The 116856-nt window shown below is 30.9% G+C and overlaps 23 protein-coding genes across 25 annotated transcripts; 9 read left to right on the top strand and 14 right to left on the bottom strand.

Annotated features, from left to right (window-relative positions):
- Positions 1-339: 339 nt before the first annotated feature.
- On the bottom strand, positions 340-2330 carry TrAFT101_010795 (uncharacterized protein). 2 transcript variants are annotated; one of them, XM_066129068.1, is made up of 7 exons: positions 2285-2330; positions 2001-2227; positions 1837-1944; positions 1504-1787; positions 1410-1446; positions 1060-1268; positions 340-1000 (listed from the first exon to the last, which is right to left on the bottom strand). In XM_066129068.1, the coding sequence occupies exons 2-7, from the start codon at positions 2008-2010 to the stop codon at positions 416-418; spliced, it is 1233 nt and encodes a 410-aa protein (XP_065985198.1). In that variant the 5' UTR covers positions 2011-2227; positions 2285-2330; the 3' UTR covers positions 340-415. The 2 variants fall into 2 exon arrangements, with proteins under 2 accessions (XP_065985198.1, XP_024756738.1); XM_024904362.2 differs by lacking the exon at positions 2285-2330 and having other exon boundaries at positions 1837-2170.
- Positions 2331-2684: 354 nt separating this feature from the next.
- On the top strand, positions 2685-3778 carry TrAFT101_010794 (uncharacterized protein; the record flags this gene model as incomplete). Its single annotated transcript, XM_024911057.1, has 5 exons — positions 2685-2726; positions 2791-2946; positions 3005-3108; positions 3173-3489; positions 3546-3778. 5 exons carry the CDS (start codon positions 2685-2687, stop codon positions 3734-3736), a joined length of 810 nt encoding a protein of 269 aa, XP_024756737.1. The 3' UTR covers positions 3737-3778.
- Positions 3779-5894: 2116 nt separating this feature from the next.
- Positions 5895-7085, bottom strand: TrAFT101_010793 (uncharacterized protein). Of its 2 annotated transcripts, XM_066129067.1 has the most exons (2): positions 6671-7085; positions 5982-6563 (listed from the first exon to the last, which is right to left on the bottom strand). In XM_066129067.1, the coding sequence occupies exons 1-2, from the start codon at positions 6852-6854 to the stop codon at positions 6115-6117; spliced, it is 633 nt and encodes a 210-aa protein (XP_065985197.1). In that variant the 5' UTR covers positions 6855-7085; the 3' UTR covers positions 5982-6114. The 2 variants fall into 2 exon arrangements, with proteins under 2 accessions (XP_024756736.1, XP_065985197.1); XM_024908735.2 differs by having other exon boundaries at positions 5895-7085.
- A 3435-nt stretch (positions 7086-10520) lies between these two features.
- On the bottom strand, positions 10521-11771 carry TrAFT101_010792 (uncharacterized protein). Its single transcript, XM_024911056.2, has one exon. The coding sequence runs from the start codon at positions 11713-11715 to the stop codon at positions 10699-10701; it is 1017 nt and encodes a 338-aa protein (XP_024756734.1). The 5' UTR covers positions 11716-11771; the 3' UTR covers positions 10521-10698.
- A 2922-nt stretch (positions 11772-14693) lies between these two features.
- Positions 14694-16844, bottom strand: TrAFT101_010791 (uncharacterized protein). The gene is made up of 6 exons (XM_024902082.2): positions 16665-16844; positions 16516-16601; positions 16305-16449; positions 16175-16239; positions 15095-16043; positions 14694-14987 (listed from the first exon to the last, which is right to left on the bottom strand). The coding sequence occupies exons 1-6, from the start codon at positions 16798-16800 to the stop codon at positions 14905-14907; spliced, it is 1464 nt and encodes a 487-aa protein (XP_024756732.1). The 5' UTR covers positions 16801-16844; the 3' UTR covers positions 14694-14904.
- Positions 16845-17210: 366 nt separating this feature from the next.
- TrAFT101_010790 (uncharacterized protein) lies at positions 17211-20705 on the top strand. The gene is made up of 6 exons (XM_066129066.1): positions 17211-17417; positions 17580-18332; positions 18504-18788; positions 18841-19740; positions 19792-19977; positions 20045-20705. The coding sequence occupies exons 1-6, from the start codon at positions 17223-17225 to the stop codon at positions 20600-20602; spliced, it is 2877 nt and encodes a 958-aa protein (XP_065985196.1). The 5' UTR covers positions 17211-17222; the 3' UTR covers positions 20603-20705.
- Positions 20706-21312: 607 nt separating this feature from the next.
- On the bottom strand, positions 21313-23492 carry TrAFT101_010789 (uncharacterized protein). The gene is made up of 4 exons (XM_066129065.1): positions 23205-23492; positions 22762-23120; positions 22059-22708; positions 21313-22002 (listed from the first exon to the last, which is right to left on the bottom strand). The coding sequence occupies exons 1-4, from the start codon at positions 23459-23461 to the stop codon at positions 21637-21639; spliced, it is 1632 nt and encodes a 543-aa protein (XP_065985195.1). The 5' UTR covers positions 23462-23492; the 3' UTR covers positions 21313-21636.
- A 691-nt stretch (positions 23493-24183) lies between these two features.
- On the top strand, positions 24184-26192 carry TrAFT101_010788 (uncharacterized protein). Its single transcript, XM_024902758.2, has 2 exons — positions 24184-24652; positions 24714-26192. Exons 1-2 carry the CDS (start codon positions 24380-24382, stop codon positions 26064-26066), a joined length of 1626 nt encoding a protein of 541 aa, XP_024756729.2. The 5' UTR covers positions 24184-24379; the 3' UTR covers positions 26067-26192.
- Positions 26057-28382, bottom strand: TrAFT101_010787 (uncharacterized protein). Its single transcript, XM_024908734.2, has 7 exons — positions 28184-28382; positions 27639-28127; positions 27553-27583; positions 27302-27498; positions 27067-27229; positions 26593-26982; positions 26057-26496 (listed from the first exon to the last, which is right to left on the bottom strand). The coding sequence occupies exons 1-7, from the start codon at positions 28292-28294 to the stop codon at positions 26330-26332; spliced, it is 1548 nt and encodes a 515-aa protein (XP_024756728.1). The 5' UTR covers positions 28295-28382; the 3' UTR covers positions 26057-26329.
- A 259-nt stretch (positions 28383-28641) lies between these two features.
- On the top strand, positions 28642-30168 carry TrAFT101_010786 (uncharacterized protein). The gene is made up of 6 exons (XM_024902757.2): positions 28642-28820; positions 28881-29035; positions 29100-29263; positions 29325-29426; positions 29486-29637; positions 29695-30168. The coding sequence occupies exons 1-6, from the start codon at positions 28737-28739 to the stop codon at positions 30025-30027; spliced, it is 990 nt and encodes a 329-aa protein (XP_024756727.1). The 5' UTR covers positions 28642-28736; the 3' UTR covers positions 30028-30168.
- A 344-nt stretch (positions 30169-30512) lies between these two features.
- Positions 30513-32560, bottom strand: TrAFT101_010785 (uncharacterized protein). Its single transcript, XM_024901059.2, has 6 exons — positions 32179-32560; positions 32024-32102; positions 31712-31960; positions 31149-31647; positions 30833-31078; positions 30513-30780 (listed from the first exon to the last, which is right to left on the bottom strand). Exons 1-6 carry the CDS (start codon positions 32493-32495, stop codon positions 30584-30586), a joined length of 1587 nt encoding a protein of 528 aa, XP_024756726.2. The 5' UTR covers positions 32496-32560; the 3' UTR covers positions 30513-30583.
- Positions 32561-33322: 762 nt separating this feature from the next.
- On the bottom strand, positions 33323-35804 carry TrAFT101_010784 (uncharacterized protein; the record flags this gene model as incomplete). The annotated part of the gene is made up of 8 exons (XM_024902081.2): positions 33323-33643; positions 33700-33940; positions 34002-34540; positions 34609-34984; positions 35050-35185; positions 35236-35386; positions 35466-35505; positions 35565-35804. 8 exons carry the CDS (start codon positions 35802-35804, stop codon positions 33483-33485), a joined length of 1884 nt encoding a protein of 627 aa, XP_024756725.2. The 3' UTR covers positions 33323-33482.
- Positions 35805-36154: 350 nt separating this feature from the next.
- On the bottom strand, positions 36155-36896 carry TrAFT101_010783 (uncharacterized protein). The gene is made up of 2 exons (XM_024902080.2): positions 36495-36896; positions 36155-36439 (listed from the first exon to the last, which is right to left on the bottom strand). The coding sequence occupies exons 1-2, from the start codon at positions 36826-36828 to the stop codon at positions 36375-36377; spliced, it is 399 nt and encodes a 132-aa protein (XP_024756724.1). The 5' UTR covers positions 36829-36896; the 3' UTR covers positions 36155-36374.
- Positions 36897-45090: 8194 nt separating this feature from the next.
- TrAFT101_010782 (uncharacterized protein) lies at positions 45091-45773 on the bottom strand. The gene is made up of 2 exons (XM_024910751.2): positions 45437-45773; positions 45091-45338 (listed from the first exon to the last, which is right to left on the bottom strand). The coding sequence occupies exons 1-2, from the start codon at positions 45610-45612 to the stop codon at positions 45227-45229; spliced, it is 288 nt and encodes a 95-aa protein (XP_024756723.1). The 5' UTR covers positions 45613-45773; the 3' UTR covers positions 45091-45226.
- Positions 45774-47121: 1348 nt separating this feature from the next.
- Positions 47122-47572, bottom strand: TrAFT101_010781 (uncharacterized protein; the record flags this gene model as incomplete). Its single annotated transcript, XM_024906984.2, has 2 exons — positions 47122-47301; positions 47354-47572. 2 exons carry the CDS (start codon positions 47570-47572, stop codon positions 47122-47124), a joined length of 399 nt encoding a protein of 132 aa, XP_024756722.2.
- A 1605-nt stretch (positions 47573-49177) lies between these two features.
- TrAFT101_010780 (uncharacterized protein) lies at positions 49178-49908 on the top strand (the record flags this gene model as incomplete). Its single annotated transcript, XM_066129064.1, has 2 exons — positions 49178-49359; positions 49423-49908. The coding sequence occupies 2 exons, from the start codon at positions 49178-49180 to the stop codon at positions 49559-49561; spliced, it is 321 nt and encodes a 106-aa protein (XP_065985194.1). The 3' UTR covers positions 49562-49908.
- Positions 49909-49955: 47 nt separating this feature from the next.
- On the bottom strand, positions 49956-50761 carry TrAFT101_010779 (uncharacterized protein). The gene is made up of 2 exons (XM_024910750.2): positions 50402-50761; positions 49956-50344 (listed from the first exon to the last, which is right to left on the bottom strand). Exons 1-2 carry the CDS (start codon positions 50721-50723, stop codon positions 50010-50012), a joined length of 657 nt encoding a protein of 218 aa, XP_024756721.1. The 5' UTR covers positions 50724-50761; the 3' UTR covers positions 49956-50009.
- Positions 50762-51858: 1097 nt separating this feature from the next.
- Positions 51859-52185, top strand: TrAFT101_010778 (uncharacterized protein; the record flags this gene model as incomplete). Its single annotated transcript, XM_066129063.1, has 1 exon — positions 51859-52185. One exon carries the CDS (start codon positions 51859-51861, stop codon positions 52183-52185), a length of 327 nt encoding a protein of 108 aa, XP_065985193.1.
- A 99-nt stretch (positions 52186-52284) lies between these two features.
- TrAFT101_010777 (uncharacterized protein) lies at positions 52285-53069 on the top strand (the record flags this gene model as incomplete). The annotated part of the gene is made up of 2 exons (XM_024906217.2): positions 52285-52456; positions 52510-53069. The coding sequence occupies 2 exons, from the start codon at positions 52285-52287 to the stop codon at positions 53067-53069; spliced, it is 732 nt and encodes a 243-aa protein (XP_024756720.2).
- Positions 53070-53599: 530 nt separating this feature from the next.
- Positions 53600-54575, bottom strand: TrAFT101_010776 (uncharacterized protein). The gene is made up of 3 exons (XM_024902207.2): positions 54278-54575; positions 54033-54205; positions 53600-53970 (listed from the first exon to the last, which is right to left on the bottom strand). Exons 1-3 carry the CDS (start codon positions 54509-54511, stop codon positions 53637-53639), a joined length of 741 nt encoding a protein of 246 aa, XP_024754391.1. The 5' UTR covers positions 54512-54575; the 3' UTR covers positions 53600-53636.
- A 27266-nt stretch (positions 54576-81841) lies between these two features.
- Positions 81842-82434, top strand: TrAFT101_010775 (uncharacterized protein; the record flags this gene model as incomplete). Its single annotated transcript, XM_066129062.1, has 4 exons — positions 81842-81864; positions 81984-82100; positions 82222-82277; positions 82397-82434. 4 exons carry the CDS (start codon positions 81842-81844, stop codon positions 82432-82434), a joined length of 234 nt encoding a protein of 77 aa, XP_065985192.1.
- A 165-nt stretch (positions 82435-82599) lies between these two features.
- TrAFT101_010774 (uncharacterized protein) lies at positions 82600-85051 on the bottom strand. Its single transcript, XM_024904755.2, has 2 exons — positions 83787-85051; positions 82600-83717 (listed from the first exon to the last, which is right to left on the bottom strand). Exons 1-2 carry the CDS (start codon positions 84830-84832, stop codon positions 83231-83233), a joined length of 1533 nt encoding a protein of 510 aa, XP_024754401.1. The 5' UTR covers positions 84833-85051; the 3' UTR covers positions 82600-83230.
- A 387-nt stretch (positions 85052-85438) lies between these two features.
- TrAFT101_010773 (uncharacterized protein) lies at positions 85439-87428 on the top strand. Its single transcript, XM_024902932.2, has 5 exons — positions 85439-85721; positions 85856-86171; positions 86247-86408; positions 86481-86567; positions 86633-87428. The coding sequence occupies exons 1-5, from the start codon at positions 85689-85691 to the stop codon at positions 87091-87093; spliced, it is 1059 nt and encodes a 352-aa protein (XP_024754402.2). The 5' UTR covers positions 85439-85688; the 3' UTR covers positions 87094-87428.
- The last annotated feature ends 29428 nt before the right edge of the window (positions 87429-116856 follow it).

Genomic DNA, 116856 nt, shown 5'->3' with positions numbered 1-116856 from the left:
CTGCAACAATGAATAATAACTTTTTCTCTGGGCCGCGCCACCGGATCTTTCAACGTTCAGTGCAATCAATACCTTGAACAATGTTCAAATCTACAATCAGACCTTTTTACTGGTCATATAGATCTATTACGACCCATTAACCCTATATTAGGTAAACGCTTAATTATTTAAAATCCCAATCTAGGCAAATGCAAAGAGTGATCACCACGTCACTGGCGTTTATTTAAGTGCTTACTGGCAATGCTATGGTGATTGCGGGTATAAACATTAGCGAGGCACTGGTATTAAATGGAAGAGACTGGATATAGAACTTCACTGCTACGGACACAATTAGATACCACGAAAAATCAGTTGACATTTTCAAGAAACAGACTTCTTATTATCCATCGTATTCCAAATCCGGTAACCTCCTACATTAGACAAAACTTGGCATAATCTGGTGAGACGCTATTACAGCATCCAACTTATTCAAGTAGTCTAGCTCATAATCAACAGCAAGGTCGTCCTGAATCCATATCTGCTGGAGAATGTTTTGTAGTCCATGCAAGCTCATCAGACTCGAAGTCTTCATTGCTCTGTCGACATGCTCCAGGATTTTCATTCTCTGCTCATCCGTCCGAGCCTCGCATCCAATAATCAGCAGTGGAAAAACCGGATTGAAAGCCTCCAAGTCGTCGAGAAATGCATACGCCCTCTGAACCATTGCATCGATTTGGGATGATGTCCCTGAAAAGTTCCGCGATGCCCTTTTAAGGTAAATTAGAGCAGCTAGTTTGAACAGCTCTATTGTAGTCGCCCAGGCTGTGCTCACGCTGCGCAGGGTATCCGATATATCTTCTGGTGCGAATAGGGAAATATTAGTTATCGTCGTTTCGAGGCAACGCAAGAAATTTTCGTATTCGTCGCTGTGGTATATTGAATCTGTCAGGTTTCGTATCGTCTCGAATATAATATACAAATATCGAAGAATTTCATGTGAGCAGTATGATACATCTTTGATCTACCTAGTATTAGATAAATGATGACGTAGACATGAGTTTGAACACTCTTTCGCCTTACCTTTCGTAACTGGCAAGTGCCTTGGTCCATATGCACAGAACTTTTAATTCCTTCAATAAGGTCTTCGTGCATATACCAGTGTCGGATGCTGAACCGGGCCATGACCATATGATACTCTACCCAGCCTAGAAGTCTGGAAAATTCATGTTGAAAATGTTGACCACTAACGCAAGCGTTGTCGATTAAATATTTGGCTTCGCTTAAATGACCTAGAATGCAGAATCTACTTTAGAAGTGCCCTTGAAGAACCGGACCACCTATTTCACAACAAGGCAGAATAAGAACTAATGCAGCAAACCAAATAAATCGTTCTCGTTCAAGTAGAAACAAATAGACTAAGAACTACTTACAGTACCACAAGGATACTTCATTTGGCATCCCGAGCATCTTGAGCGATGGTAAGCAGTTGCTCCAAAAATAATTTAGATCAAATCTCGAACAAACCTCAAGGTGGCAGAGTATCATACTAGCCGCAATATGTTGAACTAGCGTGGGAACTTCGATACGGGGAATGCATGATGTGATCAGTGTACGGAGGGCGCGAGCTTTGAATCGGTAAACATCTGCTTGCAGACCATTGCGGTGGAACGATGAGAGCGCTAACGCTGATTGTACCACAGCCATCGACGATTGTGAGCTGTCTGAAAGAGCTAGACGCATTAAAAGACCCAAAAACTCGTTCTTGTCAGGTTCAAAAATAGCCAATGTGGAAGACGCCGTATAGATGACTACAATAATTAGTTTGGTCATATTCTACGATATAAGTCTTAAACTTACAGTGGTCAAGCAGTTCTCTTTCTTCATAAGCTAGTTTGATTGGGAGCCATGATAGCACCATCGGTGGATCGACTCTTTGGAAAACCAATCTCTCATGATTAGCAAGCCCTATATTTGGAGTATTAATTGGGTGCTTAATAGACCGATTCTATGAGAGAGTCAACCTTGATTCATCCGTAGGAAATAGTGGAGCTGGATATCCCATGCTGTCGTATTTACAAAGGAAATCTGGGAGACACTTTTTGCAGTCCCAAATCTATCTTGAAGAGAATGGACTAAGCTTCGCTTCGTGTTGGTAGTCTTCGGCCACGACAATCGCAACCCATACCGACATTAGACTTGGTGCACCTGGAGCAACGTGGGCGTGCGCGGTTACAAATGGCTCTGGAATCTGCAGTGCTTGAATAAGTAAGCAGTGCACTTCCTCAAACAACACAGGGGACAGTACCTTTACAAGTCCAGCACTCATTCGAAAGCATTGTGGACTGATTGATTTCTTTCCTGTTTATGTTGAGAGATAAAAGCAAACGAGTTGCTATGTTTCCTCTTTTCTAACACGCGCTGTAATGGGACTGATCGCAGTTCTAATTACTAATACACCACTCACCTCTCTTTCCGCTTTGAGAAAATTGGCAACTTTTTTGCGCCTTGGCAATCCAAAGTGGATCTTCCCAGGAAGCACACCATGTATTGGCATTAAGATAGATTTGAAATCAGGGAAAACAAGCGGACGAGTCTCAAGGTCGATATATAAATATATGCAATACTACTGGCATTTTGAGTCCATCAACTCTCAAAGTAATCTTACAATCCTCATTTCACTCTTTATAAATTGATAAACTATTGCAATGTCTTCCTGGGTGATTACTGGAGTCTCACGCGGACTCGGCGTAAGCTTTTAGCACTGCTATATACACAAGAACGTGTAACTAATATATGCACTCCATCGTCTAGTTCGAGTTCATCCGCCAGCTCTCCGAAAACCCAGCCAACACCATCTTCGGCCTCGTTCGTGACAAAGCAGCTGTCGAGTCCAAAGTAACCGCTGAAATCGGCAGGAAAAATATTCACATCATTCAGGCCGACACCACGGACTCATTGGCATTGGAGGTAAGCTAATAAATATATGACCGAAATTGAAGTCAAAACTAACCGAGAGGTTTCGTAGAGAGCAGCTCAATATGTTTCTGAGAAAACTAATGGGGCCCTCGATTATGTTATAGCCAATGCTGCACTCCAATCCAAGACTGCGTTAGTTAGCTTTGATACTCTGTAAGTTCTGCGCGGGGTGACAAAGATAGATGAGATAATTGATTTGACATTAACTCTTGAATAGGAGCCGCGATCCAAAGGGTCTTGAACAAGATGTTATTGACCACTTCCGAGTCAATACTATCGGCGCTATTCATCTTTTCAATACTTTCATGCCCTTGATATTGAAAGGCCAGGCAAAGAAAGTAATTGCTATCTCCACGGGTATGTCGGACCCTGAGATGACTCTCAAGGCTGATATCTACCAAGCCACATCCTATGCAATGAGCAAGGCAGCTCTGAATATGGCTGTAGCCAAGTTCAGCGCCTTGTACCGTGAGAAAGGAGTCCTCTGCATGGCAATTTGCCCTGGTGCCGTAGACACCGGCAGTCTTAATATTAGTGTGTAGTTGTCTTGAAAAAATGAAGTAGAATGCTTTTTGCTAACGTTTTGATAGAGACAGAGGAGGAGGGACAGTTGGCTGTAGCTATGTTTGAGAAATTTAAGCAGTATTCACCCACCTTCGAAGGGCCTACGAAGCCAGAAGACAGTGCCAAATCGGTTTTGGCGCTCATCAATAGGGCTACTGTTAGCGGTGGTTATGCAGGCGTCTTTCTCTCTCATATGGAATCAAAGCCGTACCTTTAAGGTAGTTAGCAGGATTACAGCTGGAATCTTCTCAAAATCTGCCAAAGCTTTTTTTTTTTTTTTTTTTAATGTATCAGTTCAATATCTGTTGAGTTGTAACGCCACTCATTGGATATTTATCATAAATTTCCGGTATCTCACTAGAATGAGATACTTGACATACTCCAGTGTCTGAAACTACCAGAGGATTTAGAAAGGAAGCGTTGAATAGATACCACCCAGTGTGAATTCCTAACAAGGATGAACAGCTGGCAATCTGTGCCGCGATGTACAAGAAATGGTACTCAGTATCGATTGCCGCTCCCTCCTCAAATCTATTTGCGATACCAAGAGATACAATAGGACAAACTTTCATTACTTGAGATACACTACACAAATCTTGGATTGTGGGAGAGTAAGGCATACTACGGCGCTAGCTAGCTTGTGCTGCTAGCAGTGACGTTGACTTTTTTTTTTTTTTTTTTCACAAGAATTTACATTTAGCACTTCCTAAGTCCGTATTTATCTACCGGCTTTAGGCTATCGACTTGGAAATCTATCAAAAGACTATAGAGAGCCCTCTAAAACTCTTATACAAAGAGATTCAGGTAAGCAACTCTTTGCTACTTATATCTGACAGCTCCAGATACTTGATATCGACGCTTCGCGTGCGCGAATACCGTCATGTCTCATGCAATCTCCCCTCAAATGGCTATATAATTTGACTTTAGCTCTTCATCCATTTCAGCGGCCACAGATTAGTTTATTGAGCTTTTGTTTCGTAATACACCAGGGAGCAGTCTTCGCGAGCCGTCTGAATCAGAACAAACTCCAGCTTTCGCAAAGCAATGCCTCAAGTAGCTTTCGAACCACTTTCCAATTTTCGACAACTCAGAAGTTCTGTAGGGTGTGGCAAGCATGGGACGAAGAACTCTCACCAGGTGGTAACTACAGCTACTATCATAAAACAGCTTCCAGTAACCATATCAATCAATAGAGAACTATATATACTAAACTACAATTGCCCACTAGATATGATGTATTAGATATCAAAGATGAGGATATTCTCGTAACAGCACTAAACTAGGTATTCGATAAAGCTGAAAACTCCTGTATTATCCGCGAGTCGGCGTCCCAAATGTCGGTCCAGTGATCCCTTTCTTAGACTCATATATCCGCTGCAAGAAACAACTCGTTGTTGGAAGCCCTGTGAGAGCAGTCCAAAATGCATAAAAGCTGATGCCAGCGCTCGAATTAGGACCGCAAATATAGATTGCTCTTGCTCCCTCATCGGCCAAATTAATATACGTCCCGTCGGACTCTTGGCTGATTTCAAACTTCAGTGGCCGGCAGGTTGAGCATGCCTTGATGTTGGCTAGTTTATCGAAAGTAAGGGCCACGCTGTTCACATTGTTGTGAACGAAAGCGACTCAAGTCTGGTATTCTGTTCCAGTAACGGCTGAGGCAGCTACTCGGCATTTCATGATCGTCAGGTAACCCTCGGGAGTGAGACCCATACAAGGAGCTGTGGTATTGGTTCCTGAAATTGGGGCACCCTGAACCTTATTGGCAGAGCTAAAATCGCGGTTCAGGAGGAAATTGCCCGTGAACAAGTTGTCGGCTGCCGGGCGCAGGTTTCGTATGTAAAAGTATCCTGTTAGAGAGGCAGAGGCGATGGTTGTGAATGTAGATGTTACCACTGATGCTTAAGTAGTAGTCGTCGGAACAACAGTCGTGCTGTCAATCGTCGTAGTCTCCACAACCTCTGGAAGAGTTGTGGTTTGATAAGAAATAAGAGTGTGTGTAGCCTCAGGCGCCGTCGTTGTTCGTTGGTCTGTTTCTGTGACTGTAATTGTTCTTGCTGTCGCCGTCATGGAAGTTGTTGAGATAGGGATCGTCAAACAAGCACAACTGCTAGATATCTTATTCGAGCCATATGACAGAGTAATTCGTTGCGACAGAGGTGTTGAGACAGCGCGTCCCTGCACCGCCGCGGCATTTACAGTGACGAACTCCGCTGTGAGTGATGTGTCGGTCACAGTGCTCGTTTCAGTGTGTACGTTTGTGATCGTAATGGTCCGCGTCGGAATCAACGTGTCGATATGTGTTGTGTAGATCATGACAGTTAGAGAAACATTAGTGAAGATCGTAGAGTATGCGGTAGTCGTTGGCGTACTGAGGCCGCCCTAGTATTGTTCCCATTGTCCACCTAGAGCCAAGGTATCTTGGAACTATACACATTACAGCAAACTCTGTCAGTGATTATGCGCGATACTAGATATACATTCCCTATCTCCAAGTGACTATAATAACTAGCTATCCCATCCCTATCTTAATATCCTAGTCTCCACATTCCGTGATTCAATACGACAAGGCCAACACTCAACGTCACTGAACATTTAACAGGATAACCACTGATTTAGTGCATTGTTGAAAGACTCGGGATCCTGCAATGGTGCAAAGTGGCTGACATTGGGCAGTACTAAGTATACCGACCGTTGAATCTTGTCTGAGATCCTTTTTGCAACCCAGCACTGGATTAGTTCCTCGGAGTCGCCAGTAACAATCCACAAAGGGAAGCTATGGTGACGATTTGTAGAATTTAAGCCGATCCTGGCGAAATCTTCCTCGGTCCAAGTCGGTGAAGTTGCCTGCATTGCTATGGCCTTCGCCTTGAAGCTATCGAACTTCTCTGGAGTAGGTGAAATCAATTGGTACTCTTCTTTCATCCGATTCACAAGGTCAGAGACAAATGGGACTGTCTTAGCTGCATCAGGTATTGCCTGGTCTGGCTGGAAATTGGGACCAAAGGCAAATATACGCTTGATCTTGTGTTTGTGTCTCATTGCTAAAGCGAGGCACGTATTAGCCCCATCTGACCAGCCGACAAAGTTGGCAGAAGGCACTTGAAGATGGTCAAGTAAGGAAGCGACATCATCGGCGAAGAGGTCATACGAAAAGGCCACTTGAAGGCCATCTGTTGATCTGCCATGTCCCCGGGTGTCCATCGCAATGACTGAGTGTCCTGCTTCAGCAACGTATTCAATTTGATGCCCCCACCAACGAGAGCTGATCTTTCCGCCATGTAGAAAAACCGTTGGGGCCTTATCAGGGTCCAATGGTGTCCCATATACCGCATACCATATCTCTGCGTTGTTGATGCTAACGCAGTCTAAGACGATGGCGGCGGGCAAAGTTGGTGTTGGTGGTAGGGTCTTGGAGCGGGGTAATGACATTTTGGATATTGTGGTTTACGCTCATCCACCACGACAAACCGAGCATCATGTGTTTTGTCAAGTAATACCGGCTCGCAGGGCGGAGGTGCAATATATAAGGGTAGTCGCTTCGTAAGTTGGGATTCCGTTTGTTGAGTGGCATTCCTTCTTTAAATCTATAAATTCTATCAGTCATTAGCCTGTTCCTGGCGGCGGTCCCCGAATTTGACCCATACCAGGAATTTGCCATCATCAAATGTGCTAGCGTTGTAATTTTTTAGGGCTGGTTGCTAGACATTATAGGTGGCAAACCTTCTGCCAAACAAGTTGGCATTCTAAAATTACCGGTACCCGCACGCTACCAGAAGAAACTATCCTATCTGGACATAGGAGCTGTCTCATTTTACCTCTCCCTCAGCTACAAGAGAGCCTCTGCATACTTTCGGTCAATCTCTTCTGATATCCCGTGAGCCCGGCTAGATTATTACTTGCAAGAGCAAATTGTCGCAATAAGGCTTTTGTATAATTATCCGTTATACTGTTAAGCCAAACGAGGCAAATGATTAGGCCAATAACCACTATTATAGCAGTTACTGTAACAGAACCAGGTTGTAACATAATACTCCATTCTTTTAGGGCTTATCCCAAGCTCTATAGCCCCTGTAGCTACAGCTGTCTTAACCCCCAAGGCATTACTTAAACGCTCCCTGCAGCGCTAACTATAACCCTTGTCAGCAGGGTGTAGCAGTTACTGTAACGGAACCAGCTGCCTATAAGGGAATCAACAAGGGACCAGGTCGTAACATTTGCAGACGCTCTTTTTCCATCAATCTACTGACAAAACCATCTCTGCCCTATCCAAGTTGTTTCATTCTCGCCAATTCATCTCAACCCGCTGCATGCAGCGAGTGGCGCAGGAGGATGCGAGACAGGGGTTGGCGGTATTCGTTCCACCGACAGGAAATGTTACAGACGATGATATTAAAAGGATAAAAGAGCGGGCAAGTTTATCTTCCGTGCCAGCCAGGTTATCGCAACTTTCATTGTTGAGACACATGATCATGATCATAAAATTAATCTCCAAGAGGTGTTTCGTGAGATTGGCCAGGCTTTTCCAGCAACTGCTGGGAGAGATAACGCTGCTTATTCAGGAATTCTCACCGGCATCATACTTGGTGGTATCATGCATTATAGATAGAATATGGCACAACACAAGGACAAACACGCAGATCGCATAAATCTCGGTATCAAATCTGTGAGCATCGCTGCGGGAGCCGCTTGCCCAAAAGGCGCTGTGCTAGCCGGCGTGGTAGATGTCGCATCCGATCCGATATCTGATCGCGTGGCGAACAAATATGCTTATGAAGAGCAAAGACCTCGCATCGGCGCAGGGATCGAAGATCGAATTCGTAAGTATAGTGGAATACACAACCACTGGGGCGACGAAGAGTGGAGCGAGTCTGTTATTCATCTAGAAAAAACCATTCGACACTGCGGTTTCCCCTACTGATAGCGTGTTGTGGACATGGCTCGCTGCTCATATGCATTTCTATATCTTTTCCCAATATAATAGCTATAGTTCATAATAATTCCAATGCTACAGCAACAATACTATTCTACCTCTTTTTTTTTTCTTCAGCTATATTCTATCCCACAATTTCAATTCTTTCCCGTCTATTAATCTAGGCATTTAAACACACCATAGCCACAACCCCAGGCCACGTCAAGGACGTCATAGTAAACTTCCAAGAACTTGATGTTCGGCGTTCATCTTCTCGGGATGGAATATGCCGGTGTGGCTTTATTTGCGACACTATCATATTCACAACTCAACTTATGCTTATTACATCACCGACCACATGAGTGTCGACTCGAAGCCCGGAAGTGAATCTTTTTTGGCATGACAGTTTATTGCTTCCTTAGGAGTTCCTTTGCCAGGCTAGGTAGGATCAATCTTAGACATTGACATAATTATCGCATAGATTCGAATGAATTAAAGGGCGCTATAAGAGAAGCCGTTTGTGTCACAATTCTATCGTAATTCTTTTCTACTCCATCTCGTTGCAGGCAGTGGCTTTAGATAAACTGTGCGTGAGGTCATCCGCCTTGAGAAAGGTGCTAGCGTCACACTCACAGATGAAGGCAGGTGGGAACCATTGCATTTGGCATTACTGAATGAGTTTATTGAGGTAGCCACGCGGCTCATTGGGAAGGGAGCTGAAACTACAGTTGCAAGTAAGGGCCGGTAGATGCCATTGCATTCACTATCGCACAATGTACACATCGAGGTAGCTAAGCTACTCATTAAGAAGGGAACTGATATCGTGTAAGCAACCAATAACAAAGGGACACCATCGCATTAGGCATCAGGGAATAGACACATTGAAATAGTCAGGCTACTACTAGCATCTCTGGGAGTCGAAATTAGCAAGGCAGACAATCATCATCATACCGCATTATTCTTCCGTTCCAGATATGAGTACAACAATATTGTTCAAGCGCTATTTCCCGATAGGCGAATTAATCTAGGCATTAAGGACTGGTGCTATTCTACATCATTGTCTGCTGCCGTAAGGAACGGCCACTTCGAAGTGGTAGAGGTTTTACTTGTGGCTGGAGGCATGATTATCGAGGGCCAAGACGGTATTGGTCGGAGTGCTCCTTCTTCGAAAAAGTTTCCATGGGTATTTATTCGCGCTTCACAAGTCGAGATTCAAGCATGTCGAACGGGTCTCACGTAATAGACGCCATTTAAGGTAGGGTACATTCTCTCTAATATTAGTTTTGCTCCCAGCTAAACACTCAATCTTGCTCCCTGGATATTGTCATTTAGGCTCTCCATCCGTGTATAACCAGTGAGTAGGGTTCCTTTGCTGGGTGCATCCCTGTTGGAAACTTGCTTCAGCAACCGCTTTTGAACCAAGAGTTAGCAACACCATTGCCACCAAAAGTTCAAGAATGGAGACGAGAGAGAGCAATATCTTGAACAAAAGACCCAGATCGTCCGCTAGCGGCTGAGTCAGGTCGGCATCATCCACAGGCTGCGGGACTCCATGGTCACTCGGCCAGAAAATAGACAGTTTTATAAGACGAAAGCGGATAACCAGTAGACCCATTAGATCCATGTCTGTCATCCCTGAAACCATTATCACAACTACTAGGACAACGAAGGCGATACATAGAAAGGTCCCTTCAAGTCCAAACTGTGCAAGAATAACCCGTTGTCTACATGACTGAATTTGAATATCTTCCGGGAAACCATAAAATGAGAGATAAAATAAAAGGAGGCCAAGTAGACTAGCCAGAAAGAACTGAGAGGCGAGGGAGAGTAACGCGTCGAGACGACTGTCAGGGCAAGCGATGATGAATTGGGTCGCGAGAGTCAAGCTACCAGCAAATGCCGCCCAAGGGGCCACAACGTTCGCTATTACCTGTAGAATTTCTTTGGCCTCCACCTCTCAGTCTTTGTAGTGAAATAGTTGCTAACAGGAGGAGTGTTTCAGTCTTGGAGTGTATTCGATAATAAGTTTTATTCTATCTCTTTTAAGATTTGTGTTATTAGCAAAATTCCTATGTTAAAATATACGTCAGTGTTTTTATAATAAAACTGGCCATGCCTACTAAGCCACATGTATTATCCACCAAGATAACATCAGTGCTATTCTCTATCTAAGCATTTGTAAATCTCCTATGGTGAAAGCTTTCCAGCCACCTCATGCTACAGCTGCCCTGGTACTGTCAGATATTTGCGTTCGCAAGAACTCACAATTACCCTAACGCTAGTTTTACCGCGCGTAATCTTTCTATTAACAGCTTCATTTGCTCAATAACCACTTCATTCTCTTCTTGCAACATCTGGATACATACGGTTGCCTGATGCAGTACTTCAGCTTTATTCATTCGCGATGGCTCGTCGTTTGGGCTGGCTTCTTCATCTCCATCCATCTCATCCTTGTTCCTTCCCCGTGGATGCTGTTCGTGCTGAGCCTGTCTCATTGATGCCACACAGTCGCGAAGGGCTTCGAAACGCTCCTGAAGACCAGCTCTATATCGCTTCTCGATTGCATAATGAGCGCGCTGCCGCTTTCGGCATGGTGCAGGGCTAGGGGAATTGCAACGACCGCCGTCATCGCCATCGGAAGGCTGCTCCGTGGATTGCGCAGGTGGTGTAATGAGCCCTCCTCCTGACTCAAAATGAGAGGACTTGAGAGAGTTGAGATGAAGTACTTTCTCTATTGTTGATGTCTTTGAACCAAGAAAGCTTTCGCTCTGACTGGTTTGCAGACCTGTTGTACTGTAGGGTGTTTGTTGATAGTGACCAGGCTCAGAAAATGCATCCCATGGTACGAGGGGACTTGCTGACAAAAACGGGCTGTAGTCGATTGTATTACTGTCACTGCTGCCATCTTGGTTGCTGCTTGTATTTCCGGAGTTCGTAGGAGAAAAGGATGTATTTGGTTGATTGGAATTGTTTCGAAAAATAGGAAGAATGCTTTTAAGCCAGTCAGGATCCACACCCACTGGAAATCGGAAGGTGTCAAGGGCTGTATCTGTTACAGCAGTCTCTTCCGAGGAGGACGGCAGAGCTGTTGGCGACTTGTGATGGGTTTTCTCCCTTTGCAACCTGGCGATTTCTGTCGCACTTGGCCATGGAGAGCCAGACTTCAGAACTTCAAGACTAACAGCGTCGTTAGCAAGCAGTGCTTGAAGTGACTCCACCAGCTGTTTGCGGCTTTCTTGTCGCAGAGAAGAAGGGCCATTCTTCTTCAATTGCACCTTGGGCATGTCGTTTAGCGCTGAAACTCTTTGAAGTTTAGTACTTAAGAGTGAAGGTGTCTTAGTTTTCTGGCTGCACCAATAAGATGTTAGGGATCGCTCACTGAACTAAATGGAGTCGAAGAGTTCCAGCCCAGTTGCAGTTTCTACTTATACTATAATTATTCTCAGAAAAGCGTATTTGCAGATAAGGCACTACAATGTAGTAGGATCCGATGCTCCGCTTCGCCTTACATTAAGACAAAGTTGCGCTAGAGCCGTACTATAACAACTTCCTGTCCTTGCTAGGCTACTCACACTACTGCAAGGCCCCCACCCTATACCGCTGCAAGGCCCCCATTTTGTAATGCTACACGGTTCAATGATTCCGTTTTATATTATTGAAAATACAGATGGATCGTTGCCGTGCTTTGTTCGAACGGCACACAATGTAGTGTTCAATGCATGTAGCTGAGGCTTAGAATAGATCACGGAGCAGAAGCCTATTTCGAGATAAATTCATATGGCCCCCCCGCATACCGAGCCCACACTTGTTGAACAATGAGAGTTAATAAGGGTCGTTAAATGGTTATCAGTTGTTACGAGATATAATGGCAGAGCTCTTGCTATTACGATTGCTGTAGGATTTCCTTAAGCATCCTGGCGTTCCGTTTAATAACGTTGGAAAAACGGGCTCGGACGTGTGTTTCTCCGGCAGTCCGAGGAGAAAAGAGACAGTTAGACAAACACAGAGAAGAAGAAATCTATCGATACGGTCAAGTGCTTATTGGGCGACAGTCGTAGGAATTCACTTGGCTGCATCTCCAAGAAACAGTTTTTAGTGGTGAGAATACGAAAGATATAATGCCTAGAGATAAGCTAACAGTATACAGTCCACAAGACGGCCATGCTCTCTTATGATATCATCGATGTCTAATCCCTCCATAGGAGCAACTTCTGCGCGAGCTCCACCAATACTCTTGCATTCTGGCGTATGCCCTCTTTCCCTCTTCCATGCTGCCTTGAAGAATCCCCGACTCGTGGTATGAAATTCCTTTTTGGATGTTTGATCCTGCATTTCACTCGATCGCCCCGCTTGGCCCCACTCCATGGTTTGTTGCAACCAGGATTGTAAACTTGTTTATCAGTGCTAAAAACGAATGCAATCAATTTTCTTTAGCCGAGTAATGAAATAGGCCTAGTGGGTTTAAAGTAACTACAGAGTATTCCGAAGTAGGCTTAATTTAATAAAGGGATTGTGTAAACAACAATGTATATACTTTATAAAACACAAGTATAATAAATATAGGTTAACAAAATATAGTTATATATACTTTGTTATAAAAATTATTAAATTAATATTAAATTTATTTTGTTTACTGGTTTATTTTTTATTTTCTTTATTAGTACAGCAGTGTTAATGTCAAGTGATAATTAGTTTTACTTTCTTGGACTTGATAACGAATTTGCAATCCTTTTGCAATGCAATGGGCCCAGCAACTGGTTGGGATCTCGCTCCTACTGCTGTCGCCATCTCTGTAAGAAGCGGCCCAACGACCGGCTGAGATCTCGTCTCCACTGTTGCTGCCGGCTCCCTCTATTTACAGAAGCGGTCCAACAACTGGATCTTCCGCCCGCTCCTGTCGCAGTTTTCTTCCATTTACAGAAGCAAAGCTCGACTTGAAAATTTTCCTTCATGGCTATTCAACATGGGAAAATATCCTAATGATTATGCATCTAAACAATGCAATAAGCTGGCAACCTCTCCTCATGGTTTAGAAGGCAGAGGGTACATGAGGAGTCCTCATAATGCGATTTATGCGTCAAGCTTTCCTACCGTGCTATCAACTTCAAATCTTGAAGGCGACAGTGAGATCCCTGCGGCACTCCAATCTTTTAGCTCCTAACATAGTACCTTAGCAGGTTTTTTCAGAGGTAGCGACCTACCCGAAGCTGTGTCAAATTTGACAGCAAAAAGCATAGGAACACTGCCAGCGTGTAACTTTGTTGAAGACTTGAATAGCACAGCCTGGGCCGAGAACATTGACTGCAGCTCAGCAACTACGTTCAATTGGTTTTCGACCCCCAACAGCCCAGCATATCTAGGCCTGATTATGCAAGGCGAAGCGTCTAGGATGGCGCCGGAAGATACCACGTTGGAATGTTATGTTGAAGCATTACCACCTTACCAAAGTATTGTGCTCTCTACACAACCACGACCACAGATTGGCACAAGGAGGGAGGCAACAATGATGATCGGTATGGATATTTCAAAAGGAAGGCAACCAATTCTGGACGACAAGTCAAACACTACCCTCGAACATTTCTACAGACCCTTACATTGTAATCCTGTGCCGAGTTCTGCGCCAACCACATCGCTAAAATGCCCTCATCCGGCGTGTCAGTCGAAGGTGCTATACACAAGGAAATGCGATTTAGAGAAGCACTACCGTTCACATTTTAGAAAGTACTTTTGCAGAATATCTGAATGTTCTCTATGCGAAATGAACTCTTTGACGGTCTCGGGAAGTGGCTACAGTGGGTTTGCGACAAGGAAAGATAGAGATCGACACGAAAGATCTCATTTCCCAGCGCTTTCCTGCAAGTGTTGCGGCAAGGTGTTCAGTCGTCTTGATAACCTAAGAGACCATTGGCGGAAACGACATTCTGAAACGACGTTTCCCATGTGACTGACATAGGTGGAGTCTTTTCTTTTTTATATCTTTTACAGCCACCTACCCTTCTTCTAAACCTCATCTACTGGTTATCCCCGTTCATCTAACTCCAAGATGGATTGCATTAGTACATACCAGGGAACCTCGGCTATCTGATGCCGGAATAACCTATCAAATGGCAGGTACTTCGCTTCGTTTCACTTCCCCGCAGATATATGCAGGATGCGCTTGTAGTATGGAATGCTCCTGCATATCGGCCAAGCTGGATTAGGCATAAGCACTAGGCAGAAGTTACTCTGTTTGTAGGAAGGATTTGGAACGGTTTGAAAGGAAGGAATATGATAAATTCGAGTTTATCGAGTATTTTCAATGATCCAGTCATTTTGCAAATCAGGGATCAGCCACCCGTCCCAGCGGAACACAGAATACGAGTCGTTGAGGAAGAACAAGAACCCGCAAATTGTCTTGCTGGTCTGCGTAGTTGCAACCTGCTTGCTCTGCTGCATTTCTAATAATATCAAATGTGTAACTGGGTCATCTCTTACTATTCAACCTGTATCTTAATGCTCTTATGCTGAGTCCAGTCTAACATTCCGAGCGTTCCATTTTCGACACCTGTACCGCTTTCTGCATTGCCATTAGTTAGGAAAGAAAGAGGACCTTTTTTTTTTCTTTCTTTTTTTTTTTTTTTTAGGGGGGGGGGGGGGGGGAGGTGGGAAATGCGTATAACTTACGTTTCCAGCCGCCGAAAGTCGTGTTTGGAGCCCAAGGCAATCCGTTGATGCCGATCATGCCAGCTTCAATCTTATTGCTAAGTCGAAGGGCCCTCCCGATGTCTCTCGTCCATATGTATGCACCCAATCCGTACTCTGTATCGTTGGCTAGGCTGATAATTTCGTCGTCGTCTTTGAACTTGCAAACTACCACCACGGGCCCAAAGATCTCTTCTTTTAGTACTCTAGCGTTCGGGGACGGGTCCGTAAAAATCGCTGGTCGGATATAACACCCCTTCCCCTCCACAATATCGCCGCCACGCACTAGTTTCGCCTCTTTCTTCCCATCTTCAATGAATTTTAATACACTTTCCCGCTGGCGTCGGTGAAACATTGGTGAACTCCACGTGGTTTGATCCAGTGGATTGGACCCGAGGTTGTTTTCATAGGCTTGCATAGTTGCTTCAATCTTGGGCATCATTTCATCAAAAATGCTCTCGTGCAGATACACCCTGGTACCCAGCATACATCCTTGACCATTCAGCATCAAAAAATGACAACAAAATTCAGTTGCTTTATCGAGATTTGCGTCCGGGTAGACTATGACGGGTGACTTTCCACCCAATTCTAGTGTAACGCTCTTGAGATTGGACTGCGCCGCAGCGACCTGGACTTTTCGCGCTACCGTAAGGCTGCCAGTGAAGCTGATTTTTCGAATTTTCATATGAGCCGCTAGAGCACTACCAGCAGCTCCATCTCCCGTAATGCAGTTGATGACACCTGGTGGAATGCCAGCCTCGATGGCCAGTGAAACAATGAACAGGGTGGAGAAAGGATTGAGTTCGCTAGCCTTGACAATGAGAGAGTTGCCGGCCGCGAGCGCTGATGCAGCTTTCAGGGCATAGCAGACTAGTGGCCCATTGAATGGAACGATAGCAGCGCAGACCCCATAAGGGGAGTAAGTAGTGTACTTGAGGCAAAGTCAATATGGTAAACAAGCGAGTTTACGGGAGCCCTTCTGGCTGGCTTCTCCCGAATCAAGCTCTACCATCCAGGAGAGCTCAGCGCAACAGTCCGAGGGAGAATAACGTGGAGACTTACTTGAACGTGATCGTCACCGTAGCTAACAGCCTGGCTATGGAAAGAGTTGATCAAGCCAGCAAAATCTGGCAACAGATATCTTTGTCATTACTACACAGCATGAGGTTGAAATAAAAGGAGGGATACTTGCAGATAAAAGCTTCAACTGCTGCATCAACCTCGAACGTAATAAAAGACTTTGCCTTGCCCGTGAGAACAGCCTCGAGCCAGTAAATCTCTTCAGCGCGATCTTTGATTAATTGGGCATATCTAGTAAGTGCGTCTCGTCGCTCGCGCTTTAATAAATGAAGACAAGACATATCAGCGAATAATATTTAGCTTGGATTTGACTTTGGTCTCACCTTGCTGAGAGCCTGCCATGCTTGATAGCCTTCAGCAGCACTTTCAACAGCAATATCTACGTCCTTTGTATCTGCCCATTGTAGATCTAGTGCAACCCCTATTAGACATTGCCATTTAACACCGGCGCTGGACACATCTTCTACCATACCCTTGCATATCACTTCATCGTTGACAGCAGATGTCAAGCTTTGAGTGTTGTTGGTTACGCTGTCGACCCACTTTCCACCAATAAACAGTTTGTTGGGTATAGGGAAGCGGGTTAGATCGAAAGTGACAGACGACATCGTGTTTTAATTCGATAACAAAAGAGTAAATGGGCAATTTCTGGATTGAAAAGAGTTGTATGTACTTGTTAAAAAATATTAGGTCCTCGATAGGCTATTTTAAAATATATTAGGCCCGTCATAATAGCTGCTCAAAAAATATGTCATAACTTCAACGTGTCCCTCGTCGAATAGTTGTCGTTCTTTCACCCATTGTAGACCGTGTCGCAGGGGGGGTGGTTCCACTGCCGCACGGAGCGATGGCACGAGCTGCACGGCGGGTGGGCGATGGAGCCACTTTGCCCACCATGGGCATTATTGCGATTTGCTTATATTTATTGCCTTGAGGGCTTGCCGCTTTCGCATTGAAGAATTGTGGCCACTGCATATAATTTGTCGATTAATCATCAATATACATTATCCTTTACTGCCTAGAAGCCACAATGCATGACGAAAAGGCTACTCGAAATAAGCTAGGCAAACCAACCACCCACAACAGACATACCGAAAGCCATGTCATTGGTGAAATCTCAGCTTTGGCAGATTCACTCGTCCAACGAATGTTGGCTTGCTTCGACGACAATTATGGATTCTCGTCTGCGAGCTGTCAAATATACGACACCGCTTGGGCTGCAATGGTCAGTATTCATCTCTTATAGCGGCTGAAGGCGACTTGTTCCAACATATATACCTATATATACATATATATACATGTATATATAATAACCTCACCCCCCTTCAAGCTACTTTTTAAGACGCTATTTCCTGCTGGAATGAAAATAAATTGACAGTCTTGGTAGATTATTAAGGAGACAGACAGAAAGAAGCGATGGCTCTTCCCCGAGTGTTTTCATTACTTGCTACGAAACCAGGCAGATGACGGCAGTTGGAGTATCGACGTCAGATCCCAAACAGTAGGCATACTTAACACATCTGCGGCTCTGCTTGCGCTTTGCCGGCATGCTGCAGAGCCATTGCAAATATCAGACTACTCCGAAAACGAGCTGGTAGCACGTATTCGATTGGCTGCCCAGTCGCTCGGCGCCCAGCTCGCAACATGGAATGATATACTGACCTCCAACCATATTGGCGTGGAGTTGATCATGCCCGCGCTGCTCAAATACCTTCAGCAGGCGGACCAATCACTATGTTTTGATTTCGAGGCTAGGAAAACCCTTGAACGCATGTCTGCGGCAAAACTTTCCCGATTCAGCCCTGAAATGTTATATGAACAGCGCCCTTCTTCAGCTGTGCACTCGCTGGAAGCTTTCATTGGTAAGATCGATTTCGACAAGATTCGTCACCATCTATTTGACGGATCTATGATGGCGTCCCCCTCCTCTACAGCCGCTTATCTTATGTATTGTAGCACTTGGGATGAGGAAGCCGAGCGTTACATGCAACACGTTGTCAAGGCAGGGGCCGGCCATGGCGATGGGGGAGTCGCCGGCACATTTCCCATTCATTATTTCGAGTTTAACTGGGTTCTGGCGACACTTTTGCATGCCGGATTCGACATGTCTGCTTCTGACAGCCCTACTGTAGACAAAATTGTAAGTATTGTGAGGAGAGGTTTTGCTCAGGATCGTGGAGTGATTGGTTTTGGTAAGATGTCCAAAAAATCCGAATAGAGTATCATGAAGACTGACTATTCTAGCGCCTGTACGTTTACACGATTTACCTATTCTCAATAATTCCAACCCACTAATTGACACTGGTAATAGCGCGCTATTGACGTCGATGATACCGCCAAAGGCCTCTGGGTTTTAAAGAACTTGGGAAAAGATATCGACGTCTCGCCTGAGGTCATGATCAAGATCTTCGAGAAAGAAGACGCATTTGCTACATTTGGCGGTGAGCGCGATCGCAGCATCAGTTCGAACTGTCATGTTCTCCTAGCCCTTTTGTCATGGAACGATGGACTGCGACATGCGTCACAGATTCGTAAGGCGGCAACCTTCGTCTGTGAGAACTGGTGGAATCACGAGGGCCAGTTTCGGGATAAATGGGCATGTATAACCATTAATTTGTAAAACAAACCTATGCTAACTCAAATCCCAGCATCTGAGCCATCTTTATCCAACAATGCTCATGGTTCAAGCATTCACAGCGTTACTCCGAAATCTAGATGATTCAACAACCAAGTTTCTCACTGAGGAGCTAGTCCTGAAAGTATCCATAGCGTTGTTTCAAGCCTGCACCCGTACGCTTTTTGAGCAGCGAGAAGATGGTTCCTGGGAGGGTTCGGCAGAGCAAACAGCCTACGCAATTCTCACTTTGGCAGAAGGCCGTCATTTGTACTTCCTCGGGGATTTACGCTCTCGAATGACGCAGGCCATCGTAAAAGGGGCTGCTTTCTTGGATAGTTGCAACCCCAAGCTGCCCGAACGCTACTGGACTTCGAAGACTAGTTATTCAGTACAATTTGTGTTCGAAGCTTATGTACTGGCTGCGTTGAAAGTCTCAACTTCCTTGGAAAATAATAAACGAGACGTTGGCCGCTTCGTTGGCCTAGGCGACCGCGTATCAAAGTTGAGGTCCTTCACGCCGCTCTTGCAGCGCACTCCCCTCTTTTCGGAAGTTCCAGAATGGCAGATATGGGCTTCTCTACTTGAATCCGCCTTGTTTGTCCCACTCATACGGGCTCGACGGCTTGGAGTGTTTCCAAGAGATAGCATCAACATGACCAAAGATTCTTATCTTGACATCATCCCATTTACTTGGATTGGATGCAATAATTTGTCAAAGAATTTTGCTCCAACTACCTTCATGTTCGACATGATGATGATCTCTATGTTGGGCTTCCAGCTTGATGAATTCATGGAATCAGTGGCAGCTTCTGCTTTCTCACACAATCCGAAAGCTCTGCATTCACTAATTGATCTTGCAACAAACAAAGCAGCACATCATATAAATAAAAACTCTATTGGAAACGGTGCACATGACGTGCCCGACGGAGAAGTATATACTGGTAGCGACTAATTCAGTCTGCAATACACTGACTCTAAATAGGTATATGAACCGGTATATGAACCGCTCTATCGTTTTTCTCTCCACGTGTTAGGGCACGAGAGTATTCGTGCTGCAAGCCCTGAAGACAACAAACGGATGGAGCGGGAGCTCAAACATTATCTGCATGCACACGCAACCCAGGCAGAAGATAACGCTAGATTCTCTCGACAGCTTCAGGACAGCCGAGTATGCGATGCTGAAAATCTTCCCTTCTGTTTATTATATACACGATGTTTGCTGATACCAGATATAGGGCCAGTCTTACGATAGCGAGCTCCCTTTCTTTCAATGGGTGCGAACGCTAGCTGCCGACCACGTTGGCGTTGCTTTGCCTTTTGCATGGGCGTGCTGCTGGATCTCGAGCAATTTTGGCAGTGGTGCTGATGCCTTCCCAAGCCCTTTGGAGAGATACGTAGTTGCTGCCGTAGAGCGACACTTGAGCACGTTGTGCCGGATGTTTAACGACCTGGGTTCTGTGGCTCGAGACAAGGATGAGGGTAACCTCAACTCTATCTGCTTCCCAGAATTTGACAAAGTGCATCCAAACGATCTGGAAGCAAAGAAACAAGCTTTGACGTCTTTGGCAGAGTACGAGCGAAGCTGTCTTCGACAGGCGCTGGATTCACTAGAGCGAGCAGTCGGGGACGCACCTGATGGTAATTCAGAAGCACTATTCAGCCAGCACAAACTGGGAACTATTAGGTACTTCTGCGACGTCGGAGAACTCTACAACCAATTGTACGTTTTGCGCGATTTCTCGGCGACTATCGTTCAACAACAACCTGGTGGTTTGGAAGTGAATAAAGGTTAACCTACTGTACTATGACTTGCCAAATCTTGGCCATTCAAGTTGAAGCACCGAGCAAATTTAGAAAGAATAACACGTATATTGTTAGTGATAATGTCAATGTTAGGCAAGTTTTATAAAGAACTTGTGTCGTACTACTTGGGTCGGCTCGCCTTTGCTCTCACGATCCAAGTGGAGCGTGGCATGTTTGATGATACATACACGCAAATACACGTACTAGTTAAAGCAGTCTAGGCAATAAGCACTGGCATAGTGCTTTCACCTACCTTATTGATAACTTGTGTCCTGCCGGTGCGGATTACTTTTTCCAGCTGCATACGAGGGTTGTCGGGTATACGCTGAGATGGCGAATTTTCTGGCGTTTACGTTTGGCAGTGTTCCTCTTACAATTATTACCAGAAATAAGTTTTAGAAAAGTTATTTATCAATTCATTCTTATTTTTACCCTGCCAATTATTGGGACGTATTTTGTGAACCTTTATTCCCAGTTATCATCAGCCGTTGCTACAACATCAACCTCTGGAAGATTCCTCCCGTGGGCCCAGGGCAGCTCTCTGCCATTGCGGTCTCAATTATCTCTCTCTTGAAATAACTTCCATTTCTGGCAATTGATGAATCATCATAATACCTTATTCCAATAAAGTTATATACCCATATAGGTTTAGTGGTTGTTCGCAGACATCACGCCTGTGATGGGCTTCTAGGTTTTGAAAGCGCTCTCTTTCATCACGATACATATTAATTTGACTAATTACACGTAATTAAATGTGATTAAATATATATGAAATATTGTGATAGCCATATTGAGGCATAATAGATGAACCGATCACACCAGTACCAAGATTGTCTGGACCGTGCTGCTGAATGGGCCGTGGCATATGACAATTTTGGGCCTGCGAACCCTGGCTGATGTGTTGCTCCGCACAGAAATCTGAATTTAGCTGCACGGAGCAAACAATACCAGTCATGGAGATATGTTGTTACTAGGGTAGAATTGATATATGAAAGCTCGACGAGATGGTCAGTTCGTGGACAAACTACCTACTCTTGTCTAGTCTTCTTCGATCGAAGACCATCGTAAAGATGGTGACGACAAATGCAGCCCCTCCAAGAGCGATCGAGAGTATAAAAGCATCCTTCAATGCAGACATATAACTCTCAATGGCATGTATCAAATCTTGTCCTGACAGACGGTTCCGCAGCTCTGTCGCACCGGCAGCCAGCAAGTCAGCTGCATCAACTGACTCGATTTTATCCAAGGAATGCACTAATTTGTTCGAGAACAGAGACTGGCTGACTGACAACCAAATGGCACCTCCAAGAAACTGGAAGAATAGCGCCATTGCCGACGCAGTGCTCAAATCCGTAGGGTCGGCGACGGCCTGGGCGACCATCACAGCTAGCTGTTGAAATAGTGTTATCAAAGGCTTCGTTGCGCAGTTTGGTGGGAGAGACGTACTTGCAAAGTGAGGCCACAACCTATCCCAACCAAAACCTGGTAACCAATCCACTCCTTGCTACTACTTTCGGTGTTCAAAGTGTATGTAAGACCACTTCCTGCTGTAACAAACGCACTGCCTAGTAGAGCAACTATCTGATACTCGCTGGTTGCCGTAACTATGAGTCCCGCTACAATTGCGAAGATTGACGCCCCAGCGACAAGTGGAATGGTTCGAATGCCAGATTGTGCTGCGCTGACTCCGGCCACTACTTGAAAGTAGATGGGTAAATAATACAGCAGGATGAAGAAGCCTCCAGAGATGATCGCGGTGAATATCATTAGTAGGGTTATAGACTTGTTCTTCAGTAAGCGTGGGTTGACGGTGGCCGATTCGGCTAGGAGATATTGAAACACGATAAATACGACGAGAAGCACAGCAGCAGTGACAAGTGTGCCAATCACACTGCCAGATGACCACAGTTTTGTGACGCCTCCCCACTGTAAGGCAAGAAGGAAGCTGATAACTGCTCCCAACATGACAATAACGCCTCCGATATCCATCTGCAGAATCCTCTCTTTCCATGATGCACGGACGAGTTTTGCGTGTGCTGGACTTGAATAGAATACTATGATAACAAAGGCCGCGAGGCCACCAATAGGAAGATTGACTTTGAGTAACTCAAGTCAGATTTTGTCCGCACGGGTGGATGCGAAGTCTTACTATAAAAACACCAGCGCCACGAGACGTTATCGGTGAATGCGCCCCCGAGAAGTGGGCCAATGACACTCGCAATGGCGAATGTGGCTCCTATGACGCCCAGCAGAGCAGGAACCTTTGACGGTGGCGCGCTCTGGGCGACGATGATGTTTGATCCCGAGGTAACCCCTGCACCACCAACTCCAGCTATGGCACGGCCAATAATGAGGGCGGCGGAGGTCGGTGCAACAGCGCAAATGAGACTACCGATCTCGAATATGAGAATGGATAGCAGGTACACGGGCTTGGATGGGAAAAACTTGTAGGCTTTCCCCCACAAGGGTTGGAGAGTGGCAGTGGTCATAAAGAAGCCACTGCCATACCTGAAGTGGGCAAGATAGATTGGATTAGCATAACCGTTCACATTTTCAGAATCAAACAGTGTATAAGTGCGTTCATTGTCTTACCAAGCGACGTCGTCCAGGCTGTGAAAGTCATCAGTAATGTGAGGGATGGCCGTCGAGACAATGCTGGTGTCGAGGGCGACAAGAAAGATGGATAATGCGATAGCGAACAATACCAAAATGTGCTTGCCAATCGTAGGATAAACAATCTCTTCGCTGTCATTCTCTTCTGTATCAGGGCATATGACTGTGTTGGAACCGGGCTCTCTCTTGGACAGTGTCCCTGGTTTGTTGCTTTTCCACTCCAAATCGAGGTCCATTTTGCGTTGTTAAAAGTCTTGTTTGTGTCTTGTCTTGACTGAGATTGTTACGTGTAGTTACCAAAGGGACATGGACGGAAAGTGTTATCAGGCATCCATTGAAGAGTAAGGGGCATCAAAAGAAGTGGAGCTTTTACAATTTCAACCAGGTACATTATAGTACTTCAATGTACTACAGATGTCTTTATTATAATTCATCATATTTTCTATACTATATCACATAACATATTGTATAATATGCTATATAATGTGTGATATTGCACTAAATGATCGCTGAATTTTAATACTACGTGCTCTATTATAATAAACTCATGCTATGGTGCAATGAATAAGCGCTGTATTACAAAATTTAATTGGTCTACTATAATCGATTGATGCTATTTCGTAGTCGATAAGTTTTATGTTGTTGTTACAACAGAAAAATACTATACTTATGGCTACTTTATTCTACAACCGCCTTTTTGGATGCTCACGATGGACTTCCCCAGGAATAGAGCGCGCTTGGAAAGAGGGAATCTGGGTGGTTCCACTAGGTGGTTCCACTCAGGTGGCTCTACTCAGCTGCCTTATGGAATAGGTAACCCCTGTCGCGCCACGGGGCTTGTTGTCACAACCGTCTTTTAGACGCCACTCTCCCTCGTATGGCATCCTTTGGCTCTGAGCGATCCAATGAGGGCCACTCTGATACATGTAAAAAGCATTCGTAATATCGCGTCATAGTTGCTCTCAAAACATGAAAAAATTGCCGTCCTGGTGAGGTCGCAGAACACCGGCACTAGTAAAACTCTCATGCAATCCTTTGGATTGCCGCCTTTCTGATATATCTTGCAATATTGCTACCCATGCAAGCTCTCTATACGTGTTACCTTTGCACCATTATCGCGGCATTCTGTCTTACACAAGGCTGAGACCTTCAGGATGCCGTTGTCGTTTTCCCAAGTACCACTACCCACAATGGAGCCTCTTTTGAAATACCCTCTGAAGCTCTCCTCCGCAGCTAAGCAAGTTGGTCTTATACCAAGTTTATTTGCTCTTGGTGCCCTCTTCTTGGCTTTGCGGTTTTCAGTTATCTCCAAAACAGAGAATGGAATTCCTGTTGCGGGGCAAGCTAGTATTTTCGAGCCAAAATGGCTCCTACGGCTGCGTTTTATACGTGGGAGCCGGTCGATTATCAAACAGGGCTACGAAAAAGTAAGAAGATAGAGCTAGACACTCCCACGCCGTGATACTCGTACTAATTTTATGTTTTTAGTATCGAGATTTGTATATCGTTCGTCGCTGGACCTCCGATGTCGTCATCATTGGCAAGCATAAATACCTGGAAGAAATCAGGGCGAAAACAAAGGACTCGGTGCGCTCGGTTGAGCCGTTTCTCCTTGATCTTGCTGGCGACTACTTCAAACAGGGACAGGCCTTTCTTGAGAGCGATTTGCAGAATCGGGTTTTACATCAGAAGCTCACTCCAAATATTGAGAGTCTGACTCCCATCATGAAAAGTGAACTGGAATTTGCATTGAAACAAGAACTCCCCGATATCAAGGCAGAAGACTGGGTTGAAGTAGACCCTGCTCGTGTATTTGCGCGAACCATTGCTCGTATTGTCGCACGAATCTGGATCGGCCCTGACGAATGTCGGAACGAGGACTGGCTTGTGGCTACAACCGACTTCACTGAAAATGTATTCATAACAGGGTTCATTCTTCGGTTTGTCCCTCGATTTCTGAGACCTGTTATCGGGCCATGGCTGCCTACGTATCGCAGTATAGTGAAGAGTTCCGCGGACGCTCGGCGTATCGTTGCTGGACTAGCCAGGAAACGGTCTCCTGCCAAGGAAAAGACGGACGATTACGTAAAGGGCGACGATGTTTTGCAATGGACAATGGACATGGCCAATGATAAGGAGCTCGAGGAAAATAACCTCGCCGAGCGAATCCTAACCCTGAGCTTGGCTGCTATCCACACCACAGCTCTGACAATGGCTCAAGCCCTTTTCGACCTCTGCGCCCATCCGGAGAACATCGACACACTTCGTGAAGAGCTGACCGACGTGCTTGACACCGAGGGTGAATGGAGCAAGAAAGGCATAGACAGGCTCAACAAACTCGACAGTTTACTCAAAGAATCGCAACGATTCAACTCAGTCTTTCTGCTAACCTTCAATCGATTCCTCTCCGTTCCCGTCACGCTGTCTAATGGAGTGCATTTACCTGCCCGTACTCGCATTGCGGTGCCGCAATATGCCATGCTCAACGATCCCGCAAATGTTCCAGGCGGGAATCCTGAAGCGTATGACCCTTGGAGATACTCTCGACTACGCTCCTCGGAGCCAAGCAACTCGAAGAAGCATCTCTTTGCGATGACAGATTCCACGCATATGGCGTTTGGTTACGGTAAATACGCATGTCCTGGCAGATTTTTTGTTGCCAATGAGATCAAAATGACTCTTTCGCATCTGCTCTTGAGGTATGATTGGAAATTCCCAAAAGGGCGCGGGCGTCCGCAAAATTTCACCATCGATGATAACATATATCCGGATCCATCGGCAAGAGTTTTAATGCGCCGAAGAGCGGTAAGTGCGAAAGAGGAGGAATTACTGGGGTTTTGATTTAGTTTTGAACCAAGAAAATTCAAGGAATTGTTATTCAACGATCTATTTTCATTATCCAAGACCCTAGCTGTAGCTAAAATCGTGAATTACAACTGCATGTATTCTAATCTTTGTACTGCCTCTACTGCCTCTACCACTTCTACTTTTCCTAAATGCTGTTTATTCCTTGAATGCATACATATGAGTGAAACTATCAGGTAATTGAGTTACGGCTGGGTGCTGGATAATAAAACTGGGGTGTTGAATTACAATTCCATTTCTTAACATCGAACCGGCTTTAATTTTACCATAAGCGGCGACTTCACCCAAACCATATAGACCTTCTGGTCCACCCAGTCTTCTGGGAAACGCCGCTCAAGATCAAAATGCCATACGAAGCTGGCCATAACCAGTCTCATCTCAACATACGCCAAATTGCGTCCGAGGCCTGTGTTTAGTCATTTAGTCGGGTGATGGTTGAAGGATTCGGTAGTTCTTATTTAAAAGGCTACAGCGAATTTGACTTGAGGATCGATAAACTTACAGTCTCTTGGGCCATACGAGAACACCTGAGCAGCGTCTCTTGCATCATTAACGTAAAGTGGATCTTCTCCAGTCCATCTTTCCGGAACAAACTTCGTGGGATTGTGGAAGTTGAGCGAACTCCTGCAGGCAGCAAGGATTGGAACACCGACAGCCATTCCTCCAGGAACAAAAACTCCGTCGATGTCGATGCCTCCGGGTGGTGTATAACGGGGATGAGTCGCGGGAGAAGGTGCTACAATACGCAATGTCTCATCGATAACAGCCTGGAGATATTTGCATTGGTTAACATTAACCATAGTGATTTCATCCGCAGTGGAGAACCTTCCTCGGATCTCGCTTGTTAATTTCGATAGAGTGTGTGGATTCATCAGGAGGTAGTAGACACAATCTGCGAGCATAACGTGTGAGCCGACTGATAAGCAGCTAAAAGTATAATGACACGATGACACAGAGACTTTGCGTTGCTACTCACGTGTAAACATAGTCACCAAAGTCTCACTTCCAGCACCAATCAAAAAGGAAGCGTTGGACTTTAGTTGATGCATCGTCATTTTACCCACGTTGTACTCCTCGATAAGCTTCCCCATCAAGTCAGGTATCGTGGCTGTAATGCTTAAGCGCTGTTTGACTTTGGTCTTTACAGTACGGTCACATAGGTCAGTACCAATATCTTTTTACAGGCTCTGAACGTATGGTTGGTAACACACCTCGCTAATTTGACCTAACGTTTTAACGTCTGAAAGTAAGCCCCTAGGCATTCCTAACACTAGGGTTGGATATTTCAGCCAAATAGGCAGTCGTGCGACTGCTTGGTAAAAAGCATAGAACTTTCCAAGCGGCGGGATCAATTTGATCCATGTGTGGAGCTCGTTAGAGTTAAGGCAGTCAAAGGTTTCTCCATACGCTATTACCTAGATGTCAGCTAGTTGGTCCCTCAACGTCCTCTGGGAAGACTGACTTAAATATCCAATCACATCGAACACGAAAAACTAAATTTGCGTCAGTCTGATCAATCAATCTTGAACAGCTATGAAAAAAACTCACATTGAACCATTGCAGCAAATCAGCGCCGCCATCGTAATCCTGGCTGTGCTTCTCAAGCTTTCTCATCAAGATCTTCAAATAGTCTTGAATCACGGCTTCTTGCTTCCTCAGACTAAAGTCCGAAAAACTCGGCGACAGCAGTTTCCGGAGGTAGGAATGGTATGCCATGTCATCACTATTGAGCAATGTAGGTTCGCCCATGCCTGAGTAATACTTCTTATCTTTGGCAAGCTCGGGTGGGCCATCCTTTCTACGACCATAGATGTCTTTGAACGCTGCAGGGCTGCAGAAGGCTAGCTCTCCTGGAGAGACTCGAACTATAGGGCCGTACTTTTCGTGCATCTCTAGCATGTCTTGAGGTCCGGTGCCATTGACCATAGATAGAAAATATGGCCATTCTGTGGCCGCTCTTGCCCTTGGACCTGGGAATTTAGAGAGCGGGTGGAAGTACACGTTGTATATGACAAGGGTTGTGTAATAGGTTATCGTCTACTAAACAGTCAGTCCACGCAAATTCGACGAGACAAGCCACATGCAAGACTTACAACTAATACTGCCAGTATCGCGATGTAAACAAAACCGAACTTTGAATTGAAGCCGGTGGGAAGCAAGTCTGAATTCATAAATGAATTCATTCTGACAATAAGATTGGTCATTGTGACGGCTCAACCATAGGCTTTGTGAAATGGGTGCTGCAAGGCCTATGGGGGGGTTTGTTTCTAGTCTCCTTTCAAATTTATGTGCAAGAAACACTGATTCGATATGGGATCGTAGTTTAGCCTGCGTTTGCCATAAGCTGATGAGAATGCCTAAAGTAGCATTTCAGGGAGGATTCTGGAGCACTGAGTAGAATGGTGCCACCCCACACGGTTGCCACACTACAGGGTGTTACCCACTTCGCAATCAATGCCTTTGAATGTGGCACCACTCTATCCATCGACAACATTGTGGAGAAATCACCCACTCCATACAGGTATTCATCAGGAACATTGTGGAGAACATTTGAACTCTATCACCCAAGAAAAAGCCAGGACTGCTACCAGAAAATGTAGAAGAAATTAATCGATGCCTTTTTCTCACACTCTCTAATTATCCGCGATGCCACTACTCGCCTCCAAAACCAACATGCAAGACCTGGTAGGAGTTTATCTCGATAGTAACCACCCGCCTTTGCCACGACAGGTGAGTACAGCGTCATTGTGAAATTGACCAAGGCAAATTTGAGCTTAGCAGACTTACCAGATTGTCACTGCACCCTATGATTATGTCGTATCTTTACCGTCAAAGGGCCGCCGAGATTTATTTACAGATGCCCTGAACCGCTGGCTAAAAGTATCAGAATCTGATACCCGCGGAATCAAGCAAATCGTGGATACATTGCACAATGCATCAATCATGTGAGAACATCTTACGGTCACATATACATTACAGGAAGCGAAAGTCTAAATTAACACTAATTAGGGTGGATGACATTCAAGATGAATCGTCGCAACGGAGAGGCCGTTCGTCGACTCACATGGTGTTTGGGATAGCTCAGACGATTAACTCTGCCATGTTCTCCATCAACGAAGCGATAGCATGGGCACAGCGCCTGTGCGGCTCAGACGGCGTCCAAGTCGTCATTGGTAACGCAAACTGTTTCATAGACAACGGGAACAACAACTCGCTAACTTTGTACACGCGCAGAGGAGCTGTCTACACTATACACGGGCCAAAGTTACGATATTCACAGCTCGCAGAACATGAGTTGCCCTACCGTAGAGGAATATATTCGGACGATCGACGGAAGTAAGGCTACATGGTCCTTTAATGCTGTCAAAACAACTGCTGACACAGGAAATTTGCAGAAACGGGGGGGTTATTCGAGCTGAATGCTCGGTTGATGGTCTTGATGACGCCAACCAAAATTGACTACACTATATTGCGCCGCCTTGTGATTTTGCTCGGCCGCTATTATCAGCTACGCGATGATTACAAGGGCATTCAGCAACCTGCTTCTGTAAATAATCTCCACTTACCCGATACCCATCCCTGTCAGCTCTGACGAAGAATTTAGGACAAACAAAAGGCTCAACAACTTGCTACTCCATGGTGTGAGGATTTAGACGGGGGGAAATACACGCTCCCACTTATCCACTTGTTAAATTCTGGGGAAGAAGAGCATCTAATCAAGAGTGTTCTATCAATGCGGCATGCCACAGGCAAAATGGAGGACGCTGCGAAATACGGCATCTTGGAACGCCTGCAGCGAGCTGGAAGCTTGGAGTACACGTCAAATATTTTAGAGGTGGTGCATCAAGAGCTTGTAGAGGAGTTGGACCGAGTCAGTGTGTCCCTTGGCTTTGAAAATCCGGAAATGCGTCTCTTAATTGATATGCTGAAGAAGTAAGATAACCGGATACTGGCGCCGGCGCAGTTTGTTTTGTTTTCTTTCCTTCTTTCCTTCTTCTTTTCTTTTTCTTTTTTTAGAATATTGTACTTCGATATGATAACACAGCGTATATCACAAGCGAGTTGACCTGAAATCGTCTCAAACCAAAGCATTGAACCTGTTTCTAATTAACATGCTACGTGATATTAAATTCTTCATAATTCCAGTACCCACATTTAAACTTCACTCAACGTATGTATGGGAGCCACGCCTCGAATACCTACGCGCGTAATGCTTCAATCCTTTGATCCTTCTTTGGATTAAATCAGACTAAAATATGTCTGTCGATCATTGGACTATATCGATAAACAAGAGTTCCAAGGTATCTAATGGAAACATCTTTAACGCATCCGCTATTTTCTTTTACTGAAGCTAATGGACAAATCGTTCAAACTATTTAGTTAAGATCAACCTCGCGGTGATCATATGTATCTGGCATTCCAGTTGGGAGGCATCACATTCAATCTGATAAATTTGACTGTCTAAAGGTTAAGTAGTATACTATGACTACTTTTCATGCCGCGATTTTGACCTTTAGTAAGTCCTTCGCCTCCTGTCTTCGACGGCATTGCACCATGGTAATTGGGGCCGCAACTCTGCTTTCAAAATAGACTGGACTGGGAAGAACAAAGCCCGGTGGAAATCTCCAATCATATCTGAGCAGCATAAAACTGAACATGATCTTGATTTCATTACTCGCAAACTGCCTTCCTATAATGATGATGTTAGTGAGTGCATGAACCAGAAGCCATTAGAACCGTACCTGGACATTGGTTATTGCCTAATCCAAACAGCAAGTTGTCAGGCGAAGTAGTTACGAATTGATGTCGGGCTTCTCCATTTGGCTGCTGTCTTAGATGCAAGTATCTCCTTGCATCAAACGTTTCCGGATGAGGGTTAACATCAGGATCGACAACGCCATCATCTTCTACCATTACAAGCCCGCCAGCAGGTAGTACCACACCATTGGAAAGTTTTACATCGCGCCTTACGTCTCGTAACATTCCGGCTGTTAAGAATATGATTAATTAAATAGCCATGATGTTGTAATCGGGGAAGACTGGAACTCAATAACGTACCGATGCCCATAGGTTGGTGCCGCGAAATTTCTCTCATAAATGAGTCGAGCAGTTTCATCTTGTAAGGTGCTGCCTTTGACCATCCCCCCTCTTCCTCCAAAACGCGAGCGATCTCTTCGCGTAAATCATTGACCAGTTCGGGAGTCTTGCAACATTGTATGATCATTCGAGTCAACATTTCGGACGTAGAATGAATGCTTGCCTCGCTAATACTCATCTGCGCGAGTACAAAGTTAATGTGGCGACCTTTAGCAACGTCCATTAGCCACGTAAAAACATTGGCAGTCGCAGGCCGCTTTCTGCCATCCCGAAGCCCCTCCTCGATTGCTCGCACTTTGGGGGCTAGAAGGCGCTTAGAATCTGCTACCTGTTTCCGTAACTTCCTACATTCTGGTATAATCCAAACTAGGACTGGTCTTAAGAGCGCTGGTACTTGGTGCAAGATGACAGATGAAATGAATGTAGAGACCGCATGGTCTCTTGAGATGCGAATCCACTCCTAACATACCAGCCCTGTGTTAGATAATTGAACCTCTCATATACACACATGTACAATCTCGTACCTCATTTCTCGCAAAGTCAATGCCAATGGTCGCTCGTGTGACAATTCGGGCAACGATATCCACCGCAGCATCGTTGAGCTTAAAGGTTCGCCATTCGTCCTCCTTATCTCCAAACCACTTTGTAATGCTGAAATTGGCTTCGTCTATCATAGATGGAAGAATTACGCCTAGATTCTGAACAAGCTTGTGTACGGCATCTATGACGAGACGGTCTTCGCGTAAGCCTTCTAGCATTGCTTCAAAACCGGGCTAGCTCAGGCATTAGGTATGAGCTATCACATGCCTCACTGCTAACTATGCACTGATACTGACCTGTGTAGAATGGAAATCCTTTTTGCATGAACCGCCAAACGTCATGTATTCGTTGTTGCGGATCTCTTCTGCATAGCGCCTACAAGCAGGAAACATGTAATGTTAGTAATTGATTTTGCACGAGCAGCATACATAAGTCCTCTTGAACTTCATACCTTGGGAGTACGATCTTGTATCCTCCAGAGGCTCGCAGTTGGTAGATGCCGTCGGTGGTCTTGCTGATGGCTTTCCCCTTGGCTAGGACCTCTTGGGGTGATATCATCCAAGACAAGCCTGGGAGAAAAAGTTGAATCAAAAAATGAATACCCTTCTGCTCTATCTGAGCTATTGGAATCCCCACATACGGTCGGTTGCGAGTTAGACATGAGTAGACCCTATAGATCATAAATACAACAAATATGATTTGGATCTGAACTGGCCAGCTCCTTGGGCGGAAGATGAAATCTCCGCTTTCTAAGATCTTTGAATCCATAATACGAGACGTCTGTTGCGCGCTCGCTCGTGCACCGAGTTTGAAGGTCCAGAAGCATAGCAAAACCCACAGGTGTGGGGGATTGCTGTAGTTTAGATGGTATACAGCACACAACTATACTGCTATCAATGCAATCGGCCACAGGCTCGTTAGGGGATGGTACCACCCATCGTGCAGTTAGACTTACAGATGTAGTTTGATTCCACCCTTCAGACGAGACACAGGATGGTGGTACGACACTCCATACCTATGTATGTAGTGTGTCCACCTTTCGTTTTTTTTTTAAGCACCGGCTTTGCTCTGCGGGCCGATGCCGAAGCTTAAGCCTAGTGAAGCATCAATAAGGCGTTAGTGATGCCGTTGCTTGCCGGCTTCATCGTTAACTGCCATTTAGCTGATTAGCCTAGAGTTGGTACAGAATGAGGTTCTCGTCGCATAGATATAGCTACCTCTTTAACACTTCTATCTCCTCAAAACTTCTATTTTGATGTCATACGACTTGGCGTTACTACAAGGTGAATTAGTAGAGGAATATACTGTAGGCGTGCGGGTGAGGTTACGTAACTGAAAGGTCCTTGCGATAGTTTGCTTCTAGATAATAGACATGCTCCCCAAATAAAGAAATAAAAAAGCGCAATTCATCACTTGCGTCTAACGTGTGAATGACCTGGATGAATTATCCAACGTACAACCTTGGTCCTAAATTATGTGGCTACACAATGAAAGAGCTCATGGGCTTTTTTTTTTTTTTTTTTTGACTCAAATAATATCAAGAACAGTTAAACAAAACAATAGCGAATTAGTCAAAAGAATTAGCAACTTATGTGTACGCCTTGAGTTCTTTTTTTTTTTTTTTTTTTTTTTTTTTTAAAGTAATTATGCATGCACAGAGTGTTGACAACGATAATGTCTGCAACTATAATACTGGGGTGCAGCTATAAAATTGCAACATTTACCCTTCTATGTACCACATATCCGCCTATGACACTATTTTGCTTCCGCCAACATAACTCGAACATATTTCGGCGTGTGTGTCAGGATGTCATTGGCCCCGAAATCCCCCATCGATTCAGGGATGCTCTGAAACTCAAAGTTCCAAACCATCAAGGTATATATCACTCTCTGCTCAAGATATGCCAGTCGCTTGCCTGCGTATGCGATCGTTAGTCAAAGTTTCAGAAATTTATATGAGGACAACTCTCACCGAAGCATCCGCGAATACCAGCACCAAATGTCTGAAGAGGGGCCGCGCGGGCATCGAAAGTTATCCCGCCATTTTCGGCGCCCTGGTCGGATTCCTTCTTCAGCCATCGCTCTGGCCGGAAAACCTCCAAATCTTCGTGGGTGCTCCATCTTTCAGTATCCCCTTTGTATTCTCGGCTTGATGTACTGCGTTTTTGCTCATCAATGGGGAATGCAGGCGAATGAAAGCTTGGCCCGTTTGTCTATCAATTCTTTTTAGTATACTCTGTGAGGTATCTCTTGCATCTAGATAAAAAAGCTTACCAGCATCCATAAATCCGTGCCTTTTGGAATACGGTACCCCAAAACCTCCACATCTTCGGTAGCCTTGCGGATATTTGATGACAGAATGCCAGAGTGACGCATCACCTCGTCAATGAACGCTTCCAGGTACACATCTCTTGCTTTGGCGATTTCCTCAGCACCAGGTTGTTCTCCCTTGTCGAAAGCCGCTTTGTGAGTAGCTCGTAGGCTTGCTCGTAGCTTTTTCTGGACGTCCTGGTATTGAGTCAAGTACTTAACCCCCCAGTTGAGCGTGGATGATGTAGTTTCGAAACCAGCCTGGAGAAAGCCAGCCATTTCATCAAAAAGAAACTTAGATTCACGATCGGGTGCCCTGCCTTGTTTCTTGGCCAGGGTGACCTCACGCTGGACAACCAGGTCGACTGCACACCTCAATTTGTCCTCATCGGCTGCGTCACCACGTCCAAAGGTGTTCCACGCTTGTTCGATCTTGCTGCCGATTAACCTGTTTCTTGATGCCATCGCGCGGCGATAAGAGGGATAGAATTTAATAGCAAACCCTACCAAATGGTTAGCATCTAAACGTGACATGTAGAGTACAAAATTCTCTTTGGCCTCAGTTACACACAGTGGTGGTGGCGTCCAAGAGGGGAGTTCATGGGAATTTCGAAGCTTCGAACAATGGTAGTCAAAGTATGCCAACCCTCGGGGAATTCCCCCTCTGGTATTTCGGCAACAGTTTTCTTGCTATCAGGAGGAAGAGCAATGTGGTCGAGATTGGATAAGTAGTCGGCCTGAGACTTGCTTATACCAAGAGACGATCCGAAGGTAGCAGCCCAAATTGTATCTACAGTGCAGTATTGAACATCTTTATAAACATCGAACGCGTGCTTCGGAGCCAGCCTAAGCTTTTGGCGCCAGAGATCAATGAGATCAATAGTGTTCTCGTAGACCCTGTATGTAGCAACATTGTTTAGGAATGGAACCGACATAGTGTCTGCTACCTGTAAGCCGATTCACCTGATTTAGCGGCGCTTTGTTTTCAAATTTGGCTATTCGGAACACTGACCAGACGCCGATTGTGCCTCCATTGATCGTTAGTAGGCAGGACAGACTGCTGATGCGGTATTATTGCCGCAAAGAAATCCCGAAACATGTCTCCTCGGTCGAATTCGCGTCCCCTCCTTGACATGATATCTTGTGCTCTGACAACGATTAGCTCAGCGCCGCGGATAGTTTAAACAAAAATACCTACTCTCTCCCATCACACATAATCACCCAGGGTCTACCAAAGGGCCTCATAAACACTTGAATCATCGGAGAGTTGAGCTCTTGGCATTTTTGTGCGAGGAAAGACATCATCTCGCCCGTGTTTTTGTAGTGACTGAGCGCACGTGGGACATCGCCTTTTCATCGAGAAAGGATGAAGATTAGCTGGCGGCTGAGGCTCCAACGGGTAACGCGTAGGTATTTAGATCATCTTACCCAATAAACGTGTGGCAGACTTTTCATCGTATGGAATGCCCTGCTCAGCTGTTAATTACGGTACGTCTCAGTATTATAGGCAGTGTTGACGCCACTCACTGGGATAGGTTTAGGCAGAGCCGCTCTGTATAGCAGAATGGCAGCAGCAACAATGACAGAAGCCACCAGAACTGTAATTTGCGATGGAAATGGCATTTTGCAGAGGATTGATGTGAAACGGTGGAGATGGACCTGAATCGGGTATGAGTTAATTGTGGCCATAAGCTCTTTAAAGGTTCCCTCCATTTCGGAGGTGTGCCCACCGGTGGTACCACCAACAAAGCAGTTCAAAAGCTTCATCGTATAGTAGATGCTCTCATAATTTTTACACTACAGAAACGTTCAGTGCGTGTAATTAAATAATTTTGCCTCATTCACCTTTATTACCACAGTTTTGCGCAATGGCTACATGTAACAGTCGCGGTGGGTTACTCGGCCTACGAATTCTCGACGCATAAAAGTCACGTAAGCACAGAATAAGGCATACCACGAGATTTCAGTAGTAGGAAAATAATGACGAATATCGACAGCATAGACAAAGACTGCTAGAATGAAATTGTAGAGTTCTATATAGGCAAGTGGCTCTGTCGCACTGCATCAGATAATTCCGTCGCATTCAGCGTGGTGGGCACACCACTGCGCAATACCTGGTATTTACAATTCTTACACGTCTATGACGTCCAGACGCCTGAGCAATAGATAATAATAGCGATGTATACAAGTAAATGATTACTACCAAGGTAATTTCCGACCAATGCAGTCCTCACTGTCAAAACTGGTACATAGTCCGCGCATCACTCTATGAAAAAACCTTCCTCCTCCGCATGGGAAGGCGTATCTTGGGCAGCAACCATGTCAGTGGCGCATCTATCAATCACTGCTCCTATGCGCGCTCTCGTATTTATTCTGGTCTACTTCCTCATGCCAGTCGCATCCTTTAATTGCATTGTCAGCGGCAATTCCCCTTGCGCAACAGCATCAGGTACTGACCTCCCAATGCTACCGCCATATGTGTCATGACAGTATCTGGTGCTGCACCGTGCCAGTGCTTCTCACCACCAGGAATGTATACCACATCTCCAACCTTTAGTTTCCGCGGCTCTTGGCCCTCGGACTGGATGAGACCGCTACCCTGTGTAACAAACAGAATCTGTCCCTTTTCATGGGTATGCCAAAATGTTCGAGCACCAGGAGTGAATGTAACGCTGCCACATGCACATCCCTCCCCGAAAAACATTGCGTCGAAGTAGGTGGATCCAGTCATGTTGGAGGTCAGCAAGGTTGAGGGTTTGCCAACCTGCTGTGCTGAAGTGATAAGCTGCATCTTGCTAGTGAGTTAGGGTTATTAATAACAGTAAAATAAAAATATATGTCCCAAGGCCAGCAACTTTCAAAAGAGTTGAGATATATAGTCTTAATAAATTGGAATGAAGAAGAAATGAACTAATAAATATAAATGGCGATTGTCGTTGCCTCTCAGGAAAGCGCACTTTCTTATCCCTTGTTAAATATTCTATTTACATTACTTTTAACCACACGATTGGACCCGAGTCTAGTTACAGTAGGTCGAAAGCGATTCAGTCATGCATGCATTGTGGGAGGCTTCCACCCAAACCAACTTTCCACTGAAAGGTCCATGGACCACTTACAAATGTTCCACTCCCGCAGCATACACGGAACAAAGTCGAATCACCCCACCACTCTGGTGGTGCCAGATGGGTTAGTGCGGGTTTGTAGAAAATGTAAATGCATTGTGCATGTTGTCATTTACAATATAGGTCTAAAAGTTTTTTTTTTTTATAAAATATATTTCCTTAGCTTACAAAATATCATTAAAAGGTAAGTTAAGAATACGATACTATTTTCTATATATATATTTATATTTTATAATCTCTCTATAATAGCAGTATATTTAACATTTTCTTGCCTAGGCTATATAACCTACCTTTAAATGTTAATCTACGACTTGGATACCTTTAGTTAGTTGCTAAAATAAAATATTAAAAGTAAAATACCTTAGTAATCATCAGGTAGGTGTAACGAACCGTACACTAGATAGTTAGTATAGGGTAGATTCCCAAGGGACAAACCTAGAATAAGTTCTTCAGGTTTATATTGGCGGATAGATTAGGAAACCTATTGGGCAACGATATTACAATAATAGTCACCAGTGCTTTCTAATCTATAGATGTAAAACTATATTAACAACTGGCTATTTAAGTTATCTAAATAAGCATAAGAAGTAAACTTATATATCCAGTTAGTCTAGACAGGATTAAAAGAATAACTATTAATCCTTCTGGAGATTAATATAATGCTTATTAATCTTAAGCTAGATTAATAAATAAGTTCTTAATCCATTTTTAATTGGTTCATCGGATTATAGTTAATCTAACCGCGCCTACCCTATAGGCCCATTATTGCAACTATAAAAGTTAGGTTATAATACAATACTCCCCTTCTATTAGTCTTGTCCCTAAGACCTTGCTTAATTAAGTATAAGTATCCACCTTCTTCCTCTTGCTGCATTAATTTTCCTTCTTTAACATTTCTTGGTTTTTTAATTAATAATTATAATAAGTATTTATAAAAAATTTCATCCAAAGATAGAGCATTAAAACATTCTTCTTAAGATTATTTTATTTTATTCTATTAAAATAAAGGACTATATTTATTATTTAAATAAAAAAAAATACTATTTCTTAAAGTATTAAATATCTAAAGAAAATTCTATTAAATATATTAAATATATAAAAGATAATAGATCTTTATATAATATTTATTCTTTATCTCCTATGTAAATGTAAAAAATTACTTTTTTTTATATTTAGCTTAAGGATACTTTAAAAAAGGCTAAAGAGCAGCGCAAGATTATTAATGCTAAAATTAAATATCTTTAAAAATAGAAATAATTATAGCTAAAAAAGATAATGCATGCTGTTGCATAAAGAATTAATAATTTAAAAGAACTGGAAAAAGTAGAATATAAAAAGGCAAAGGCAGCTGCTTATTAGGCTATAATATTAAAGCCTAATTCTACTGCCAGCCTGTCTCTTGCTGTTAATAATATTAATTAGTCTACATTTAACCTAGACCCATTATTATTTCCATCCCTAAAGACTAATAGTATCCCTATAGGATTGCCTAAGCATTCCTCTTAAGTTCTTTTTTAAAGACCTATATATCTTTAGATAAGTTATATCCTTTTTATCTTATAAGATATTCTCATTTACCTATTTCTTTATTTATTTACATATAAGTTATTTTATTAATTTTATATTTCTTTTCTTTATCTTAAATAATAATTTTATTTATAATTAATTTGCCTGTTTTTTTATCTACTAGTGCTTTTTCTAGTAGTAAAATATAAAAAACAGCTGTTTTTAATTTCATATTATCAGGTAGGTCTAACTTATAGTTAACTTCTCTGATTTTCTTTAGAATTTTAAATAATCTAAGTTTTCTAAAATTTAGTTTATTACTTAGTTAATTTATTTTAATATTTAATAACTTTTTATTATATAAATACTATAGTAAGTAGGCTATATCCCCTTCCTAAAGGGTTAGTCCTTTAATCTTTATACAGTTAGCTTATTGCTTTATATAATTTTAAATAAACTTAAGTTATTCCTTAAGTTCTTCTTATAATTAAATTATATCTTCAGCTAAAATTTAAGCATTTTCTATATTTAGACCATTGCAAGATAGTCTATAGGCTTCCAGTATAAATCTATAATTAGCATAAAATAGTATAACTTCTATAGAATCTAAAACAAAGCTATTATACTAGTTTTATGCCGCAGGAAGTTTTTCTACTCAGTTATCTTATATAAGGTTAATATAGCATTATAAATATACTTCAATAACCTAATTTATTCTTTCCGTCTGGCCATCTATCTATAAGTAATATACAGTGCTCAGCTTATAATAAGTTTTAAGTTTAGCCATAAGTTCTTGCTAAAATTTAAAAGCAAAGGTATTCCCTTTATTTAATATAATTTCCACTAGTAATCTATATTCTATAAAGATATATTATATATAAAAGTATACTAAATCTTTTGCAGTATAGGATTTCTTATATAGTAAAAAATAAACTTGCTTAAAGAGCTTATTTACTACTATAAAGATGCTGTTATAAATTATATTAATTAACAGTTCTTTTAACCTTAATAAATTAATAATATAGTTAAATGTAATAGTATGCTAATTTTATTTAAGAATTAAAATTAGTTATAATTTCCTATATAGCTAATATTATTTATCTTTTATTTTCTTATATATATTACATTTCTTAATAACTTCTTTAACTTTTTATTTAAATCCTTTAAAGCAGTAGTAGCATAATATATAGTTATAAGTAATTTATATACCTTAATATACTGCTATAATTATACTATAATAAACATCCTGTATTGCTTTTATTTATAATTCTTCTAGTACTTAGATTTATTTACTCTATCTTAAGAGTTTATTAATTATAATTATTTCCTTAAGGAACTATTTTAATTACTAATCTTTAATTTAATTTTTAATTTTATTAAGGATAGGATTATATTTTTCTATAATAAATAAAGTATTAATTTTAATTTATTTATAATTCCCTTAATTATTCTTATATAGGATTTATACTTTAAATTCAGGAATTTCTTTAAAATATTCTTCTTTTTAACTTAAAGCATTAGCTCTTCTATTTTTTATTCCTTTATAGTAAATAATCTTATAGTTAAAGTTTATTAAAAACTTAAAATAATAAGTTTATTATATAGAAAGTTATTATATAGTTATAAAGTAAAATATATTTTAGTAATTAATATAGACCTTAATTTTATATTTATTTCTTAAGCAATAATATTGCTATTTCTTAAATACTTTAATAATTATTAAAAATTCTTTATTATAAATAAAGTATCTTAGTTTTAGACTATATAGTTTTTTAAAGAAAAAAGCTATTGGTTTAAGTCTTCTTTTTTTATTTTATTATCCTAAGGTTCCTTCTAAGGCAAAGTTAAAAGCATCTGTTTCTATTTTAATAGGCTTATTTAGGTTATATATAGTAAATATAGGTTTGCTTATAACAGCATCCTTAAGCTCTTAAAATACTAATTTCATTTTATTAATCTAGGATAATTTCCTATTTTTTTATTTTTTCTTACCCTTCTTATCTTCCTTAAGTTAAATAGCATTAGTTAATGATTTTGCAATTTTACTGTATTCTTAAATAAATCTTTAATAATAATTAGCGAGTCTTAAGAAACTTTATAATCCCTTATAGATTTCTAGAAGTTCTTAATCTTAAATAACAGCAACTTTATTTAAATTTATTTAAACTTTTTTTAGTATAATAATATATTTAAGGAACTTAATTTATTATATATAAAATTAATATTTATTTAAGTTAATAAGAAGTTTAGCGTCTTATAGTTTCTATAATACCTTATAGATATATTCCTTATATTCTTTTAATATCTTTAAAAAGATTAAAATATTATTAATATAAGCTACTATAAAGTTATTTAAGTATTCTTTAAAATAAAGTTAATTCTCTTTTAAAATAATGCTAATATATTTATAAGTCCTTATAGTATAATTAAATATTTAAATAATTTATATTTTATTTTAAAAGCAGTTATTTATTTATATCCTTCTTTTATTTTTATAAGTTTATAAACTTCTGTAAGATCCAGGGCTATAAACCAGTTTATGCCTTATAGCCTTTTTTTAATTTTAGTAATTAATAATAAAGGCATTTTATTTTTAACTATTATTTTATTAAGCTATTAATAGTTAATAACTAAATAAAGCTTTTTATTTTTCTTTAATATAAAGATAATAAAGTACCCTACTGAAGAGTTTAATATTTTAATATATTCTTTATTTAATTGCATTTATAGCTATTCTTTAAGCATTTTAAGCTTAGTTTTATTAAAATTATAGATTTTATAGAGCTTTAGTAAAGTTCTATCTTTAAGAATAATCTTATAATCCTATTTTAAGTAAAGTAATAGTTTTTCTTTAAATACTTATTAATATAATTTCTTATACTTTTAATATTGTTATAGTATTTTAGCTAAAGGTTTATCTTTATTAACTTTAGCTTATTTTTTTACTTTTACTAATACTATATTAAATTTAGCTAGTTTTATATAATATTTAGTAATAATTTTATTAATTTATATAATTTTTGCTTTTTATTATTAATTGTTATATTATAGTAATATTAGTAATTTTTTAAGGTTAAATCTAACTTTTTTATATATTTTTATTTTCTTAGCCTTATTCTTTTTATTTTATTTCTTTTTCTTTAATTATACAGAAGGTTTTAGTTATAGGTCTATAAGCATATCTTTACTTTCTTTACTCCCTTTTTAGCCTAGTTATAACTTTAGAGAGATATTTTCTTCTTAAGTTATCTTTTTTATCTTCTAGTTAATTATAAAGTTATATTTTTCTAACTATAGATATTCTAGTAGAATATTGTAGTCTTATAGGTCTAGTATATTAAACTTAATATCTTTAGTTCAATTAGTAACTATTATAGAGAGATAATTAATTTTATAGGTAATAGTTATTCCTATATTTATGCTTATAATGCTAAAGATAACTAATAATATCTTTTTAATAATATATAGTATTTTAAGCCAGTCTACCAGGCTGTTAGTAATTAAGTTACAATCTAAACCGCTGTTTATATAAATTTTAATTAATTACTGGTTTAAATATTTATTAATTACCAGCTTCTTTTTAAATATTTTAATTAAGTTAATAGTAATTATATTTAAAGGGCTTTTTTACTATATTTTAAATTAATATTTCTTATACTATTAGTATTTAATTTAATTATTTTATTCTTTAATTATTTAGTAATATTTTTTAATTAAGGTTTTATTTCCTTATCCTTTATTAAAGTAATTATTAAAGTTATAGTTTCTTTATAAAAGTTTTTAAGTTATTTAATAAAACTAGTGTTTCTCTTTATAGTATTTTTTACAGTATTATATATTATAGTCTAAAAAATAATCTATAAAGTAATTTTATACTTTAACTTTCTTTAGTTACTTACCCTGCTAATTTACTAATTTATTAAGCATATATATTTAGCAGTATATATTATTACATTCTTTCTAATAGTGTTTTCTATAATTTTTATTAAAAGCATTAAGAATATTATAAATTAAAACGCAGATATAGGCATCTTTAAGGTCTAGTTTAGTAGCCTTTATTTATTCTTATGCTTATTTTAAGCTTATCTTTTATAATAGATATTCCTTAAAATATTATTATCTTTCTTTTTATTTTTCTTCTTCTTCTGCCTATATTCCTAAGATATATATACAGTTATATTATTTATCTATTAAATTATAGATATTACATCCTTTACAGTCATAATCAGGGTCCTAAAAGTAATAAAGGTTACATTAATATATATAAAAAGAGACTGATTTATTTAACCTCTGTAGTTTCTTACAACAGTAGTTTATATTCTATAAATAACATCATAGGCATTTATATATTTTTCCATTAAACTTTAGGCAGGTTTCATTATGTTATAGTTTCTAGGAACTGCATTAATAACATCCATCGCCGTTATTATTATATACATTTCCAAAGGTAGCTTCTTCATCTAAGAGTTCTTATTCCCTTATGGATTATGCTTTTCCTTATTCTTTAAGGTGCTCCTTAGCTAGTCTATCTTCTTCCTCAAAAAGTTTATATATAGCTTCTATATTTCATTGCTATTTATCTTTATAATTATATTAATATCCTTCCCTAGATCCACAGTCTAGGCATCTTTAGTATTTATAGTTAGGGTTTTATAAATAGCAATTATTATAATTATAGTTTTCCTTTTAAATTATAGCTTATTTTCTATTATACTTATAAGTAGTATTAGTAAATCTACAGTATTTATAGATTAATTCTACATTAAAGTCTAAATTTTTATTATTAAGCAGTTTATAAGAAATTAAAATATTAATTTTAACTTCTTTTTAAGGTTTTGCTTTATTTAATTTCTTTAAGTAGTATTTTAATTTATCTTTATTACTTCTATATATAAAGTATATATTATTATAACAGGCAGTCTAGCTAAAGCTAGCATAAGGTAATTTAGTAATAGTATTTATTTAGGCTTTATTAACTTTATTATTTTACTCAGGGCTTTTTCCATTTCCTTTTTACTTCTTCTTAAAGTAACAGTATACTTCTTTATAGCCTAGCTTACTATAGAAATAGCATTTTCCTTTAAATTTAATTGCTTTAATAGTATTAAGGTCTATTTATCCTAGTTAGGTTTTATTATCTTTTATAATATATTCTTCCTATTTCTTGCCTTAATTTATATAATATTAAAATTTCTGCTAAAAGGTTAATTAATAGCTATATTTCTTTAGTTTATATTTTTAATTTCTTTTAAAGTTACAATTATTAATATTAATAGCCTTTTAAATATATTTAATAAATTTAATTTTACTTTAATTTTCCTTAAATAACTTATCTTTAACTTTAGATTTAATGCTATTATAATAGACTTCTTTCTTTATTTCTTTAGTTTAGTTAACTTTAGTAAGCAGGCATAAAAAGGTAATAGTATACTTAAATAAAGCCCCTTTTTATTATAAAAACTTAAGTTCTCTTTCTGCTTTCTGTTCTTTATTTATAATTCTAAAGGATTTTTTTAATTAATCTTTAAAGGTTTTATAATTATTAAAAATCTTACTTATTTAAATTTTTATTTTAGTGGGTTCTTCCTTTATAGCATTATAGTTTATTAAAATAGGCTTAAATTATTTAACAGCAGTTTCTATAAAGCAGTTAGCTGTAAAAAGGACTTAGTCTTTATTATCTCTTAAATTAATTAAAAAGTAGCTAAAATAAATATCTAGTTTAATAAAGAATTTATTTATTTTTAAAGTATTTTTATTAAAGTCATTAGGTTATTTAAGCCTAATAATTTCTTCTTTTTCTTTTTTTTTATTCTTTAATTAATCTTCTAGTTTTTTAATTTATATAAGGAGTAGATTAATTGCTGCTTATTCTATAGTAAGCAATAGATATTATTTATAAGTTTCCTTATCTATAAAAGTAGTTTTTTATTAACCGTTGCCTGCTATATTTTTTATTATTGCCCATAGGTCTAGTAACCGTCTAAATAAAAGTTATTAACATATAATAAACCATATACTAGATAGTTAATATAAGGTAGATTCCTAAGGGATAAACCTAAAATAAATTCTTTAGGTTTATGTTAGCGGATAGGTTAAAAAACCTATTAGGCAACGATATTATAATAATAATTACTAGTGCTTTTTAATCTATAGATATAAAACTGTATTAACAACTGGCTATTTAAGTTATTTAAATAAGCATAAGAAGTAAACTTATATATTCAGTTGGTCTAGACAGAATTAAAAGAATAACTATCGATCCTTCTAGGGATTGATATAATGCTTATCGATCTTGAGCTGGATCAATGAATGAGTTCTCGATCCATTTCTGATTGGTTCATCGGATTATAGTTAATCCGACCGCGCCTACCCTGTAGGCCCATTGTTGCGACCATAAGAGTCGGGTCGTAACAGTAGGGTAAGAACTATTCTCATGCCTTTTTTTTGCTTTTGCCATTCACTAGCATAAATAATCATTCTCCTAACAAATAAACTTAATATTCCTATAAATTTACTGGCACCTCCCCAAACCTTCCTCCTCCTACAGAATATCGAACCCTATGTTCTCAAGTACTCGGGCCCAACTATCTCACAGCCCGTTTCCGTACACCTCTGCTCGGGAAGATGGTAGGTACAGGCACATGTCCCAGCTGGTGGGCAGGGAAACAGACTAAACATTGAAATTCCGTGTTAACATCAAGCAAGGCTAGATACGTAGCGGAAGTTTTGTCATAAGCACAGTGGGAAGAACACGAGGGGCTTGCTCACCACAAACCTGGCATGGACGGTACCGGAGAGAGAATGGTGCCGGGATTGGTCTGAGTTGCCTCCTGCCGAGCATGAGGGACATTGGCGGGTGTATCATGCTCAATGTTGGGAATGTGGGCGGCTGCACACGTCGCTATGTCAACCAACAAAGGAACGAGGAGGGAAACAGGCTTCATTGCGGAATGTGCTTAGCGTGCGCTATGGTAAGGTTGACGACTATATTTCCCGTGCTTTGAAGGACTTGGGAGAAGTGACCTCTGGAAAAGAGTTGGCAGTGGGGAAGAGAGAATAAGAGGTTAAATGAAGGGTGATAGTTGATAGAGTAAAATTGAGGTGCTCCGGTGACAGAAAATAAGAGGGCTTTGGGGATACAGGCAGCACCGGTATGCGTGCACTAAGCGTGTCACACTATTAGCCGTTGGTTGTCGATTGTGTCCCGTTGCATCGGATAAAATACCCTTGCGGGCTGGCTTTATCCAAATTAAATAATGACATTGTAAGTTGGTCGTTGGTTCCTCTTCTTTGGCCGTAGTCTACAATTTTGTGTGTACCCCCACTGAGGTTTCCTCGTATGAGAGGACTTGGCCGAGAGCCAGAGGGAGTAACTGCATTCAGTTACCAATTACATCGTGAACTGCATCGCCAACAGTCTTGCCAGAATCAAGTTAGTATAATTCAGATACGTATTGTGCTGCAAGCATTGGGCGTTATTCAGTCTAACTCTATCTCGGTTGTAGATGCTGAGCAATTGGCGGCCATGAATAGGAGCCACAACCTACAGCCACCTTTACTGCAACTGCGGTTCTGACCATGCCACTATCTGTCGAGGCCACTCAATTAAACATTCAGGCATTACATCCACGTCGATGTTCTATCGTACGGCGGCACTAGTCGCCATGCAGCTTGGGTCTATTCCCACCCCTTCCAAAGCGCGCGCTGATGACGGCCATGTCACTAGACAGTGACCAACCAATCCTTTCGATTCATTGACCAAACTCGAGATGTATCCTCTACGATTGAGTCCTTAAAATGCCAATGATACCGCCTGAAGAACTGTGAACAGAGTTTGGGCTCAGGCATTAGTTAGACCGTATACACAGTTAGCTCGGGACTGTCACCCAGCTTGCCATGTTTATTTAAGGCCAAGCTCTTCCGTCCTTCTGGCCTCTGCAACTGTCTCAACAATATCTCATCCATCACAGAATGCAAATAAAAACAATACCATCGAATTCCATGTTCACAAAGTCCAAGGTATTTAACCCTAAGACTTTTCTCTGCCATTATGATTGCTTCAAGCATTCTTGCCACGGCTGCCCCCGTCAACGGTGGCGCTCAATCTCTGCAATTAGAGCGGCACGTTGCTGGTGTCACAGTCTCGGTTGTAGATGGAGTGCAGGATGCCGCCACTGTGGACTTGAGATGCGGAGATACTGTTACTGGTAGGTTCGCGACGTGATACCAGCCGTAGTAGATACATAAGTGCTAGACTGCCAGAGTGATTATGTATACTGCATAACATCTATCAAAGAGTTCTGCTGTATTTCTTTATTCTTGCATAATATATAATATAACTATCAGGGCAAGGATAAGCATAGATGAACAGCGTATAGTCCAGCTCAATTTAATCCAATATATAAAGCTAGTATATCTAGCACTCTCTAAGTAGGTGTACAGCTGTTGGAAATCTAGTTAGGGGCCGGAAGATTGCCTTCGCATTCGAAGTCGACATTGCAGTACGAGCAAGAGTAGCCAAGACTAGTGCTACCACAAGGGCTAAACGGCCCGTGAAGATATCCTTCGTAGTCTTTTCCTTCATAAGAAACATGGCATCCTACCATAGCAATGCCATTCAATCGAGGTGTCCACTATTTCTTTGTAAATACTATATCGTATGTGGACGAATCTAATTAAACTCACAATAATAGACTCGGCAGTATGAAGATAATGTTGGTCGATTGTGTGCTTCGCTACCGAGTTGAAGGCGCTGCCATCCCTGCTGAAGACTCCACCGGAAATATGGACACCTCCTTGGTAGTAGAGCTCGAAGCCCTCATCGCCATAGACTTCGCCGGGGATACCGCTGAAGACGTCCTGGTCTTCCCAAGTATAGCCAACAATGGTGCATATATTGGCCATACTGACGCCAGTATAAGCAAGTAAAGCGACATTAGCTACAGTGAAGCTGTTATATATTAGCTTGGAATATTGTCTATTAAGTGACAAAACTTACCGCATCTTGATATAACTTTGGTAGTGTCCCAAACAGAGGCAAAGGTAAGTGCCAGTAAAGGAGTAGATAAAACAATATAGATATAAAATTGTATTGTAGAGATATAAAGAAAGAATTAATCAAGGCAGTTCTCTAGCCTTTTTATACTTTTCAGGAGAACCTAGAATAGCTTTAGTGAATCTTATATAAGTATAATAATAAGTTTCAAAAGGCACCATTTTAATATAAGCAATATTCTCTAGCTTATTAGCTAGACTAGGATGCATATAAGATACCTAAGGCGGCTACTTGCGTATTCCCCTGTTATATCTGTTTCTCATTGTACTGTTACATCTAGACCTTAACAACAGCAATCCCCAATAGCATACCTAACTTGCAGTGGGTAATTGTGCCGAATATCCTAACTACATATTATTACAAGGGTCCTAGGCCTTGCAAAACTTGGAATACGCTCAGAGTCTGTGTTAATACGCCCAGAGTGTGCATGTGCAGGAATACGCTCTGTGTTGGGGAAATACGCTTATTCCTCAAGCGCGCTTTACTCTTATACAAGGTCCGTATTCCGTAGTTCTCTACGTTAAGATGTATGATTTAAAAAATGCCTAAGCCAACGCCAACGATTTGACCGTGGCGCGAAATATGGTAAGGGACATATCTAGCGGTGTCACTTTCTGTAGGTTATCCCGAAGTAACAACAACCTTCCCAGCATGCACTCGATTTCTCCCGTCACGCCAAACTCCTTTACAGGATAGTGTAGCCAAATCTTGCATATTAACCTTATAGTAGGCTCCGCTATTTTTTTTGGTTTTCAGAGTTGGATATTATGTAACCCCCACCTCAAGCCATGAACTTTCATTCGCCGGTTTTTCGTACAAGCCAACCCTATATTTAGATACATATGTGTCACAATTACAGTGAACACAGGAAATGCATATAGTACAGCAGTAAAGATTGAGTCTAGGATTACTTGCATTTCAAATTTTCAATCTAGCGTAAGCGGTGGTCAGACTTAGACTTAGCGACCACGAAGACCAGCTGTGTGCGGGTCATGTACTCTATTAGGCAACTAGTACGATGCTTGCTGCAGGGATAACCAGTTCGCGGCAGCCCTAATTTTGCTTCCCTAGATAATATATATATACTATGTGGGTGTTATGCTATGCGTGAAGCTGTTGCGCGGTGAACCTTCGTGGGTATTATTTAATTCCATAGAATGAAGTCTTGGAGCGCCCCTCCACGGAGGTTCAGCATCAGCTCAGTTCTCGAGAATTTTCCGCAATTATCTTACGCCATCGATATTTTCCTATATAGCAGCGATGGTAATTAACATTTTCATCTTACTGTCTCTTATCACATTCGTCCAAGAACGGCTGTGGCCATGTTGCTACCTGGGATCAAGATGGATTTGAAGGATCGAATGGAGACACACGTCGTACCTCGTGCACTTCATGAGCTTCGTCCATTGTGACTGCGGGGGAGAGTAGCCTGGAGACTAGCTGTATTGCGAATAATGTGCAATGACTACGACAAGCGCACTCCAACTTACCAAAACCAGGTCCTGTGGGTCGAGCAACTTGGTCAAGCCTCGGGTAATTCCATGCATAGTTTCCCCTTGTCATGGCGGAAGCGTCTTTTCCTAGATTATGACATCCAAGCACTGGGCCCTCTTTCTGGCAGCAATGCCACCAGCCAGTAAGTATCGCCCACCCATTTATTTTCTTGGATATTCTTGGTAATGACTGGGGTACTCTGCAGTTATGGGCTGGGCCGCGCATCTACGAAAATTCTCCCGTCAACACACAAACCTCTGATGATTATAAGCATTAATGGCGCCATGTCTATTATCTACTGCTTAATAAGCTCAAGGTTGATCGAGTCAAGCCCTTACTTATAGATGGTACAGGCAGGGGTGCCGCCTTGCTAGTTGACGCTATACAGGCTCTATATCTCAATCCTAGCAATCTGAGTCAACTTCGCTCGATGATTGCCCTGAGCTTTGTTTTTAGCCTCTTATACACCAGACTGTGTATCATCTCCTGAGTCTATCTCGCTGAGAACTTCCACGTTGAGGTCCGTGCTTAAAGTAACGCTATCAAGAATATGTAGTTCGGAAATATTGGAGTGTATCGGCATGATAGTAAATTATTGTTCATTTGGATGGGAGGAAAGCGACCCGCGAAAAGACATGAAAGTTTTGGAGCTGTCTATCAGGCAGCGACTCGCGATTAATCGACGTTAAGCAAACGAATATGTTTTATATATAAATTTTCTAACATAATGTTCAAATGGTTGTATTGAAAATATACAGTATACAATTAGGGTCAATAGTTTTGAGACCTAAATTATGCTATCTCTTGTCTTTTTCCTTCAATCAGTGTAAATATAATCTTGTCTAAATCATCCATAATCTTATCTTGCTTTCCCATCGTACGTGCTAAAAGAAGTCCTGTTTTCGAAATAATAAAAGCTCCTTGCGTCATTTTCCCCTTAGACGAAGTAATCGACATTGCTTTAATCAAAGATGCACTGGGATTGCTGGCAAGAGGCAACGATATGTCTTTCTCTTTCACAAACGCAGCAGTTGATGGTACCGAATCTGGTGAGATGCCTATCGTGTCCATTTCTGCCGGCTCCCAGTCCAATTGAGCGTGATTGAATTCGCTGTACATGTCGTATGCTACCGGCAAAGTTAATGCAGAGTATGAGACAAATACTTGGGTTGCTTGACTCATACCATCACCATCCCAACGCTTCGGAAATACATAAACAATGACCCCATTACGACTCTTATCCACAAGCTGTTTCAATGACGTTTCGGTCCCATCATGGAGGTATAGTTCTCCTCCGAAGTTATCACATAATGGGACCTTGGACCCAATGCTCAGATGGGGCCTTGTATTTTTATCGTTTTCCCCTTTATTTGCTTTCTTGGGGCTGGCTTTTTTGGTAACTTTGGCTTTGCGTTCGCGTGATGGCTTTGGGGCCCCCTTTGAGGTTCGGTAAGCCTTCTTTGCTGTAGAGGTGTTCCCGTTCGCAGCAGCTCTTGTTACAGGCATGTTTCAGACGTTAGAAGCAATAAAAAACAGAGAAGCCTCCCAACTTTAAGAGTGATGTGAATGCAACAGACTGCAACGTGAAATTTCGCAGCCTAGGCGTGCGCCCCACTTGCAGCTGATCCTCTAGGCACAATGCTGACTGACTAGTAGCTATTCTTAGCCCAGGAAATATACAAAACAAGCATAATCAGCCTCGGAGCTTCTGCCGCTTCAAGATTCGGTCCCATGCAGACTGGTAGTATAAGTAGTGACATGCTTCTGCCTGATTTTAACGTACTATTGTTATCCGAATACGAGGAACAGTTCTGCCGTGAAATTAAATTATATCTTACCCACATTATACTCTATTCGTTGATTTCGTTATTATAGAAGTCCAGGATAGCTGAACCTCCAATAGATTCGATTACTGCAATTAAGAGCAAGTCAGCAAAACGCATTTTATGTGGGTAGGACTGTGGGCCCTCATACTCTGCTGCTGCTTATTGTAGACACTATCATTTCACTTGTTAAGTTGAATGGGACACTTCGGAGCTTTGAAGCACTTATCACACTTCTCTTTACACACTCTAAGGTAAGAATGAGGCTATTGCCACATTGCTCTGTAAAGCGGGAGAGTGGGTTGATACGCATTGCAGTTCCTATTGCTAATAAGTTAGAAGCGACTCCAGAAGTCTTAATCAGGTACTTGAATGACATTATGTTCCCTCACGATGTGAACGTAATTAATATTGGTTTTTGTGGAGTATTGAAATCTGCCACTGAGCCGCGAGCGCTGTTCCGAAGCATTTCTATGTCTTTCTCGCTAACGTCGCACTGCATATCTATTCACCCAAAACGGGCATTAAGTTCAGCACTCAAGGTAGTCATAAAAAGTGCCTTACATTATGTGCTCATAATACTATAAAATATTCTAGTGCCTTTTGGCTGATACATAGAGAAAATTGGCTTAAAGGTTCATCCGAGATGGCTTACGCGCCTATGGAACGCCATGGAGTAGTTGGGCAAGACGGTGGGGCATATAGTGTAATCCCTTGGTTACTGTTAAAAAAAAGCCTTATATGATTAATGGCCTTTTTTCGAATAGAGAGAGTTACAACGCTTGCCAGCTCAAGGTTTAAGCGACGGAATATATACAATGGCACCTATCAGAGTTGGCCTTATGGGCCTCTCCACCACGGATGGATTTTCAGGCCCGGGTTCCTGGGCCGCATCTACGCATCTGCCAGCCCTGATACAGTCACCCGAATATAAAATTGTGGCGCTCGCGAATTCTACTGTCAAGTCCGCACAACGGTCTATAGCAGCTCATAGGCTGCCTCCATCAACTAAAGCATATGGAAGCGCAACAGATATTGCAAATGATACTAATGTGGACCTTATTGTTGTGTCACTTCATGTGCAGAAGCACTTTAAACTAGCCAACCCGGCACTTCTTCAGCGGAAGAAGGGCTTTATCGAATAACCATTAACTGCCAACCCTTCCGAGATTGAGCAGCTTGCTGAGCTTGCAAGATTTGCCGGGGTGCAGACTTGCGTTGGAGTTCAGAAGAGAACATCTCCAATGATTTTAAAATTGAAGGAAATTATCTCAAGTGGAAAAATTGGCCGCATTGTCAACTTGTCTGCGGTGGCAAGCTCCGTCCGTCGATCGATGGATAAGTGGCCGGAGAACATGAAGTATTATCTGGATATGTCTAGCGGCGGGAATAAGTTTTATATTCACTTCTGGCATTGTTAGTACCACTTCCGAATCCTTATGAACTCTACTCCGTACTGACTTGATCAGTTCTTGATAGTTTCATGTATGTTATGGGAGACATCGTACACCATCAGTCGATTTTGAAAACACAGTACAAAACAGTTCAAATCACGGGCGAAGGGGATAAAATCACCGACCCCAAGTATCCAAAATCCTCGCCCGATCATATACTCCTACAAGGCATTAGCGACCGTGGAACGGTATTCTCGATGTCTTTCCACAGCCCAAAGAGTTCTGCTGATGAAAAGGATATCCAGTGGTACATTTCCGGTACACAAGGTGAGATCATGGTTACTGCTCCAGCTGCGTGGACTTTGCATGATCAGGGGCCAGAAATTCGGTTTCGGGATGGTGATCAGCCTATAATCGCTGTTGATTTCCAAGAATTTCGGATCCCTGTAGCTGAAAAAGTGCCTTCAATCGTAGTCAAAGTTGCGTCAATGTATAATGCTTTTGCCCAGAGCGATACAAGCAGATTTGCAACCTTTGATTCAGACGTGAAGACTCACAGGGTTTTGGAAGCTATTAAGAGAACTGCGTTTATTGTTAGGAAGAAAATTGAGATATCAGTGCTAGCGTGGATATGATATACAAATATATGCGGCATTCGAGAGTCAGATTTTCCATCTACCAATGACTAAAAGATTCCTCCGCTCCTTGTAATGTATGTGGCTTAAAGTTGAATGATGCAATATACCACTAGACAGACAAATAATCATGAATGATTTGTGCTAATAAACTGATAAGTGCGTGGTGATTTTTCTGATTGATGGTTCCCATGCCTACAGGAACAGTAACACACACATACACCAAATTTCTCGCGACTTTGTAGTAAGCAAGCTAAATCTAGTTAATAATTTATTACATAACATTATTTATTATATTTATTAAATAAAAGATTTAATAGTTGGTTATTAATAAAGTAATAATATATTAAAATATAAATACCTTAAACTTACTTATGTTTATAAAACTTAGAATTAAAAACTTAATATAAGCAGTTTGTAGGTATACTTAAGGCAAGATTCTGACTGTACAAAATAACCTCAAAAAGGTTTTGAATAAAAATTATATTAATAAGTTTGCACTTAAAAATGTAATGTAAAGGAAAAAAGATAATTGCCTGAGGAAAAACAAAGGTAAAAGTGTAAATATTACATCTGAGGAGCATTCCTAACAGGCAGCTGCAAGTTCACAGGATATTCCAGAGCTGGTCTGCCACTAACAGGCAGAGGATCAATAGCCCTGAGAGCATTCCATGTCTTCATAATCATCTCTAAGTATTGCGCAAATCCAGACCCCGGCCCAACGTCGCCGTCGCCAGCGAATTCTGAAGCAAGGTAGATGAGCTCATCGAGGGTTACATCTCTATGGTCGACAACAGAGATGCATAGAATATAGGCCAAGATGTTCTTGTGCACGTCGACTACTCCCTTGCTTCCAAAGGTATACTTATATGTATACATATCGACACGAATAATAGCATTGCTGGGTAAATATTTTTTAACATTTCTGTAGCTTGCAACTAAATCGAAGAGGGTTAAACATACTGCTTCATGCAAACGAAGAACTTTTTATCGTAGCTTTCACCGGCGGATGCATCGCCGAGAATTGCAGAAAGGCCTGTCTTGACCACAGACTTGAAACCATCGAGGACACCCTTGGTTCCGGTCTCGGAAGCACCAAAGAAGGCGTCGACGGCATCCTCAACGCCTTTCCCGGGCTAGGATAGATTGCAAGATTAGCTAACGAATACATATAGAGAAACTCGAAAACGGTAGGGGAAAGTATGTACAGTGCTTTCAGCGTCAACAGCGACGTGACGCTCGAATCTCAATGCTCTCTTTCCCGGGACACCTGTCTTCATCGCCGACTCACGGTCCAAGAACATCTTCTCCAATTCTCCTTGGAATGTATCGAGACGTGCGTCTGCGAGCTTCATCATCAGCTCCAGCTGCTCCTTCTTCTTCCTCTCATTCTCATCGGCTGCTTCATTAGGGGCGATTAAGGCGCTGATAGCATTCCCCATGTTTGCAAAGATTGATATAGCTGGATTAAAGATTTTTTTGTTGATTAGAAAAGAAGTTTCTTGAAGATTCCGTCTCTCGTTGAGCAAGGACAATCGCCGCTATTTATCTTAGTCCTTCCCTCTAGATATGGTAGTCATTGTGGGTTGATGGTTCTGGACCTCATGAAACGCCGGGATGATCACCATTGTTGCATGGATTTGACCTGGAACGTGATAGTATACAGCCATGCATTGCCACTAACTGCCCAAAATCACCCGTTCTCCGGGACCTCAAGTACAGCTTCCCAATAACAGTCAACCTCGGCCTCCAGATATTACATTTACCTTCAAATTCCGCTCAGTCAGTTCATATCCGGCGTCACATTGCCTTTTTGGAAGAGAGTTACCCAATGCGCGCAGAGTATCAGCCAGCCACGGATGTAATCGGCAAGCCACTATACTAACTACAGCCTAGCAGTTAGTAGACTTCTGCAGATGTACTAGCCTACAGAATTGGGTAACAGATCAGCCTGGCGCAAGTGGCTGACAGTACTCCGTATAAGCGCTCGGAATGCCGTCCTCTTCTGATCGTCTGACCAATCAACGAGCGAGAGGGAATAGGATTGGTGAGAGAAGTGCACATTGAAACTATTGCATGAACTATCGCTGAAGTCTGAAAGAGGGTGTGATTTGCGCAAGATGCATCTCAAAGGAGTTCGCCGGGCCGTGCGGCGCCACCCGATTAGATTTACCCCAGTCAAGAGCGTATTGTGGCCAGCTGAAATTTTCGCCCCATGTAGACTTTAGTTATGTTCTAGCCCTCTGCCTTATATAACGCAGATTCTATATTACATTAGCATGCTATTACACCCGACGCAGAACGTCTCACTAGGTAATATGCGGTCTAGTTGCACTCTAGTTTTCAATAGCGCTGAGGACGGTTATTACTTTACATTATACAGTAGGATATATATAATTCAGCTCTGTGAGAATGTAGAAACAGAATTTGCCGTACAAGTGGAACAAAGTTCAAACCTCGTAGGTCAAGGGTTACGCCTCCGACTAACAGCCTCTTCAGCTTCGTACTTAACGTTTTAAAGTATTGTACCTTGGTACTCCAGTATCATGCTTGATAGTTCGAGGATTACATGTTAAACTAAAGCATTAATAGTGGCAAGCCGACAGGTAGATTGCCTTAACCCTAAGAAATTAAAGTACACTAATATTAATTAAAGTCTACTTATAATACTTATCTTTAGTACAAAAAGTCTTAAAGCTATCAATAATAGCACTAGTTTAAGCAATAATACTTGCTAACATATTAATATTAATTTTAATACTATTAATAATATTATTATCTAAAATAAATTTAATAAACCAGGTTTAAACCTATTAAGTAAATTAAATTAAAAATAATTATATTTTATTATTATAAATATATATTTTTTTTATAATACTAGCATTAGGCAAGCTATTATATTTACAATTACTATTACTTTTTTTAATAAACTTATTAATATACATACCTTTTATACTATTAAACTAAAGTAATTTATTTTATATTATAGTAAATAAAATAATATTTTAGGTTTTATTAGTTTATTTTCCTTAAGCTTTTATACTCCCGGCAATTATAATTTTAAGCTAGTTATTTATTTCCTAAAGTAACTCTTTATTTAATTTTTTAAAAATAAAGCAAAAGTAATATAAAAGAATTTGTTAAACTTTAATTCTAAAAGTTTAATTTAAATAATTATATAAGTAAAAGGTATTTAATATAATAGTTTATTTAGTATTAATATACTTTACTAAAATTAAAGTTTTAAATAAAGTTATTAACTTTATTTATTTTTTTTAAAAATATTAATAAAAAATTAAGTAGCAGTAACTAAAGCTATAGTAAGTAATTCTAGAGAGGTTAAAGTAAAAAAGGTTAAAAAGTCTAGTAATATTAAATTTATAAATACTTTTAGGTAAACTAGTTAAATAATTATAAAGTAAAAATAAATAAATAAATCTGCAATTTATATATATAAACTTTTAGTAAATATATTTAATATTAATAATAATATTTATAATTTTAAAGTTTTATTATAGCTTTAATATATTATTAATATAATATTAATATTAACTATTATTATTAAACTAAGTTTTGGTAGCAAGCTAAGTGGTTGTTTAACTAACCTATAGTAAACAAGAATAAAGTAAATCCGGGAGTTTTAAAAATAAATATAATTACTTTTTTAGGCCTAAAATATACTCTCAGGCAGCTATATTTAATATACTAGTCTACAATAAATACTTTTATATTATTATATTATATTCTAAACCAATAGAATTATATGTTATAGTATATATACTTTATTAATAAATATAATATTTAAATATAATATTTTTGTTTCCAAGTATAAGCTTTACTATACTTTACAGTACAATATAAGCTAAGATTGAATAGTACCTATAAGTAAATAGAATAGTATTGTAGTTAATAAAACAGCCTTGCAGGTTCGCTTGGGCTATTCTTTGTTAATAGCCTGCTTATTGGCAGGATAAGCCACGGGCCAAGCCAATAGCTTGCCCTATTACGGCCCGCTGGAACAACCTCGAAGCCGGCGGAAAGGGCAACTGTGGGGTATCTCAGCGTATTACAAGCCTGTTGAAACTAGTTCTAAAATAGACCTAGAGTGGAAGAGAGTGGCTGGCTAAAAACCAATAAATATATTGTAATACAATACCTCTGTTTATCACGCGCTATTAACATCCTATATGCAGCGCTTTACACCTGTTTATGGCTGGCTGAGTATTGTATATTTAAATTAAAACACTGCTTGCTAAGGCCGCTTAGAAAGTCAAAAAACTTTCAGTCAATAATTATAATATAAGTTTAGCATAAATATTAAAAAGCACGGCATACTTAACTTATAAAATCTTCCTTATATCTTTATATACATTAAACCATTTTAATAGTAAATAATAATATACTTCAAGCCGTCTAAAACTGGGTTTACGATTATGCAAGAGGCAATTTCCGGGGCTATAAGGCATTGATCGCCTACCTTATCAAGAAGAAGTTTCCGGATCTTGGAAGCAACAGCTATATGGTCGATAACATACATGGCGCCTTCGGGTTAATGGAAAACGTCCCAGTGCCTTATTCAACAAACCAAAATGCAATAGGTCTTGCTGCTGCTGAAGATATTATAACATTCTAATCCTATACCTGGTATAGGGTAGTTAGTTCCTAAGGGATAAACCTCTAACGTCGGATTTATATTGGCAGAGAGATACAAGGGATTTTATAAGCAGTTTTAGTTATATAGCTAATAACTTTAAATAAAAGTCTAATTTTAGTTATTATATAAATACTATATTAACAACTAACTATTTAAACTATATTTAATAAGCATAATAAATAGTCTTATATAGTAAGTTATTTTATAATTATTACTTATATAAGTTATATTATATTTAATAAAAATACTTCCTTAAAGTTATAGTTTTATTTTATAAATAAGTATATATTTTACTAAAAATATATTTCTTTTATTTTAATTAATTATCTTATTTATAGTTTACCTAAAGGTATATATTAAAGGGATTTTATATAATTAATTTATAATATAATACCCTCTTTTTATTAATTTTATCTTTAAGGCCTAAGACTGCATAAGGTTTTATTTTTCCTTCTTTAGGTAATAAGTAATTATATTTCTTTATAATACCTTATAGTATTTTTAAATAATATTCTTTAATTCTTAAAAGCTTAATTAATTATTATAAAGCAATAATAATAGTTATTAAAACTATTAAAGTCTTTATTATACTTTATTTTTTTTATAATTTCTATAGCTTGCTTTATAAAATAGCAATAAAGTATAATAAGTATTTAAAATATACTTATAGAGGTTAAATATATAATAAAAATAGTATTTCTTTAGCTATAGGTAAGTGTTTTTTTTTTATTTTTTAATAAATATATATTTTATTAAATTATTTCTTAATATAATATTTAACAGCTAAAAAAAAGTATTTAAATATTATTAAGTATTAAGCTAAATATAAACTTTTTAAGCAGTAATAAAAATTAATAAAATATTAATAATAATTAATATTATTATTTTAGTAAATAAATAAAAGTTTTATATAATTATTATATTTTTAAAAGCAGCATTAATAGATTAATATATAAAGTAAATAAATACTTTATTATAAGGCTTAGTTTTTTAATAAATTAAATAACTTAAAGTATATTAAATTAAAGGCAGTAATAGATATATAGCTTAATAGTAGTATTAATATAATTAATTAAAATATAATATTTGCTAATTTAAGCCTAGTGTTTAAAAGAATTTCTTTATTAGCGCCTAAGAATTAAAATATTTAATAAGTTTTTATAAATTTTTAAGTTTTAAATATTTTTTTTATTTAATAAAGTATTTAATATTTTAGGTTTTAGGGTTTTAATATATAATAATAATATTTTTAATTTTATATTTTTTTTTTTTAATTTTTTATAATAATTTTATTTAAAATAAGTTTTTTAGTTTTTTTATTAATTTATGCTTTTTTAAGTTATAATATATAAAAAACTAAATTTTAAATTTTTATTATATTTAATAAAGCTAGCTTATAATTAACTTCTTTAATTTATTTTAAAATTTTATAAGGTTTTATTTTTTTAATATTAAGTTTATTATTTAGCTTATTTATTTTAATATTTAATAATTTATAGCCTTATAAATATTATAGCAGATAAATTATATTTTCTTTTTAAAAAATTAATTTTATAATTTTATTTTTATTTATATATTTTTTTATATATTTATTAATAAACTTAAGTTATATATATATTTCTTTATATAAATTAATTATTAATTTAATTTATAACTATACTTTCTTTAAATTAAATTTATTTTACAGTAGTTTAAATACTTTTAATATAAATTTATAATTTATAAAAAAAGACATTAGTTTTATAGATTTTAATAGTATATTATTATAATATAGTTAAGCTATTAGTAGTTTTTTAACTTAATTATCTTATATAAAGTTAATATAAGCTTATAAATAAGCTTTAATAATTTAATTTATATATTTAATTTATTTATTTATTTAAAAATAATATATAATATTAAGTTTATAGTTTATTTTTAATTTAGCTATAAATTTTTACTAAAACTTAAAAGTAAATATTTATTTTTAGTTTAAAATAATTTCTTTAAGTAGTTTATAATTAATAGTAATTATTTTTATATAAGTATAAGTAAAATCTTTTAATAAATATAACTTTTTATATAATAAAAAGTAAGCTTGCTTTATAAATTAATAAACTATTATAAAATATTATTATATTATATATTTATAAATAATTTTTTTAATAAAGGTAAATTAATAATATAGTTAAAAGTAATTAATTCTTAAGGTTATTTTACAATAGGTAATAGTTATAGTTTTTTATAAAGCTTATATTTTTTATTTTTTATTTATTAATATATATTATAATATAATATAATATACTTTATATATTCTTTAAGCTTTTTAATATTATAGTATATTAAAACTTAATTATATATTTTTATTATACCTTTATATTTATATAGTAAATATTTATAAATATATTTAATTACTTTTTTTTATAGTTCTTTAAATACTTAAATTTTATTATATTATTTAAGGTATTTTAAATCTATAGTAATATTTTTTAAATATTATATAAATTTATATTTATTTAATATTTTTATTATTATTAAATTATAATATTTATATTATATATTTAAATACTTTTTGCTTATAATTAACTCTTTTACTTAATATATTAGCTTATTTATTTTTTAATTTTTTATAATAAATAAATTTAAAGTTAAATTATAAAAAGAATTTAAAGTATTTAACTTATTAACTTAATAATTTTTATATAATAATAAAGTAAATAAAGTTTTTATAATTTATAAAAATAATAACCTTATACTTGCTTTTATAGCAGTAATATTTTTATTTTTTAAGTACTTTAATAATAGCTAATATTTCTTTATTATATATAGTATATTATATTATTAGTCTATAGAGTTTATATAAGAAAAATATAATAAGTTATAGTTTATTATTTTCTTTAGGTTAATTTAATACTTTTTTTATTATAAATATTAATGTATTTATTTTAATTATAATAGGTTTTTCTAGGTTAAATATTATAACAATAGGTTTTAATATTATTACTATTTTAAGTTCTTTAAAAGCTTTTTATTATTCTTTCTTTGATTTAAAAAAAATATTTTTTTTTATTATATTTATTAATAAAGTAGCTTTTTATATAAAGTCTTTAATAAATTTTTAATAATAATTAATAAATTTAAAAAATACTTATACTTTTTTAAGTATTATAGGCATTAATTATTTTTTAATTACTATAACTTTTTTAAAATTTATATAAATTTCCTCTAGGGTAATAATATATTTAAAAAATTTTATTTATTAACCTTAAAAAATATATTTTTTAAGGTTAATAAAAAGTTTTATTTCTTTAAGTTTTTATAATATAAAATAAATATATTTTTTATATTTTTTAAAAGTCTTTAAAAAAATAAAAATATTATTAATATAGGCTATTGTAAAGTTATTTAAATATAGTTTTAATATATAGTTTATTTTTTTTTAAAAAGATATAAGTATATTAATAAGCTTTTATAGTATAATTATATATTTATATAGCCTATATCTTATAGCAAATGCTGTTTTTTATTTATTTTTTTTTTTTATTTATATAAGCTTATAAGCTTTTATAAAGTTAAGAGTTATAAACTATTTCTTTTTATATAATTTATTTTTAATTTATAAAATTAATAATAAAGGGGGTTTTATCTTTAACTATAATTTAATTTAATTTATAGTAGTTAATAATTAATTAAAGTTTATTATTTTTTTTTAAAATAAAAATAATAAAATATTTAATAAATAATTTTAATATATAAATATATTTTTTTTATAGTTATATTTTAATTTATTCTTTAAGTATTTTTAATTTTTCTTTACTTAAGTTATATATTTTATAAAATTTTAGTAATTTTCTTTTTTTTAATATTATTTTATAGTTTTATTTTAAATATAGTAATAATCCTTTTTTTAGTTAATTATTAAAAAGTTTTTAGTATTTTTAATATTATTCTAGAATTAGTATTAATTATTTTTTAAAAGTAAGTTTTTTTATCTTTAATTTATATAGTTTTTTATTAAGTTTTATTAATTATTAATATAAAATAGTAATATACTTTTATATATAAACTTACTTTATTTTTTTTTTTAATAATATTAAAGAAAAATATTTAAAAAGCTAAAAAAAACTATAACAAACCATACACTAGATAGTTAGTATAGGGTAGATTCCCAAGGGATAAACCTAGAATAAGTTCTTTAGGTTTATATTAGCGGATAGGTTAAGAAACCTATGGGTAATGATATTATAATAATAGTTATTAATAGAGATTAAAAGTGCTTTTTAATCTATAGATATAAAACTATATTAATAACTGGCTATTTAAGTTATTTAAATAAGCATAAGAAGTAAACTTATATATTTAGTTAATCTAGATAGAATTAAAAGGATAATTATTAATCCTTCTGGGGATTAATATAATACTTATTAATCTTGAGCTAAATTAATAAATAAGTTCTTAATCTATTTTTAATTAGTTCATTAGATTATAGTTAATCTGGCTGCGCCTACCCTATAGGCCTATTGTTATAACTATAAGAGTTGGGTTATAATATAATACTCCCCTTTTATTAGTTTTATCTTAAGACCTTGCTTAATTAAGTATAAATATTTACCTTCTTCCTCTTACTGCATTAGTTTTCTTTCTTTAATAATTCTTAGTTCTTTAATTAATAATTATAATAGATATTTATAAAAAATCTTACTTAAAGATAGAGCATTAAAACATTCTTCTTAAGGTTATTTTATTTTATTTTATTAAAATAAAGAACTGTATTTATTATTTAAACAAAAAAAAACACTACTTTTTAAAGTATTAAATATCTAAAGAAGATTTTATTTAATATACTAAATGTATAAAGGATAATAAATCTTTATGCAATATTTATCTTTTATTTTCTGCGCAGATGTAAAAGATTGTTTTTTTTTATACTTAACTTAAGGATGCTTTAGAAGAGGCTAAGGAGTAGTGTAAGATTGTTAATGCTAAAATTAAATATCTTTAAAAATAGAAATAATTATAGCTAGAAAAGATAATGCATGCTGTTATGCAAGGAATTAATAATTTAAAGGAACTGGAAAAGGTAGAATATAAGGAGGCAAAGGCAGCTGCTTATTAGGCTACAGCATTAGGGCCTAACTCTACTGCTAGCCTGTCTTTTACTATTAATAACGTTAATTAATCTGCGTTTAACCTAGACCTGTTGTTATTTCTATCCCTAGAGACTAATAGTATCCCTGCAGAATTACTTAAGCATTCCTCTTAAGTTCTTTCTTAAGGATCTATATATCTTTAAATAAATTATATCCTTTTTATCTTATAAGGTATTCTTATTTACCTGTTTCTTTATTTATTTATATATAAGTTAGTTTTTTAATTTTATATTTTTCTTCTTTATCCTAGATAATAATTTTATTTATAATTAGTTTACCTATTTCTTTATCTACTAATGCCTTTTCTAGCAGTAAAATATAAAAAACAGCTGTTTTTAATTTTATATTATTAAGTAGGTTTAGTTTATAGTTAACTTCTTTAATTTTCTTTAAAATTTTAAATAGTTTAAGTTTTCTAAAATCCAGTTTATTACTTAATTAATTTATTTTAATATTTAGCAACTTTTTATTATATAAATGCTATAGTAAGTAAGCTATATTTCTTTTCTAAAGGGTTAGTTCTTTAATCTTTATATAGTCTGCTTATTGCTTTATATAATTTTAAATAAACTTAAGTTATTCTTTAAGTTCTTTTTATAATTAAATTATATCTTTAGCTAAAATTTAAGCGTTTTCTGTATTTAGACTATTATAAGGTAGTCTATAGGCTTTTGGTGTAAATCTATAGTTAGCGTAAAATAGGGTAACTTCTATAGATTCTAAAACAGAACTATTATACTAATTTTATACTGCAGGGAGTTTTTTTACTTAATTATCTTATGTAAGGTTAATATAATATTATAAGTATGCTTTAATAACCTGGTTTATTTTTTCTATTTGGCTGTCTATTTGTAGATAATATACAGTATTTAGTTTATAATAAGTTTTAAGTTTAGCTATTAGTTTTTACTAGAACTTAAAAGTAAAGGTATTTTTTTTATTTAATATAATTTCTGCTAGTAGTCTATGTTTTATAAATATATATTTTATATAAAGATATACTAAATCTTTTATAGTATAGGACTTCTTGTATAATAAAAAGTAAGCTTGCTTAAAAAGCTTATCTACTACTATAAAGATACTGTTATAGACTATATTAATTAATAGTTCCTTTAACCCTGGTAAATTAGTAATATAGTTAAATATAACAGTATATTAATTTCATTCAGGAACTAAAATAGGTTATAATTTCCTATATGGCCGATATTATTTATTTTTTATTTTTTTATATATATTGCATTTTTTAATAACCTCTTTAATTTTTTATTTAAGTCCTTTAAAGCAGTAATAGCATAATACATAATTATAGGTGGTTTATATACCTTAATGTACTGCTGCAATTATACTATAATAAACATCTTAAATTGCTTTTATCTATAATTCCTCTAGTACTTAAATTTATTCTCCCTATCTTAGGAGTCTATTAATTATAGTTACTTCCTTAAGGAATTATTTTAATTACTAGTTTTTAACTTAATCTTTAATTTTATTAAAGATAGGGTTATATTCTTCTATAATAAATAAAGTATTAATTTTAATTTATTTATAATTCCCTTAATTATTCCTATGCAAGATTTATGCTTTAAATTTAAAAATTTCTTTAAAATATTCTTTTTTTTAACTTAAAGCATTAGCTCTTTTATTCTTTATTCTTTTACAGTAAATAATCTTATAATTAAAGTCTATTAAGAACTTAAAATAATAAGTTTATTATGCTAAAAGTTATTATATAGTTATAAAGTAAAATATATTTTAGTAGTTAGTGTAGACTTTAATCCTATGCTTATTTTTTAGGCAATAGTATTGCTATTTCTTAAATGCTTTAATAATTGCTAAGAATTCTTTATTATAAATAAAATATTTTAATTTTAGACTATATAGTTTTTTAAAAAAGAAAGCTACTGGCTTAAGTCTTTTTTCTTTATTTTATTATCCTAAGGTTCCTTTTAAAGTAAAGTTAAAAGCATTTGTTTTTATTTTAATAGGCTTATTTAGGTTATATATAGTAAGTATTAGTTTACTTATAATAGCATTCTTAAGCTTTTAAAATACTGATTTTATTTTATTAGTTTAAAATAGTTTTCTGTTTTTTTATTTTTTTTTACCCTTTTTATCTTCTTTAAGTTAAATAGCATTAGTTAATAGTTTTATAATTTTACTGTATTCCTGGATAAATTTTTAATAGTAGTTGGTAAGTCTTAAGAAACTTTATAATCCCTTGTGGGTTTTTAAGAGTTTTTAATTTTAAATAGCAGTAACTTTATCTAGGTTTATTTAAACTTCCCCTGGTGTAATAATGTATTTAAGGAATTTAACTTATTATATATAAAATTAGTATTTATTTAGGTTAATAAGGAGCTTGGTGTCTTGTAGTTTCTATAATACTTTATAGATATATTTCTTATGTTTTTTTAATATTTTTAAAAAGATTAAAATATTATTAATATAAGCTACTATAAAGTTATTTAAGTATTTTTTAAAAATAAAGTTAATTCTTTTTTAGAATAATGCTGGTGTATTTATAAGTCTTTGTAGTATAATTAAGTATTTAAATAGTCTATATTTTATTTTAAAGGCAGTTATTTATTTATATTCTTCCTTTATTTTTATAAGTTTATAGGCTTTTATAAAATCTAGGGCTATAAACTAATTTATGCTTTATAATTTTTCTTTAATTTTAATAATTAATAATAAAGGCATTCTATCTTTAATAGTTATTTTATTAAGCTATTAATAGTTAATAACTAAATAAAGCTTTTTATTTTTCTTTAGTATAAAGATAATAGGGTACCCTGCTGAAGAGTTTAATATCTTAATGTATTCTTTATTTAATTATATTTATAGCTATTTTTTAAGTATTTTAAGCTTAGTTTTATTAAGATTATAGATTTTATAGAGTTTTAGCAAGGCTTTATTTTTAAGTATAATTTTATAATTTTATTTTAAGTAAAGTAATAGTCCTTTTTTAAGTACTTGCTAATATAATTTCTTATACTTTTAATATTGTTGTAGTATTTTAGCTAAAGGTTTATTTTTATTAACTTTAGCTTGTTTTTTTGCTTTTGCTAGTACTATATTAAGTTTAGCTAGTTTTATATAATATCTAGCAATAATTTTATTAATTTATATAATTTTTGCTTTTTATTATTAATTGTTGTATTATAGTGGTATTAGTAATTTTTTAAAGTTAAATCTAACTTTCTTATATATTTTTATTTTCTTAGCTTTATTTTTTTTATTTTATTTTTTTTTTTTTAATTATGCAGGAGGTTTTAATTATAGGTCTATAAGTATATCTTTGCTTTCCTTACCCCCTTCCTGGCCTAGTTATAACTTTAAAAAGATATTTTCTTCTTAGGTTATTTCTTTTATCTTTTAGTTAATTATAGGGTTATATTTTTCTAACTATAGATATTCTAGCAAAATGTTATAATCTTATAGGTCTAATATATTAAACTTAATATCCTTAGTTTAATTAATAACTGTTATAGGGAGATAATTAGTTTTATAGGTAATAGTTGTTTTTATATTTATGCTTATAATGCTAGAGATAATTAATAATGTCTTTTTAATAATATATAGTATTTTAAGCCAGTCTATTAGGCTGTCGGCGATTAAGTTATAATTTAAACTGCTGTTTATATAGATCTTAATTAATTGCTGGTTTAAATATTTATTAATTATTAGCTTTTTTTTAGATATTTTAATTAAGTTAATGGTAATTATATTTAAAGGGCTTTTTTACTATATTTTAAATTAATATTTTTTATATTATTAGTATTTAATTTAATTATTTTATTCTTTAATTATTTAGTAATATTTTTTAATTAAGGTTTTATTTCTTTATCTTTTATTAAAGTAATTATTAAAGTTATAGTTTCTTTATAAAAGTTTCTAAGTTATTTAATAAAACTAATGTTTTTCCTTATAGTATTTTCTATAGTATTATATATTGCAGTTTATAAAGTAGTTTATTAAGTAATTTTATACTTTAACTTTCTTTAGTTACTTACTTTGCTAATTTACTAATTTATTAAGTATATACATTTAATAGTATATATTATTACATTTCTTTTAGTAATATTTTCTGCAATCTTTATTAAAAGCATTAAAAATGTTATAAATTAAGATATAGGTATAGGCGTCTTTAAGGTCTAGTTTAGTGGCCTTTATTTATTTTTATATTTGTTTTAAACTTATTTTTTATAGTGGGTGTTTTTTAAGATACTGTTGTCTTTCTTTTTGTTTTTTTTCTTCTTCTGCCCATGCTCCTAAGACATATATATAGTTATATTCTTTATTTATTAATTTATAAATATTGTACCCTTTGCAGTTATAATTAGGGTCTTAAGAGTAATAGAGGTTATATTAATATATATAAAATAGGACTAATTTATTTAACCTTTGTGGTTTTTTATAATAGTGGTTTATATTCTGTAAATAGCATTATAGGCATTTATATATTTTTCTATTAAACTTTAGGCAAGTTTTATTATATTATAGTTCCTAGGAACTGCATTAATAACATTTATTATTATTAGTGTTATTGCTGTTATATACATCTTTAAAAGTAGCTTTATATTTTATAAAGGGGTGAGTATCTAGAAGGATGTTAATTTACTGTTAGTGTTTTTTATAAATTTTATAGAAGCTGTATTTGTAGATTCTTTCAGTTTTATTGTAGATAATTTTATCTTTGTTAGTTTCTTTATCCAGGAGTTTCCGTTCCTGTTCTTCAAGGTATTCTTTAGCTAATCTATTTTCTTCTTTAAAGAGTTTGCATATGGCTTCTATGTTTTATTGCTATTTGCCTTTATAACTATATTAGTATCTTTCTATAGATCTATAGTCTAGGCATCCTTAATATTTATGGTTAGGGTTTTATAAGTAGCAGTTATTACAGTTATAGTTTTTTTTTTAAATTACTGTATGTTTTTTATTATACTTATAAATAATATTAGTGGATCTGCAGTATTTATAGATTAATTTTACATTAAAATTTAAATCTTTATTATTAAGTGGCTTATAGGAGGTTAAAGTATTAATTTTAACTTCCTTTTAAAATTTTACTTTTCTTAGCTTCTTTAAGTAGTAACCTAATTTATTTTTATTACTTCTGTATATAAGACATGCGTTATTATAACAGGCAGTTTAATTAAGGCTGTTATAAGGTAGTTTAATAATAGTATTTATTTAAGCTTTATTAGCTTTGTTGTTTTATTTAGGGCTCTTTTTATTTTCTTTTTGCTTTTTTTTAAAGTAGTAATATACTTCCTTATAGCCTAGTTTATTATAGAAATAACATTTTCCTTTAAACTTAGTTGCTTTAATAATATTAAGGTTTATTTATCTAGATTAGGTTTTATTATCTTTTGCAATATATTCTTTTTGTTTTTTGCTTTAGTTTATATAGTATTAAGATTTTTATTAAAAGGTTAATTAATAGCTATATTTTTTTAGTTTATATTTTTAGCTTCTTTTAAAATTATAGTTATTAATATTAATAGCCTTTTAAATATATTTAATAAATTTAATTTTACTTTAATTTTCTTTAAATAATTTATCTTTAACTTTAGACTTAATGCTGTTATAATAAATTTCTTTTTTTATTTCCTTGGTTTAATTAACTTTAGTAAGCAGGTGTAAAAAGGTAATGGTATACTTAAATAAGGCTTCTTTTTATTATAGAAACTTAAGTTCTTTTTTTACTTTCTGTTCTTTATTTATAGTTTTAAAGGATTTTTTTAATTAATCTTTAAAGGTTTTATAATTACTGAAAATCTTGTTTATTTAAATTTTTATTTTAGTAGGTTTTTTTTTTATAGTATTATAGTCTATTAAAATAGGCTTAAATTATTTAACAGCAGTTTTTATAAGGCAGTTGGCTGTAAAAAGAACTTGGTTTTTATTGTTTTCTAAATTAGTTAAGAAGTAGCTAAAATAAATATTTAATTTAATAAAGAATTTATTTATTTTTAAAGTGTTTTTATTAAAGTCATTAAGTTATTTAAGCTTAATAATTTCTTTTTTTTTTTTTTTTTATTCTTTAGTTAATTTTTTAGTTTTTTAATTTATATAAGAAGTAGATTAATTACTGCCTGCTTTACAGTAAATAGTAGATGTTGTTTATAAGTCTTTTTATTTATGGGGGTAGTTCCTTGCTGACTGTTGCCTGCTATATTTCTATTATTGCCTATAGGTTTAGTAACTGTTTAAATAAAAGTTATTAATATATAATAAACTATATATTAAATAGTTAGTATAGGGTAGATTCCTAAAGGATAAACCTAAAATAAGTTCTTTAGGTTTATATTAGCAGATAGGTTAAAAAACCTATAAGCAATAATATTATAATAATAGTTACCAGTAAGGATTAAAAGTGCTTTTTAATTTATAGATGTAAAACTGTATTAATAACTGGCTATTTAAGTTATTTAAATAAGCGTAAGAAGTAAACTTATATATTTAGTTAATTTAGACAGGATTAAAAGGATAACTATTAATCCTTTTAGGGATTAATATAATACTTATTAATCTTAAGCTAGATTAATGAATGAGTTTTTGATCCATTTTTAATTAGTTCATTAGATTATAGTTAATCCAGCTGCGCCTACCCTGTAGGCCTATTGTTACAACTATAAAAGTCGGGTTATAATAAAAACCTTAAGCTTTTAGTAATTTAGTTTTTTTTTTAATATTTTTATATTAGTTTTATTTAAAGTACTTTTATTATTATATTAATAAATTTAATCTATTTTTTATTTTATATTAAGTTTATATTTATATAATTAAAGTATTTTTAAAATAAAGTTATATTTTAAAATATTAGCTATATTATATACTATATTTATAATATAAATATTAATTTATAGCAGCAGGGGATTAATTTATTACTTTATTTATTTTTTATTATACTTAAAGGTTTATTTTTTAATATAAAAAAGTTAATATAGTTTTCTTTTTTTATATACTAATAACTGCAGGTATATTATAATTATAGTAAATATATAGTTACTTTTAGACTTACTATTTATTAAAATATTAAATAAATTTTTATTTAATAATATTATTAAAATAATTCTTTTATTAAAGTACTTTTCTTTTTTTTTATTATTATATTTTAAGTTAATAATATTTAAGTATTATAAGTCCTTTTACTGCCTTTTTATAAAAGACTTTAATAGTTTTTTAAATAATATTAATTTTTAATTTTTTTATTTATATATTATAAATATTTTATTTTATTATAGTTTTTAAATTTTTTTTATTAATAATCTAGCTTTACTTTCTTAATTTTTTTTTACTTATATTAATTTTATAATTTTCTTAATTTATATACTTTATAGGGTTAGTTAATATATTTAAAAAGGCTTATTTTATTTAAATATTTAAAAGGTTTTAAAATAACTATTTTAAAAGATTAGTATTATTAAATAGCTTTTTATATAAAACAGTATAAATTATTATATAGTTCTAGGATTATATATTAAAGAATATATATTAAAAAAACATTTTTTTTAGCTTTTTATTTAAAATACTTTATATATCTATAAGTAATATAATTAATTTAATTAATTTAATAATACAACAGATATATTAAGTTAATATAATTATATTTTTTAATTACTTTTCTATAATTAAGGCCTTAAATAAGTACTTAATTAATAATAATAGCCTTAATAATATATTAGGTTTTTAAAGTTTATTTTTATAAATTATTTAAGTAAATATATACTATTATTAAAGTATTTTTTAAATTTATATTTACTTTATTTATAATATTATATTAAAATAAATTAAATATTATAATTTTAAGGGTAAAATTTTTATAATATTATATAATATCTTTAGTTTTTTTAAAGTAATATCTATAATTATATTATTTATTATTTTTATTATTTTCTAGAATAATGCCTTTAACTAGATTAGCTAGGTTAATAAAATTAACTTAAAAAATAGGTTATTAATTAAGGATTTTATTATTTACTTTTTTATTTTATATTTTAAATATATTTAAAAGTTTAAATATAAATTTATAAAAGTTATAGTTATTATTATTTTTAAAAGATTTTAATTGATTTAATAAATAAATAGTTTTATTACCTTTATTTATAATATATATTACTTTTAGCTTAAGAATTATAAATTATTTTTTTTTTAAAGATTTATAATTCTTAGCTATATAGTTTAGCTTTTTATAATTATAATATTTAAATTCTTTTTTCTTTTTTTATATTATATTAAAGTCTATAAGTTTAGTTATACTACTGTTATTTTTAATAATTAATTTTTATTATTTTTTACTTTAGTTTAACTATTCTTTATTAAAGCTTTAGTTTTTTATATTAAATTTATAAAATAAGTTATTAGCTTTAATATATTCTTTTATAAAAAAGATAAAATTATATTTAATTTAATTTTTATTATAAACCTTTTTTTTAATACTTTTCTTAAGTTTATTATAAAATTACTTAATAAAAGTAAATTATTTTTATTTAACTTTAAAGGCTAATGTTACAACCCGACTCTTATGGTTGCAACAATGGGCCTACAGGGTAAGCTAAACTAGATTAACATTAGAACGACAGACCAATTAAAAGAGACTTATTAACTTAATTATTAAGTTAATAAGTTAACTTAATAGAACTTATTAATAAATCCTATAAAATACTATAAATTTAGTTTATATAATTAAATATATAAGTTTACTTTACTATATTTATTTAAATAACTTAAATAGCTAGTTATTAATATAGAATTAAAATTAAAATATACTTCTAAAGCTTACTTATTAATAATATTATATTATTATTATTACCTATAGATCTCTTAACCTATCTACTAATATAAACCATAAGACTAGGTTTATCTTTTAGAAATCTTTTAAACTACTAACTTTTATAAGACTTTAGTAACTAGGTTATTATATATTAATAACTTTTATTTAAACAGTTACTAAACCTATAGACAATAATAGAAATATAGCAGGCAATAGTTAGCAAGGAACTACTTCTATAGATAAGGAAACTTATAAATAATATCTATTATTTACTATAAAGCAGGCAGTAATTAATTTACTTCTTATATAAATTAAAAAATTAAAAGATTAATTAAAGAATAAAAAAAAGAAAAAAGAAGAAATTATTAAGCTTAAATAACTTAATAACTTTAATAAAGATACTTTAAAAATAAATAAATTTTTTATTAAACTAAATATTTATTTTAGCTACTTTTTAACTAATTTAAGAGATAATAAAAACTAAGTCTTCTTTATAGTTAACTGCCTTATAGGAACTGCTGTTAAATAGTTTAAATCTATTTTAATAAACTATAATACTATAAAAGAAGAATTTACTAAAATAAAGATTTAAATAAGCAAGATTTTTAATAATTATAAAACTTTTAAAGATTAATTAAAAAAATTCTTTAGAATTATAAATAAAAAATAAAAAGCAGAAAAAAAACTTAGGTTTTTATAATAAAAAGAAGCCTTATTTAAATATACTATTACTTTTTTATGCTTGCTTACTAAAGTTAATTAAACTAAAAAAATAAAAAAAAAAGTTTACTATAATAGCATTAAATTTAAGGTTAAAGATAAATTATTTAAAGAAAATTAAAGTAAAATTAAATTTATTAAATATATTTAAAAGGCTATTAATATTAATAACTATAACTTTAAAAGAAGTTAAAAATGCAAACTAAAGAAATACAGCTACTAACTAACCTTTTAATAAAAATCTTAATACTATATAAACTAAGGCAAGAAATAAAAAGAATATATTATAAAAGATAATAAAACCCGACCTAGATAAATAAACTTTAATATTATTAAGGCAATTAAGTTTAAAGGAAAATGCTATTTTTATAGTAAGCTAGGCTATAAGGAAGTATATTATTACTTTAAAAAGAAGTAAGAAGGAAATGGGAAAAGTCTTAAATAAAATAATAAAGTTAATAAAGCTTAAATAAATACTATTATTAAACTACCTTATAATAGCCTTAATTAGACTGTCTGTTATAATAATATATGCTTTATATATAAAAGTAATAAAAATAGGTTAAGATACTACCTAAAGAAAATAAAAAAGGTAAAATTTTAAAAAGAAGTTAAAATTAATACCTTAACTTTTTATAAACTACTTAACAGTAAAAATTTAAATTTTAATATAAAATTAATTTATAAATACTATATATTTATTAATATTATTTATAAATATAATAAAAAATAAGCTATAATTTAAAAAGAAAACTATAATTATAATAACTGCTACTTATAAAACCCTAATTATAAATGCTAAAGATACCTAGACTGTAGATTTATAAAAAGATATTAATATAATTGCAAAGGCAAATGGTAATAAAATATAAAAGCTATATGTAAACTTTTTAAAAAAGAAAATAAATTAATTAAAGAATACCTTAAGGAATAAAGGAAAGTATAATTTATAAAGAAATAAAAACTTTTAAATAAAGAAATTAATAAAAATAAAATTATCTATAATAAAAGTAAAAAAATCTATAAGTATAGTTTTTATAAAATTAATAAAAAACACTAGCAGTAGATTAATATTTTTTTTAAATATATACTCTTTTATAAGATATAAAGTTAACTTTAAAAATATATATAATAGTAATAATATTAATAATAATAAATATTATTAATGCAGTTCTTAGGAACTATAATATAATAAAACTTGCCTAAAGTTTAATAAAAAAATATATAAATGCCTATAATGCTACTTATAGAATATAAACTATTATTATAAGAAACTATAAAGGTTAAATAAATTAGTTTTATTTTATATATATTAATATAACCTCTGTTACTCTTAGGACCTTAATTATAACTATAAAAAATATAATATTTATAAATTAATAAATAAAGAATATAACTATATATATATTTTAGAAGTATAGGCAGAAGAAGAAAAAAATAAAAAAAAAAACAATAATATTTTAAAGAATATTTACTATAAAAGATAAGTCTAGAATAAGCGCAAGAATAAATAAAAGCTATTAAACTAAACCTTAAAAATGCCTATACCTATACTTTAATTTATAATATTTTTAATGCTTTTAATAAAAATTATAGAAAATACTATTAAAAAGAATATAATAATGTATATTATTAAATGCATATGCTTAATAAATTAATAGATTAATAGAGCAAGTAACTAAAGAGAGTTAAAATATAAAATTGCTTAATAGATTACTTTTTAAACTGCAATATATAATATTGCAGAAAGCACTGTAAGAAAAAATACTAGTTATATTAAATAACTTAAAAACTTTTATAAAGAAACTATAACTTTAATAACTACTTAAATAAAAAATAAAAAAATAAAACTTTAATTAAAAAATATTATTAAATAATTAAAAAATAAAATAATTAAATTAAATATTAATAATATAAGAAATATTAATTTAAGATATAGCAAGAAAGCCCTTTAGATAAAATTATTATTAACTTAATTAAAATATTTAAGAAAAAGCTAGTAATTAATAGATATTTAAACCAGCAATTAGTTAAAATCTATATAAACAGCAGTTTAAATTATAATTTAATTGCCAATAGCCTAGTAGACTAGCTTAAAATACTATATATTATTAAAAAAATATTATTAATTATCTTTAGTATTATAAATATAAATATAGAAATAACTATTACCTATAAGATTAATTATTTTTTTATAATAGTTGCTAATTAAATTAAAGATATTAAGTTTAATATACTAGACTTATAAGACTGCAATATTTTACTAGAATACCTATAGTTAGAAAAATATAACCCTATAATTAACTAAAAGATAAAAGAAATAACTTAAGAAGAAGATATTTCCTTAAAGTTATAATTAAATTAAAAAGGGGGTAAAGAAAGTAAAGATATACTTATAGACCTATAACTAAAACCTCCTGTATAATTAAAGAAAAAGAAATAAAATAAAAAAAATAAAGCTAAGAAAATAAAAATATATAAAAAAGTTAAATTTAACTTTAAAAAATTACTAATACTATTATAATATAATAATTAATAATAAAAAGTAAAAATTATATAAATTAATAAAATTATTGCTAGATATTATATAGAATTAGCTAAACTTAATATAATACTAGCAAAAGTAAAAAAATAAACTAAAGTTAATAAAGATAAACCTTTAGCTAAAATATTATAATAATACTAAAAGTATAAGAAATTATATTAATAAGTATTTAAAAAAAAATTACTATCTTACTTAAAATAAAATTATAAAATTATTCTTAAAGATAGAACTTTACTAAAGCTTTATAAAATCTATAATTTTAATAAAATTAAGCTTAAAATACTTAAAGAATAATTATAAATATAATTAAATAAAGGATATATTAAAGTATTAAACTCTTTAGTAGAGTATTTTATTATTTTTATACTAAAAAAAAATAAAAAGCTTTATTTAATTATTAACTATAGACAGCTTAATAAAATAACTATTAAAGATAGAATGCCTTTATTATTAATTACTAAGATTAAAGAAAGACTATAAAGCATAAATTAGTTTATAGCCCTAGATTTTATAAAAGCCTATAAATTTATAAAAATAAAGAAAGGATATAAATAAATAACTGCCTTTAAAATAAAATATAGATTATTTAAATACTTAGTTATATTATAAAGACTTATAAATATATTAATATTATTTTAAAAAAGAATTAATTTTATTCTTAAAGAATACTTAAATAACTTTATAGTAGCTTATATTAATAATATTTTAATCTTTTTAAAAATATTAAAAAAATATAAAGAATATATTTATAAAATATTATAAAAACTATAAAACGCTAAGCTTTTTATTAACCTAGATAAATATTAATTTTATATATAATAAATTAAGTTTTTTAAATATATTATTATACTAAGAGAAGTTTAAATAAATCTAGATAAAGTTACTGCTATCTAGGATTAAGAATACCTAAAAACCTATAAAGGATTATAAAGCTTCTTAAGACTTGCTAACTACTATTAAAGATTTATTTAAAAATATAGTAAAATTATAAAACCATTAATTAATGCTATTTAACTTAAAGAAAATAAAAAAAGTAAAAAAAAATAGAAAGACAGGAAACTATTCTAGATTAATAAAATAAAGTTAGTATTTTAGGAACTTAAGGATACTATTATTAATAAACTAATATTTACTATATATAATTTAAATAAGCCTATTAAAATTAAAACAAATGCCTTTAACTTTACTTTAGGAGGAACCTTAGGACAGCAAGATAAAAATAAAAGACTTAAGCCAGTAGCCTTTTTTTTTAAAAAACTATATAGTCTAGAACTAAAATATTCTATTTATAATAAAGAATTCTTAATAATTATTAAAGTATTTAAAGAATAACAATATTATTGCTTAAAAAATAAATATAAAATTAAGGTCTATATTAACTACTAAAATATATTTTACTTTATAACTATATAATAACTCTTTATATAATAAACTTATTACTTTAAATTTTTAATAGACTATAATTATAAAATTATTTACTATAAAGGAATGGAGAATAAAAGAGCTAATGCTTTAAGTTAAAAAGAAAAATATTTTAAAAAAATCCTAAAACTTAAAGTTTAAATCTTATAGAAAAATAAAGATAGTAACTATAAATAAATATATATTAATAACTTATTTATTATTAAAGAAGATTATTTAATCTTAAATAAGATTAAAGTATAGTTTATAAAACTATAACTAAATAACCTTTTACTAAAAGGCTTTTTTAAAAAAATTACTATAAAAAATAACCTATTAATCTAGGAAGACAGTAAAATCTAGGTCCCTTAAGAACTATAAAATAAAGCAATAAAAGATATATATAATAGTATAATTACTGCAGTATATAAAGGCATTAAAACTACTTATAAACATTATTAACAGTATTACTATTTTTAAAAAATAAAAAGTAAAGTAACTAGTGTAGTTATAAAGTACAATATTTATTAGCAAGCCAAAAGCTTTTAATATAAACCATATAGACAGTTATAACCATTACCTATACTATAATAACTATAGGAATCTATTTTATTTAACTTTATTATAAAACTTTTAAAGTTAAGAGAACCTATTATAAAAACACTTTATAACAGCATATTTATTAAAGTCTGCTAACTTATAAAAATAGCCTATTTTTTACTATTTAAAGAAGTAAATAATGCAGAAGAACTAGCTTATATAATAATAAGATTTATTATAAGCAACCATAGACTGCTAGAAGAAATAATCTTTAATAAAGGCAATATATTTATATTTAAATTCTAGAAAGTATTTATTACTAGATTAAGAATAAATTATAAGGCAAGCACTGCTTATTATCTATAAATAAATAAATAAATAAAATGCATTAATTAAATAATTAAAATATACTTATACTATTATATTAATTTTAAATAAAATAATTAAGTAAAACTCCTATTAATTATATAACTTACTTATAATAGTATACTATTAAAATCTATAGGGAAGTTATTATTTTTTTTAAACTATAGATTTAAACCTAAAGCCTATAGAACGCTATAATAAGGGGAAGATATTAAAAAGGCTATTATTAAAGCAGAAGATATAATTAAACTGCATAATAAACTAAAAATATAACTTAAGTTTATTTAGTAGAGAATAATTAAATATATAAATAAATATAGGCTTAAAGAATTAACCCTTTAGGAAAAAGATATAGTCTAGCTACTTTACTATATATAGAGTAATAAATAAGTAAATATTAAAATAAATAAGCTAAATAATAAACTTAATTTTAAGAAATTTAAACTTTATAAGATTTTAAAGAAAATTAAAAAGGTTAATTATAAACTTAAACTCCTAGAATAATAGAAGAAGTAAGGAAAATATATATACTTAATATTTTATATTTTACTGCTAGAAAAAGTATAAATTAATAAAAATACTAAAGAAATTATTTAAAATAAAATTATTATTAAAAAAAAAAAAAAAATATAAGATAAAAGATATTAATGCTATAAAAACTAAAGAAAATAGTAAATAATACTATTAAGTATAATAAAAAAAAAAAAATAAAAAAAAAGAAATATAAAAATTTATTAAGAATTTTATAAATATAATAGTGCTAGTAGAAAAACTCTATTAAAACCTAGGAATTTTAATAAAAATAAATTTATTTTTAAACCCCTTAAGAAATTCACTTGCTTTAAAAAAGCAGGGCTGGCCTTAGAAAAACCACTTACTAACTGCACTATAGCAGCCTAATAAGCAGCCTTTACTTTTTTATGCTTAATATAATTTAATTTTTTTAAATCTATTATACCTTGCTTAATAGCTTTCTTTATTTTCTTATACTACACTTACTTTTATTTCTAAAGATAAGCTACTTTTGCAGCTGCCTTAGCTAAAATATCCTTAGCCTTCTTTAACTTCTCTTTTAAATAAAAATGCTAAATAAAGATATAGTTAAGTTAATTAGGCATTAAACCTTAAATATTATAATAGAATTTATTTAAATAAATATACTTTAAATAATATAATAAATCTAATAAAAAACCAAACAGGATTTATAACCTTTTGTAATATAATAAAAATAATATTTATTAAACTTGCCTGCACTAGATATTATAGCTTTTAATAAAAAATTATATTGCCAGGTTTTTTTATAAAAAGATCTCTTGGAAATTTTATTTAATATAATAAAGGTTAGTAAAAAGCCAGGAAAAAAGCATTAGTAAAAAAACTAAAAAATAATTATACTTATTAAGTAAAGGATATATTATTTATATTAAGACTATAGGGTCTTAAGGATAAAATTAAAAAAAGGGGAGTATTATATTATAACCTAACTCTTATAATTACAATAATAGGCCTATAGGGTAAGCTAAACTAGATTAACATTAAAATAATAAACTAATTAAAAAAGACTTATTAATTTAATTATTAAGTTAATAAGTTAACTTAATAGGATTTATTAATAAGTTTTATAAGATACTATAAATTTAGTTTATATAATTAAATATATAAGTTTACTTTACTATATTTATTTAAATAACTTAAATAGTTAGTTATTAATATAGAATTAAAATTAAAATATACTTCTAAAGCTTATTTACTAGTAATATTATATTATTATTATTGCTTATAGATCTCCTGACTTATCCGCTAATATAAACTATAAGACTAGGTTTATTTCTTGGAAATCTTCTGAGCTACTAACTCTTATAGGACTTTAGTAACCAGGTTGTTACAGCTAAGTTTTTAAATTTTATAATATAATTAAAATATTTCCCTTTTTAATAAATATTTATAAGTTTATTTTTAGCTATTTAAATTTCTTTAATATTTTTAAATATTTTAATAAATTTTTTTTTAAATTATTTAAAATTATTAAAAATTTCTTAAACTTAAGTTAATAAAGGTTTTTTTAAATTATTAAAGTAAATATTTTATATAAAATAAAACTATTTAAAAGTAGTTTTTCTAAAGCAAAAAGCTATAAATAAAGTTTTTTTATATTTTATATTAAAAATAGTTTTAAAATCTTTAAAGTAAGCCTTAAATTAAATTTAAAAAAAATAAAGTTTATTAATTTTATTATTAAATATAAGTAAAGGTTATTATTTAATAAATACTTTTATATTTTTTTTAGTAGATTTTTTATTATTAAATTTATTTATAAGAATTTTATTTAATTTATATATATTTTTTATTAATTTAATAGCTTTATTATTATTTATATTTTTTTAATTAAGGGTTTTTTTTATAATAATATTTTTATTATTATTTTAAATAAAAAAAGAAGTTTTTTTTAAAGTAAATTATTTTTTAATATTATTTTAAAATATAGTAATTTAATTATTTAAAAGATTTAAAGTATTTTTTTAAATAAAAGTTATTAATATATAATATTTTAATCTTATATTTAATATAAGGTAGCTAGTTTTTAAAAAATAAACCTTTAATATTAGGTTTATATTAATAAAAAAATATAAAGAATTTTATAAATAGTTTTAGTTATATAGCTAATAACTTTAAATAAAAGTTTAATTTAATTATTATATAAATACTATATTAATAATTAATTATTTAAGTTATATTTAATAAGTATAATAAATAGTCTTATATAATAAGTTATTTTAAAAGGCTTATAATTTTAATTATAATTCTTTTAAGGTAGCTTACTTTAGTATTTATAATTTATTAAAGGTGGCTTATGTCTTTATAAGTAATCCCCTTTTAATTAGCCTATTAATCTATAGTTTATCTATAGGTATATATCTTATGGTTGTTAGGTTGTAATAATATATCTGTTCTTATGCAGCAAGAAGAAGTAAGGCTTCCAGATATATAATTGGCAGTATATTATAAGTAACAGCTAAAATGCAAGCTTATCTTCTCCCAGGCCCCGCTGCCAGTACATTATAAACAGCCATTAGTCCTTAAAAACCATATTCCTACACTGCTTAAATTATACTGCTATATATTATTAAATAACATTAGTCTTTACTATTATTTTACACCTATATTTATAATACATACAGTCCCTACCTTAGGTGCTATAGATGTCGACGTTCTGTATATAATTTGCGGCTTAATAGATGCGCGGCGTTGCGGTCGGTGCCTCTCGGCCGCATACTGCTCCATTGAGTGCCAAGAGACTGACTGGCGGATACATCGACTCTTGTGCAAAAAATTTAAGAAAGCCTCGGCTGATGGATTTACAGCTCGTCCATCGCCTAAACACTACCTTGCCATATACTTTCTAATGAGCGAAACTAAACCAAGGCTTGTGTAGGTTGACTCGAAGGCAGATGAATACGAGCAAGAGGAATACCCCAACAGCAATCATCCATCAAGTCGTACCACGACTCGATGTATAGCGGAATGGAATTAACCCTTGTAGGGCTGGATGAAATCATGGCCCGTCCCCCTATTAGGCGCCCAAGTAACCGTAAATCAATAAGGTTTTGCTGCACCCTACCAATCAAGTTATGTTTTACTACGGAAAAGCAATTTTCCATATCCTGACAAAACAGTGCGAAGAAAAACAGAGACCGCAAAATGAAAATACATACACAAGTTAAAAGCATGGACACTATTTGACCAATTAAGTAGTGGATACTGGTGTCATTGCAGTGCGCGAAATTGAGAACTATGTGCCGATCATTTGAGAATTCCCTATTTTTCTTCGCACCCCTTGTCTGATAGTGGGTCGACAAGGGGCAGCAAACCTGTTCGAGTTACACATACTTGTGTAAATGCGGGTGGTCAAATTATGTGTATACTCACTGAATTTACCCGTTGGTCACTAAAAGTAGAACCAAGGGTCTTTTTTTTTTTTAAAAAAAAAAAAAAAAAAAAAAAAAAGAATTAGCGATAAACAGTGTCTTATAGGGACTGATAAATACTGTGGCAGGGGTGGCCCAAGTCCTGTCCCTGAGCCTTTCCTTTGCAGTCAGCCTTCGCATTCTCGCCTTCGTTTCTGGTTGAAGGAAATAATCTGGATTGGGCGCTGCTGATGCTAGAGGAGAAGCTTATTTGTCTCGCAAACCGACCGTCGAGCTCAGTGGAATTACAAGTTGATTGACGCTGCGAATGCCATGGGTGTCAAGCTCCTTTCGCTGCCTCTACACTAATCCCCAAGGAGCATAGCTACTGACGGGGAACCTTCCGTCGCAGTTTTAGGAAGATTATGTGGGCATCCACGGTCTTGTTTTGCATGTCTGCGACTCAAGTCAACAAAGCGAATGGGGCAAGCAGGTGTGCCATGCTGACAGGTCTGATGGTCCAGCCAGCTTCAGAATATGAAATATCCCTCCTTACGTGAAATTTTTCGCCGAAGGAACAAACACAGTTCAGCGGAAGATTTGGGCAAGCACTCGCCTTACCAAAAGTTCCTCAATGTGTTAGTGAGGTTCTTTTGTCGAAATCATGACATGGGTAGACAGCACTCATGCAACTTTGATCCACTGCGGTCGCATGCTGAGCCGCTGAGTGACAATGCTGGCAATTGGTCAGGAGCTGTAAGCCCTGCAACTAATCAGACTTGAAACAAGGGCTCCGTACGTTCCCACTGCCCTTCAGACCAAACACCCTGTCTTTCGAACTCTCTTCCGTGGCCAACCTAATTCTGTTGCGACAGTCCTAACTTTGGCGACATCGTGGATGAGGCTAGCGAAAAGCCGTATGAGTTAAGAACTTCATTGTGTGGGGACTGTGACACATTTGATTGTGATGGCGAGATACGTTTCCACGTTAGGTATGCCAGCACAATGACTTCACTCAGTTCGCAGAGTCACAAAATCGAGTCCTAAGGTAGCGCCAGAAACCTACTGGTCTCAATATCGCTCTGAACAGTTACCAAGCTGACCCTGTGAAAGGCTCTCTGTGCTGGATCCTAGTCTTAGTATGGCCTATGGAGATCTGTTATTCGCTGGTAAGCCTGTCGGATATACGTCTTTGACATTGGCAGCCCGCTTTCTGGCTTCCGGGAACTCATCGGCTTTAAATCGCAAGGTAAAGGTACGCTGATGAAATTATCTGGGGCGTGACCAGGCATACACCAGATAACAGGAATCGAACTCTCACGATGAGGATCAATTATGTCCACCATTGCTGAACGCCTCGTGTCAAATCCGAGATGAAAATAGAATACATGAGGATCTAAGTTGAAACTAGAACCAATCAGTTCAATTGTGGCTGCCGCAAGGTGCCCCATCATGATCAACATACTTCGTCCTTTTCCGCGAATTTAAACCCCGGTGTGCATAGCTGCATCTCAAGGCCAATGTCGATGACACGATTGAAATACATAATCATGGTTCTAAATGTTTCGCGGCTTACTGATGTTACACATGACCATCCATATTTTAGCACTAGTTGAGAAGACGAGCTGGGCTCTGCAATCTCTAAAGATTATAGGATCCGTCTCAGTTCAGAGTAAACACCACGGAGAGCCTAGAGAGCAAAAAACACCGTAGCTTCTCGCAATTGGATAAAACACTAGATGGGTTGCTTTAGGATGGTCAGACTGCAATACTGCAGAATAGATAAGTACTGTATATACATGCTGTTCTGAAGGTATATAGAGGCCCCGAATCTGGATCTTGGTTCCCAATTATCGGGTGCTGAGATTTGAAATCCGGGAACCTCTCCCTGGGATCCTGAATTTTGCAACACGCTTTCCCATGGTTTGCTATATTAATATATACTTTACTGTTCATGTCAGTGTATAATCTGTGAAGCCCCCTTTTTCGTCCTAACACTTGATTAGAATAGCGTGGTTAATGCTCACAATTATCGACATCTAAACAAACCACTAGACAGACGCCAGGCACATGTAATTTGCAACCAATGCATCGAACGTCAACCGCTTCCAGATCAACGTTTCTAGGCATCCAAGACCTTCCAACCGCCAACCAGGAGGTTAGTGTAGATCCTGAAAGGATCATATTTGGTCCGAATGTCCTTGAGGCGCCTCAAGTTGGCACTTGGATAGCTCTGGAACACGGGTTGGCCATCTCCTGCGTCGTTCATGTATAAGTAGCCGCCAGCAATGCCATGAGAAGTGATGGTTCCCTCAATCTTGGCAATGGTAGCTTTGGCGAAAGCCCGCACCGTGTCGTCGTCACCAGCGTTCTGCCAGGACAGGTTCTGCACGATCCAGAAGTAGGGGGCATTGTTAGCGTCCACGCCTTGGGGGTTGCTGCCGCCACGACTGCGGCCATTCTCAATGAACCCTTTGGTGACGGGCTGAAAGGTAATGGAAGCAGTCAATCCAGCAATGTCTGCCAGTTGCGAGTTGGCATCTCCGAAAAATGTATCGTGCACAGTGGAAAGACCTTCACGATTGACCATGAAAGACGCAACACGGAAGCTGTAAAAGTATCAAGTTAGCGCTTGCGTCCATGACACGCGGTTGACTGAAGCGAGAGTCAAAACTTACTCCTGGCGAAGTCCATTGGGCTGCAGTGCGTCAACGGCACTGATATACGTAGCAAGGGCCCCAAACGCGTACTGATCAGCCACAGTCTTGAGCGACGTAAAGTTCTCAAACACGGTAGGAGAATTGGTCAAGGAGTCGTAGAATCTTGATGCCGCGTAAGCAATCATTCCAACGCTGGGGTAACCAACGATTGTAGGGATGATGGCGGCCTTGCTGTCGGCAGATCCGTATTTGCCAAAGTTGTAGACGGCATCGAGGTACTTGTCCTTGTCGGTCTCGTTATACTGCGCGATTCCGATCCAGACGCCGGGAGACGGAACGGTCCTGAGATCAAAACGCGTGACAATAGCGAAGGAATTGCCGCCACCTTTCAAAGCCCAATACAGGTCCGAATAGGCATTATCTGCTTTGGCCACCACAATGAGACCGCTGGAGAGGACGGCCTCGTATGCCACGACATTATCAGCAGCGAAGCCGTATTGGCTCGAGTGAAATGAAATGCCGCCTCCCAGCAGCAAACCAGCAACTCCAACATGGCCGACACGACCTCCAACAGCCGTCAGGTTGTAGGGCTGCAGATACGAATAAACGTCCCTCCACCGGTAGGCTGGCCCAACAGAGACGGTAGCATGATCGTGTGACAAAGCGAGAGTGCTTAGGTTGGAATTGGATAGCAACACGCCCGAGCTGCCGATGCTGTTATAGCCTTGGACAGGCATATGACCACCGCTGCGAACCGCGAATTTAGTCGAAGTCAGCGTCAGCGTGGTCACCGCGAAAGAGAGCTGCTGGGCATTTAGAGGCACAAAGACACATGCTGGTGTGTTGTAGGCTGTCGACGACCAGTACTGCGTCTGTGTTTCATACTTGTAGTTGTCGGAGCCCTCAAAAAAGGTATGGTCTGGGTGTGTGAGGCTCAAGAGCTTGCACGCAATTTTTTGAGAACCAGCAATTGCAGAAACAGGACCAGTAGCTGCTGCACATGCACCGTGATGAGGAACGGCGCATGCGAGCAGCCATGCGGCGAGGACTAATACGCGACCCATTGTATTACAGCTGCAATCCCTCTGAATCTGGGGCGCAGAAGACTGATGGCGGGTTACTCCGAAGGGAAAGAGAGAAAAGGGAAAGGATGGTGAAAGGGTTAGGCTGCACTGGTGTCAACACCTTTCTTTCATGTCAACTCGAGCTGGCGTGGCAGCAACGATGCGACGGCTTCGACGGGATGATCGGAACACATCGTCCTGGGCCCATGAATGACCTTGATGAACTTCATATGAGAAATTTCGAGCCCCCTTGTCCGGACTCCATGCGGCGTAGTTGCCCATCTATCGGAGCGAAGCGCGATACAGCGGCCCTTTGTGGCGTCCGGGATGGTGGAGCTGAGCATGGGACCTGCAGAATATCCAGCAAACAACTGGCTGAAGCTAAATCCTTCAGGTAAGGCTCCATGCGGGAGCAATTAATGGCCTGCAAGTTCAACGCCACCACTCAGAAGTTCTCCCTTCACCTCTCAGCGCTCGTTAGGGTGGTGAGAACTACTGCAAGTACCCAGCTGGGTTGTCGTTCCAGGCTGCCAGTGCTGTTGGGCGGTGCATTCATCTGCGAGTATTTAACCTAGCCACCGGAAAAATTGCCCCGTTTGCAGGGGCAGAAAATCGTCTTGCTCCTGGGATCAACCCTTGCCAAGAGGACCGGCCAACACCTCGACTGTCTCAGAGATAGCTTTTAGGAATTGCTGATAGGATGTAAAATGAAAGCTGAAGTCTCGGGAGATAATTGTTGCTCACGCCCACTCCGTCCGCTACAATTATCTTAACAACCACTATTGGGTGTTTGGCGTTTTCGACAATATTGACATTCCGGTTCTCAGACCAGCAACGGACACGCTAGACTCCAACCATGGCGTCCATTCCCAATTACACGGAGATGATGGTACGTGGGTTGCTCTTCTGGCCTGTGTAAGGTCTGAACAAGCCTATCGAGGCAAATCTCACCACCGCAATCTCTCTGACTATTTTCCACGTACAAGTTTTGCTGTCTTACTCTGACGCTGACGCTGTTCGCAGGTCCTCATCTGGGTGTTATGGGGCGTTGCAGTTGGCATGACTGCATTTCGAGTTATCTTCCAATGGCGACTTCAGCGACGACTGCACGGAGATGACTATTTCGTCCTCGCGGGCCTTGTAAGCTTGACAGCTTTGACGGCAGTTATCACGAGGATCCTACCACAGTGGTTCCTTATAGCCGAGTACAGCAAAGCCCTCGTGGCAAATCCCAAGACACCTTCGCCCCTACCCGCGGACGAGATGAGAGCCCGGAATGTCATGTCGCTGAAGTTAATGTTCAGCCAGATGCTGCTGTTCTGGACAACCCTGTGGGCAGGTATGATCTCCTCACTGGACTGTCGAGGACAGCTATGCCAAACTGCCAATACCGAGACTAATACCAGTGTCATAGCTAAATTCTCCATTCTGTGGTTCATTAGACGGCTCCTTTACGGTTTGCCTAACTACATGCGCTGGTGGTGGAGATGCTTCGCCGCCGTCCTCACCCTCTACTTGGCCTGCATGCTCTCAAACTTTTTGACGTGCTCGCCATTGTACCGATATTGGAGCCCAGGTAGGTCACCAACGCAATTATCCCTGCATTATTCCACAAGAGACCAAGAACCACCAACTGATGCACTAATAGCTGGCTGCAGCCTACCGGATGACCTGCGGCGGGCCGATGCGTCGATCAAGTTTGCGACGAGTGCCGACATTGTCGCAGACGTATTAAGTATGTGACGCGCAAGATCATCTATAGTACGCAGTTTAACTAACAAACTTTTGCCAACATCACAGCCATGATTCTCCCACTTCACCTCTTGCGAAACTTGACCATCTCGCGACCACACAAGTTCGGGCTGGCCATCCTCTTCTCCCTTGGTGCCATCATCGTCGCCATCGCACTCGTGCGACTTGTTCAAGTCACGAAAGCTACGGGTGACTCGGCGGAGGATCCTACCACAATCGCCAATGGTCCAGTGCTGCTGAGCATGTGGTCGCACATCGAGTCTACCGTATCCATGATCGTAGCCACGTTGCCGGCTTTCCGTTTCCTCAGGAAAAGAAACGCCAACACGACGCGAACGACGAACAAATATTCTGTGGCTACAATTGGAGGCACTGGCGGGTCACGATCAAGACCATGGCAACATGGCGCAACCAACGAAGCAACAATACGGGAGAGTGATAGCCAGACGGAGCTGCGACCAGTTCGTGGTGAAGCCCTGTATATGAGAAAGTCAAGTTTAGATGGCTAATATGTAATTTTGCGCAGCCTAAAAGGGCATTTATTGACTACATGGTTTTTCGGTATTTGCTGTACAGTGGACTGGGGTTTTCGTACCATCAAGAAGCCTTTTCGGGATACTGGCAAGCGGGGGACAGAAAAACAGGGAAAATTCAAACGATCGGCACACAACTTCGTCATTACGCGCATCATAACACAATAACAAAATAATATTACAGCTTTATTTTAGGTTATCTAAATCAGCAAAATTGGCTTGTTTAAGTTAGCTAACTTATTTTTCTATAGGCCCAATGGCTCGTGTAACGAACCGTACACTAGTAAGGATTAGTATAGGGTAGATTCCCAAGGGATAAACCTAAAATAAGTTTTTTAGGTTTATATTAGCGGATAGGTTAAGAAACCTATGGGTAATAATATTATAATAATAGTTACTAGTAGAGATTAAAAATGCTTTTTAATTTATAAATATAGAACTATATTAATAACTAGTTATTTAAGTTATTTAAAATAAATATAAAAAGTAAACTTATATATTTAATTAATTAAGCTAGATTATTTATAGATTTTAATAATTTATTATAGATTATTTTATCAAATTAATAATTTATTATAATTAATAAATTAGTCTTATATTAATCTAGTTTAGCCTACCCTATAGGCCTATTATTATAACTATAAAAGGCAGGTTATAATATAATACTTCTTTTTTATTAGTTTTATCCCCAAGACCTTTATAAATTTTAATATAAATAATATATCCCCTACTTAATAAGTATAGTTATTTTTTAGTTCTATTTAAGCGGAAACGCAAACTTGACTTAAGTTAGTTAAAACCCTATATACAAAAGCTTCTAGCGCTAAAATTACAGGGGGTTAAGTTAGTTAAAATACAGGGGGTTAAGTTAATTAAATAAATATATAATTTCTATTGGCTAGATTAACCTCAAGCCCTATATAACTAGTCTATATTTATATATTAGCTATTTTAATCTATAGTTTAAAAAGGCAAGCATAAATGCAGTATATAAAATTGCTTGGGTTAAGGGTTATAACCCAGTATTTCTAATCTATAGATTAAAAAGGGCAGCTATAGCTAGTTAAATAAATTAAATAATAACCCAGTAAACCAGTAAAGAGGATAATTTATTAAATTAAAAAAAGGGAAATCTATTAGGCTAGTAAAAGAAATAACCTATTAAATTAATAAAGAGGGCATTTAATTTATAAATAAAAGAGTATATAAATATAAATATAGTAAATATAGTATAGTAATATTATAATATATAGTATAAAAGGATTAAAAGCAAAAGACTATTTATAAATTAAAAAGGCAGTTAAAAGCTATAGGGTTATTTTATACTCTATAATAAGCTATAGGGTATACTATATTAAATAAAACCTAGGTTTATAATAGATTTAGTAAATAAATATTAGTTAGTATTTTATATAAGGGTAATATATAGGAGAAGTAATTAAAGAAAGGGCCTAATATATAAAATTTAAAAGAAAATTGCTTAAAAGCTAGTAAATTTATATATAATAAATAATATTATATAGAAAGAGAAGAAAATATATATAAATTTAAAAAATAAAAATAATAAAGCTATTTATTTATTTATATAAATATTTATTTATAATATATAAATTATATTAATTTATATATATAGTAAATAAAGTATTTATATATTTAAAAAAACACTATTCAAGCATTTAAATTAATAAGCAATATATAATTATAAAAGTAATTATAGTTATTTTTAATATTATCTATAGCTAAGTAAAGTTATATAAGTTTAAATTACTAAACTCTATTACTAAAGCAATAGTATTTATTAAGGCATTAATAAAAAATAATATAAAGTATATAAAATATAAGCAATACTTAAAAATATATTAGCAGGTAGGGCGTATATAGTAGTATTTATAAAAAGCATATAAGTAGAAGAGCAATTAAAAAAAGAAAGGTAATGTAGTAAAAAAGGCTAAGGAGCTATATAATATCCTATAGATAATAAGTATATATTACCAGCGGTTTTTCCTATTAAAAGCAGTAAGCAGTTAGTTTAAGGTTAAGCAGGCAAGCAAGCTAATAAATAAATAATTAAGGCAGCCTAAGATAATAAAAAATATAGTTAAGTAAATTAAGCAGATGTATTAAGTATAAAAGGAAAAGTTTAAAAAGAAAATATAAGCAAGGATTTAAGTAGTAAATAAAAAAAAAAAGCTTAACTTATAGATTAAAAAAATTAGGTGGGTATATTATCTAAAAGGGTTAAGCCTAAAGAAGTTATATAAAGTAGCAGACCTAATTATAAAGGGGGAGGCAGAGCTATAAAAAATATAAAATATTCTAGATTAAATAATAAATATAGCGCAGGCAATAGTAATAGCATAAAGGGTTAAGTTAATGGCATTATTTAAAATTTAGTATAAAAAGATATATATTAAATTAAATAAGCTATTTAATAACTAGCTGGAGGATAATATATAGGAGTAGTATAAAAAGGTATAGAAGAAGTTATTATATATTATATAGCAGATATAGATATAAAAAAATAAAGATTAGCTGCTATATTGATTAATAATAAAGCAGGGTGTATTATATAAGGCATTCTAGAAGGCATTAAAAAGCAAAAGGTTAAGTATACTAAAGAATTTAACCTATAAATTAAAAAAGGAAGGGGATATAAAGGATGTAAAAAATACAGGGAATTTAATCTATAAATAAAAAAGGTTAATAAATAGCCTAACCTATAGATTAAAAATGCTAGCAGAGGAGATAAAGGAGGTATATTTAAGTATAGTAGTTAAATTACTAGACTATTAGTTAAAGCAGAGCTATTATAATAATACTATTATTAATAGGTTAGCAGTAATAGAGATTTAAAATAATAATAAATAAGTAAAGGCAATTAATTATATACTAGTATATTTAGCAATAATTAAAGTAGTATAGATACTAGTGTTATATAAGGTATACTTAAAGCAGGAAGATAATATTATAGTAGTAATATAAAATAAAATAAAGAAGGAGGAGGTATAAAATATAGTGCAAAAGCTATTTAAAATTATAAAAAATAAAATATAGTAGTTTATAATATAAATAGAGGATAAAGAAGAGGCTGAGCTAATGCTAATAAATTAAATATTTAATATATAAATATATAGAATATATATTTAGTTTAATACAGCGGCCAAGGGCATTATTAATTAATAAAAGGACTGGATTTTATACTAGTAGATTTAGTTTATAATAGGTTAGTTATTAAATATATTACATAAGCTAATTAAAGAAATAAAAGAGTTATTAATAAAGTTAGTAATAGTAAAGAATAAAGAGATAGTATAGTTACTAGTAATTATATAATTATAAATAAAAGATAACTATAGTAAAGACTAAATAAGGTATTTATTTCTATAGGATAACTATAATAAGTAATTAAATAAAGGAAAAAGGTAAATATTAAAATAGATTTTAAAATTAAAGGAAAGGATAAAGGCATAGCTAAAGGGGAATAATAGCAATAGTAGTAGTAATAATAATAATAATAATAGCAGCAGAGGTAATAATAGTAATAGTAATTTATATAAGGCAAGGGCAGTTTATAAATATAAATATATAATAAAGCAGTTTTAAAAGTAATTATAAATAATAATGCATATAGTAGTAAAGCAGCTAGCGCAGTTAATAAAAATCTTAAGAATTTAAATAATAAATATAGCAGATAGTAGAGTATATAATATATTAATATATAATAAAATAATATATTTTATAATAATATACTATAAGAATTTCTAAAGCATAAGGCAGGCTAAGGTAATTTATTAATATTTATTATAGAAGGTTAAAGAGTTATTAATATAGTATATATAATTAATATTGCTGTTTTAGCAGCAGGTTTAAGGGTTAATAAAGCAAGCAGGCAAGTATAGTATATTTTTATAGGTAAATAAAATTATAAAGCAAGAGGAGGAGAAAGAGAAGGAGATAAATAAAAAAAAGGGTATAAAGCCTAAAAAAAAAACAGTTATAAATTAAATTAAAAAGCACAAGTAAATATTAAACTAGATTAAGTATATAATATAATAGTATAATAAATAATTATTAAAGAGCAGGCAGTTAAATATTAGTATATAAAGATATATAGTAATTAAAATTATAAATTAATATTTAAGTTAGGCGTTTAATTAAGGCTAAAAAGGTAGAGGGTTAAAAAAAGTAAAGAATAATAAAAATAAAGAAGGCATTAAAGATAATATATTAAATTTACAGGTAGAATATAAAATATATATAGCAGGAATAGTATATATATAGAAGCTGCAGCAGGAGGCATTTAAGATAGCATTGCAGTATAAGCAGTTTTAAATAATAAGCTAGCAGTAGCATTAGTTTTTAAGGTTTAAAGTAAAAGATTAAGGGTTAAGCAGCAGTATTAAAGCAGGAGTAAAGTAAAAGAGGGTAAATATATTTAATAGTATATAAAAAAAGGTATAGCATTAGTGTTTTAGCTAGTTATAGTAAGTAAATATTAAAGTATAGTTATAGATAATAATAAAAAAAGGGATAGTATTTTAAGGCTAGTAGAAGAAGGTAATGTAGGTAATTATATATAAAGAAAGCCTAATAGTATAAATTATAAAAATAAAAGGGGGCAAGAGTATATTATTTATATTATTAATATTTTATTTATTAAATAAAATAATAATTATAGTAATACTATTAGTAGTATTGCAGGGGGATTTATATAGGTATTATACAGTAAGCAGGATTAAGTTATAGGTTTAATAGAGCAGAGGCAGTAATTAAGCAGCATTAATTATATTTATAATACTAAAGTTAGCAATAATAAAGGGGTTTTAGGATTTTATTAATTAATTATAGGGCCAGCAGGCATTAAACTAAATAATAATAAATAAATATTATATTTTATTAAATAATAGTAAAAAGTATTAGCTAAAGTTATAGGAGTTAGGCCTAGTGTTATAAAAATAAAGAGTATAGAGGGTATTTTTAATAATAATATTAATATTATAGGATAAGGGGGAGTTTTATAAAGCAGTGGGATTATTAAAGCAAGAGGTTAAGATATTTTAGTTAGTAATAATAAAGAAGAATATTAAGTATAAAGTAAAGGTAGTTAAAGGTATAGTAAATAAATAAAAGAAGAAGGAAGATATAAAGGTATATAAGGTAGTATAGGAGTAAATAAACAGCAGGTATAAAAAAGAAAAAGTAATTATATATATATAGTTAATTAAGCAGGTAAAGCAGTTAAATAAGGCATTAGAATATAAGTAATATTATAGTAAAGTAAAGGTAAGTATAAAGGGTAAGATAATAAAGTTAAAGAGGTAGATTAAGTTAAGTTAATTAATTATAGTAATAAATATATTAAAGTTAGGGGTAAATATAGGCAAGGTGTAGTTAAAGGTAAATAAAGTAGATAATATATAGTTAATAGTATATGCAGGGATATTAAAGAAGTTATAGGATTTTATATAATAAAGTAAATAGGCAGGGCAAGATAAGGCAAGAAGCTAGTTAATTATAATATATAAAGAGGCAGGGAAAATAAAGAGAGGAGATAAAGAAAAAGGGGCTGGGTTATTAGCTATTTTAAACTATAGATTAAGGGGCAGGGGTTTAAACTATAAATTAAAAAAGCAGGGCAGAAAGTAAAATAAAAATAAAAAAAAAAGAAAAAAAGATAAAGAAAAAGGCAGAGGATAAGAGTTAGCAGCAGTAGAGTTTATAAAGAGGATTAAGTATTAGCAAAAGGTATTAAATAAGGTAATAAATAGAAGGTTTAAGGGATTAAAATATAAAGTAAAGGAGAAGGCATATAATATATATATAAAGAGGCAATAAAAGGCAGAGGTAAAGAAAATAATAAAGGCAGCAGTAGAGTTATTAATAAAAGAAAAAAATATTAAAAAAAAGGTAAGAATAAGTAAAGAGAATTTTAAAAGGCAGCAGCAGCAGGTATAGTTTATAATATAGCAGGCATTAAAGGAATAAATAAAGGCAGTGTTATTAATAAAGGAGTTTTAGTAGCAGTTAAAGAAATAAATAAATTAATATATAGTTTATAGTTTAAAAGGGGAGTAAAAGGTAAAGCATAAGATATTAATATATTTAAAATAGTTAAAAAATAAATAACAGCAGGCATAAAGATTTAAAGGGTTAATAAAAAAAGAAATATTTAAAAAAAAGCAATTAAAAAAGTATTTAAGATATTTTATTTATAAATTACTATAATTAATATACAGCAGGTAGGTTAAAGAAAATATAAATAAAGGCTAGTTTTTATAGGTTTAAGGAGCAGAATGTTAATATAAGGGAGTTTTAGAGTAAGTATATAAAAAGATATATAAATATTATAATAAAGTAGTAAATAAAGTATTTTAAAAAATAATATAAAAGAATAGGTTTATTAAAGAAGGTATAAAAAAGTAATATAAATAGTTAAAGAAAAAAATTTAATAAAGAGGGATAAAAATAAATTAATTTTACTAAAGGTTTTATAAATTATATAAATTTATAAAAAAAAAAGGAAAAGAAAAATAAAAAAAAAAAAAGAAAAATAAAAAATAAAAAAGAAATTAGTTTATAAGTATTTTAAATTTATAGATAAAATAAAAAAAAATAAAAAATAAAATATAGATAGTTTTAATTTATAAATTAAATAAAAATAAAAGATATATAAAAGAATTTTATAAGTATTTTAATCTATAGATTAAAAGAGTAAAAGAAAAATAAATATATAAAGTAAGTGAAAATAAAAAGAAAATATAGGGTTAGTAAAAATAAAAAAGAAATATAAGGTAAATAAAAATAAAAAAAAAATATAAGGTAAATAAAAATAAAAAAAAAATATAAAGTAAATAAAAAAAAAAAGAAAATATAAAGTAAATAAAAATAAAAAAAAAAATATAAAATAAATAAAAATAAAAAAAAAAATATAAAATAAGTAAAAATAAAAAGAAAATATAAAATAAATAAAAATAAAAAAAAAAATATAAAGTAAATAAAGAAAAAAAAAAATAAAAAAAAAATATAAAATAAATAAAATAAAAAAAAAAATAAAATAAAAAAAAATATATATATAAATAATAATAATAAAAATAATAAATATAATATTAAAAAATAAATAAATAAATAAATAAATTTATTTTATAAATTAAATAAAAAATATAATTTATAATTAAAATATATATATATATATATATATAAATAAATAATAAAAATAAAAAAATAAATTAAATAAAAAAATAAATAAATAAAAAAATAAATTAATAAAAATTAAAAAATAAATTAAATAAAAAAAATAAATAAATAAAAAAATAAATTATATATATAAATAATAATAATAAAAATAAATAAAAAAATAATTTATAAATTTATAAAAAATATAATATATAAATTAAAAATAAAATATAAATAATAAATTAAAAAAAAATATAATTTATAAATTAAAAAAAAATATAATTTATAAATTAAAAAAAAATATAATTTATAGATTAAAAAAAAATATAATATAAAGATTAAAAAGAGTTATAATTTATAGATTAAAAAAAGATATAAATAATAAATTAAAAAGAAATATAATCTATAGATTAAAAAAGAATATATATAAAAGAATATAATTTATAGATTAAAAAGGGATATAAATAATAAATTAAAAAGAGATATAATCTATAGATTAAAAAAGAATATAAATAATAAATTAAAAAGAGATATAATTTATAAATTAAAAAGGGATATAATCTAGAGATTAATAAAAGGTATAATTTATATATTAAAAATAAATAATATTAATAAAAGAATAAAAAAATAAAAATAAAAATAAAAATAAAAATAAAAATAAAAATAAAAATAAAAATAAAAATAAAAATAAAAATAAAAATAAAAATAAAAATAAAAATAAAAATAAAAATAAAAATAAAAATAAAAAATTAAGGTTATAAAGATAATAAAGAATAATATTAAATAAAAATATTTAGGTTTATAATAGAAAATAAATAAAGATAAAATTATAAAAGTTTTTAAAAAAGAAATAATAAAAGAATATAATAAAGGGGTAAAGATAATAATAAAGTTAAGGTTTAAAGGGTTTTTAATTTATAAATTAAAGAAAAAGGAAGATATTTATTATAAAGGTTTTAATCTATAAATTAAAAAAGTAAGAAAATAAATTAGCAGTTAAGGTTAAGATTAAAGAAATAAAAGATTAAAAAGTAAAATAAATAAAGCATTAATGTAACATTCTGATCCTATACCTAGTATAGGGTAATTAGTTCCTAAGGGATAAACCTTTAATATTAGGTTTATGTTGGCAGAGAGATATAGAGGATTTTATAAGCGGTTTTAGTTATATAGCTAATAACTTTAAATAAAGGTCTAATTTAGTTATTATATAAATACTATATTAATAACTAACTATTTAAGCTATATTTAATAAGTATAATAAATAGTCTTATATAGTAAGTTATTCTATAGTTATTACTTATATAAGTTATACTATACCTAATAAAAATGCTTCCTTAAAGTTACAGTTTTATTTTATAAATAAGTATATATTTTACTAAAAATACATTTCCTTTAATCTAATTAATTATTTTATTTATAATTTACCTAAAGGTATATACTAAAAGGATTTTATATAGTTAGTTTATAATATAATGCCCCCCTTTTATTAGTTTTATCCTTAAGGCCTAAAACTATATAAAGTCCTGTTCTTCCTTCTTTAGTAGTAAGTAATTATACTTCTTTATAATGCCTTATAGTATTTTTAAATAATATTCTTTAGTTTTTAAAAGCTTAATTAATTATTATAAAGCAGTAATAATAATTATTAAGACTATTAAAATCCTTATTATACTTTATTTTTTTTATAATTCCTATAGCTTGCTTTATAAAATAGCAATAGAATATAATAAATATTTAAAATATACCTGCAGGGGTTAGATATATAATAAAAATAGCATTTCTTTAGCTATAGGTAAGTGTTTTTTTTAGCTTTTAATAAATATATATTTTTACTAATTTATTTCTTAATATAATATTTAGTAGCTAAAAAGAAGTATTTAAATACTGCTAAATATTAAGCTAAGCATAAGCTTCTTAAGCAGTAATAAAAATTAATAAAGTATTAATAATAGTTAATATTACTGTTATAATAAATAAATAAAAGTTTTATATAATTATTATATCTTTAAGAGTAATATTAATAAATTAATATATAGAGTAAGCAAATGCTTTATTGCAGGGCTTAGTTTTTTAATAAATTAAATAATTTAAAGTATGCTGAATTAAAGGCAGTAGTGGATGTATAGCTTAATAGCAGTATTAATATAATTAATTAAAATGCAGTATTTATTAATTTAGGTCTAGTGTTTAAAGGAATTTCTTTATTAGCGCCTAAAAACTAAAATATTTAATAGGTTTTTATAAATTTTTAAGTTTTAAGTATTTTTTTTATTTAATAAAATATTTAATATTTTAAGTTTTAGGGTTTTAATATATAGCAATAATGTTTTTAATTTTATATTCTTTTTCTTAATCTTCTATAATAATTTTATTTAAAATAAATCTTTTAATTTTTTTATTAATTTATACTTTTTTAAATTATAATATATAAAAGACTAAATTTTATATTTTTATTATATTTAGTAAAGCTAGCTTATAATTAACTTCTTTAATTTATTTTAAGATTTTATAAAGTTTTATTTTTTTAATATTAAGTTTATTACTTAGCTTATTTATCTTAATGTTTAGTAATTTATAGCCTTATAAGTATTATAGCAGGTAAACTATATCTCCCTTCTAAAGAATTAATTCTATAATTCTATCTTTATTTATATATTTCTTTATATACTTGCTAATAAACTTAAGTTATATATATATTTCTTTATATAGATTAATTATTAATTTAGCTTATAATTATACTTTCTTTAAATTAAATCTATTTTATAGTAGTTTAAATACTTTAGGCATAAATCTATAATTTATATAAAAGGGTATTATTTTTATAAATTCTAATAGTATATTATTGTAATATAGTTAAGCTACTGGTAGTTTTTTAACTTAATTATCTTATATAAAATTAATATAAGCTTGTAGGTAAGCTTTAATAATTTAATTTATTTATTTAATTTATTTATTTATTTAAAGGTAGTATATAGTATTAAGTTTATAGTTTATTTTTAATTTAGCTATAAGTTTTTATTAAAATTTAAAAGTAAATGTTTATCTTTAATTTAAGATAATTTCTTTTAATAGCCTATAATTAGCAGTAATTATTTTTATATAAGTATAAGCAAGATTTTTTAATATATATAACTTTTTATATAGTAAAAAGTAGGCTTGCTTTATAAATTAGTAGACTACTATAAGGATACTATTATATTATATTTCTGTAAATAGTTCTTTTAATAAAAATAGATTAGTAATATAGTTAAAGGTAATTGATTCCTAAGGTTGTTTTATAATAAATAATAATTATAGTTTTCCATAAGGCTTATATCTTCTGTCTTTTATTTATTAATATATATTATAATATAATATAATATACTTTATATATTCTTTAAGTTTCTTAATATTATAGTATATTAAAACTTAATTATATATTTTTATTATACCTTTATGTTTATGCAGTAGATATTTATAAATATATTTAACTACTTTTTTTTATAGTTCTTTAGGTACTTAAATTTTCTTATATTATTTAAAATATTTTAAATTTATAGTAATATTTTCTAAATATTATTTATTTTTTTAATTTTTAATAAATTCTTTAATTTCTTTAAGCATAAGGTTGTTTTCTAGGACTTTAAATATTATGTAGATTTATATTTATTTAATATTTTTATTATTATTAAATTATAGTGCTTGCACTATATATTTAAATACTTCTTGCTTATAATTAACTCTTTTATTTAATATATTAATTTATTTATTTTTTAATCTTTTATAATAAATAAATTTAAAGTTAAATTATAAAAGGAATTTAAAGTATTTAATTTATTAGCTTAATAGTTTTTATATAGTAGTAAAGTAAGTAAGGTTTTTATAGTCTATAAAAATAATAACTTTATGCTTGCTTTTATAGCAGTAATATCTTTATTTTTTAAATGCTTTAATAATAGCTAATATTTTTTTATTATATATAGTATATTATATTGCTAGTCTATAGAGTTTATATAAGAAAAATACAATAGGTTATAGCTTGCTGTTTTCTTTAGGTTAACTTAATACTCCTTTTATTATAAATATTAATATATTTATTTTAATTATAATAGGTTTTTTTAAATTAAATATAGTAAGGATAGGTTTTAATATTATTGCTATTTTAAATTCTTTAAGGGCTTTCTGCTGTTCTTCCCCTTATTTAAAAGAAATACCTTTTTTTATTATATTTATTAGTGGAGTAGCTTTTTATATAAAGTCTTTAATAAATTTTTAATAATAATTAATAAGTCTAAGAAATGCTTATACTTCTTTAAGTATTATAGGCATTAGCTATTTTTTAATTATAATAACTTTTTTAAGGTTTATATAGATTTCTTCTGGGGTAATAATATATTTAAGAAATTCTATTTATTAAGAATAAAAAATATATTTTTTAAGATTAATAAGGAGTTTTACTTCTTTAAGTTTTTATAGTATAAGATAGATATATTTCTTATGTTCTTTAAGGGTCTTTAAGAAGATAAAAATGTTATTAATATAAGCTATTGTAAAGTTATTTAAGTATAGTTTTAATATATAGTTTATTTTCTTTTAGAAGGATGTAGGTGCATTAGTAAGCCCTTATAGTATAATTATATATTTATATAACCTATATCTTATAGTAAATACTATTTTTTATTTATCTCCTTCTTTTATTTATATAAGCTTATAGGCTTCTATAAGGTTAAGAGTTATAAACTATTTCTTTTTATATAATTTATTTTTAATTTATAAAATTAATAGCAAGGGGGTTTTATTTTTAATTATAATTTAATTTAATTTATAATAGTTAATAATTAGTTAAAGTTTATTATTTTTTTTTAAAATAAAAATAATAGAATATTTAATAAATAATTTTAATATATAGATATATTCTTTTTATAGTTATATTTTAATCTATTCTTTAAGTATTTTTAATTTTCCTTTACTTAAGTTATATATTTTATAAAATTTTAGTAATTCTCTTTCTTTTAATACTATTTTATAATCTTATTTTAAGTGCAGTAATAACCCTTTCTTTAGTTAGTTATTAAAGAGTTTTTAATATTTTTAATATTATTTTAAAATTAGTATTAGTTATTCTTTAAAAGTAAGTTCTTTTATTTTTAACTTATGTAATTCTTTATTTAGTTTTATTAGCTTTTAGCGTAAAATAATAATATACCTTTATATATAAACTTATTTTATTTTCTCTTTTTTTTAATAGTGCTGAAGAGGGATGTCTAAAGGGCTAAGGAAAACCTTAGGCTTTTGGCGACCTAGTTCCTCTTTTGATATTTCTGCATTAGTTCTAGTTAAAGTACTTCTATTATTATGCCAATAAATTTAACCTATTCTCTATTCTATATTAGGTTTATATTTACATAACCAGGGTATTCTTAAGACAAGGTTATATTTTAGAATATTAGCTATATTATATACTACATTTATAGTACAGTTATTAATTTATAGCAGCAGGGGATTAGTCTATTGCTTTATCTATCCTTTATTATACTTAAAGGTTTATTCTTTAGTATAAAAAAATTAATATAATTTTCTTTTTTTATATACTGGTAACTGCAGGCATATTGCAGTTATAGTAAATATATAGTTACTTCTTAACCTACTGTTTATTAAAATACTAAATGGATTTTTATTTAGTAATACTATTAAAATAATTCTTTTATTAAGGTGCTTTTTTTTTTTTTTACTATTATATTTTAAATTAATAATATTTAAGTATTATAAGTCCTTCTGCTGCCCTTCTGCAAAAAACTTTAGTAGTTTTTTAAATAGTACTAGTTTTTAATCTTTTTATTTATATATTATAAATATTTTATTTTATTATAGTCTTTAAATTCTTTTTATTAGCAGTTTAGTTTTATTCTTTTAATCTCTTCTTGCTTATGCCAATCTTATAGTTTTTTTAATTTATATACTTTATAGAATTAATTAATGTATCTAAAGAAGCTTATTTTATTTAAATATTTAAGGGGTTTTAAGACAACTGTCTTAAGGGATTAATATTATTAAGTAGCTTTTTATATAAGGTAATATAAATTATTATATAGTTTTAGTATTATATATTAAAGGATATATATTAAAAAAATATTTTTTTTAGCCTTTTATTTAAAGTATTTTATATATTTATAAATAATGCAGTTAATTTAGCTAATTTAATAATATAGCAGATATACTGGGTTAATATAATTATACTCTTTAATTACTTTTTTATAATTAAGGCCTTAAATAAGTACTTAATTAATAATAATAGCTTTAATAATATATTAAGTTTTTAAAGTTTACTTTTATAAATTATTTAAGTAAGTATATAATATTATTAGGGAATATTCTATATCTGCATATGCTTTATTTATAATATTGCATTAGAATAAGTTAAGTATTATAATTTTAAAGGTAAAATTTTTATATTATTATATAATATCTTAGGTTTTTTTAAAGTAATGTTTATAATTATATTATTTATTATCTTTATTATTTTCTAGGGCAATGCCTTTAATTAAGTTTGCTAAGTTTATAAAATTAACTTAAGGAATAGGTTATTAATTAAGGATTTTATTATTAATTTCTTTATTTAGTGTTTTAAATATATTTAAGAGTTTAAATGCAGATTTATAAAAATTATAATTATTATTATTTTTAAAAGATCTTAATTGTTTTAATAAATAAATAGTTTTATTGCCTTTATTTATAATATATATTGCTTTTAGCTTAAGAATTATAAATTATTTCTTTTTTAAAAATTTATAGTTCCTAGCTATATAATTTAGCTTCCTGCAATTATAATATTTAAATTCCTTTTTCTTCTTTTACATTATATTAAAGTCTATAGATCTAGCTATACTATTATTGTCTTTAGCAATTAGTTTTTATTATTTCTTACCTTAATTTACTTAAAATCCTAAATAATATTTCCCTTTTTATCTAAAGAGATCTATCTTTAGTTCCTATAGTAAATTATCTACTTCTATATATTTTTCTATAAAAGACAAAAGATTATATTATTCTCAATTAATCTAATAGACTTTTTTTTTAATTTTAGGTTTAAGTCCATTATAAAATTATTTAACAAGTGCTAATTCTCCTTAATTAATATATATTACTAGATTTTAAAATATTACAGCATAATCCAAACACTTCCCTTTTTAATAAATAATAATAAGTTTGTTTTCAGCTATTTTAATTTCTTTAATATCCCCAAAGGCTTTTTTAAGTTTTTCTTTAAATTTATTAAAACTTCTAAAAATAGCTTTAATAATATCTTCAGCAGTAAAGTTATATTCTATATAATCATCCTAAATTAATCTAAACTATTTAAAAGCAAGTTTTAAAAAATAAAATACTATAAAAAATACTTTATTTTCTTCTTTTTTAAAAATAGTAGGGAAGTTCTAAAAATAAGCCTTAAGTTGCATAATAAATAATTAAAGTTTAATAGGCTTGCTATTATATACTAATGGAGGTTAAAGCTTAAAAGTAACTCCAATATCCTTTCCTAGGGCTAATGCTTTTTATTTTTTATATAGTTTTTTAATAAGTTTTTTAAGCTGCTTAATAATAAGCTTATCCCAGTTAAGTTTGCCAGTAAGGTTAATATCTCTATTTATATCCTTAATAGAATTAAAGATAGGGGTATTAAAGTTGCCTAAGGTTACTATAGTAGTTTAAATTACTTAAAAAATCTAAAATATCTTTTTAAATAAAAGTTATTAATATATAATATTTTAATTCTATACCTAGTATAAAGTAATTAATTCTTAAAGAATAAACCTTTAACATTAGGTTTATATTAGTAAAGAGATATAGAGGATTTTATAAGCAGTTTTAGTTATATAGCTAATAACTTTAAATAAGGGTTTAATTTAGTTATTATATAAATGCTATATTAATAATTAACTATTTAAGCTATATTTAATAAGCATAATAAACAGTCTTATATAGTAAGTTATTTTATAGTTATTACTTATATAAGTTACACTATACTTAATAAAAATACTTCCTTAAAGTTGCAGTCTTATCTTATAAATAGATATATATTTTATTAAGAATACATTTCCTTTAATTTAATTGGTTGTCTTGTCTATAGTTTACCCAGAGGTATATGCTAAAGGGATTTTATATAGTTAGTTTATAATAATTAAAGAGTAAAAGTATTAAATAAAGTAAAGGTTAATAAATAAAAGAGTAAAATAATTAAAAAATAAAAAAAATATAAAATAATAAAGTAATTAAAAAAAAAATATTTAAAAGTTAAAGAATAAGTAAATAAAGTAAAAGAATAAATAAATAAAGTAAAAAAAGGCATTAAATTATAAAATAATTAAAGAAAATAATAGTAGAGGTAGAAAGATAAAAAAGTATAATAAGTTAAATAATAAAGATATTAAAGAGCAAGGTAGTTAAGGGGAGTAGTTATAGTATATAGTTAAGAAGAGCGGTTATAGTATATAGTTAAAGGAAGCAGTTATAATATATAATTAAGGGGAGCAGTTATAGTATATAGTTAAGGAAAGCGGTTATAGTATATAATTAAAGAAAGCAGTTATAGTATATAGTTAAAGGGAGTAGTTATAGTATATAGTTAAAGGGAGCGGTTATAGTATATAGTTAAAGGAAGCAGTTATAGTATATTATTACAAACCAACTACATAAGATCCCTCTAGTATATACCCTTAGGTAAACTGCAGATAAGACAACCAATTAGGTTAAGGGAAGTGTATTTTTAGTAAGGTATATATTTACTTATAAGATAAGACTATAACTTTAAGGAAGTATTTTTATTAAGTATAGTATAACTTATATAAGTAATAACTATAAAATAATTTACTATATAAGACTGTTTATTATATTTATTAAATATAGCTTAAATAATTAATTATTAATATAGCATTTATATAATAACTAGATTAAACTTTTATTTAAAATTATTAGCTATATAACTAAGACTGCTTATAAAATCTTTTATATCTTTTTGCTAATATAAACCTAATGTTAAAGGTTTATTCTTTAAGAATTAATTACTTTATATTAAGTATAAAAATAAAATATTATATATTAATAACTTTTATTTAAAAAAATACTTTTAATCTTTTAGGTAATTAAACTATTATATTTTAAAATAGCATTAAAAGTTAATTTACTTTAGAGGAAACTTTTTTTTTTATTTAAAATAATAATAGAAATATTACTATAGAAAGAACCTTTAATTAAAAAAATATAGATAATAATAAAGCTATTAAGTTAATAAAGAATATATATAAGTTAAATAAGATTTTTATAGATAAACTTAATAATAAAAAGTTTATTAAAAAAGATATAGGAGTATTTATTAAATAATAACCTTTACTTATATTTAATAGCAAGATTAATAAACTTTACTCCTTTTAAACTTAGCTTAAGGCTTACTTTAAAGATTTTAAAATTACTTTTAATATAGAATATAAAAAGACTTCCTTTATAGCCTCTTGCCTTAAAAAAACTGCTCTTAAATAATTTCGCCTGATATAAGACGCCTACTTTAATAACCTAAATAGACCCCTACTAGCTTAAGTTTAAGAAGTTTTTAATAGTTTTAAATAGTTTAAAAAAAAACTTACTAAAGCATTTAAAAATATTAAAGAAATCTATATAGCTAAAAATAAACTTATAAATATTTATTAAAAAGAAAAATATTTTAATTATACTATAAAATTTAAAGACTTGGCCTTTAGAGTTAAATAAAAATAATTTACTTTTATTAAGTAATTTTATAATAGACTTAAGAAAAGCATTAAGGAAAAGGTTTATAATAAAAATTAAATTAAATATAATTTTATTTTCTTTATAAAAGAATATATTAAAGTTAATAATTTACTTTATAAACTTAATATAGGAAACTAAGGCTTTAGTAAAGAATAGTTAAACTAAGGTAAAAAATAATAAAAATTAATTACTAAAGATAATAGTAATATAGCTAGACCTATAGACCTTAATATAATATAAAAGAAAAAAAAGAAATTTAAATATTATAATTATAGAAAGCTAAACTATATAGCTAAGAACTATAAATCTTTAAAAAAGAAATAATTTATTATTCTTAAGCTAAAAGCAATATATATTATAAATAAAGATAATAAAACTATTTATTTATTAAAATAATTAAGATCTTTTAAAAATAATAATAATTATAACTTTTATAAATTTATATTTAAACTCTTAGATATATTTAAAACATTAAATAAAGAAACTAATAATAAAATCCTTAATTAGCAACCTATCCCTTAAGTTAATTTTATAAACTTAATAAACTTAATTAAAGGCATTACCTTAGAAAATAATAAAAATAATAAATAATATAATTATAGATATTACTTTAAAAAAACCTAAGATATTATATAGTAATATAAAAATTTTACCTTTAAAATTATAATACTTAACTTATTTTAATGTAATATTATAAATAAAGCATATGCAGATGTAAAATATTCCTTAATAATATTATACACTTACTTAAATAATTTATAAAAGTAAATCTTAAAAACTTAATATATTATTAAAGCTATTACTATTAATTAAATACTTACCTAAGGCTTTAACTATAAAAAAGTAATTAAAGAATATAACTATATTAACCTAGTATATCTGCTATATTATTAAATTAGCTAGATTAATTATATTACTTATAGATATATAAAATATTTTAAATAAAAGGCTAAAAAGAATGTTTTTTTAATATATATCCTTTAGTATATAATATTAAAACCCTATAATAATTTATACTGCTTTATATAAGAAGCTACTTAATAATACTAATCCTTTAAAATAGTTATTTTAAAACCCCTTAAATATTTAAATAAAACAAGCCTTTTTAAATACATTAACTAATTCTATAAAGTATATAAATTAAGAAAATTATAGGATTAGTATAAGTAAAAAGAAATTAAAAAAGTAAAGCTAGATTATTAATAAAAAAATTTAAAGACTGTAATAAAATAAAATATTTATAATATATAGATAAAAAGATTAGAAACTGGTATTATTTAAAAAACTATTAAAGTCTTTTGCAAAAGGGCAGCAGAAGGACTTATAATACTTAAATATTATTAATTTAAAATATAATAGTAAAGAAAAAGAAAAGTACTTTAATAAAAGAATTATTTTAATAATATTATTAAATAGAAATTTACTTAATGTTTTAATAAACAGTAGGTTAAGAAGTAATTATATATCTGCTATAACTATAATATACCTGCAGTTATTAATATATAAGAAAAAAAAACTATATTAACTTTTTTATATTAAAAAATAAACTTTTAAATATAATAAAGGATAGATAAAGCAATAGACTAATCCCCTGCTGCTATAAATTAATAACTATACTATAAATATAGTATATAATATAGCTAATATCTTAAAATATAATATAACGACCTGGTCACTAAGGTCCTATAAGAGTTAGTGGCTTAGAAGATTTCCAAAGGATAAACCTAGTCTTATAGTTTATGTTGGCAGATAGGTTAGGAGATCTATAGGCAATAATAATAATATAATATTACTAGTAAGTAAGCTTTAGAAGTATATTTTAATTTTAATTCTATATTAATAACTGGCTATTTAAATTATTTAAATAAGTATAGTAAAGTAAACTTATATATTTAGTTATATAGGCTGGATTTATAGTGTTTTATAGGACTTATTAATAAGTTCTGTTAAGTTAACTTACTGACTTAATAATTAAGTTAATAAGTCTTTTTTAATTAATTTATTGTTCTAACATTAATCTAGTTTAGCCTACCCTATAGGCCTATTATTATAACTATAAGAGTTAGGCTGTAATATAATACTCCCCTCTTTTTAGTTTTATTTTTAAAACCTTGTAGTTCTAGTATAAATAATATATCCTTTACTTAATAAGTGTAATTATTTTTTAGTTTTTTTACTAGTGCTTTTTCCTGGCTTTTTACTAATCTTTATTATACTAGATAAAATTATTAAAAGATTTTTTTATAAGAGAACCTGGTAATATAATTTTTTATTAAAAGCTATAATGTCTAGCGCAAGTAAGTTTAATAAATATTATTTTTATTATATTATAAAAAATTATAAATTTTATTTAATTTCTTTATTAAATTTATTATATTATTTAAAGTATATTTATTTAAATAAATCTTATTATAATATTTAAGGTTTAATGCTTAATTAGTTTAATTATGTCTTTATTTAGCATTTTTATTTAAAAAAAAAGTTAAAGGAGGCTAAAGATATTCTAGCTAAGGCAGCTGTAAGAGTGGCTTGTCTTTAGAAATAGAAGAGGGTATAGTATAAAAGAATAAAGAAAGCTGTTAAGCAAGGTATAATAAATTTAAAGGAATTAGATTGCATTAAGCATAAAGAAGTAGAGGCTGCTTATTAAGCTGCTATAGTGCAGTTAGCAAGTGGTTTTTCTAAGGCTGGCCTTGCTTTTTTAAAGCAGGTGGATTTTTTAAGGGGTTTAAAGATAGATTTATTTTTATTAAAATTTCTAGGTTTTAATAAAGTTTTTTCACTAGTGCTATTATATTTACAAGATTTTTAATAGGTTTTTATATTTTTTTTTTTTTACTTTCCTTTTTTTATTATATTTAATAGTATTATTTACTATTTTTCTTTATTTTTATAGCATTAATATCTTTTACTTTATATTCTTTTTCTTTTTCTTTAATAATAATTTTATTTTAAATGATTTCTTTAGTATTTTTATTAATCTATACTTTTTCTAGCAGTAAAATATAAAATATTGGGTGTATGTATTTTCCTTACTTTTTTTATCTTTTTAGAAGTTTAAGTTTATAATTAACTTTTTTAATTTTCTTTAAAATTTTATAGGGTTTAAGTTTCTTAAAATTAAGTTTATTACTTAGCTTATTTATTTTAATATTTGCTTATTTATTACTTTATATATAATAAAGTAGCTAGACTATATCTTCCTCCTGAAGGGTTAGTTTTTTAAACCTGGATTTATTTATATATTTAACTATTTTTTACTAAATAAACTTAAGTTATATTTTTAGTTTATTATATAGCTTAATTATATCTTTTGCTTTAATAATAGTTTTTTTAATATCCTCCCCTTGCCTAGGTGGTCTATAAGCTTTAGGTTTAAATCTATAGTTTAAAAAAAATAGTGATTTTTCTATAGATTTTAATAGTATATTATTATAAGTAAGTTAAGTGACTGATAGGAGTTTTATTTAGTTATTTTATTTAAAGTTAATATAGTAGCATAAGTATGTTTTAATTATTTAGTTAATGCATTCTATTTGCCTGTTTATTTACAGGTGATATATAGTACTTGCTTTATAGTTTATTCTAAGTCTAGCAGTAAGTGCTTTTTAGAATTTAAATATAAAAGTACTGCCTTTATTAAAGATTATTTCTTCTGGTAGTCTATAGTTACTAGTAATAAATCTTATTATTATATAGGCTAAGTTTTTTATATTACTTGCTTTTTTAAAGGGTAGGAAGTATATTATTTTTATTAATTAATATACTTTTATAAAGATACTATTATATAGAGTTTTAGTAATTGGCTTTTTTAATAGTGGTAGTTTAATGATGAAGTTAAATAAAATAGATTCTTATAGGCGTTATAGCATAGGTAAGGGTTGTAGTTGTCTATATAGCTTGTGTTAAGAGCTTTTGGCTTATTAGTAAATGTTGTATTTTAAGACTATATTAATTACTTTATTTATTATTCTTTAAAAATAGTAATACTGTTAGTAATGCTTATAGGTAGTTTTAATGCCCCTGTATACAGCAGTAATTATACTATTATATATATTTTTTATTGCTTTATTTTATAATTCTTTAGGGATTTAAATTTTATTATCTTCTTATATTAATATATTATTTTTTATAGTAACTTCTTAAAGAAAGTCATTAAGTAGGAGGTTATTTAGTTATAGTTTTTTAAATTGTGCTTTAATTTTATTTAAAATTAAATGATTTTTTTTAATAGTGAATAAGTTATTAATGTATATTTATTTATAGTTGCTATTTTTATTTTTTTATAAGATTTAGGCTTTAAGTTCTAGGATTTCTTTAAAATGTTCTTCTTTTTAGCTTAAAGCATTAGCTTTTCTATTCTCTGTTCTTTTGCAGTAGATAATCTTATAGTTAAAGTCTATTAGGAATTTAAAATAATAAGTTTATTATACAGAGAGTTATTATATAGTTATAAAGTAGGATATATTTTAATAGTTAATATAGACTTTAATTTTATATTTGTTTTTTAAGTAATAGTGTTGCTATTCTTTAAATGCTTTAATAATTGCTAAGAATTCTTTATTATAAATAAAATATTTTAGTTCTAGACTATATAGTTTTCTAGAAAAGAAAGCTACTGGCTTAAGTCTTTTATCTTTATTTTATTGCCTTAAGGTTTCCCCTAAAGTAAAGTTAAAAGCATCTGTTTTAATTTTAACAGGCTTATTTAGGTTATATATAGTAAGTATTAGTTTATTAATAATAGCATCCTTAAGTTTCTGGAATGCTAACTTTATTTTATTAGTCTAGGATAGTTTTTTATCTTTTTGTTTTTTTTTACTTTTTTTATTTTCTTTAAGTTAAATGGCGTTAGTTAATGGTTTTATAATTTTACTATATTTTTAAATAAATCTTTAATAATAGTTGGCGAGTCTTAAGAAACTTTATAGTCTTTTATAGGTTTTAGGGAGTTTTTAATTTTAAATAGCAGTAACTTTATTTAGGTTTATTTAAACTTTTTCTAGTGTAATAATGTATTTAAGAAACTTAATTTATTATATATAAAATTGGCATTTGTTTAGGTTAATAAAGAGCTTAATGTCTTATAGTTTTTATAATACTTTATAAATGTATTTTTTATATTTTTTTAATATTCTTAAAAAAATTAAGATATTATTAATGTAAGCTACTATAAAGTTATTTAAGTATTCTTTAAAAATAAAGTTAATTTTCTTTTAAAATAATGCTGGTGTATTTATAAGTCCTTGTAGTATAATTAAGTATTTAAATAGTTTATATTTTATTTTAAAGGCAGTTATTTATTTATATCTTTCTTTTATTTTTATAAGTTTATAGGCTCCTGTAAGGTCTAGGGCTGTAAATTAGTTTATGCTTTATAACCTTTTTTTAATCTTAGTAATTAATAATAAAGGCATTCTATCTTTAATAGTTATTTTATTAAGCTATCTATAGTTAATAATTAAATAAAGCTTTTTATTCTTTTTTAATATAAAGATAATAGAGTACTTTATTAAAAAGTTTAATACTTTAATGTATTCTTTATTTAATTGCATTTATAGCTATTTTTTAAGCGTTTTAAGCTTGGTTTTATTAAGATTGTAGATTTTATAAAGCTTTAGTAAAGTTCTATCTTTAAGAATAATTTTATAATTTTATTTTAAGTAAGGTAGTAGTCTTTCTTTAAATACTTGCTGGTATAATTTCTTATACTTCTAATATTATTATAGTATTTTAGCTAAAGGTTTATTTTTATTAACTTTAGCTTATTTTTTTACTTTTGCTAGTACTATATTAAGTTTAGCTAGTTTTATATAATATCTAGTAATAATTTTATTAATTTATATAATTTTTGCTTTCTGCTATTAATTATTATATTATAGTAGTATTAGTAATTTTTTAAGATTAAATTTAACTTTTTTATATAGTTTTATTTTTTTAGCTTTATTTTTTTTACTTTATTTTTTTTTCTTTAATTACACAGGAGGTTTTGGTTGTAGGTCTATAAGTACATCTTTGCTTTCTTTACTCCTTTTTTAGCTTAGTTATAACTTTAGGGAGACGTCTTCTTCTTAAGTTATTTTTTTTATTTTCTAGTTAATTATAGGGTTATATTTTTTTAACTATAGGTATTTTAGTAAAATATTGCAGTTTTATAGGTCTAGTATATTAAATTTAATATCTTTAGTTTAATTAGCAACTATTATAGGGAGATAATTAGTTTTATAGGTAATAGTTATTTTTATATTTATGTTTATAATGCTAGAGATAATTAATAGTGTTTTTTTAATAATATATAGTATTTTAAGCCGGTCTACTAGGCTGTTGGCGATTAGGTTGTAATTTAAATTGCTGTTTATATAGATTTTAATTAGTTGCTGGTTTAAATATCTATTAATTATTAGCTTTTTCTTAAATGTTTTAATTAAGTTAATAGTAATTATATTTAAAGGGCTTTTTTACTATGTCTTAGATTAATATTTCTTATACTATTAGTATTTAATTTAATTATTTTATTTTTTAATTATTTAGTAATATTTTTTAATTAAGGTTTTATTTCCTTATCTTTTATTTAAGTGGTTGTTGAAGTTATAGTTCTTTTATAAAAGTTTTTAAGTTATTTAGTAGAACTGGTGTTTCTTCTTGCAGTGTTTTTTACAGTATTATATATTATAGTCTAGAAAGTGGTTTATTAAGTAATTTTATACTTTAACTTTTTTTAGTTACTTGCTTTGCTAATTTATTAATTTATTAAGCATATATATTTAGCAGTATATATTATTATATTTCTTTTAATAATGTTTTTTATAATTTTTATTAAAAGTATTAAGGATATTGTAAATTAAGATATAGGTATAGGTGTCTTTAAGGTTTAGTTTAGTAGCCTTTATTTATTCTTATGCTTATTTTAAACTTATCTTTTGTGGTAGATGTTCTTTAAGATATTATTGTCTTTTTGCTTATTTTTTTTCTTCTTCTGCCTGTGCTTTTAGGATATGCATGCAGTTGTATTCTTTATTTATTAAATTATAAATATTATATTTTTTATAATTATAATTAAGGTCTTAGGAGTAACAGAGGTTATATTAATATATATAAAATAAAATTAATCTATTTAACCTTTGTAATTTCTTATAATAGTGGTTTATATTCTATAAAAGGCATTATAGGTATTTATATATTTTTCTATTAAACTTTAGGCAAGTTTTATTATATTATAGTTCCTGGGAACTGCATTAATAATATTTATTATTATTAATATTATTACTATTATATATATTTTTAAAAATAGCTTTATGTTTTGCAAAAGGGTGTATGTCTAAAAGGGCATTAATTTACTATTAGTGTTTTTTATTAATTTTATAAAAACTGCACTTATAAATTCTTTTACTTTTATTGTAGGTAATTTTATCTTTGCTAGTTTTTTTATTTAGAAGTTCTTATTCTTTTATAGATTGTGCTTTTTCTTATTCTTTAAGATACTCTTTAATTAATCTATTTTCTTTTTTAAAGAGTTTACATATAGCTTTTATATTTTATTACTATTTACTTTTATAATTATATTAATATCCTTCTATAGATCCACAGTCTAGGCATCTTTAGCATTTATAGTTAGGGTTTTGCAAGTAATAATTATTATAGTTATAGTTTTTTTTTTAAATTACTGCTTATTTTTTATTGCACTTATAAGTAGTATTAGTAGATTTGCAGTATTTATAGATTAATTTTATACTAAAGTTTAAATCTTTATTAAGTGGTTTATAAAAGATTAAAGTATTAATTTTAATTTCTTTTTAAGGTTTTGCCTTCTTTAGTTTCTTTAAGTAGTATCTTAATTTATTTTTATTATTTCTATATATAAGGCATATATTATTATAGCAGGCAGTTTAACTAAGGCTAGCATAAGGTATTTTAGTAATAGTATTTACCTATGCATTTTCCTTTATAGTATTAATTATTGCCTTATCCTTCTATTTAAAGCTTTTCCTTTTTTTTTTTTATTTCTTCTTAGAATAGTAATAAGCTTCTTTATAGCCTGGCTTGCTATAGAAATTGCATTTTCCTTTAAACTTAATGGCTTTAATAGTATCTAGGTTTATTTTACCTGGTTAAGTTCTGTTATTTTTAATAATATATTTATTTTTTTTTTTTCTTTGGTTAGCCTGTGGGTAAGGCTTAGTTGTAGTGCTGTTTTTTTTAGCTTTTTATTTTTACTTCCTTTTCTATTATTAGTTATTAATTTTAATAGCTTCTTAAGTAAAGTTAGTAAAATTGATTTATTGTTAATTTATTTTATAGATTTTATCTTTAACTTTAGGTTTTAGGTTATAGTAATAGATTTTTTTCTTTAAGTCTTTGGTTTAGTTTATATTAATAAGTAGCTAGAGGAATGTTAAAGTGTGCTAGTAGTATAGTCTTTTTTGCTTAAGGTCTTTAAGTTTTTTTTTAGCTTTTTAGGTTTTATTAGTGATTTTAAAAGACTTCTTTAATTCTTCTTTAAAATTGCTATAATTAGTAAAGATAGCTATAGTTCAAGCTTTTTATTTATTAAAGGTGTTTTTTTAATAATTCTTTAAGATTGCTTTAATTTAATCTCCTGCTGCTTTATTTATTTAAGTTTCTATATATTAAATGCATTTAAATAATTTAATAGGTGTAAAGGAGTTTAAGAAATAGTATTTAAAATAAGTTTAAAGATTATTAAAAAATTTATATAGCTTGGCTGGGTTTTTATTAAATTTATTAGGGTAAGGAGGCCTGAGAATTTCTTTAGGTTATTTTTTAATTACTCTAATAGGTTGTATAATAGGTGTAACTACAGCAGGTGCTATAGCTGATGGCATTGCTGGCAGGTTATAAAGTACAGTAAGCTGTTGCTGTAGAGCATTAATATTTTATATATTATTAGTTTTTTATACTTTTAATTGTTAAATTAATTATTTAAGGATAGTTAAATGGCTTATAGGGTTTTGTAGATTTAGTGGAGGCGCTTATTATTGCATCTATTCTTTTACGCTAGACTAATCTATAGCTTTAATAGGGTTTTAGAAGTTATTTATTTTAATATTACCTGTAGGTCTAGTAACTGTCTAAATAAAAGTTATTAATGTATAACAACCTGGTTACTAAGGTTTTATAAGAGTTAGTAGCTTAAAAGATTTCCAAGGGATAAACCTGGTTTTATAGTTTATATTAGCAGATAGGTTAGGAGATCTATAGGCAATAATAATAATATAATATTACTAGTAAGTAAGCTTTAGAAGTATATTTTAATTTTAATTCTATATTAATAACTAGCTATTTAAATTATTTAAATAAGTATAGTAAAGTAAATTTATATATTTAGTTATATAGGCTGGATTTATAGTGTTTTATAGGACTTATTAATGAGTTCTGTTAAGTTAACTTGCTGACTTAATAATTGAGTTAATGAGTTTCTTTTGATTGGTCTGTTATTCTAACATTAATCCAGTTTGGCCTACCCTGTAGGCCCATTGTTGCGACTATAAGAGTCGGGCCGTAACATATAACCTTATTTTAGAAATACCTTAGTTATATAAATATAAACCTAATATAGAATGAAGAATAGGCTAAATTTATTGGCGTAATAACGGAAATACTTTAACTAGAACTAATGCAGAAACATTAAAAGAGAAACCAGGTCGCCAGAAGCCTAAGGTTTTCCTTAGCCCTTTAGATATCCTTTTTTAGTATTATTAAAAAAAGGAGAAAATAAAATAAGTTTATATATAAAGGCATATTGCTATTTTATATTAAAAATTAATAAAACTTAATAAAGAATTATATAAGTTAAAAATAAAGGAACTTACTTTTAAAGAATAATTAGTATTAATTTTAAAATAATATTAAAAATATTAAAAACTCTTTAATAATTAACTAAAAAAAGGGTTATTACTGCACTTAAAATAGAACTATAAGATAGTATTAAAAGAAAAAGAATTACTAAAATTCTATAAAATATATAACTTAAGTAAAGAAAAATTAAAAATACTTAAAGAATAAATTAAAATATAACTATAAAAAAAATATATTTATATATTAAAATTACTTATTAAATATTCTATTATTTTTATTTTAAAAAAAAATAGTAAACTTTAATTAATTATTAATTACTATAAATTAAATTAAATTATTATTAAAAATAAAACCCCTTTATTATTAATTTTATAAATTAAAAATAGATTATATAAGAAAAAGTAGTTTATAACTCTTAATCTTACAGAAGCCTATAAGCTTATATAAATAAAAGAAAAAGATAAATAAAAGACAGCGTTTGCTATAAAATATAGGTTATATAAATATATAGTTATGCTACAAGGGCTTACTAATATACCTATATCCTTCTAAAAGAAAATAAACTATATATTAAAACTATACTTAAATAACTTTATAATAGCTTATATTAATAACATTTTTATTTTCTTAAAGACCCTTAAAGAATATAAAAAATATATTTATTTTATACTATAAAAACTTAAAGAAGTAAAACTCTTTATTAATTTTAAAAAATATATTTTTTATTTTTAATAAGTAGAATTTTTTAAATATATTATTACCCCAGAAGAAATTTATATAGACCTTAAGAAAGTTATAGTAATTAAAAAATAGCTAATATTTATAATACTTAAGGAAATATAAGCATTTCTTAGACTTACTAATTATTATTAAAAATTTATTAAAGACTTTATATAAAAAGCTACTTTACTAATAAATATAATAAAAAAAGATATTTTTTTTAAATAGGGGGAAGAATAATAAAAAGCCCTTAAGGAACTTAAAATAGCAATAACATTAAAACCTATTCTTATAATATTTAACCTAGAAAAACCTATTATAATTAAAATAGATGCATTAATATTTATAATAAAAGGAGTATTAAGTTAACCTAGAGAAAACAGCAAGCTATAATCTATTGTATTTTTTTTATATAAACTCTATAGATTAATAATATAATATACTATATATAATTAAAAAATGTTAGCTATTATTAAAGTACTTAAGGAATAGAGATATTACTGTTATAAAAGCAAGCATAAGGTTACTATCTTTATAGACTATAAAAACCTTGCTTACTTTACTACTATATAAGAATTATTAAGCTAATAAATTAAATACTTTAAATTTTTTTTATAATTTAACTTTAAATTTATTTATTATAAAAGATTAAAAAATAAATAAGCTAATGCATTAAGTAAAAAAGTTAATTATAAGTAAAAAGTACTTAAATATATAGCACAAGTACTATAATTTAATAATAATAGAAATATTAAATAAATATAAATCTATATAATATTTAAAGTCCTAAAAAGCAACTTTATACTTAAAAAAATTAAAGAATTTATTAAAAACTAAAAAAATAAATAATATTTAAAAAATATTACTATAAATTTAAAATACCTTAAATAATATAGGAAAATTTAAGTATTTAAAGAACTATAAAAGAAAGTAGTTAAATATATTTATAAATATCTACTGCATAAATATAAAGATATAATAAAAACATATAATTAAGTTTTAATATACTATAATATTAAAAAACTTAAAGAATATATAAAGTATATTATATTATATTATAATATATACTAATAAATAAAAAATAGAAAACATAAGCCTTATGAAAAACTATAACCATTACCTATTGTAAAACAACCTTAAAAATCAATTACTTTTAACTATATTACTAATTTACCTTTATTAAAAAAACTATTTATAGATATATAATATAATAGCATTTTTATAATAGTCTGCTGATTTATAAAGCAAGCCTACTTTTTACTGTATAAAAAGTTATATTTATTAAAAGACTTTACTTATACTTATATAAAAATAATTACTATTAATTATAAATTACCTAAAGAAATTATTTTAAATTAAAAATAAACATTTACTCTTAAATTTTAATAAAAACTTATAGCTAAACTAAAAATAAACTATAAACTTAGCACTATATATTATCCTTAGATAGATAAATAAACTAAATATATAAATTAAATTATTAAAACCTATTTATAAGCTTATATTAACTTTATATAAAATAATTAAGTTAAAAAACTACTAATAGCTTAACTATATTATAATAGTATACCATTAGAATTTATAAAACTAATGCCTTTTTTTATAAATTATAGATTTATATTAAAAGTATTTAAACTACTATAAAATAGATTTAATTTAAAGAAAGTATAATTATAAACTAAATTAATAATTAATTTATATAAAGAAATATATATATAACTTAAGTTTATTAGTAAGTATATAAAAAAATATATAAATAAAGATAGAATTATAAAATTAATTCTCTAGAAAGGAAATATAGTCTACCTGCTATAATATTTATAAGGCTATAAACTATTAAATATTAAAATAAATAGGCTAAGTAATAAACTTAATGTTAAAAAAATAAAACTCTATAAAATTTTAGAATAAATTAAAGAAATTAACTATAAGCTAGCTTTATTAGATATAATAAAAATTTAGAATTTAGTTTTTTATATATTATAACTTAAAAAAGCATAAATTAATAAAAAAACTAAAAGACTTATTTTAAATAAAATTATTATAGAAAATTAAGAAGAAGAATATAAAATTAAAAATGTTATTGTTATATGTTAAAACCTTAAAACCTAAAACATTAAATATTTTATTAAATAAAAGGGATACTTAAAACTTAAAAATTTATAAAAACTTATTAAATATTTTAATTCTCAGGCGCTAATAAAAAAATTTCTTTAGATACTAGGCTTAAATTAGCAAGTACTGTATTTTAATTAATTATATTAA

This window comes from Trichoderma asperellum, chromosome 7, assembly GCF_020647865.1.
Source record: "Trichoderma asperellum chromosome 7, complete sequence".
Classification (NCBI taxonomy): Eukaryota; Fungi; Ascomycota; class Sordariomycetes; order Hypocreales; family Hypocreaceae; genus Trichoderma; species Trichoderma asperellum.
The sequence above is the reverse complement of the archived record's forward strand: the minus strand, read 5'-3'. Positions and strand labels throughout refer to the sequence as shown.

What these genes read in the sequence shown, in the direction of transcription:
- TrAFT101_010795 (XM_066129068.1), bottom strand. An exon ending in TGAAGTATCCTTGTGGTACT is followed by an intron (nt 1,269 to 1,409) that starts GTAAGTAGTTCT and finishes TCTGCATTCTAG; the next exon opens with GTCATTTAAGCGAAGCCAAA. An exon ending in GCACTTGCCAGTTACGAAAG is followed by an intron (nt 1,001 to 1,059) that starts GTAAGGCGAAAG and finishes AATACTAGGTAG; the next exon opens with ATCAAAGATGTATCATACTG.
- TrAFT101_010793 (XM_024908735.2), bottom strand. Translation starts at nt 6,951, where the DNA reads ATGTCATTACCCCGCTCCAAGACCCTACCACCAACACCAACTTTGCCC.
- TrAFT101_010792 (XM_024911056.2), bottom strand. Translation starts at nt 11,715, where the DNA reads ATGCCCAAGGTGCAATTGAAGAAGAATGGCCCTTCTTCTCTGCGACAA.
- TrAFT101_010791 (XM_024902082.2), bottom strand. Translation starts at nt 16,800, where the DNA reads ATGTCGTCTGTCACTTTCGATCTAACCCGCTTCCCTATACCCAACAAA. An exon ending in AGCAGTTGAAGCTTTTATCT is followed by an intron (nt 16,240 to 16,304) that starts GCAAGTATCCCT and finishes ATCTGTTGCCAG; the next exon opens with ATTTTGCTGGCTTGATCAAC. An exon ending in GACTTTCGGCGGCTGGAAAC is followed by an intron (nt 14,988 to 15,094) that starts GTAAGTTATACG and finishes ATGGCAATGCAG; the next exon opens with AAAGCGGTACAGGTGTCGAA.
- TrAFT101_010790 (XM_066129066.1), top strand. Translation starts at nt 17,223, where the DNA reads ATGCATGACGAAAAGGCTACTCGAAATAAGCTAGGCAAACCAACCACC. An exon ending in GCCCTACTGTAGACAAAATT is followed by an intron (nt 18,333 to 18,503) that starts GTAAGTATTGTG and finishes CACTGGTAATAG; the next exon opens with CGCGCTATTGACGTCGATGA. An exon ending in GACAGCTTCAGGACAGCCGA is followed by an intron (nt 19,978 to 20,044) that starts GTATGCGATGCT and finishes TACCAGATATAG; the next exon opens with GGCCAGTCTTACGATAGCGA.
- TrAFT101_010789 (XM_066129065.1), bottom strand. Translation starts at nt 23,461, where the DNA reads ATGGACCTCGATTTGGAGTGGAAAAGCAACAAACCAGGGACACTGTCC. An exon ending in AGCCTGGACGACGTCGCTTG is followed by an intron (nt 23,121 to 23,204) that starts GTAAGACAATGA and finishes TGCCCACTTCAG; the next exon opens with GTATGGCAGTGGCTTCTTTA. An exon ending in GTGGCGCTGGTGTTTTTATA is followed by an intron (nt 22,709 to 22,761) that starts GTAAGACTTCGC and finishes AGTTACTCAAAG; the next exon opens with TCAATCTTCCTATTGGTGGC.
- TrAFT101_010788 (XM_024902758.2), top strand. Translation starts at nt 24,380, where the DNA reads ATGCCGTTGTCGTTTTCCCAAGTACCACTACCCACAATGGAGCCTCTT. An exon ending in TCAAACAGGGCTACGAAAAA is followed by an intron (nt 24,653 to 24,713) that starts GTAAGAAGATAG and finishes TTATGTTTTTAG; the next exon opens with TATCGAGATTTGTATATCGT.
- TrAFT101_010787 (XM_024908734.2), bottom strand. Translation starts at nt 28,294, where the DNA reads ATGACCAATCTTATTGTCAGAATGAATTCATTTATGAATTCAGACTTG. An exon ending in ATTTGCTGCAATGGTTCAAT is followed by an intron (nt 27,584 to 27,638) that starts GTGAGTTTTTTT and finishes ACGCAAATTTAG; the next exon opens with TTTTTCGTGTTCGATGTGAT. An exon ending in CGTTAGGTCAAATTAGCGAG is followed by an intron (nt 27,230 to 27,301) that starts GTGTGTTACCAA and finishes CGTACTGTAAAG; the next exon opens with ACCAAAGTCAAACAGCGCTT.
- TrAFT101_010786 (XM_024902757.2), top strand. Translation starts at nt 28,737, where the DNA reads ATGCCACTACTCGCCTCCAAAACCAACATGCAAGACCTGGTAGGAGTT. An exon ending in TTGCACAATGCATCAATCAT is followed by an intron (nt 29,036 to 29,099) that starts GTGAGAACATCT and finishes AACACTAATTAG; the next exon opens with GGTGGATGACATTCAAGATG. An exon ending in CGGCGTCCAAGTCGTCATTG is followed by an intron (nt 29,264 to 29,324) that starts GTAACGCAAACT and finishes GTACACGCGCAG; the next exon opens with AGGAGCTGTCTACACTATAC.
- TrAFT101_010785 (XM_024901059.2), bottom strand. Translation starts at nt 32,495, where the DNA reads ATGGATTCAAAGATCTTAGAAAGCGGAGATTTCATCTTCCGCCCAAGG. An exon ending in AGGATTTCCATTCTACACAG is followed by an intron (nt 31,961 to 32,023) that starts GTCAGTATCAGT and finishes TGCCTGAGCTAG; the next exon opens with CCCGGTTTTGAAGCAATGCT. An exon ending in GCACCAACCTATGGGCATCG is followed by an intron (nt 31,079 to 31,148) that starts GTACGTTATTGA and finishes TATTCTTAACAG; the next exon opens with CCGGAATGTTACGAGACGTA.
- TrAFT101_010783 (XM_024902080.2), bottom strand. Translation starts at nt 36,828, where the DNA reads ATGCAGCTTATCACTTCAGCACAGCAGGTTGGCAAACCCTCAACCTTG. An exon ending in TATGGCGGTAGCATTGGGAG is followed by an intron (nt 36,440 to 36,494) that starts GTCAGTACCTGA and finishes ATGCAATTAAAG; the next exon opens with GATGCGACTGGCATGAGGAA.
- TrAFT101_010782 (XM_024910751.2), bottom strand. Translation starts at nt 45,612, where the DNA reads ATGAAGCCTGTTTCCCTCCTCGTTCCTTTGTTGGTTGACATAGCGACG. An exon ending in CCGTCCATGCCAGGTTTGTG is followed by an intron (nt 45,339 to 45,436) that starts GTGAGCAAGCCC and finishes TTCAATGTTTAG; the next exon opens with TCTGTTTCCCTGCCCACCAG.
- TrAFT101_010779 (XM_024910750.2), bottom strand. Translation starts at nt 50,723, where the DNA reads ATGCCTGTAACAAGAGCTGCTGCGAACGGGAACACCTCTACAGCAAAG. An exon ending in GAAGCGTTGGGATGGTGATG is followed by an intron (nt 50,345 to 50,401) that starts GTATGAGTCAAG and finishes CTTTGCCGGTAG; the next exon opens with CATACGACATGTACAGCGAA.
- TrAFT101_010776 (XM_024902207.2), bottom strand. Translation starts at nt 54,511, where the DNA reads ATGGGGAATGCTATCAGCGCCTTAATCGCCCCTAATGAAGCAGCCGAT. An exon ending in CTGTTGACGCTGAAAGCACT is followed by an intron (nt 54,206 to 54,277) that starts GTACATACTTTC and finishes AATCTATCCTAG; the next exon opens with CCCGGGAAAGGCGTTGAGGA. An exon ending in TTCTTCGTTTGCATGAAGCA is followed by an intron (nt 53,971 to 54,032) that starts GTATGTTTAACC and finishes ATATTTACCCAG; the next exon opens with CAATGCTATTATTCGTGTCG.
- TrAFT101_010774 (XM_024904755.2), bottom strand. Translation starts at nt 84,832, where the DNA reads ATGGGTCGCGTATTAGTCCTCGCCGCATGGCTGCTCGCATGCGCCGTT. An exon ending in CCCAATGGACTTCGCCAGGA is followed by an intron (nt 83,718 to 83,786) that starts GTAAGTTTTGAC and finishes ATACTTTTACAG; the next exon opens with CTTCCGTGTTGCGTCTTTCA.
- TrAFT101_010773 (XM_024902932.2), top strand. Translation starts at nt 85,689, where the DNA reads ATGGCGTCCATTCCCAATTACACGGAGATGATG. An exon ending in CTGGACAACCCTGTGGGCAG is followed by an intron (nt 86,172 to 86,246) that starts GTATGATCTCCT and finishes CCAGTGTCATAG; the next exon opens with CTAAATTCTCCATTCTGTGG. An exon ending in CATTGTCGCAGACGTATTAA is followed by an intron (nt 86,568 to 86,632) that starts GTATGTGACGCG and finishes CCAACATCACAG; the next exon opens with CCATGATTCTCCCACTTCAC.